General features: G+C 47.6%; 12 protein-coding genes and 3 pseudogenes across 13 annotated transcripts; 11 read left to right on the top strand and 4 right to left on the bottom strand.

The window, feature by feature from the left end:
* Positions 1 to 3,824: 3,824 nt before the first annotated feature.
* LOC136529504 (brassinosteroid-responsive RING protein 1-like) lies at positions 3,825 to 5,185 on the bottom strand. Its single transcript, XM_066522575.1, has one exon. It carries the CDS (start codon positions 4,998 to 5,000, stop codon positions 4,482 to 4,484), a length of 519 nt encoding a protein of 172 aa, XP_066378672.1. The 5' UTR covers positions 5,001 to 5,185; the 3' UTR covers positions 3,825 to 4,481.
* Positions 5,186 to 10,364: 5,179 nt separating this feature from the next.
* On the top strand, positions 10,365 to 16,434 carry LOC136529063 (WAT1-related protein At4g01440-like). Its single transcript, XM_066522116.1, has 6 exons — positions 10,365 to 10,596; positions 10,742 to 10,804; positions 10,915 to 11,031; positions 11,142 to 11,550; positions 15,583 to 15,734; positions 16,024 to 16,434. The coding sequence occupies exons 1-6, from the start codon at positions 10,406 to 10,408 to the stop codon at positions 16,175 to 16,177; spliced, it is 1,086 nt and encodes a 361-aa protein (XP_066378213.1). The 5' UTR covers positions 10,365 to 10,405; the 3' UTR covers positions 16,178 to 16,434.
* Positions 16,435 to 18,361: 1,927 nt separating this feature from the next.
* Positions 18,362 to 21,742, top strand: LOC136528053 (WAT1-related protein At3g30340-like). The gene is made up of 6 exons (XM_066520951.1): positions 18,362 to 18,652; positions 18,767 to 18,829; positions 18,944 to 19,060; positions 20,485 to 20,902; positions 20,989 to 21,140; positions 21,295 to 21,742. Exons 1-6 carry the CDS (start codon positions 18,462 to 18,464, stop codon positions 21,422 to 21,424), a joined length of 1,071 nt encoding a protein of 356 aa, XP_066377048.1. The 5' UTR covers positions 18,362 to 18,461; the 3' UTR covers positions 21,425 to 21,742.
* An 88-nt stretch (positions 21,743 to 21,830) lies between these two features.
* LOC136528055 (pectinesterase inhibitor 12-like) lies at positions 21,831 to 22,880 on the top strand. Its single transcript, XM_066520952.1, has one exon. The coding sequence runs from the start codon at positions 21,926 to 21,928 to the stop codon at positions 22,517 to 22,519; it is 594 nt and encodes a 197-aa protein (XP_066377049.1). The 5' UTR covers positions 21,831 to 21,925; the 3' UTR covers positions 22,520 to 22,880.
* Positions 22,881 to 44,054: 21,174 nt separating this feature from the next.
* Positions 44,055 to 44,844, bottom strand: LOC136525443 (receptor-like protein EIX2). Its single transcript, XM_066518426.1, has 2 exons — positions 44,167 to 44,844; positions 44,055 to 44,075 (listed from the first exon to the last, which is right to left on the bottom strand). The coding sequence occupies exons 1-2, from the start codon at positions 44,842 to 44,844 to the stop codon at positions 44,055 to 44,057; spliced, it is 699 nt and encodes a 232-aa protein (XP_066374523.1).
* A 3,902-nt stretch (positions 44,845 to 48,746) lies between these two features.
* LOC136525442 (uncharacterized) lies at positions 48,747 to 50,854 on the top strand (annotated as a pseudogene).
* A 102-nt stretch (positions 50,855 to 50,956) lies between these two features.
* On the top strand, positions 50,957 to 58,053 carry LOC136525441 (uncharacterized; annotated as a pseudogene).
* Positions 58,054 to 58,154: 101 nt separating this feature from the next.
* Positions 58,155 to 59,930, top strand: LOC136525440 (uncharacterized). Its single transcript, XM_066518425.1, has one exon. It carries the CDS (start codon positions 58,155 to 58,157, stop codon positions 59,928 to 59,930), a length of 1,776 nt encoding a protein of 591 aa, XP_066374522.1.
* Positions 59,931 to 61,725: 1,795 nt separating this feature from the next.
* Positions 61,726 to 64,547, top strand: LOC136525439 (uncharacterized). The gene is made up of 7 exons (XM_066518424.1): positions 61,726 to 61,890; positions 62,353 to 62,382; positions 62,457 to 62,894; positions 63,017 to 63,229; positions 63,312 to 63,404; positions 63,996 to 64,106; positions 64,194 to 64,547. Exons 1-7 carry the CDS (start codon positions 61,726 to 61,728, stop codon positions 64,545 to 64,547), a joined length of 1,404 nt encoding a protein of 467 aa, XP_066374521.1.
* A 1,240-nt stretch (positions 64,548 to 65,787) lies between these two features.
* Positions 65,788 to 66,602, top strand: LOC136529140 (3-isopropylmalate dehydrogenase, chloroplastic-like). The gene is made up of 3 exons (XM_066522206.1): positions 65,788 to 65,962; positions 66,071 to 66,200; positions 66,341 to 66,602. The coding sequence occupies exons 1-3, from the start codon at positions 65,800 to 65,802 to the stop codon at positions 66,456 to 66,458; spliced, it is 411 nt and encodes a 136-aa protein (XP_066378303.1). The 5' UTR covers positions 65,788 to 65,799; the 3' UTR covers positions 66,459 to 66,602.
* Positions 66,603 to 66,867: 265 nt separating this feature from the next.
* LOC136525438 (RNA-binding protein BRN1-like) lies at positions 66,868 to 69,741 on the top strand (annotated as a pseudogene).
* Positions 69,742 to 75,350: 5,609 nt separating this feature from the next.
* LOC136526696 (cell division control protein 48 homolog C-like) lies at positions 75,351 to 81,524 on the top strand. The gene is made up of 10 exons (XM_066519280.1): positions 75,351 to 76,327; positions 77,897 to 78,510; positions 79,135 to 79,287; positions 79,523 to 79,639; positions 79,730 to 79,834; positions 79,988 to 80,053; positions 80,144 to 80,208; positions 80,296 to 80,497; positions 80,671 to 80,814; positions 80,928 to 81,524. Exons 1-10 carry the CDS (start codon positions 75,526 to 75,528, stop codon positions 80,973 to 80,975), a joined length of 2,316 nt encoding a protein of 771 aa, XP_066375377.1. The 5' UTR covers positions 75,351 to 75,525; the 3' UTR covers positions 80,976 to 81,524.
* On the bottom strand, positions 81,351 to 82,902 carry LOC136526697 (haloacid dehalogenase-like hydrolase domain-containing protein Sgpp). 2 transcript variants are annotated; one of them, XM_066519281.1, is made up of 2 exons: positions 82,461 to 82,902; positions 81,351 to 82,290 (listed from the first exon to the last, which is right to left on the bottom strand). In XM_066519281.1, the coding sequence occupies exons 1-2, from the start codon at positions 82,520 to 82,522 to the stop codon at positions 81,549 to 81,551; spliced, it is 804 nt and encodes a 267-aa protein (XP_066375378.1). In that variant the 5' UTR covers positions 82,523 to 82,902; the 3' UTR covers positions 81,351 to 81,548. The 2 variants fall into 2 exon arrangements, with proteins under 2 accessions (XP_066375378.1, XP_066375379.1); XM_066519282.1 differs by having other exon boundaries at positions 81,351 to 82,287.
* Positions 82,903 to 83,054: 152 nt separating this feature from the next.
* On the bottom strand, positions 83,055 to 85,578 carry LOC136526698 (haloacid dehalogenase-like hydrolase domain-containing protein Sgpp). Its single transcript, XM_066519283.1, has 5 exons — positions 85,356 to 85,578; positions 84,574 to 84,682; positions 84,298 to 84,452; positions 83,679 to 83,940; positions 83,055 to 83,590 (listed from the first exon to the last, which is right to left on the bottom strand). Exons 1-5 carry the CDS (start codon positions 85,391 to 85,393, stop codon positions 83,396 to 83,398), a joined length of 759 nt encoding a protein of 252 aa, XP_066375380.1. The 5' UTR covers positions 85,394 to 85,578; the 3' UTR covers positions 83,055 to 83,395.
* Positions 85,579 to 107,450: 21,872 nt separating this feature from the next.
* On the top strand, positions 107,451 to 110,742 carry LOC136528130 (proteasome subunit beta type-7-A-like). Its single transcript, XM_066521045.1, has 9 exons — positions 107,451 to 107,597; positions 107,746 to 107,891; positions 108,886 to 109,027; positions 109,120 to 109,216; positions 109,294 to 109,363; positions 109,447 to 109,551; positions 109,691 to 109,789; positions 110,286 to 110,376; positions 110,462 to 110,742. The coding sequence occupies exons 2-9, from the start codon at positions 107,751 to 107,753 to the stop codon at positions 110,536 to 110,538; spliced, it is 822 nt and encodes a 273-aa protein (XP_066377142.1). The 5' UTR covers positions 107,451 to 107,597; positions 107,746 to 107,750; the 3' UTR covers positions 110,539 to 110,742.
* The last annotated feature ends 29,124 nt before the right edge of the window (positions 110,743 to 139,866 follow it).

Genomic DNA, 139,866 nt, shown 5'->3' with positions numbered 1-139,866 from the left:
CTCTGTCGTGTTCGTGTGCCTCGTGTACTCGCACTAGCAGTGGTGTGCTGGTGGCTTGGCGTGCGTGCGTCGTCGCGACATCGACATGGCATTGCCATCTGTGGTTCGTGCCCACACGCACACACAGTGGGCAGTCGCAACTGTCCTGTCTAGCACTTGGCGTCTCTGGTCGGTCATCTACTCATCTCTCTCTCTTTGATTCGATGTTCGGCTTCTTTTTTCAGTCGGAACAGTGTTTTTCTCTCAAAACAATTCAACCGGAACAGTATTTTTCAGCTAATTTCAGCCAAGCAAACGGCCGCGCGTCCGCTCGTTTCGGACGGACGGGGTATTCGGATGACCGCTCCTATAGCCGTTTCACACGTTGTTTCCATGTAGTTTCGTGCATCCACGCAGGGTCCGCGCCGCCCCCGAACATAACCATTATCGAAAAAGAGGGGGAGGGGCATCAGATGCCAGCCAGCGACGACGAGAAGAGGAGACAACGAGATACGTTGTGCTGAAAGCGAGGATAGTGATGCAACACTCGATCTACTTTTAAAACATCCAGATGTGATATTTGCAACATACGTCTGAAGACAGATGAAACACTTAAAACATGCATGTAAAACACATGAAAAACATACGCAACATCTAAATAAAATACTTGTACCATATGTGTTAAACATATGCAACATCCAAGTAAACACACTTGCAACATTCGTCTAGATAAAACATTAGGAACAGAAGCTTGCAACATACATATACAACCATTACAACATATGCAACATTCCGATCCACTTTTGCAACATCCATATGAAACACCTGCAATATAACTCTGAAACATCTGAAACACTTAAAACATACGCTTGCAATACGCGTTTTTCAGCACAACGTATCTTTGCTACTTGGGAGAATGACAGCTCGTCGATATGCGTTGACCAGAGGCAGCGGCCCTGGGCGAGGAGCGGAGAAGATGGCGCCCACATCGAGTTCAAGGAAGCGATGGACGGATCTAGGAAAAAGGGCAGTCGGCGGGCCTCGGCTCCCACCCCGAGTTCAAGTAGCCGGCGGGCCTCGGCAGTCCGATAGTCCGGGGCGCACGGCGGCACGGGAGCTAGCGTGGCGGCACGACAGGTGGGCTGGGAGGGTGGCACGATTCTGGGTCGAACCAGCGAGGAGCAACGAGGAAGCGGTGGGGGCGCGTGGCTGCGCTGGTGGCCGGTGGGGCTGCAGGCGACGGTGCGGCGCTGCGAGCTACGTGTAGGGTGGTGCGACTGCGTTGGGGGAAGGAAGACCGGAAGCTGGCCGTGAGGCAGGATGACTAATTCGAAAGAGTCTGTCTACCCAACAACCATGTGTTTTATGCAGTTTCAACACATGAATTTTTTTGCACCATAAAATTAAAATCCAAGAGTCTCCATCCTCCTTCTACCTCCAGCCTTCTTCTACCTCTAGACAATCATAAATCAAAAGATCCACAGATCACAAGAAACATTTTTTTTCTATGCAAGGACAAGAGGACAAATCGGTTTTTTTTCCACTAAAATAGGAACAGGAAGCGGTGCTCCCGCTCCGATCCAGAACACGACAAATCATTTTTTTACTGCCGCAGTGCTCCCGCTCCGATCATGAAGCGGTGCTGCCGAAACAGGAAGCGGTGCTGCCGCAGTGATCCAGAACAGGAAGCGGCCGGTGGCCGACAGCGGCGCCGTGCGCAACACCTGTGAAAAGAGAGGGGAAAAAATCTATGTGTTTTTTTCCACTAAAATACATGTGTGTTGTATAGCATTTCTGATTCGAAAAGCACATAGGAAGAGGTAGTTGGGCCTGCGTCATGGCCATCAACCCAGCAACTGACGTAGACACACGCTCGTTCCCAGAATTACCGTTGATAAAAAAAGTGGTCGCTCATATCTCGCTGCACGGCTGGCGCCTGGACTGGCATATTCCATTCCATTGCCGTTGGCAGGCTGTAGAGGCTTTGCCGTTCCAGCCCAATGGGCTGGCAAATGTGCCCCTTAGAGTTTGTCTTTCCCAGTGGCCCATGTACCTCCGAATGCGACGACACATAAATTGAGCCCGCTTGGCTTGGCGTAGTAGCTCCACGATACGGACGGGCCCTCTCTGTCTTGCGACTCGGCAGCAACCTCATTTTTTTTAGACTGTATAGTATCTTCATTCTCATCTTAAAAATGTGATCAACAGCAGCGCGTATGATAGTTCGACTGTTGGTCATTTGATTGAGGAGATTAAGTCTTTATTGAATCTTAATTTTCTTTGTTTCAAGTGCGTTTATGTTGGTAGAGATTGTAATAGAGCCGCCCATGAGCTGGTTGTGCTGGGTCATCTTTGTACTGAGGGTCAGGAGATAGTTTCTAACTCCGTACCCGAACGTGTCGCCGTAATTGTTGCTAACGATATGTTAGCCAATGAGTAATGAAATGACACAGAGATTCAAAAAAAAGAGACTGCAATTCTGCATTTTAAATTTAGTTAATACGGACAGTGGCCGTTTGTACTTCATTCATATTTAAGGTCATCGGAAATACAATCATCACTTATGTTCTAATAGACTTGTTATAAAAATATTCAACAAATTATACTTGTTCGATGTTATGGCCCCGTTCGCTTCGTTGGAAAAAGAAGCAAAACCACTGTTTCGGCTGATTTGTTGTGAGAGAAAAACACTGTTCCGGCTGAAAAAAAATAAACCAAAGAAGACGTATTACGAGAGAAGCGAATAGGGCCTATAAATGTTCGTACTTAATTTGTTACATGGATTTGGTCAAACTTTTCATTGGAAATCAAAAAATTCTATTTTTAGAATAATGAGAGTGCATACAAGTTCTTTTTTTACCCTCTGCTAGCACAATATACAGCTGCAAAGCAGTAGATAGATAGATAGATACATATAAATAGATAGGTAGATATACTTCTTTTATTTTATGGCTGCATACGTTCGTTTGTAGAGGCCGAAATGATTCCTTTTCTAAAAGAAAGATATACTTCTTTTCATCAAGACAAAAAAAAACTCTAAAACCATATGATGAAAACGATCGATAGGAGGCCAAATCACTTTTATTTTCAAAAAAAAATCTCGAAAACGGAATTGATACGGTATTGTCGAAAACGAATACGGTCCCGATATTTCAGTAATTACGAAAATGATAATAGTCGATCGGAAAATACATCGATAACGATCGGAACCTATGAGACAGATATTCTTAAAAACGATAAACACGCCAAACCATAGAACATGAGAAGATCCCTATAACTTGACCTATCTCACATGACAATAATAAATAAACCGCAATTGACAAGACCACACAAGCTGAAACCATGCAATTCACACCATCTTAAGTCTCAAACAGTGATGAGGGCAGAGTCCGTTCCTGTACGTAGTGACTGGCTAGAGTTACGGGTGTAGTTCGTGATTGTTGGCTGATTGCCTCCTTATTCCTATACGCATGAAATACTTGCCATATAATTCCTTTCAAAAAAAATTATCTTATGTGCTTGTGTGCAGATGGATGGGCATGCTTAGATGTGGGTCAACTGGACCTAAAGTATGTGTTGTATCGGTAATTCCGATGTCAAATTACCGGTTAAATACGGCAATTTTCGAAAACGATCAGAAGAGGGCAAAATTGTTTTCGTTTTCGATTATTTTTACCGTTATCGTTTTTATTTTTCCGATTACCGCTACCATTTCCGTTTAGGCCTAAAAATCGAAAAAAGAACTCAAAACGATTTCTGAAAATAGGAGATTATCATTTTCATTTTCATCCCTATAAAACCAGGTATGGCCAGGCATGTACCAGGTTTTTCTCGGGAGATACTTCATTTTATCAAGAAGAAAAATACAGTGCCCTTTTTTTCTTTTCTGCATCAGCACACGATGCGGCTTCGCAAAGATATTTTCACTGGATCTCCAAGACAAATCCAGGTTGTTTGAAGCTGCACAATTATCAGAACTTGCATACCAAACCATACAAATTCATCCAGGTAAGGTAATAATAACTAATAAACCATCCCTATTGGCTATCTCCATCCACTCCAACAGTAAGATCTGACCCACAAAACAGTGAAAATGTATGTATGTCTCATCTCCACCCATCCACAGAGGAGAGAGAACAAAAAAAAACAGAACTAAAAAAAATTTAGGAAAAAAAGAAGAAAAGGAAAATGAGCAGAGCCACATCTCTTGCCAAATTGCTCTACCTATGTGTATATATAATAAGTACTCTTTCTATTTAACTTTGCCCTAATAACCTAGTTAAACTTCTCCATCACCATCTTTGCTCACTTTCTTCAGGCTTTATTAGCCTTTTCCAAGAGCAGAGGAGAACAGAGCACCCCTTTGACACGGAGCCCCCTGTAGTTATTCAAAATCACAACAGACCAGACAGACCCACCCACCTGGTCAAGCAGCCGGTCGAGAGGAGGTGGAGGGTTATTTTTTGCAGCAAGGCCCAGCAGGAAGGAGGTAATTCGGAACGCTAAGACGGCGGCAGCGGCAGCGGGAGGGGCAGGAGCAGCGGCGGGAGGAGCGGTGTCCGGCAGAGCGGGCAGGTGCGGTGGCCGTGCGCGGCCCAGCGGTCGAGGCAGGAGCGGTGGAAGACGTGGCGGCAGCCCCGGGCGCGGCGCACCTCGGCGGCGGCATGGAAGTCGCCCAGGCAGACGCAGCACCCCTCCGGCAGCGGCCGCGGCGCCGTCTCCCCTCCGCTTTCGCCGGAGGAAGAGGAGGAGGAGGAGCAGGACAACAGAGAGTCGAACCGCACCGCCGGGGAGTGCTCCTCCAGACGCTCTGCGGCGGCGGCGGCGGCGGCGCAGGGGTGGCGCGGGTGCTCCGCGTCGGATGCCGTCGCCCAGCTGCCTGCGTCGTGGTCGGCGTCGGCGCCGGCGCCCGCGAGGTGGAGCAGCCAGGAGGAGAGGCGGCGCAGGTGGCCGAGGAGGAAGAGGAGGTGCAGCACCAGCTTGGGCATCTCCGAGTACCCCACGGGGAACCCCATCAGCATGGGGACAGTCCAATGGAGGAACGAGCTGCTTCTTGGCTGCGCTGCACACTATGCGCGCGGTGCGGTACCAGTTGGATTGGAGGATGGAGGAAGGAGATGTTGATGGCGTCTGACTGCAGCGAGTATGGCGGCTTGGCTGGGCTTTAAAAAGCAAGCAGGGAAGGAGACGAGTAGTAGAGCAGAGCAGATTGAAGGGAGGGGCAGGCGGAGGGGGAGGAAACAAACACAGGCAGCGAGCAAACAGCTCATTACAGAGGCTTTTAGCTTAATGCACAGCCACAGACTGAAGTACACACACTTGTCCATGCATGCACGTATCACTTAATAATTCATTAATCGGCCAAACACCATTATCACTATTACTAGTAGCCGAATTAACCAAACTAATGCATGTATGACCAAGTTGTTTAACATTCAAATGTGGCTATCTATTATTTTTAATAAAATATATCATCATAAGCCAAATTTGAGTGTTACAGATGGAGAGATAGCCGTGTAGCATTCTTATACAATTAATAATAGTATTAAGTATTGGAAAGATCTAGCAGCATGTGCTGATCGATCAGTGATGACCACTAGCTAGTAATTTAAGCTACTGTATCTGTTCTTGGCAACTTTACAAGGATGGGATTGGGAAGGTTAGTTGCTACTTTGCCTTTAGTTCGTTCACTTCGTTCCAAGACTTTTATCATATACAACAGATCGAAAAGGAGCCTGCGTCTTCCGGCAGGTCGAAATAAATAAAGGCAAATAAAAAGATGTGAATAATTTTATCACTTTCGTCCATGATGCCACGCCATGCCGTACAATGAGCAATGCATGAGTGGATATGAAGCCGACGCCCATTCGATCACAATTCACAGTGTAAGTGTAGCTGATTACAATGCGCACTAGCATTACGGTTGTTTATATGGTAGCCGTTAAAGGCCTCTTTTTCGTAAGATGCTTTGTCAGTGACAAGAGCAGATCCACTACCAATATATATCGATCTAGTATGCACAACCTCTTGTCCCCAAAGAAAATCAAGCAGTGACAATGCCAATGCATGCAAAAGACAAAAAGCTTTTGTTATTATGTGAACTAAAGGCCTAATAATATACACAAGCTGCTTTACAATAATCATCAGTATGTAGGGTAAGCAGTAAGCACTTTGGTGGCTAGGGCATGGCCACAAATGCCTGCACCTCCTTTTTATCTTTGCTTTGCATGCTTTTCCATTCCTTGAATGTGCTCCGATCCTCTTTTTTTTCCTTCAGAGTGGTACCTCCCTTCTTGTAGCTTTGCCCAGCTAGACCTCCAAAGATGGAAGAAGATATTGCTGTTGGAGCACACAATCTCCAGAACATGGCACGAATTCTGCTTCAGGATCGTGTCTGAATTCTGAATCTAACCACTGAAAGTGACCATTGTTTCCAGATGCACGTATATATTGCCACACCCGATTTTAAGGATAAAATAGGATGCATAATCTTATGTGCGTCCAGAGATCAATCACACATATAAGCCGACAAATTATAAATAGTATCATCACGAGTGTTTATTACATCACGAATAATAAGAAAGAGTCTTCACATAAATATAGTGGAAGTATAAAGGAAAATCTCTCGCGGAAGCTCCATATCACAGGGACGTCAACTGGTTGACAACAAGTCTAGTATTCCTCAGGGAAGTCATCATTACCATAGTCATCTGTTACCCATCCGGGATTTTTATCCAAATAATGAAAATAAACAAGCGTAAGTACGTGTCGTACTCAACAAGTATAACATGGGGTTCATGAGGCTCAAAAGGCTTGACACATGTTTAACATCATTTAGCTTTTATTTGTCACAATTTTAGCATAAGAGTAGCAACAAGTTGTTTAAATCCCAAAATAAAACACATGATCAATGTAAACATGAATAATAAATAGCATAAACCAATATTTCTTAGTGATCATCTATTCCATAAGAGTTCTAAGGCCACTCGTGACCGTGAGCACGACTGATATACCAGTTTTATAGTCTGCAAAGGTTATACACTTTCACTGTGAGTCGTGATACCCATATGCCCGAGTTTATAACTCCCAAAACACTTCCAAGGTGAGCATGCAGGGTTCATTATGAAGCCTTTCAAATATTCGTCTAACAAGTTAGGGCCATTAGATTTCACTCAGCAAACAGACGTAGAGCCCCCTTCCCGATGGCACATTGATGCGCTGCCTATACTCATGGGGACAGAGGTTGCACTATACCCGATTCGACAAGTCATTCTTACGCCAATAAATGTAACCAGTAACAAGCTAAAAAAGGTCCTCATACTGAGCTAAAACCAGAGTCATATAGCCCTCATAGCTGTACTGTAAGTCCCGGATGATCACCTATAGATAAGTCCTTAGGGAAAGGAATCTGAAGCATTTAGAAAGTAGCTAAACACTCCAGCCCCCTATTTCCAAGTTGTTAAAAAATATATTTTAATGTTTATTGCATATATCATTAGTCAAGTTACAAGATCATGGTTTAATTGAGCACTAGCAAAGCTACTCAATGCATATCCCATAGGAGACAAGGTATAAGCTCAATTTCTAGGGAATCCCTATTAAGGTGACACATGCAACATGAATTAAATGTATTAAAGTTGATAGGAAACAATGATAATCCCATGCTATACTTGCCTTGAACAAAGTGCTCTTGCTGATCCTGCTCGTAATAGTAGTACTCTTGTTCACCCACGAATTGCTCACCGTCTATACTCGATAATCACAGCAACATACAAGCATCCAGAAGCAATCATACATAGTAAACAAAAGCTATAGATTAGAATAGTATACCAATCAGTATAAAATCAAGATGAAAAGTTTGTAAAACGAATCTACGTCTCACTACGAACACACAGACATGAAGATCATAAAAATCAAAGCTAAAACAAAGAAGTTATGAATTAAATAAGATTTTCTTTAGTAAAATAATAGATTAAATCTAACCTCGAATTTTAAAAGTTAAAAACATACTTAACAGTAGTATGAACATGTATATTATGGAATTACGAACCTAACATAAGTTGAACGGATCAAATCGGAGTTAAAACGAAGATTTTATGGCCTACAGAAGATAATGGCAGTCTTGTAAAGAGATGAAACTTGAATTTTGAATTTAAAATAATTAAAATCTGATTTTAGACCGAACTAGGGACTGCGGATACAATTTGAAGAAAAGGTAGGGGCTCTTTAACAAAAGTTCAGGGATGGCAGGTTAAGATCCCAATAATTGTAAGGGCCTTTTTGTAAAAACAATAGGCGAAGGGGTACGGGTGAATCTGGACCGTTGGATCGAGATTGGACGGTGCATATCAGACGAGAGGGGATGAGGTCACTAGAGCGGCACTGTACGCGGCGGCGCCATTGACGGCAGCGACTTAGCCTCGCCGGAGTTCGTCGAATCGGCGACTCCGGTCACCGTTGGACACGAGAAAGGCACGGGAAGCCAGAGGAGAACGAGGCGAACACGATAGAGGGGATTAGGGCGGCGGAGACGCCCCGGGGGTGACGCGGTGCTAGATGGGGCGGCTCGAGCTCGCCGAAGATCAACGATGACGCGAATACAAGCACATAAGGCAAGGGAGAGAGCATGAGAGACACCTGCAGGTTACTCACCTTCTCGCGAAGCTTGGAGATGCGGTCGCGGCGGCAGAGGAGCGGCGGAGCGGCGAATCGACCTCGGCGGTGGATGTACTGCGCTCTCCTAGGGCTCGGAGGCGTACGGCTGGCTCTCGGCTTCTATGAGGAGGCGGCGCGGGTGCGGTTGCTACTTATGAGGGTGGTGGGAGCTTGCGGCGCACACATACCAGGGCGGACTTGGGGCGAGCACGGATTCCCGGACGGAGTCGTGACCGGCATGGACTTGAGTTAGAGGAGGAAGATGACTAACCGCTGGGGCCGTCGTGTCGGTGAGAGAAAGGAGCGGGCCCGGCTGTCAGCGGAACGGAGGGGGAAAGGAACGGCGCGGCGCGCTGCTGGCTGCTGGGCCGTCGCTTGCTGGGCCGCGGGGGAGAGGAGAGCAGGCCGCCCGAGCGAAGCTGGTGCACGGACGGAGCTAGGCCGGCGGGACTGGGCCAACAGGCCGAATAGAGGGAGAGGGAAAATGAAATTTCTCCTTTCTCTTTTCGAATTCTCCAAACCAATTTTAAAATACAAATTCAAATCAATTTGAAGTTTGATTTCAAATCACACAATTCAGAAATAATATGCAGCAGCATGAATGCATAGACATGTATGTAGACCTATATTTGATTTTAATCTTAACAAAGTTAGTATTTTTCTAAATTCCAATGCTCACAAAATGCATAATTAAATTATTTTCTCCTATTTTAAAACCATGTAAATTTTAGGGTGTTACGTATACGCTGCATAGTGTTTGCTGGTGCAAGTGGATATTAACTTGCATGCAGAGGCACAATACAATGGCATGTGTTGCGCAAGCGACAACCGTTCGCTCCATTCCTTTGTTGCCAGTGATACACCACCAATGCACAATACAATGGCATGTGTGTTGCTGCAAATGCAGTTGTAGCGAAGTGCAGAGGCACAATACTGATGCAACAGGAGTGAGCTAGGAGTGGTACTATACTATATATATCTATGTATGTACAGGTGATCAGGGATCACAATGGTGGATGAGGCAGAGAGTTTTCATCTATACATGCACGGATATACGAGGTGATCACCCCACTAATTCTCCTGCTTTCCCTTGGATTGGGCATGCTCATCACTGATTCCAAAGGCGTGCAGCTTGTAGGACACACTAAAGTGTGCAAGCAATTGGGGTTCGGCCTGCCTGCTGTGCTAGCTCTTTCTGCTACCTGCTTCCATAACCTTCATTTCAGTCGGTAGTGCTGAGTGTTCCCTACTTTTTCCATTTGCTTTTCTCTTCTCCACTCCCTTTCACCTCCACTCTCATATTCAGGACAAGATTGAGAAGACATTTGTGCGGTCAAAATGTTCTGGCAACTTGCGTGGTAACTTTTCATGGTGCTCAAGAGCTAGAGAATTATATCAGGATGGACTGTTCCAGGATTCTTCACTTTCACATTATCTTATTCATTCACACGACTGATTTGCATTGATTCTGGGTGTCTCATATGTGCCCTTACACACATATTTATATCAGGATGGACTGTTCCTGGATTACCCTTTACACACATATTTATATGTTTTTCAAGTCATCGGTCAGCATTTAGAGCCTTTATCGCCTTTTGTTTGTGGGTAAAGGGTAACTACGCATATGCTGTCACATCTCTTTTTATCAGGTGCACTACGAACCAAGTAAAAGACCTATAAATAGTCCATTGCAGGAGCATTGTTACGGCAAAATTCAGGTGAGGTGGTGAAGCCGGTGGCCAAACGGTTACACAGCACACTTTTAGCAGCAATGTTGGGGATGGCACGCATCAACGAGTGGAAGCCGGTGATCGCGATGCTAGTCTTCGACCTCATCTCTGCCGTGACAACAGCCCTGATCAAGAAGGCGCTGCAGGAGGGGCTCGACCGCCTGGTGCTCATCACGCTGCGGCAGCTTGTGGCCACAGTCGTCCTCGCTCCAATCGCTTACTTCAGAGAGCGGTACGTACCGAAATGTGACATTTTTTCAGTGAAGTGAATGACCAAAATTCAGATGCAGAACCAACTTATAGCTACGACCTAGATAGGATGTTGTAATGTGATGCTAATGCTTGATTTGCGCCCCCTCTTTTGCCTTTTCATGCAGGAACACAAGGCCTAAGCTCACACCGGAGATCCTAGTCTACCTCTTCTTCAGTGCAGCATTTGGGTACGTACAGTCACAGATCCTAGTCACTCCTTTTTTTTTATGATGAGGATACATAACATTTCTGTCTGATTCACTATTCCTTTTTCCTGCTCCTGTCCTGTCCTGTCCAGCGCCGCGCTCTCTCAGTACACCTTCTTCTACGGGCTGCAGTACACCACCGCAACGTTCGCCATAACTTTCACCAACGTGGCTCCTGTGCTCACTTTCCTCATTGCAGTCTTGCTAAGGTGCTCCTCCAGCATCCTTCAGTCTCCTGCACCTGCTCTTGTTCTGATGAAACTGAAAGTCTGAAACTCTGAAACTGAAAGTCTGAAACCGGCCCTTTCCTTTCACTCAGGGTGGAGTCACTGAACATGAAGAACAAGGCAGGAGCAGCAAAGATCGTCGGAACGCTCACGTCGTTCGCCGGCGTCATGCTCCTGACCCTCTACAAGGGCGTTTCCTTGACGCACCTAGCTGAAGAACCTAGCCCGGATCACCACGGAGCAGCACCAGGGTCGTCGTCGTCTGACAGGAAGAGCTGGACGCTGGGAACTCTGGCATTGCTCGCCAACTGCCTGTGCTTCTCCTTCTGGCTGCTGCTGCAGTCCAGGCTCACCAAGAAGTACCCGGCGCTCTACTCCAGCACGGCCTACATGTTCCTCATCAGTTCACTGCAGGGCGGGGCCCTCACGGCGGCCATCCAGAGGCGAGCTTCGGTGTGGGTTCTGACGAGGCCGCTGGAGATCGTTACGGTCTTATATACAGTAAGCTGATGACGACCTTATTTTCCTTATTGTCACTTTCTGATAGGCGCGCAAACCTTTTGCGCGTTCGAGATAAAATATCGTCTTTACGACTTTACGTACACTTCTGTTTCTGTTTGTTTTGGTATATATTAAAATCTAAAAAGCCCTCCAATCCCTGCTTGGTGAAGTGAAGCCATCATTGGCAAGGTAGAAATAACAGTACTTTGATAAGCTGCACATAGCCTTTTCAGATAAAAGTAGGAGTAAGACGGACGTTGCATTTTTGGCATAGAATAGGAAAATCCTGAAGCCAATCCTAAAAACCCCCTGTAGCTTTGACTTACGAAAGTTAGTAATAAAAAACTTAGCAGTTAGCACACAACTCCTTCTTACTTTTTTCCTCTTTATATTTAATCTAATATTAAAGTATATATGGAGAGTTTATTCTTTTGTCCTCTCCAAATTATGACAAGTGGGCCTAGGCTTATGAATCTGCCCCATGTGTAGCCACATGACGTATAAGATAGGGGTGGATCCAGCGGTGGGTGTGGGTGTGGGGGGGGGGGGGGGGGGGGGGGGCTCTAGCCCCCTAGTGCTGCTGAAGCCGTGGAGTCCCCCCTTAGTCCCTCCGAAATTCTTGCAATGAATGCACCTTGAGGACAGTCTGAAGTTGACTAGAGATTTTGGGTTAGAAGCTGGGCTTACAGAAGGGTAGGGATCGTTGAAGAGGAAATGTTGTAGATCTCCTCCCATTGGAGGGGCGGCAGTGGCGGCGAGGAGCCCTCGGACTTATGATCGCAGCAATTGTACCACGTCAAGGATTTGGACCACCCTAGTGTGGAGGGAGGCCCCGACGTTGGCAGCGGCGGCCGAGACATAGAGGAGGCCATGGAGGTCCGACTAGAGCGATTGGACGCCACACAGAGCTGCACATGCAAGGAATCCACTCGCACCGCACTCGCCTTCTCCTGGTCTAGAGAGCATGCTTGAGCGTCTCCATGAACCAGTTGGTGCCTATCGTCGAGGTGTTAGGGGCCCGACGCATCCTCCTTAGGTGCTTCACCCGACGGGAGCAGCTAAGACTACCGATCGGCGAAGCAGTGTCAGGGTTAGGGGATGCCGGTGTTAGGAGGAGGTGCTGCAGGGGGAGAATCTGGTCGAGGTTCTCTTTGAAACGTTAATTTTCCCCCATTACATTGCCCTTGTTGTCTTTGTAGTAGCCCGCGATTGACTCGTACCTGGTGTTACAGGCGTCGACCATCTTGGTGATTCCCTTGAGCTTGAGCAGAGCCCTAGGATCGGAAGAGAGCACACAAGCTTAAGTTAATTCCAAAACTGAAGCCGCCATGTTGGAGTTGTTCACTCTTCACTGACCAGGGGCAAATCCAGCGGTGGGCAGGAGGGGCTCTAGCCCCCCTACTGCTGCCGAACCCCGTGGCGCCCCTTAGCCCCTCCTAGGAATTCTTGCCATGAATAATGCAATTCGCGATTTTGTGCTAGCACCCGGGCTAAGTTTCCTATGGGCTTCAATGAAGTGAAAAAGACCCACTCGGTAACCAACCTTTTGGCCTTCTCCATGCCCCTAATTCTCTCAAATCCTTACCTGTGCAGTTGTGAGCTATGGTAGGCGATAGATGTGGCGTGCGAGCCGCCGTAGTGCTACTAGAAAGTGCACACGCGCAAGGGAGACAGAGTGCGGAGGCACTGGAGGCCAGAGCGCAAGGGGCAGGCGCAAGCACGACTGAGCACCTGAGCGACTAAATGGGTCCAATGCGATGAGCAAGAACAGGTGCATATAGCAAGGAGGTAGGGCGCACCGCCGGCCTATGGCACTGCACTGGATGGAAGCATGGTGGCCGCCGGCTGCGGCTGGGATGCACGCCTCCACGACATAGGCACATGGGCGTCCTGGAGTCCTGGACGACTAGACTGGATATATAGCTGGTTGAGCGGTTGACAAGTAAGCTAGCACCATGTTCTAAGTTCTAATAATCTATGTTCTCCTAAGTGATAATTGGATATTTGGATGCTTTGGCAATTGTGTGGGTTAGTTATTGGTGTTAGATAGAGCATGACGACGTGTTGTGAATCCGCCACTTTATCTTCATGGAACAACACATGTTCGCTGCTGTAGTTCATGTCTTTCAGGTGTTCAATGAAATGCGTCACTAGCCAGGCGAGTAGTTGCATCATATCTTGTGATTTGAGAAATTCCTACACTATAATAATATATGCACCTTTTTTCTATTTAGCGAGTTACTAATTTGAGCACTTAGTGTCTTGATTGTAGTAGCCTATAGTAGAAAACCATGTGAAAGCTCGCTTTTGTATCTCTGGAAGCACAACTTCATGCTCATGCCTTCTCACCATGGTATGAACTTGATTGCTTGAGCCCCTTAAATATTTATCCCGGATCCGCCACTGGTATAGGCTTCCCCGTCTCCACATCCATACATTAACTATAATAATATTAAAGAGCGAAAATTTATTCCTCCAAATTTTTGGTCCATTGCACTCTCTTCCTGTTTAGTTGATCCACTCTCTAGAGCATAAGAGTTTACTAAAAACAGTAAGACGTGATGAATTGGACATTAGAGTCCCAATTGGTTTATTATCCTATTGGTGACCTGATTAAATTCATAACCCATACCCATACAAGTTAGAATACCGCACGTAGGATCACAATATGCAGTCTGATTTTAAAAAGAAAGTATTAGAACATATGATGCAAGATGTAGATTCTGCTGTAACTTGCAGCGCACGATCGAGTATGTTTGCTAGTTTTATAATGATTGGTAAAACTGGCATGTACCCATCTCAATAAGGAAAGGCACAGTATATAAACCCAGACCTAGGAGGACAGAAGCGGCACATAAGCTTACTATTCTGATGGATTTGATGACGCCCATCGGCACTCTCAAGGTGTAGAAAGAAAATATTGCCTACAAGTTCTTTGTAGGTCTTGGTGGTCACTTTGATCACCGGAATTAGTGTAAGTAATACGAACAAAGCCACTCACTTTTTTCTCCAGTCTCCTATCATTAATATTAAAGTAGATGTATTTTTTTCTTACATCATTTCTAGAAGCCTCTCTTCCCACACGCAGAACGGAACGTGTATATCTCAAGAGTTGTTTGGTGCGTTGTTTTTGCCCCCGTCGTAGCTAGTGCTTCCCACTGTTATCGGATCACTTAACTTTATGTTTGGTTGGACTGAGCCGGAAGTCGATAACACAGGGATTAGGTACGGCACTTGCAATGGTCAGGGCCAAAGCTATGTTGTTCTTAGAGGTTGCAAATGCACCCTCAAAAATTATAAAAACAGTGTATTTGATTGAAATTTCACCAAATTAAACATCACTTCATAGTTGACAAGAGGGCCGGGGCTGAACAAAACAACCACCGCTCATACTCTCATAGTCGACGAGACGTTGGCACCTGATCCTATCGAGTCCCACCTATGCACGTGTCCATCCCTGCAACCTCTACATAGGGGGTGGACGACGGATGCATGCAAACAGACGTCAATAACACAAGATCTCCATGATTGTTCTGATGAACGCCTCACCACTCGTTGGCTTGCTTTGTGTCTTATCTGGATCTCAATCTCTCAATTCGATGCAGTCCATATGCATGCAACAAAGACTGCCCCACTATTGCCAGCGCGATTTGATCCCATCCCAATCCCATCCTTCTTTTTCGTCTAGACCAGACAAACGCGATCCGATGTAGCTAGCTAGATCATCAAAGCACACATGCATGAGCTTGTAGGTGGCCCTTCTAATCTGCCTCTCGCGTGAATATAGTGCAAATGTTCAGTATTATACTTGATAATGAGGACGAAGTAAATCCAGACGGGAGAGTACACAACTACCATAAACGACAACAGTTCCAAATTATTGGGAATGCAATATAGTACAAATGTTCTTTTTTTCTCAGAAAAAAGAATTACAAGCTGATGAATTCTCATTCATCTTTCTGTTCTTTGATGACAACTTAAAGCGAATCAGAATTTGTATTTCAAGCACATATATATGTTTATATGTTTCAGGGAGTCATGGGGTCCGGAGTGGGCTACGTGCTGATGACGTGGTGCGTGGAGAAGAGAGGGCCGGTGTTCACGTCAGCCTTCATCCCTGTCATCCAGATCATGGTTGCCATGATGGATTTCTTCTTTCTCCATGAGAATCTCTATCTTGGAAGGTAAGCTATCTGTTGTATTACCATACTCAACATCCTCATCATCAGCTGAAGAATTTTGAAGCTGTCGTTGGCTAGCAAAATGCATGGCCCCCAGCAGGCAGTAAGAAAATAAAATAAAATAAAAGAGAGAGCAGGAGTATCCATACTAGCTAGCTCTGCAGACACCTACCTACATGTATACGTCACGTTGAAGTGATGGCATGCAGCTAGCTGGGTTTTTGGAATTGCAATGGATGGACCAAAATGCATCACTTTTATTTATTTATTTTGTTGTTATCCATGCATGCAGTGTTCTGGGATCCATACTCTTGATTCTGGGCCTCTATATTCTGCTGTGGGGAAAGAAGAGGGATGCCTCAGAAGCATCATCATCATCAGCTGCTGCTGCCAAGGAAGAAGAGGAGGAGGAGGAGGAGGACAAAGAGAAGCAAGTCAGATCATGAGGACCAGCAGACCACTCTTATCTTTTTCTTCCAAAACAAACCAGGATGAGGACCAAAAGATAGAGTTCTTTGGACTGTGATCCATACTTGACATATATACTTAATATAATAGTATATAATAATTTCCTGCTTGATTTCCTACTACTAGGTGGAACTAGTACTACTGTACTAAGAAGGATGGTCTAATAATTCTGCTAGTATATGTAGTATTTGTTTTAATTTCCTTTGTGGCCAAATTAGTATATATAATAGAGAAATTTTACGGTGCTTGAAAATAATAAGAGCCTTTCGTTCATCTTGATCTAATAGTTAAAAATGTAAAGGAATCTAATGAGAGGGACTTAAGTTGTGGGCCTGGAACTGATTTCTATATTTATCCAAAGGGTAGAATGGTATTTTGATCGGTAGAACCCCTACCCGCAGATTATCCATCCCTGTTGGATAATGTTGAATGGGTACAGGTTCTCGCACCGCTGGTCCAAGGTGCCATGGAGCGGCAGGGCCATCCTCACCAGCGAAGACGTCTAACGACACTTTAGTGATCGGCAAGACGAAGAAGCCCAACTGATCCATCTTCGAGATGGACGACGACGTCGGCTGCGACAACTTCAGTCTGCCGCATCGCCTGTGTGCTGCTCCTCGAGGCGCACCATATATGCACCACGCCGCCGGCCGCCTGGGTAGCTGCCCTCCATCGCCATCACGCGTCAGGGACACAGTGCCGCGCCGCCTCGCCGCCGGCCAGTGCGCCGCCCTCCATCGCCATCACGCGGGCTCCAACGAGACCCTGCAGGCGAGCGATGGTGAGCCTGGACACGACAGACGCCGGCACCAGTGCGCCTCGTGCAGGCTAGCGGCGGCGGCGGCGACGAGCCGGCGAACTGTCTCCGGCGCGAATGCATGTGTGCGTTCCGTATATTAGTAAAATGACTAAACTATCCTTAATTATATTTAATTAATTACTTTTACAGCGGACGTCTGGAAAAAAAATCCATAAGAGGAGCTACCGGTTCCTCCCGAGCACAGTAAAACATCTCTATATAATAATTAAGTATCTGTGTTGTTTCCTCTCTAAAAAGAAGCATTAGTACTTTATTTCCCCATAAAAAAGATAGTACTACTTGTATAGTTGTATTCTACAGTAGCATGTGTGTTTTTGCTTACCCTAATGACCTAATTTTCTTAGTGTGCCTGACCGTACCATGCATGGAAAAAAAAGTTACCATGCATGCATGCAATCTCTCCAAAGTTCAGTCATAGCGAGGCCGATGGGGCCGGTGGCAGATGTCACCCATATATAATTCGACACGTAGAATGTCTTTTTCTGTCACAATGAACACGGAATTGCATTGGGTGCGTGGGAGGAAGAAAAAAGAGAGAAATGTTCTTCATGCACACATGGCGCTTGTCTTGTACCCCCAAATTCGCCATTCTCCTATGTGGGCGGCGCGGCGAGCGAGAATCGATGCTCCGGATTTGATGTGGACCTAAAGCAACGTGTGCCAATGAAAGCAGAGACAGTGGGCATTGGATTTTACTCCTTTCTCGTGGAAAAAGATGCATACATGTTTTTTTTTTATTTCCTAGCTCCATCTACATATATGGTGCATGTTCTTAAACTGGCCCTAAATAGAGGTAGTAGTCATGACAATGCCTGAGTGCTCAAGCAGGAAGCATCCAATGCCCCTACAGTAGAAGCGATTGACGCATGCAGGAGCAGGACATCTGATCTAATTGCATCACGGGTCAGGTCACAATCAACGTGCTTGCCAAAACTGATAAAAAAGATGAGGAGCTTTTAAATGTTCGATCCACTGCACTGCACTACCTAAAGAGCTGGGCATTCTGCTCACTTGCTGGCAGCACAATTTGCTCATGGATCAAACATGCACGTACATCTTCCAGATTGCAAATATAATATTCTCAGGTCAGCAAAGCAAATAGTGTAAGAACCAGCTAGCCAGCCAATGGTTGCTAAGTGCTTTGTCCTATACCCAATGCAAAACCCCTAGTCACAGCTCAAGCTAGAGCATATGGTCACGTGTTAGGAAAACGAAACGAGGTCGATAGGGAACATCCTCCTTTCAGATGCCACTGCATGCATCATCAGCACCTCAGCATGCAGGTAGCAGCACTATAAAGCCACGACATAACCAGAGCAGACTGCTCAGCTCATCACACAAAGCCATCGTCAGATCGAAGCAAGCTCAGGATCGATCGAGAACAGCTAGCGAGCTAGGGCTCTGCAGCTGGTTAGTTGCTGCTGCTTGAGCCTTGGATCGAGATGTGGAGTGCAGGATGCATGGAACAGTGGGCGCCGACGGCGGCAATGGTGGCCACCAACGTCGTGATCGCCGTCATGAACGCGCTGATCAAGCAGGCACTGAGCCAGGGCATGAACAGGCTGGTCCTCATCACTTTCCGGCAGATGCTGGCCACCCTGTTCCTTGGACCCATTGCCTACTTCAAGGAAAGGTAGGCGATGCTGTGGGTGGTGTGGTGTGGTGTCAAAAAAGGCATGCATGCATGGGTATATATTTCGCTATAGATTGTTGACGGCCAATGTTTTTTTCCCCCTTCATTCATCAGGAACATGAGACCAAAGTTCACAACCGAAATCTTTGTCTACACGTTCCTCAGTGGAATTCTTGGGTAAACACCAACTCCACTCTCTCACACACACACTATTGTATTAATGACTCAGTTGGTTGTTCTTCATTGTTCCTGGATTGATGAAACGTTTGTTTCACGTGTTGCCTGCTGCAGGCCGGTGCTGCTTCAGTACACATTGTTTGTGGGATTGGATTACACGACAGCAACATTTGCTGCAACTTTCGGAAATTTGCTTCCAGTGGTTACTTTCCTCATATCACTTGCTTTCAGGTAAAAACCCAGCTTCTTCTTTCAGCAGCAGTTTGAAAGGCTCTTCCCTCTCTCTCTCTCTCTCTCTTGGTCAAAATCTGGACCGTAAATTTGCAGTATCTATTTGTATTATAAAACTGGATGGCACAAAAAATTTGACTACAAAGTAGCAGAGTGCCGTCACTGCTACTAAGAAAAGAAGAAATTGGTATAGTGCTATCACTGCTATGGAACCTTGTACTTTTCAAATCAACCAGTACATCCTAAGCCCCCCTTTGACAGGGCTCATCGAGCGGCTTCTTGAGCAGCTCATGGTGAAGCCCTGCCAAACGCTATAACTCAAAATGGCTCACGAGAAAAAGCCAGGAGAAGCCCCGCCTTTTCCGCTCTCTAGGTTCTTCCGCCGATGAGAAGCCAAAAATAGTGGCTCATACCGGCTCATTCCTCCACCCAAAATACTAAAGTATGCATGTGCCCTTGCTATTTCACAGAACTTACAACATTTGCCATCAAGCAAGCCTGCGAGCTCGGCAGCAGCGTGGAGGCGGCGGCGGGGGTGGTGGCCGGCGGACGCCATGGCGGGCGGCGGCGCGTGCGGAGCCCACGGCCGGGCCGAAGCTCAGCAGCCGAAGCGGAGCACGGCGGTGTGCCGAGGCCGCGGACATGTTGGATCTCGGTGGCGTGCCGAGGCCACGGCCATTGCGGAGCTTGATTGCGCGAGCGGAGGCGGCATCCATGGCGGAGCTCGGCGACGCGGGTGGAGCACCGGCGGCGGCGCAGACCCCTGATGCGCCAGCGGAGAGCACGGAGGTGGGGGCACGGGTGGTGGCCTGGACGCCGCCCAAGAGAGAAAGAAGGAAAGAAAGGCCGATCGGATAAGGAGAGAGGAGGGGGAAAGAAGGGAAGGCCGATCGGATAAGGAGAGAGAAGGGGAAAAGGAAAGAAAATGAAAAGGAAAATGAAGAGAAAAAAAGAAAAAGAAAAGAGAAAAAAATAAATATAAGGGTATTTTGGACATTTGACATCTTCTTTCCAATCTGAAAAGCCAGAAGAAGCCGTTTTGTCAAACGTTTTCGTACAAAATAAGCCAGAGCTAGAAAAAAACTGCTTTTCCATACGAGCCAGAGCCAGAGCTGTTTTTTCATGAGCCAAAGCCATGCCAAATGGGCCCTAAATAAAGTGCCTAAAAAGGAAACTTCAACTCTGTTCCCATGAGAAAGTTAGCTGGTTTTAAAATGGCCCCAAATTAAGCAGCACATGCTACAACTAAGGGTCCTCAGCAGAGCACATTAGCTCAAATCGTCACTTGATCATCTAGGATCTTGTACATGTCTTATTAACTCCTATATATGGATTACTTTAAGCGCTTTCCGTAGAAATATATATAGTCCCACTTAATTATATACATAAGCTCACAAGTCACAATAATAAACTTCATCTTTCAGATTTGAAGCACTGGAGGTGAGGAGCAGGTCAGGGAGCGCCAAGATCTCAGGGACACTCATCTCCCTCGGCGGCGCAATGATGCTCACCTTCTACAAGGGTTCAGCACTGACCCACACCACCACATCGCTGTCACCGTCATCCATGGCTCCATCCTCCTCCGGCAGCAGTGGCGAGCACGGCACGGTCCGGTGGGTGCTGGGCTCCGTCTCCATGCTCGCCAACGTCGTCGGCTTCGCGCTGTGGCTGCTCCTGCAGCGGAAGTTCACCCGGAAGTACCCGGCCGTGTACTCGGCTACGGCGTTCATGTCGCTCTTCAGCTTCGTCCAGGCTGGAGCGCTCGCCCTGTCGGTCCAGAGGAGCAGCCTTGCCGTGTGGGCTCTCAGGGGAACCGTAGAGATCGCCACGGTGGTCTACTGTGTAAGATTTCTTCTCTTGCAGACTGCAGACACATTTGTCACTGTTGTGGCAGCATTGTTGATGCAGAATGCATGTTTGTGGTGCAGGGTATAGTGGCATCTGGCATTGGGTACCTTTTGCTCACATACTGCGTGGAGAAGAGAGGCCCTGTGTTCACTGCTGCCTTCAGCCCGCTCGCTCAGATCTTCGTTGCCGGCATCGACCTCTTCATCCTCCATGAACCTCTCTACCTTGGAAGGTGAGGTCACAATCACAACACCATGCTGCTCATCTCATCGACGATCTGCTCCCTAACTGCAGCCTAATTATTTTCACTAAAGACTGAACATTGTGCCGTTCCTCACTGAACATTCTCCCTAGCTAACTATTGCTTTGTGTTCTTCATCTTGCAGCGTGCTAGGATCTGTGCTGGTTATTCTCGGACTCTACCTTGTGCTGTGGGGCAAGAAAGAGGAAGCTGCTGCTGAGGCGACGGCGAAGCCAGTTCAGGTGGCCGAGGTAGAACAGCAAGAGAAAGTGTGATTCTTTTTATTACTCATCAGTCATCAGTGTGACAGAGCAGTGACCATAGCTAGAAGAATCCTATGTGAGTGTGACAGAGTGCATATGATCTCCAAGCTCTTACTGCTGCTTGTATTCTATTAGGTTATCCATATATCTCTTCATGTTGTAAATAAAATTCTCTGAAGTGTTGAGAAAGAGGCGTGTACGTCGCTGACAAGTGGGTCCAGAGAGAACGAGAGACCAATATGCTTTCTCATGTCGCTCAAGAATAGCAAAGCACTACTACTAGCTGTTGAATGGTTCTGCTAGCTCGCTCAGTCAGTGAAGCTCTCTGCATCAGACACTTGTCTCGCCTGCTCCGACAAGAACTCCGCACCTCCCAGCTCTTAGCACACATCTGGGCGATAAAGAGCGCGCCCGCACTTGCATAGTTGCATTCATTCTACACCAGCAAGATCATAACAGTGTGCGTGGATCCAGCACGATCGTATCGAAGAACGAAGCCATCGTCACAACGCAATGCAAGAACGCCGCCGCAGCGCCACCATGGGGGGTGTCACCGCCGCGACGCCGCTCTGCTACCTGGCCGCCGCGGCCCTGCTGCTTCTGCTGGGCACGGCCGTGGCGCCGTGCGGCGCGCAGGTGGTGGTGACCATCGAGGAGGCGTGCCGGATGGCGACGACCGGCGGCGCGTCGGGCGTGAGCTACGACCACTGCGTGGCGTCGCTGGCGTCGGACGCACGGAGCCGCGACGCCGCGGACCTGCACCACCTGGCCGCGCTGGCGACGCGGATCGCCGTGGAGCACGCGGCGGCGACGGAGGCCAAGATCGAGGACCTGGGTGAGGTGGAGGAGTCTCCCCACGCGCGCGCGCGCCTGCACCACTGCCTCGACCTCTACAACGCCGCCGCCGACGTCCTGCGCGACGCGCTCGACAACCTCCACGCCCGCGTCTACGGCAAGGCGTCCCAGCAGCTGGCCGCCGCGCTCGGCGCCGCCGAGAGCTGCGAGGACGTCTGGAAGGGCGAGGAGCATGTCCCCGTCGCCAGCCACGACAGGGAGTATGGCCGCATGGCGTTGGTCGCACTCGGCCTCACCAGCGGCATCGCGTGATCATATCACCTACGTACTACTACTGTCGTCTCATCGGCTCATCCCATCGATCGGTCCATTACACACAGCAGCCCGAACGCCATTGACGACGCCATGGCTGTCAAGTCGTCATCATAAGCTAAAGTCGCATCTTTCTGCTTGGAAGTTGGAAATCGTGTGTCACATTATATATGTGGTCGATGTATGTAATCGATCTTGCTTTCGTCCATACACCTTGATATGATTTTGGCATGCATGTAGAGTGATATTATTTGTTTAGCTATTAATTTTGTTCGTTTTCCTTTGGGTTCATGCCTTCTTCTATTCTTTGGGTATGTATGCATGCAGGGTATACATATTATACACTCGTATATGTTGTTCATTCTTTGGGTTTGGAGGACTTGTACGGTTGCATGGTGGTAAGTAAATATATCACATCTGGAATCAACTACCCACAAGATCAATGGCTTCCTGACGGCCCTCTATACATCACTCACGCAGCTCTTTTCTCTCATACCACTAGGCCTAATGTATCGGTGCAATGTGTTTTCCAAAATGGGTTTGATTTGCAGCTTAGGCCCCGGCTCACTACTAACGCTGCTAGCAATCAGCTAGACAGCCTGACTGTTTGTTTGCAGGGGATCAACCTCGGTGACGGCCCAGACACAAGACTGCTCAAGCTAAACAGCAAGCCATACACTGCTCGGGGAGCCTATGCCGCTCTTGACACTGCACGCGACAACACGGACTCACATGATCGACGCATCTGGGGGACTCGAGTACCAAACAAAGTGAAGGTGTTTGCCTGGCTGTATTTCAAAGACAGGTTGCGCACAAGAGTCAACCTTCACGCCAAGCATGTTGTTGATGATGATCACGTGCCAGAGGTGTGCTGATTCAGTAGAGGATCGGAATCATGTCTTCTTCGGTTGCTCATGCAACTCTGAACTCTGGAGAGTCATTGGGCTGAGTCATATTTCTCCTCTGTTCGATGATGAAGTCTGGAATGCCAATGCACCCCCCGGCCTCGACGCGTCAATTTGGCCGTTCGTTTTCCTGACGATCCTCTGGAGACTATGGGACGATAGAACTGGTCAAGTTTTCCGGAACAAAACTTCCTGTAGTAGAGCTGTAATCTCGCGGGTTTGTGATGACCTTGTGGTCTGGCGCAAGCACCTTCACCCTGATCTTGTAAACAGCCTCGATGGCTGGCGTAGCTTCCTTCTCGATTGTACTGGTACTGCTTTTGCTCACTCCGGGTAACTGGAGTGTTTGCCTTTGGAATGAAGAAGGTGGGGAAACTCTTCCCCCCGTTTTACTTTCAAAAAAAAACTACCCACAAGATCTTGCAAGGGCTATTTTCCCTCTCTATTTCTATGTATCTATCTATCATTTCTATCTCATTGTCATCTTATCTTCTTATACAATTACTAGCATGGCTTGAGCATCACTGTTGGTGTAGTAGATGTGTTTGCAAGTGAAGCTAGACCCTAGGGAAGTTCCGCGTGTTATCTATCTTGCTTTCGACCTCGTGTGACAATATAATTAGTTTTAGACCCTGTCTTTGGTGTAGTTTATTGGATTAGCTTACGCACTTTCTAAGGCTTCCATTAGTAAAGATTAGTACATAACAAAGCCATCCACTTGTTCCTTTTGGACTCGATATAAACATGGGTTGGAATTAATACTTTGAGGGAAAATCTACAACTTCACCGTACACTTGCAGTTCACGAGTTGCATGCTTACATAGCACCAACAACGGGCCACGTAACGCCACTAATAAGGTAAGTTAAAGTCTAGGGTTGTATCTCACAAAGGTTTGTTTAGCAGTTCTTTAAGCATATAGACACATGTAGATAATGTTAGCCTAAACTTTTCTACAGACTAAATGGTCACCTATCGTTTAGTTATTTATTCGGACTAAACGACCATTTAAACAAACTAAACAGTGATTAAACAGGATAAACGTTTGATGAAACGGATATGGCAAACCACTGTGCAATGTTTACAAAACATGTAAATGGGCTAAACGGTCGTATAGGTGAACAATACCTTCAGATAGTAAATTTGAATCTCCTTGACAGTATGACATTCTTATGACCAATTTAAAATACAAAGAATTAATTATATTTCCTTCTCAAAATTCAATATTTTGTTTTAATCTTTGAATTTTTTTTGGGGGGGGGGGGGGGGGGGGGGTGCCATTTGCCAATCATCGATTGTCACATACATAGCTTTGGACCTGCTTATATCTCAATAAACAAATTAGTCCTTTGAACAATTAGTCACTAATCCACCAAAACCTACTTAAATTGATAACACATGGAAAACATGCACGATCTATGGTGTTTCATTATAGTTGACAATAGATAACATAAGAATGCCACACTCCTTATTCCGATAGAAACCTCTCCTAGTAAAGCATCACACACACATATAACTTGATAAGGCTTTCTTACTCTGCACGTGCATTATACAACCAAATTTATGCAAGTGACTATGGAAGGCATAAGCTGTGGTAGAGTGTGTCAAATAGCTTGAAGAAATTAAAGGATACAAAATACCAGCAAAGGCCCAACACAAATCCCACTATGAAACCTAGGCAAAAATCCATTTCAACCCAACCATTTTTATGTATGATGGGACCCCCTTCAATTGGCTGATCTCCAGGGCATTGATTTTGAAGGGGATGTCCACATAGACCTGGATTACCAATATACATGGAAGTTGGATCATCTATGTTCAGAGTGTCTAGTTGATTTCCATAGGGTATTTTGCCTGATAAATTATTGTAGGACATGTTCAGAAAGCTCAGCGAAGTCAAATTTGATAAGCACCAAGGAATTTCACCAGAAAATTGGTCGTTTGAGAGATCAAGAGACTCCAATAATTGCAAAGTGCAAATTTGTTTTGGAATATGTCCACTAAAGTGATTCCATGACAAATTCAAATTTGTCATTCCAACAAGAGAGCTTATTTCCTCTGGAATTGGTCCAACTAAATTGTTCCGAGATAAATCTATGCTCGTCAGAAAAATTATATTTCTAGTATATTTGAGCTCGTGACCTTTTGTTTCCACTGCGAAACTGTCATTAGCCAGTCCCATTGGTCTATATCCATGTTCCAGATCATATTCTACTATAAAAGGATTCTGTTGTGGATCTAAAGGCTTACTTGTAGTGAAAGCCCTTAAGTGAGCTAAACAACGTGGTATTGTCCAAGATAAACTGTTATTTGCAAGATCCAAAATATGAAGGGCAGGAAATTGTGTTATCCCAACTGGAATGCAACCAGAAAATGAATTGGAGCTTAATCGAAGAATTACCGAAGAATTAACAAATGTGGCAATTCATCATTTATCCAAGCTGGTAACTTACCACTAAAATTATTGCGGGACAGATCTAGGACAGTAAGGTTTTTCCAAATTCGTAGGAACAAGGGAAATTCACCCGAAAGGTTGTTGTCACTCAGAAGAAGAGCATGGAGCTGCAAATTTGAAGAACCTGCACTGCTAGAATTTGCCGTTGAAGAGTTTATGGTAGATGAGTTCCACCATTTCAGATCATTGATGCTACAATCAGGAAGCTTCCTTTCGAGGAGATTTTTTGACAGATTCAGTATTCGCAATTGCTTCCACCGACAAATTGATGCAGGAATAACCCCAGTTAAACGATTGGAGAAGAGATGCACAACCTGTAACCCTAGAGCTTCAAAATTTAATGACAGATGTGTTATGTTGATCTCCACCAAGTCGGCCCAACGGCCAACTTAGACCCTGATACACGCCCTGATCGGGGCGCCTAACCAAATCATGGTTGGTGGGCCCCTATCGCACTGCGCTATAAAAAAGAGGTGGGGTTGTTTGGCTCACGGTACGAGGTTCACCAGTTTTGCCAAAGCACCCCACTGACAAACCCTAACCAATCTAAGGGAGCGCAGCAGCGGCGGGAAGGGCCGCCACCGTCCTCCTCGACTCGCCGCCGCCCACGCCGCCACTCTTAGGACCTCACCGCGCCGCCACCGACCCGGGCTGCACCGACACTGTCTCCATGGCAAGCTCCTCCGCCAAGCCCACCGATGGTCAGCTATGTCCACACCCCTCACTCTCTCTCTCTCTACTCTAGTTCATGTTCTAGATCGGATCTAGGCTTGTTTATCCCGAATAGAAGTATGCACCCACTAGATCTGTGCCTAGATGATCCTATAGTCCTAACAATGGTATCACTTGAGCCTGTTCTAGGTGTAGATCTAGGTTTTGGGGTAGAAAAGAAGAAGAAATTAGAAGGAGATGAATCGATTGGTTTGAATCGTGCAGAAACAGTCTAACCCTAACCACAACCATAGAAATAGAAGTCAGAGTGGGGGGACCTACCTGGGCCCTCCTGACTGCTGGCGCTACCGCCATTGAGCGGCAAGGAGGGCACCGCCGTCATGCGGGCAGAGACCCCAGCTGTCGGCCGGGGAGGTCACGCCATCGCATGGCCCTCCGCCTCAAGCTCGGGGTTAAGGGCAACGTTGCAAGGCCGCTCGACGGTGGCGTGCTCAGCCTTAGGCGAGTGCGCTCATCGGCGAGGGGCCCCGTGGTGGTGCCACCACCTCATTCCCCAGCCGCCTCGGGTGGCCACCGCTGCCTCGGCTACGCGCTAAAGAGAGGAGTGCCAAAGCACAATACCGACAAACCCTAATCAATCTAAGGGAGCGTAGCAGTGGCGGGAAGCTCCACCACCGTCCTCCTCGACTCGCCACCGCCCACACCGCCACTCTTCGGACCTCACCACGCCGCCACCGACTCGGGCTGCACCGACACCGTCTCCATGGCGAGCTCCTCCGCCAAGCCCACCGATGGTCAGCTATGTCCACACCCCTCGCTCTCTCTCTACTCTAGTTCATGTTCTAGATCAGATCTAGGCTTTTTATCCCGAATAGAAGTATGCACCCGCTAGATCTGCGCCTAGATGATCCTATAGTCCTAACAATGGTATTAGTTGAGCCTGTTCTAGGTGTAGATCTAGGTTTTGGGCTAGAAAAGAAGAAGAAATTAGAAGGAGATGAATCGATTGGTTTGAATCATGAAGAAATAGTCTAACCCTAACCGCAACCCTAGCAATAGAAGTCAGAGTGGGGAGACCTACCTGGGCCCTCCTGACTGCCGGCACTACCGCCATTGAGCGGGAAGGAGGGCACCGCCATCATGCGGGTAGAGACCCGAGCTGCCGGCCGGGGAGGTCACGCCATTGCGTGGCCCTCCGCCTCAAGCTCGAGGTTAAGGGCAATGTCGCAAGGCCGCTCGACGGTGGCGTGCTCAGCCTCAGGCGAGTGCGCTCGTCGGCGAGGGGCCCCGTGGTGGTGCCACCACCTCATTCCCCGGCCGCCTTGGGTGTTCGCCGCTGCCTCGGCTACGCGCTGAAGAGAGGAGAGGGAAGGAAAGAATGGAGTCTAGGGTTACGAGGGAGGAGGCCGAACCTAGTTTTGTTCCTCCGAGGTTGAAGGGTGATCGTCCGATCAGATCCGACTGTCGAGAGCGGCCGGGCCGGATGTGGCCCAAGCGGGAAGCCACTTTCCCGGCCCAGGCCCAGGTTGCGGCCTAGGCGTGGGAGCGCGGCTCGACCACGGGCGATTTTTGCTGCTGAGCCGTAGGAAAGCGCATCGCGCGAGTAGGCCTTCGGGCTGAAATGCAAAGTAACAGTCTTGTATTTAGTTTTATTATTTTCAGAAGCAATTTTAGATGAATTTTAGCCAATTTAAAGTTTTACATCTCTGTCAAAATTTGAACCAACGGAATAATTTTTTCAAAGGGTAGATGAGTACAGTAAAATGCTTCTAAAAAGTAGATAAATTTCCATTTTATGTTTCCGCTGCTATGATTATATCAATCCTCTAATTAAATTAGACCAACGGGGAAGTTATAATTGGAGGAGTAGGCATTTTTTGTTTAAGTTAAATTATGGTATTGTTATTTTCTGATCAACGTTGATGATAATAATATTATAAGTTTATTCATGAGTTGTTTTTTCATGGATTAATTCTATTTATGCCCAACGGTGTTATAGAATTAATGTAGAAGAATGTTGTATTTATGATATTGCTATTTTCTGACCAAAGTTGATGATAGCAATATTATAAATTTTATTTATGAGTTTTATGCATTAGTTCTATTTTTGCTCAACGGTGATATAGAATTAGTGTAGAAGATTATTACATGTTTTAATTTTGACCAACGTTAAATTACATCATGCAATTATAATGTCAAATGTTTCTCACTTTCTCTGATGTTGTTTTCAGGCTGACCCAATGACATTTATCTCGTCCATTCCGTCCCTCAATGGGAGCAATTATAACACTTGGTGAGATAAGCTTGAGATAGCACTTGCACTCTTAGACAATGATCTAGCACTTATCTCTCCGTGTCCCACTGAGCCTGTGGACCCGGTGAGGGCAGAAAATGAGACCGATCCAGTTTTCGCTACTCGGCAGCTTGACCACGCTGAAGTGAGAATGAAGTATGATCTTGATCGTGCAAAGTGGGATAGTTCAAACTGCAAGTGTTAGATGGTGATTAAGGGCACCATTGAGGATCCAATAAGGGGTTTGATCCTAGAATGTACCATCGCCACTGAGTATCTCAAGAAAGTGGAGAGTCAGTTTACTGGTTCTTCAAAGGCTTATGCAAGCACTCTTATTAAGAAGTTAGTTAATGACAAATACTCGATCTGGTGGAGGGATTAGAGAGCACATATTGAAAATTAGCAACACGGCATCTAAACTCAAACCAATGGATTTGGGGCTCAAGGATGAGTTCCTAATTCATTTGATTTTTGTTTCTTTACCCAAAGAGTATGAGACTTTTGTTGTGAACTATAACTTACAACTAGACAAGTGGGACATTGAGAAGCTCATTGCAATGTGTGTGCAAGAAGAGGAGAGGCTTAAGAGCTCACATGGTGACTCAACCAACCATGTGAAGGAAAATAAAAGGAAGAACTTTTACAATAAGAAAGACAAACCACAAGGGAAACCTCAGTGGGACAATAGCTCCTCCTCTAAGTCATAAGGAAAGGCCCCTCAAACAGATCATCATAAAAAATCCAACTATGTTCAAGTGGACAAGGACACCTGTAAATGGTGCAAGAAGACTGGACACTATCAGAAGAATTGTCCAGATTTTCTAAAGCACCTGATGAGAAAAGGTGAGGACATTATTACATTCATAGATGAGTCCTTGTATTTAAGTTATGCAAAATCTACTTGGTGGATTGATTTAGGTGCAACTATTTATGTTGCAAATTTATTATAGGGATTCCATACGAGGAGGACTCTGCAAAGAGTAGAAAGACACATTAAGGTGGCAATTGGACTCCAAGCTGAAGTTGAAGTCATTGGAGAACTCCCATTAGAATTAAATGATGGCTTTGTACTTTAGCTTACAGATGTCCTTTATGTACCCTCTTTGCATAGAAACTTAACAAGTGTTTCACATTTAGACGATAATAAATTTCATTGCCATTTTGGTAATGGCAAATGTAAGATAATGTTTAATCATAAGTGTGTTGGTCTTGCCTTCCGGCAAGACGAGTTTTATTTGTTATCGCTTTCTAATAATGTGAATGATGTGAGCACTGAGAATGAGAATGTCTCCTCGTCTATGAATGCAAGAAATAAGCGAAAGAAAATTCATGATGTATCATCGAAATTATGGCACTGTCATTTAGGCCATATTTTGAGGGGGAGAATAGAACGATTGATTAAGAAATCAATTCTTCCACCATTAGAATTTTTAGATTTAGAATAATGCATTGATTGCATAAAAGGAAAATGTGTTAAGAAAATAAAGAAAGATGACAAACGAAGCATATGAATTTTAGAAATAATTCACATAGATATTTGTGGACGTTTTTCTGTGAAAAGTGTGGATGGTTATGATTCATTTATAATATTCACAGTTGATTGTTCTTGTTATGGCTATATTTATCTAATTAAGAAAAGATCAGAAGTATTGGATAAATTTAAGATATTTAAGGCTGAAGTAGAAAATCAGCACAATTTAAAGATTAAAATAGTAAGATCCAACCGTGGGGGGAGTACTACGATCGACATACCCCATATGACCAAGTTCTTGGACCTTTTGCAAAGTTCTTATAGGAAAATGGCATAGTTGCCCAATACTCTACACTAGACAAGCCTCAGCAGAATGGTGTAGTTGAAAGACGCAATTGTACCTTAGTGGATATGGTGAGAAGTATGATAAGTAACTCCACCGTACCTATAAGTTTATGGATGGAGGCGTTAAAAATCACCATTCATATTCTCAATCGAGTACCAAGCAAGTCAGTTGTAATACCAAAAAATTTGCATTCTTTCAAAATAGTTAAATTTGATTTATTTATGCAATTATATGTGCATTTCAAATTTAGGAAATAATATTTTTTATGAAATTAAAAGTAAATATAAGGATAGAAACATGTTGATGCATTCATGCTGTTGCATATTTATTTCTGTGATGGGTGGTTTTGTTTCAAATGCTAAAAGGTTTTAAAAACCTTTTGAAATTGAGTTTGGAAAATTTATTTGGAAAAAGAAAAATGTTTCTTTTTTTCTCTCCCTTCCTCATTTTGGCCTATTGGCCCGTTTCCTTCCCCAGATCTAACCCGAGCCGTCTTCGACCTCGTTTTTCCCCGCGGTGAGAACCCCCTTGCTCCCCTCTTTCTTCCCGTGCCGTTACCTTCGATTTTCATGGCTTCTAGAGCCCTAGCCGCATGCGCCTAAGAGCTCCGCATCGCCGGCCATGGCGACCTCCGCCTCAGCCGCGTCCTCCGGCCCCGTTCTCGGCCTGGCCAAGGTCGCGTGCACCCCCCCTCTCCCCCGGTGCTCTCAGATGCGCAATCCGTGGCCTGTAGCCCCCGTACCGATCGCTCCGGCGAGTCCTTGCCGCCGGCCATGGTGTGCGGCCGTGGCTGCTACTGTTCCGGCTGCCGGCCACCTCTCTCTCTCCCTCTCATTTCTAATATGAGCTGATCGTTCTTGATCCATCGACATAGATCATCCCGTACCCCTTCGCGTGGCAGTTTTGCTAAGGAGTCCCTGAGCTTTTCTAAATCCTAACCCGCAGTCCAAAACACATTTCCTGAGTACGCTTTCTCCTTTTGAAAACGTAAAATATACTGTTTTAGTCCAAAATACGTTTTCAGTATTTACATAAATGCTATTGCACTGTTTTGCTTATAAAATCATCGTTTTAGCTCCGAATCGACCCGTTCAAATTGCGTTAGTTTTGTAATTTCATAATATACGTATTAGTACCACTGTTAATCATGTTTGCAACTTTTAAATTTCATGGTTAGGTTTACTTAATTAATTTGCTATAGGAAAAATCCCGTTTAAATCATAACTTTCGCGTTTAGCTCCGTTTTTCGTGAACTTCGCGTTGACGTGATCGTAGCGAGACGTAGATTCTTTTTAGAAACATTTTATCTTGTTTTTCTATACTATTGGTGTATTGTTCTAACTATAGGATTGTTTGCTTTGCATGAATGCCTTTGGAATGTTGTATGTTGCCGTGTTGGTTGTGTTCAGATGGTGAGGAGAACGTTGGTGATCAAGAGTTCTTTGACGATCAGCAGGACCAGCAGGAGTTTGCTAACTAAGGCAAGTATAGCATGGGATCTACCTTGATGCCTATTCACCTTTATTAATTATTCATTTGCATGTGTCTAATTTTGATACCTATAAGGACATCCTAGTGATTGATTATCATGTTCCTTGTCTCCTATGGGTTATATGCATATGGGTAGTTTGCTAGCGCTCAATGTAACTATACATGATCTACATAATGAGTAATGGTTCTATGGAACGAAAAGGTGAAATTGGCTTTTAAACAACTGAATTATAGGGCGAAGGAGCTAATGACTTTCGATCATGATGCTCTCATCCCTCCATAAGGACTTATCTGTCGACAAAAGTTGGGACTGATAGTGCAACCGTGAGGGTCATATGTCTCTGACTTTAGCTCAGTAATATGACCTTTTATAGCTTGTTAGAGGTTACCTTTATGGCGCAAAAGGGGCTTGCCACGTTGGGTATATGACTGCCTCTATTCCTATGTGTATAGCCGCAATGGATATGTGCCATAGGAAAGGGGGTTTCTACATCTGCCTGCCGAGGAAACCTAGCAACCCTAACTTGTTAGAGAAACCTATGAAATGGCTTCACAGTGTACCCTGCCCGCTCACCTTGGAAGTGATATGGGAGTAATTAACCCGGGCATATGGGAATCACGACTCGCGGTGATTGTGCACAACCTCTTCAGAGGGTTACAAACTGTTATAACAGCCGTGCTCACGGTCACGAGCGGCCCGAAAAACTCACAGAATAATTGGTTAATTATTGTTGTTCATTTATGATGTTCTATGATGATAATATAATTCAAATGATTCTGATACCTGATCATGTGGGTTTAAATGGGAGCTTAAGCATAACTTGACAATCACTGATGATAAAATCTTGACTTACTAAAAGTGCTAACAGCAGTAAAGCAGTGTCATCCTTTTTGAGCCTCATGAACCCCATGTTATCTTGTTAAGTACGGGAAGTACTTACGCTTGTTTACTTTCATTATTTGGATAAAAATCCCGGATGGGTAACAGATGACAACGTGTATGAGGAGTTTCCTGAGGACTATTAGGCTTGTGGTCAACCAGTTGACCGTCCCTGTGTTAGAGCTTCCATGTGAGAGCTATCTTTTTATTTTCCGCTGTGTTATGTAAGACTATGTTATGGTATTACTCGTGATGTAAGATACACCGTGATGATACTTTTGTAATTTGTCAACTTATGTGTGTGATTGATTCCTAGGCACACATGAGTTTAGTGCATTCAATTTTATCCTTAAAATTGGGTGTGACATCAGTGCCCAAAACACCATATGAATTGTGGATGGGTAGGAAACCCTCACTTAACCACTTACGTGTGTGGGGCTGTCCAGCTAAGGCTAAAGTATTTAACCCAAACATTGGGAAACTAGACTCCAAGACAGTCAGTTGCCATTTCATTAGCTATCCAGATAAGTCAAAATGTTATCATTTCTACTGTCCTGACAGACATACGAAGTTTGTAGAAAGAAGACACGTTGTGTTCTTGGAGGATGATATGGTCAGCGGGAGCATGGTAGCACGAGAAATTAACCTTGAGGAGAAGTGGGTAGACATGCCCACTCCGATGGTTCAGGAGCCATTTTTCTCGCTACCTGTTGCTGCACCAACAGTACAAGACACTGTAGTGACAACACCTGTTGTTAGTTCTCCCATGGCAACAATAAATTAACATGAGGAACCTGTTCTTCAGAATCCTATAGAACCCGTTGTCGCACATGTGGAAGAGCACCAACAGCCACATATAGAACAAGTGTCATCTAATGAGACCGCCAGAAGGTCTCAAAGAGCTAGAAAATCAGCCATTCTTGATGACTACAAAGTCTATGAATGTGAAGAATTTCAAATGGAGGGTGATCCCACCTCATTTGAAGAAGCCATGAGAAGCGCTCACTCATCAAAGTGGTTTGAAGCCATGTAAGATGAAATAAGATCAATGAGCACCAACGATGTTTGGGACTTAAAAAGAATTCCTAACGGAGCCAAGACAGTAAGCTGTAAATGGATCTACAAAAATAAATATGACTCCAAAGGGAATATAGAAAGATTTAAAGTGTGACTTGTGGCAAAAGGTTTTACGCAAAGAGAAGGAATAGATTATAATGAGACATTTTCTCCAGTCTCATGCAAGGATTCTTTTAGAATCATAATGACGTTAGTGGCGCATTATGATTTAGAATTACATCAGATGGATGTAAAGACGGCTTTCCTTAACGGGGATTTAGATGAGAATGTCTACATGGCACAACCAAAAGGTTTTGTCATGAAAGGAAAAGAACGTATGGGATGCCGCCTGAAGAAATCCATTTATGGCTTAAAACAAGCCTCTAGACAGTGGTATTTAAAGTTTAATGGAACGATAAGAAAGTTTGCGTTTAAAGAGAATGTAGAGGACAATTGCGTTTATACAAAGTTCAAGAATAGGAAATTCATTTTCCTAATCCTGTATGTGGATGACATCTTCGCTAGTAGTGATGTTAATCTACTACTGGAGATGAAGAAGTTCTTGTCCTCAAATTTTGACATGAAAGATCTTGGTGAAGCTTCGTTTGTTTTAGGAATAGAGATTCACCGAGATAGAAGAAAGGGGGTTTTAGGATTATCGCAAAAGGCATACTTAGAAAAGGTTCTAAAGGAATTCAGTATGCATGCGTGTAAGCCTTCACCTGCTCCTATAGTCAAGGGCAATAGTTTTGGGGAATTCCGATGCCCTAGGAACCAATATGAGATCGATCGAATGAAAGCGGTTACATATGCTTCGGCTGTCGAAAGCTTGTAGTATGCTCAAGTATGTACATGCCCTGACTTAGCTTTTAATTCCAGGATACTTAGCAGATATCAGAGTAATTCAGGAATAGAACACTAGAGAATGGTGAAGAAAGCTTTGCGTTATTTGCAAGGCACAAAATGTCTCATGCTAACATACAAAAGATCCAATTCCCTCCGTATAGAGGAGTATTTGGATTTAGATTTTGTGGGAGATGTAGATGATAGAAAAAATCCACATCAGGATATGTATTTACTCTCTCAGGGGAAGCCATATCGTGGAAAAGCTCCAAGTAAACCGCCACTGCATCGTCCATGATGTATGCCGAGTTTGTAGCATGTTATGAGGCCACGGGTAGGTTAATTGGCTAAAGAAATTTATGCTCGGGTTGAAAGTGGTTGACGGCATCCATAGACCACTCAAGTTATATTGCGATGATGAACCAGCAGTAACTTATGCTCACAATAATAGGTCAAGTTATGCTGCCAAACACATTGACATAAAGTTCTACGTTGTGAAAGACAAAGTCCGAGATCATGCTATTAGTCTTGAGCATGTAAGCACAAAGAAGATGCTTGTGGGATGTTGAAAGGTCCTTGTGTGGTTTTGGTACTTGAGTGACAACCTAGGTGGACTAATTGTGTTTATGTGAGATACACAGGTGATTAGTCAATAGGTACATGTGTGTGAGCAACATATGCCATGAAGGTGAAAATAGCTTGGAGATGTTGTAAAGCTCACACATGTGATGATGAAGGATCTTATTACACATGAGACATGACATTGAGTCATATGATCTAGCTAGAGAAGATCAAGACAAGACTTGGCTTGATGGACCGGTTGCAAGCGTGAAGGGCAAGTCGAAGGCTTTGGAGCGATGGACCACGTGGCGATGAAGCTTGAGCAAGACTTGGCGCCGATGGACGAAGGCAACGGTGAAAAGCAAGTAAAGTCAAGATCGATGAACCAATATGATCACGTGATGATATGAAGTGGATTATATCATTGTTGATCATGTTGGTGCATGTGTTGCATCAACAATGGAGGAGATGGAATGGAATTCGCAAGGCAAAGGTGTAACATAGGGCATTTCATTTCATCGGTAATAGGTGTGTAGAGAAGTTGATGACCGGGTTTAGGATAGATGGCCGTACTATCAAGAGGGGCAAACTTGTTTGCATATCGGTCATCTATTGCCACTCGAGTGATCTAACTTTGCATCATCGCTAGGATCGAGTGTCGTGGCAAGTTGAGTGACTAATCCTTTGGAAAATGTTTGTGAAAAAGCAAACACACATACACATGGTGGTGTACACTTGGTGGTGTTGGCACATTTGCAAAGGAGAAGAAGTTGGAGTTGATGTGGATCAACTCGGTGAAGAAACAGAGGCGAAAGGTGTTACATATTGTGTTTAGCACTTGGGAGCAAGGGTTCGGAACTTCACCGGCGGAGTGTTTGTCCGTAGACTGTGGACAGTCCGACGGTGCCACCGGCACCCTGTACAGAAAAGATAGGGTTTCACATAGTGCACCGGACGCTGGTCACGCATTGACTGGACGCTGGATCCTACGTCCGGTCAGTTGCAGTAGTGAACGCGCGGTCTCGGTCTTGTGACCGGACGCTCAGGGTCTGCGTCCGGTCAATGCTGATGTTTGGTGATGCAGGCGGCACTGGAGTTAGGCGCGTGGGCACAGAACTGATCGGACGCTGGTCTGCGTCCGGTCATGGTGGACCGGACGTGTTCGGTCGCAAAACAGAGGCTCGGGGAGCTCTGGAAATGACCAGACTCTGGCATAGCAGCGTCTGGTCATTCACTGTGCTGCGTCTGGTTGTAACTTAACCATTGAGATCGGGCGCTCAGTGTTTGAAGCCGGTGCCACGTGGCATGCATCGCGCGACCGGACGCTGGGGTCATGCGTCTGGTCAATATGATCAGAGCGTCCGATCGTCCCGAGTTTTGCCCAGTGAAGGGGTAACGGCTAGTTTAGCCCATAGGGCTATAAATAAAAGTGGTGGTTGGCCTTTGACCGTCAGCTAAGCACCTTGGGGACTTTGTGTCCATGCTTGAGAGTGCCTACGAGCCCTCCATCTCACATATGCTTGATAGTGATCATCCAATTATGTGAGAGAGCGATTCTAGTGTGATTGCATCGTGACGTTGCATCGAGTGGCACTAGGTGATCGAGTTGCAAGCCGGTGGTGCTTGTTAGTCTTGGAGGTTGCCACCTCCTAGATGGCTTGGTGGTGGTCTCCGTCGAAGCCCACAAGAAGCTTGTGCGGTGCTCCGGAGAAGAGCTTTGTGAGGGGCATTGTGCTCACCCCGCGGGAGCCACGAAGAGCAACTCTAGTAAAGCGTGTCATTGAGCTACCCTCACTTTCAGGGTAGGTTCTTGCGGTGCCCGACGTGCAGGCTTGGCGGGTGATGCCAATTAGCCGCTGAACCACCAAGTGAGCGGTCGACACAACAGGGACTAGCATGTTGGCAAGCACGTGAACCTCAGGAGAAAAATCACCATGTCAACTTTGTTCTTCCCGTTGGTTTGCATCCTCGTTATACAAGCTTGTAATTACCTTCATATATATTATGCTTGTGTAGTTGCTCTTGTAATTAGTTTGCTTGTGTAGCTTACTAGTTACCTTCTTGCTTGTGTAGCATAGAAGTAGCTCCCTTGCGTGGCTAATTTGGTTTGTATAACCTTGTTAGTCACATTGTTTAGTTTATGTAGCTAAGTATTTGCACTCTCTAATTTGGCATTGGTTGCCTTGTTATTGAGCATTGCTAGTGAGCTTAGTTGGCTTTGTGCTTTTGCTTACTAGCATGTATAGGAGCTCCCTTGTTGTATAAAGTACTAGTGGCATAGGTTTGTGTGACCTTGATTCTAGAATTGGTTAGGTGAGCTCTAGCTAGCCCGTCACCTTTGTTGCTTAATTAGGATCTTTGCAAGGTGCTAGAGAACATAGATAGAGGGGTATAGTCTCGGCTATACCGATTCCGTATTTGTTTTGGTTAGCCGGCGTGATTAGATTTTAGAAACGACTATTCACCTCCTCTCTAGTCACCATCTCGACCTTACACTTGTGTAGCATAGAAGTTGCTCCCTTGCGTGACTAATTTGGTTTATGTAGCTAAGTAATTGTGCTCTCTAATTTGGCTTTGGTTGTCTTGTTATTGAGAATTGCTAGTAAGCTTAGGTGGCTTTGTGCTTTTGCTTACTAGCATGTGTAGGAGCTCCTCGTTGCTTAAAGTACTAGTGGCATAGGTTTATGTGATCTTGCTTCTAGAATTGATTAGGTGAGCTCTACCTAGCCCGGCACCTTAGTTACTTAATTAGGATCTTTGTAAGGTGCTAGAGAACATAGATAGAGGGGTGTAGTCCTGGCTAGACCAATTATTTTAATTCCGCATTTGTTTTGATTAGCCGACGCAATTAGATTTTAGAAACGACTATTCACCCCCCTCTAGTCGCCATCTCGACCTTACAGCTGTAACAGAACCGTCTGATTTATAAGAGCACAAGTACAATAGCAATCACCGAAGTGATCGAACCGTCATACTTAAACCCATATAAACCTAGTAGTCCGATGAAATCATGAAGGATCTCAAACAAACCAATGTACAAACCAAGATCGTACATGATTCAACACAACCAGTCATATGTTACAACAGGTTCACAAATAGTTCTCATACATCGGGGTTTCAACGAAGTTATTACAACTCAATTTAGAAGTAGCAGAAGAAACATAGTTTTGAAATAACATCACGATAGTTCAAATACATATCCAGTTTAGGATCATCTTCAACAAAAACACATAGAGGGGATGATATAGAATGGCCATGCCCTTGGTCTTACTCTCCATCAACTGCAGAAGTTATGCAATGCTTGCAGTAACCATGGTACATCACGTCATCTGCAACAAATAGGAATAAGCCTTGAGTACGAGAATGTACTCAGCTAGACTTACCCATCATAAACTAAATAATAAGACACCAAGGAGTATGTATGGCTTCAAAAGGTGGAGTTAGCTTGATAACATTTTGCATAAAAGCTTAAGTAACATAATTTGAAGATTTAGTACCTCTAGCATCAATTTGAATACCTATTCAATTAAGCATCTCTAGATTAGCACCTGTACTAGAGCAATCACTTAATTAAGCTAACAAGCATTAGTAATCATATCCGGTATAAGAATAATTTGAGCATCATCATAACCATCAAGTTTCAATTAGTGCTTCTACGTTGCCGTTGCTCTGTTAAGTTCTCACTATCCGGGAGAGACGACAATTCGAATCGATTTCTGCCCAGCTGGGGAATTTATTCCTAACACAAATCGAGGCACACTCCGTGAAGGTAGCCTCAGGTCACCTTTGGTACAATTCAGGACTAACTCGCGGGTCCAATCAACGCCGCACTCTTAGAGATTCTACCAATCTGCAAGGAAGATTGGGACCCGGTCCCGCCCTTGGACTCACGCCATTAGCTCTCCGCACATCCTTACTGCCTCTAGTGTGTGCACTTTCCTTTATCGGGGCCTGGCCTGAATTGAGCTACTCGGCTTTGTGGTCGTATCACTAGATTTGGCCAATTAAGTGCTAGGCATGCGTTCAACATGACATGAGAACGTACAGCGAATCAGTCCTTAATCGACACAGACGAGGGTAGATAGGCACCCAAGACCTCCATTCCTTGTTGCTTCTCTATCACGATCCCGCCCGGTCTCCTTAATTCATTGACACATGGCTAAGCATATATCCCTACAACTTCAGAGAGTAAGCATTTCAGAAGACCAACTTCAAACAGCTATAATTCTTAAACCATTTGGTCTGTTGCCCTTAAATTCTGACACAAGCTAGATAAAGAAATTTCCTATAACTTTGTCATTAACCATTTTTACAGCAAACTCTATTTTGCCTATGCAAAACACCTAGCAACAGAATCTGTGCAAACAACTTCTATAATTGAATTTTAGAGCCATAATATTTTACTCCGTACTAGAAATCAAAATTGGGCACAACCAAAGGTACCAACAGTTCATAGGCATCATACACACTCTAGAAAATATGATGGTCAAGTCCAAATAAATTATTTAAATGCCTTTATTAATTTATTTGGACACTAATGTGAAATAATAAAAATATAACAAAAGTGCACAATAAATTTTGAGAAAATTACAGTGGTTCATATATGATCCCAATAGCCTACTGTAAAAATTTCATGCCAAATAGACAAGCACAACACCCTCTACATAAATGGCAAGTTATAAGGGCTGATTTTAGTGAAATTAGTTATCCCTGTTGAAAAGTGTCAACAACATATTTCATATTTTTCTTAGCTTTCCTCAAACCCATTAACACTGTACAAAAATTTGCATAGCAATATGTTACTTATTTTTATCCTTATGAATTTCCTCAGAAAACATCATTTATTAAAAGATAAATAGCAAGACCCTATTCCAATCAAGTTTACTGCAAGTTCAATATTTTTCCTAACTAGAGCAAGTCAACACAAGATCAACAAAATTGGAATCACAATTTTATCACTTTCCTAGCTCAAGTTATGCAAACAATTTAAAAGCACTTATCTACCTCCATTTAATTCTCCTAGAAAAACATCCCTAACAGTAAGTTTCATATTTTTATCAAATACTACGCTTCATGATGATTCCAACAAAATTTGGTTCACTCCATTTGGATACTCCTAGCTCTAGATATGAATTTTTGAAGTTGATATTCGAATCTATGAAAAATAAAAAAATCAAAACAAACACATTGACTGACAGATGGGGCCCGCTGGTCAGTAGGACCCACGCGTCAGCGACACCGGGATAGGGGAAGTGCTCCGGCCAGCCATATCTCGCTGGCGGTGAGATCACCAGCGATGACGGTGACACCAACGTGTTCCCCAGAACAAGCCGCGTCGGTTGGTGGTGAAGACGCGACCTAGGGTTCACCGAAGACAGCTCGTCGGCGGCAATGGCGGACGACGAAGGTAGCGCCGCGGTACGCCAGCGTTCTTCGGCCATCACGGCTCCGGTGAGGTGCGCTATGGCTTCGTGGTTAGGGTTCCAGTGAGGCGGCGGTGACCTCCGACCGCGTGCATGCCGTGGCGGCAGCGCATAGAGCACGGTGGTGCTCTCGCCGTTCTGGCTAAACGGCGGCAAAAGGCAGGTCTCCATCATGCCATCCGCTAGGTCTAGGCTTACTCAACCTAAGGCGCGCGAAAGAGATGGGTGGCGATGGGTTAGCTCGGCAACGGCGAGCTCGAGCACCTCGGCGGCCATGGCGGAAGCGGCGGTGCGTTCCCGCACGACCAAGCAGTAGCATCTAACCTAGTTCCTGCCTAAGCAAAAGGATCACAAGGCGACTACAGACCAGAGAAGAGGAGGACAGGAGGTGCGGTGGAACGGTGTGGCCACGGTAAGCCGAGCGCGCGGCGGCGCTCCGACGAGATTGTGGCGACGGCGATGCAAAATACGCCCTTACCAAGGCTCAGCAAGTGAGCGGGTGGAGCATGGTGGCGGCAATGGCGGGCGTGGTCGCCTCGGTGCGACGTGGAGAAGAGAGTAGTGAACGAGATATGAAATGGGAGCAGCAGCAGCACGTCGCTGGGTTCCTCTACCTCGGCACAGCGTCACGGGGCCAACGGCGGCGTACGGGTGCCACACGGCGGGCGCGCGCGCTGCGTGCGGTCGACCACAACCGGCGGCTGATCTGAATCAGCCCAGCTGATTCAGTCAACCCATGGCCCGACTGACAACGCCAATTCATCCAGCTAAATCTCCTAATCCGTTTGTTAATTACAAAAACTTCTTTAACAAGAATTGTAGAGCTACACGAGATCTACAACATTGCTTAAATGAGTTTGGTCTAGATCGGCCCAGTTAACGAACTACAATGCGTCAAACACCGGTACATTGAAACTGTAACCCAATTCCAGACTTAGAAAAAATTTCAAGTGCTAGAACAGTATTTTATTGCTACTTGAGAACTATTTTTGAGCATACTATGCACCGAATTAGGTCTTGACCCAAAAATAAAAGGTGTTACTCTAGTCAAGTACTACAACTTTGCTTATGGGTGCACTTCCATGCAAACACTCTATGCTATAGTTCAACTTAGGTCAAACATACAACTTGAAAATAGTAACTTACACTATAACCATAACTTAGAGGCAAAATTAGTCCAAGCCATGAATACCAAAGTTGTTCCATGTGACATTCTAAACATGTTTAAGGTAGTCTTAAGGTCCTACAAGCATTTCACACATTGATCACATGAAAACCCTAGCCTAGGTATAAATTTAAAAGGCATCACATGTGATACAAGCAAGATATTGAAGATAGAGTTTGACATGCTCATGCTCATGAATGCTCAATGATGCTTGTGCTCGTGCAATGCCAATGCCAAATGCATGCTTAACACCAGGGTGTTACACGGATCCGCTTACAAAAGGCTTACCACACAATGTGTTCAGAGAACACTTATCTGGCATGGGTTTACGGGAAAGCCTATGATTCTTGGACAATAAGGGTCTAGTTGATAATCTGTTTCAAAATAGAGAGGTGTATTGTAGCTGTTAATCCAATGGTACTAACCGTTGTGATGAGACATGCTCTATGCGCTAATCTGTGATGAAATGGGAAAAGAGATAAGTATTTTAAGTTTAAGTCATAAGTTGAGATCAAGGGAGAGAATGTTATGTTGATCTCCACCAAGTTGGCCCAACGGCCAGCTTGGACCCTGATCAGCGCCCTAATCGGGGGCTTCTAATCAAATCATGGTTGATGGACCCCCGTCGCACTGTGTTATAAAAAAGAGGTGGGGGCCAGCGGCTCACGGTACGAGGTTCACCAGTTTTGCCAAAGCATCCCACCGACAAAACCCTAACCGATCTAAGGGAGCGCAGCAGCGGCGGGAAGCGCCGCCACTGTCCTCCTCGACTCGTCGCCGCCCACGCCGCCACTCTTCGGACCTCACCGCGCCGCCACCGACCCGGGCTGCACCGACACCATCTCCATGGCGAGCTCCTCCGCCAAGCCCACCGATGGTCAGCTATATCCATACCCCTTGCTCTCTCTCTCTACTCTAGTTCATGTTCTAGATCGGATCTAGGCTTGTTTATCCCGAATAGAAGTATGCACCCGCTAGATCTGCGCCTAGATGATCCTATAGTCCTAACAAGATGCCCATTTAAAAAGTTCTCTGAGATATCCAATATCATAATTGTTCTAGGCAACCGTGGTACCGAACCAGTATGATTATTTGACTGGAGAAATAGGAATTCCAATGACATGAAGTCCAAATTCCGGGGCAACTCACCACTAATATTGTTATATAGGAGATGTGCAACTCGGTAGCATTCGAAAAAACAATCCAGAACCAATCTGGAATCGTTCCAGTAAGACCTGTGTTTGAAATATCTAGCCAGTCAATATGGTTTTGTGTCCGAAGCCATGTAGGAAATCCAGGGCCCATGTGACAAGATGCAAACGCTGCAGTTCTCAGTTGAAATGGTGTAACCCAATAGTCAAAGTCAACTTTGAACTCTAGATGATTATCTGATAAAGAGATATATTCCAAATTTGTTAGGTTGGCAAAGTGTTCCTGTGATATTACACCACTTAGATGGTTGTTGGATAGATCCAGAGAAGTCAAGTTTGTAAGTGCCCCAATCCCCATGGGCACAGAACCGGATAAATGGTTTGATCCTAGATCAAGATCGTTTAAACCGGTTAGGTTTGCTAGGCAATATGTTATATTTCCAGTTAAGTTTGCATCACTCAGATCCAACTTCTGCAATTTCCTTTGCGGACAACTTGGTAGCCTCTCCATCAAATATGTTATGTCCATACCAATGTCATTGTAGGAGAGATATAGAGCCTTCAGATTGCATAAATTTTGAAATGCTGCTGGTATCATCCCATTAAGATAGTTGAATATGAGATCCAGTGTTTCTAGTGAGGTCATGTTTCCCAGTTCATCAGGAAAGGGACCAAATAACCCACAACGATTAAGCTCAAGGCTCTTAAGGCTAGTCACATCCCAGAACCAGTTGGGTGCAATTTGACTGTTTAAGGAGTACGCTTCCAAATTTGAGAGTAGTACGCTTGAAACGTTGCGGCATTGTGACTTCCGCTCCATCACTATTACATCTCAACCTTATAGCGCTGTAAGGTTGAGATGTAATAGCGATGGAGCGGAAGTCACAATGCCGCAACGTTTCAAGCGTACTACTCTCAAATTTGGAAGGGTATTTACCGTATGAACCCAGTCAACCACTGTGCTAATGTTCACCCGACCCATGTTGAGATGCTTCAGTGAAGTGAGTTGTGCCAACCATGAAATCTCAGGTGAGTGCACATTGTTGCCAAAATTGAATTCACTATTTATGTCAAGGTAAACTAACTTGGACAGGTTGCCTAGCTGAGGCGGCACCCTACCAACAAAACACATATAGGAGAGGTTGAGATACTTCAAGCACTTGAGAGAGCCCAAGAATGCAGGTATTGGCACACCACCAAGAAGGTTCCCACTGAGATCTAGATGCCTCAAATGTGGTAGGTCAGGCAAAGAGTTACTTATCTGTCCACGCAGCCAACTGACGTTGCGGCTGAGATCATCAGATAAATAATCATCCTCGAAGTTGTTGTTGCGGAGGTCGAGCTTTATGACATGGCCAGTCCTATTGCTGCACAGAACGCCGTGCCATAGGCAGCAGTCATGGCCTCTCCACGAGCCTAGCCGGTTCGCGGGGTCGTCGGTTATTCCTGATTTGAAGGACATCAGCGCCACCCTCTCAGACACGAAGCAGCTGCGGCTACTATACTTCGCATTCGCAAGACTGACCATGAAAGTCGCCGATGTGGTGGCTGCGGCGGTGGCGGTGGCGGTGGCGGCGGCGGCAGCCACAAGTAAGAAGCAGAGCGCTGCATGCATATATAGCTTGGTGCGAGGTGGAGGGTGGTACTACAATTCCGGCCATTGTGCTGCTACTACGAAGATGCACAGACTCCAGTTTGTGGCAGTAAATATAGTAGTAGTAGCAACTAACATACAGACAAGAGTCCACTTCGTCCTCCAAGTCAGTCAAAAATGTCTGCGTCAAAAGTTCCATCAACTTCAGTCCGTCAAGAACCACTTTCTGCCAAACAAACTGACCAGCGCGTATACATTGGCACGCCGATTGGCGCACCAACGGAGGCCCCAGTAATTGATCGATATTTTTGCCTAGTCTCAAAGGAGCTTCAGTCAAAAAAGAAAGTGTATGAATCTTTTATGATATTTTGGTGTTTATTTATAGAATAGAAGTACTTATTTTGTCTCAAAAAGAAATCAAATCTTAGAGGTTTTCTAAGTCAAGTTATTATTTTAAATTTAGCAGAAAAATATCAACGTCCATGACACTAAATAAGTATACTAAAAATACAGAAAAAAATTCGATATATATGGCACCAAATAAAAAACACTATAAAGGTTTTTTTTGCAAGCACAAACCAACTGAGGAAGACGACGGATGAGGGAAGGCCAAAGAGGTACCGTGGTTGGGCCTATTAGGCTGCACCCGCGTGGTGGGAAGCCCACGTGTCTAGGGCCCAGACGAAATGTGAAGTTTCTGTGTTACCTATGTGGCGCTCGATTTAGTTCCATCGAGCATGGGTTGATGGACACTAGTAGAGAAAAGACTTTCGGTTCAGCACATTAGTCTTGTCTAGAATTGGGACCGAGACTAAGGGGTATTTGGATCCAGCGACTAAAACTTAGGAGGTGTGTCGGGAGGATGTTGCATGTGGTGTTCGGATACTAATAAAAAAATAAATTACATAATCCGTTAGTATTCCACGAGACGAATTTTTTAAACATAATTCTCCGTCATTAGCACATGTTTACTGTAGCAAAATATTGTCAAATCATGGACTAATTAGGCTTAAAAGATTCGTCTCGCAAATTAGTCGTAAACTATGCAATTAGTTTCGTAATTAGTCTATATTTAATACTCTATACATGTGTCAAACATTCGATGGGACAACGACTAAAATTTAGGATAGGGAACCAAACACCCCCTAATTGGAGCATTAGTCCACAGCCTTGACCCTTTATTCCCGGTTGATAACACCAACCTGAACTAATGAAGAATTTTTAGTCTCGGTTGGTGTTACTAACCCGGACTAAAAGTCCTCCGACAGGTTAGTTCAAAAGGAAAGCATCACATCTAAAGTCACATGTGTTGTGTAGGTGGGTGGAAAGTTACATGCGAGGCAATATATGAGGTCTTGGTTTCAAATCCCACGTGAGGCATAGAGGTGAGAGACATTATTATTTTTTATTCTTGAAGGACCTTTAGTTCGAGTTGAAGACAATCGGGATTAAAGTCCATCTATCTGCTAGTGGGATTAATTCTATCTAATATGTCATCCTGAATCAAAACATGACTCGGGAAGAGGCTAACCAGCGTGTAAACTCACGGTTGGCTTTTACCAATCTTTTGAAGAGCCGTGATCCTGTCCCGCCGGCTCCTCCTAGACAAATTTAACAGCTTTTGACGTTTTCCTTTCTCTTTAGGAATTATGATCATTATTAACTTGTATAGAAAGAAAAGAATCTGGCGAGCGATGACTATGCTTTGCAGAAAAGAAGTTAACACTGTTGTTCGCTTGAACTTATGAGCCATGGAACATTGTTTTTTCTCTCATAACAAATCAGTATCAGTCAGCTTATCAGCCACATAAACCATCAGCCAAACAGCTAACGGAAGCAAACGAATACGTTTCGGGAAGATCTTGAGGTGCAGATCCAGATGGATATGCATGATCTAGCTTAGTGGGCATCACTTTTTACTCCCTCTATTTTTAAATCTATGACATTATTATCATGTATTTAACTGATCATGAACGTCATTAATTGGAGTATATTTGAAAGAGAAGGGAGCATGGTTAGACGGTCGAGAGTTAGCTAGCTTATGTTTTGACATCTAGCTAGGCAGCTAAAACTATATATCGATGCACGCTTTGTATAGTTTCACGACATTTATATGATCATGTATTTCATTTAATTTGTCTAGTTACTCTTTATTAGCAATGTTTTCTTTCGTCTTTACATTACAGAGACAGACTTTAACTTTACCTTTACATATTTACCATCTACCAACAAAGAATCTGTTTATAGATGATGCGTGAAGGTAGAGCACAACCAAAGCGAAAGGGAAGCACGCAAGGAATAATAGAGCAGCAAGTAATGCAAAAAGCAGCTTGTTCGTGCGATCATATCACTACCAGAGAACAGACTTTAGAACGATGTCTCAATTTGGTATTAGTCTTGACATTTTTTTTTTGCCCCCGGGACTAAAGGTTCCTGCCCAACAGCTACTGCGGCAGACTTTTGCTGCAGGAGACCTTTAGTCCCGGTTGGAGTTACCAACCGGGACTAAAGGTTAACTTTTACTCCCGGTTGGTCCCTCCAACCGGGAGTAAAAGTCTACTCCCGGCTGGAGGCTACGTTCGGGACTAGAAAGGGACCTTTAGTCCCGGTTGCTGTCTCCAATCGGGACTAAAGCTTGAAACTGTAACATGCAGTCTTTTGAACCGGGACTGACAGCGTGCTGTCCCGGTTGCATTTATTGCCATGCTCTAAGCTTTAAGTTTTAGTCCTGGTTGCATTTATTGCCGTGCTTTACTCGTACTAGAAAGCTTAGAGCTTGAAACTTCAGTCGGGACTAAAGCTTAGAGGTTGAAACTCCAACCGGGACCCATATGTATGTTTCAAGCTTTTAGTCCCGGTTGTCGTGCTTGCATTTGTATGTAGGAATTGAAACTCCAACCGGAACTAAAGTAGCAATAAGAAACGAAGACGTACTTGATGGTGCTTTACTTGTACCTGCTTGCATTTACGAGCTTTAGTCCCGGCTTGTATTTACCTGCTTGCATTTACGAGCTTTAGTCCCGGCTTGCATTTACCTGCTTGCATTTATTGCTGACACTGGAAACGAAGACCTTTAGTCCCGGCTGGTCCGATGCAACTGAACACGACCAAATCAATTAGTCCCGACTGGTATTACGATCCGGGACTAAAGGTTTATCAGCCGGGACTAAAGGTCTTTTAGTTCCGGGCGTTTACAGGAGCCTCGATGGGCCGGCCCAGTACGCAATATGCTGGAATTGCTGGCCAGTCCCACCTATTAGCACCACCTCGCTTGCACAGAAGAGTGAAAGCTGACTTAAAAGCTCAGCTCTCGAACCAAGCAACACGAACTTGAACAGGATTGTACCGCTGATCCTTGACTAAAGGTCCTTCGTGCTATAGTTTATACAAAATGTTGAACATTATAAACGTACGTATATTCTAGCAGCGTAGAATGCGTATTCAAAAACCAAAACGAATCATCAATTAAAAATAGGAAAAATAGAAATAGAAACAAAAAAAACCTGGTAGCAGCGTGAAAATAAAAAAAAAGGAAAATAGAAATAGAAACAAAAAAAAGAAAAAAACAACCTTTAGTCTCGGTTGGGGTTATCAACCGGGACTAAAGGGTGCGGCCACGTTTACTTGGCTGGAGGGCCTTTAGTCCCGGTTGGTAACACCAACCGGGACTAAAGGTCCCTCTTTGGTCCCGGCTCGATGACCCACCTTTAGTCCCGGGATCGCTGTCCCGGCGCGGTAACCGGGACTAAAGGGCGTTACCGCCCGAGACAATAAGCCAATCCTGTAGTAGTGTATATATATAGGGTTGTCGGTCGACTTCAGAAATCACAAACATTACTTATATGTACAGTTCGTCTTCGTTTCATCTCCACCTGCCGCTGAGATCGATCGATTCATCTTATTGCAGATAGATAGATAGATAGATGTACCTGTACGTGTTCAGCTGCTACTCTATCTGGAATTCTGGACTGGTTTTTCTTGACGCCGTGGTCAAGGTAATTGAGCAATTAATGCAGTGACTTGTTTTTTACAGTAGCAGTTCCGAAAGGAAGTGCATGGTCGCTACATATACTCTTCCTCTCTATATTAGTAGCTAATATGGTTTGCCCATTAATTCGATGATATGATGATGCGCTAATCTGTTCCAGGTTAATAAATTCTCTTTAGAACTTTTAAAAATTAATTCTCTTTAGAAGTTTTTTTTTCTCAAGCATTTTTCATTTTGTTTCGATTAATAACATTTCTTAAATATTTTTGTGTATATTGTCAAAATTATATATGAATATGAAATTATGAACTAATTATCTCTTGCTTTTGAGACTAATACTAACAGCCCGGCTGCACAGAAGCCAATCATCGTACATTGCAATTAGATCGACGCAATTAATCTTGCAGAAAGCGTTAGGCCCGCTAGCTCCTGCCCACCTTCAAGTCCTTATACGTGTGCATATAGAAAGGCCATGCATGATGGCTGGGTAGGACACGGTTAGGTGCTAGCTGTGATCGAGAGGGAGTCGAGCTGTATGATTAAGTCGTTTTGCTGGCGTGTTGCCGCACTGTGACCGAGAGGGAGTCGAGCTTTGTGATTAAGTCCGTTGCGCAGGCGTACATGACCAAGGGATTGAGTGGGGCGTGGGGAAATGTAAGATGTTTTGACGACGAAAGGATCATATGACACGGCGTCTAGATCGAACGGTTATTAATGAGGGAGAGTAAGATCTCGGACGACGGAAGACTCATATGAAACGGTGTCAATATCAAACGGTAATGAAAGAGGGTTAACCCCCCATAAAAACTCGCTCTTTTGTAGTGTGATAAAGTTTGCGACATTTGCCTCTTGTAGACACCGCAAAACATTCCTCCATCTCTATGACATAAGGCATATATTTAGTTTTGTACACCTTCCATCTACGACAAAGGGTATATAGATGTGTACAATGCAATATGATAAATGCATATCAAATAATAACCCACATCATGCTGCAGCTATTAGCACTTGTATATATATAGTACTATTGATTCATCAGAAGTGTTAATTATTTATTAGTAATCAATATTGCAGGGGATCACAATCAAAGCAGATAATGTTGATGATGCGGCGAAGGAGATAATTGGCTTTCTGAAACGTACAAGACAGTGGGGTGTGATATATTTGCATGGCTGGTTTGCTGGAATGGGGCTAGGGGCATCTGCCATCCTCAAAGCGGTCGTCAAACAACTTAGATTACCACTATCAGAGGCTGCTACTAGGAAAGAAGCAGGCTCGGACAAGATCATCCACATCGATTGCTCACTTTGGCAAAACAAGAGGTCTTTGCAGAAGGCAATTGCGGAGGAGCTAAGGCTTCCCCAGGAGGTGATGGCATTCTTTGACCAGGGTGATGAGGAGGATGACTTTGACGGGGTGGAGCAGGCTGCTAGAGGTGTGATTCCGCATGTCAAGTGGGCAATCTTGAACGAACTTAGCAATTGTAAATTCCTTGTGGTGTCCCACAATGGGAGTGGCAACTATGTGGATCTGTGGGAATGTGGTGTCCCTGTCATGGGTGTTATGAGCAAGAGGGTGTTGTGGGCCTATCAGGCAGGTAGGTTCATGCTCTGTGATGGTGCCTTTGAGGAGGTTGAGATGGAGAAGTTAGCTGGGTTGAGTGATGTGTTCATATCGGTTGGCCCGCAAAGTATTATCACCCGAAATGCAGTCGTTAATGTCTTATTTCGCTTCCTGCATGCTGAGGCTGAGGAAGTTGCTAGGTACAGTGGTGTTCTTGAACCTGACTCTAGTAAGATTGTCTTGGAATACATCTTGTACATGGTGCTAAGATGACACTACAACATAAACTGGGCCATTCATGCAGCCAACTATTGGGTATGTGATGGAATCATAGAGGATGCCAATGATTATGGTAGATCGGCATGGGAGATCGGTGATGCTCTGCATAGGAACATGAATTTAGATTGGCCTTTGAGTTCGATGGGTAATTTATATGAAATATTAAGAGACAAAAAGTGGAGGCATAGTGAACGACACTAGGTTTCACTCACTAGCCAAGATGAAGCAGCAGCAGAAGTCCCAACATCCTTCTTCACTTTTGACAATAGGATATCAGTAGGCAGCATGTTTGAAAAATCATACATGAGTAAGCTACGAGTGTTACATCTCTCTGGCTGCATCTTCAGTTATTCATCTCCCCCATTCCTAAGTTGCATCAACCTAAGGTTCCTCCTGCTCGACCATTGCAAAGACACAAACCTTGCACCACATGATGGTGAAAAAGAGGGTTGCAGCCAAGACATTAGAACATGCTTTTAGAATTTGTGGGTACTAGAGCTGAGTTACACAAACTGGTATTGGTTGCCATAGAAAGAGATGTTGGATCTAATGGTTGAACTTAGGGAGTTGAATGTAAAAGGAGCAGACAATAGGAGCATGATGTATCTACATCATTGTAATTGTTCTAAAAGTAGGATGCTCAAGCTTCGAGTGGTAGTGTCTATAGAGTCATTTGAAGAAGATGAGGTAGTCAAGTCAACCCATGTGTTAACCAAATCATCTAAGGACTATGGCATTACTGGTGCCACTGATGATAGAGATCATATTTCATCATTCCCAAACCTATCAAACTGGCACATCCTTAAGACTATCATCATCAATGGTTGTGGTGAGCTAGAAGAAATTGAATACAACACTTTGCCCCCATCACTAGAGTCATTTTCCTTCACCAGCAATATTGTCCCAAAAGGATAAAGAGGATCTCCTTCTGGGGATGTGCCAAATTGAAATCCATGTTTCTTATAGGACAGTTTGGTAGCCTTGTGGAGCTAGACATGTCAGGTACACCAATTGAAACCCTTGACCTCAGTGTGATTCAAGCCCAGAACCTTAAGCAAATCTTTCTTTTGGGATGTGAGAAGCTCCATGCAATACTATGGCCACATGATGAAAACAAGAAGATAAAGTTAGAGGTGCTACGCATTGACACCACCCATATAACATGGGCCAGGGAAGATGCCTCCAAGAAGGAAGATTCTACTAGTGGTGACTTTACAAGTATAGAATCACAGTCAATAGCAATGCATGGCAACAACAAATCATTGGCCTACTCAGATTCGTATATTTCCTTGAGGGATCCAAGGCTTTTTCAATCACTTCTACGCATCAAACTTTTCAAATTTTTACATGTCGAGATTTCTTCTACCGGTGGTCACAAAGGTATCACTCGAAGAGTCAGTGACACTACTTGCAGTGTCAATGAACTAGAGGTGCCAGCCATAAGCTTGCAAAAGGCTACTAGTAATTTGTATATGGGTGACATCATTTCCAACTTGAAAGACAATTCCAAAATTATTGGTGCCAATGGAGGAGATGTTGATATTGATGCTCCAGCCATCATGTGGATGTGGCCATGCCCACCTATTCCTACGCATTCTAGTTGGGCCCACTGTAACACCCTCGATGTTACGCTCTAAACAAATTACTAAACCATGTCATGAGCATCATGTTTACATGATAATGCATGTGATGGAATGAATAGATAAAGTATTGCAACCTAAAATGATCAATAAAAATGTTAAATAAGAAACTATTACACAACTCATGTATATTAAGTAGGGTTTAAAATCAATTTTTATTGAATAAAAATACTATAGAACATATATGTGGCACTTAAATATAATTGGAATATGAACTTTGTAGATGATAATGAAATACTTGTCGTGGAAAAATAACATTGCTAGCCAACATTTCTAATAGCCTAAAAAGGGAACTTGAAATCAAATTCAGCTCAAGGACTTAAAAGAATTTAAGTATATATAAGCAGCAAGACAGTGCAATATTTGGCGATTTATTTTGTGAAATCGAGTTAGGAGGTGGTGTCGTGTTTTAGCTCGGGTTGGTAGCCTCATATGACATCTTGAGCATGATAAAGATGGTTTAGGTCCAGAAGCAACTGTTTAGTTGTCATAGGTGCTTTAAAATACGTGCACAACACATTCTCAGCCTAACTCGCCGGGTGGACGCGGTCACCCAGCTCGGGCGCTCGACGTCGCCATGCTGGTCGCGCGTGCACGCACTGCCGTGTGTGGCCAGCCATGGCTGCCTCTGGCCCGGCTGTGGCCCGGCTACCGCTAGCCCACCGCACGGAGTTGCTGCTGCCGTTGGCCCCGCCGCGCGGAGTTGCTGATGCCGCCTGTTCCGCCCCACGCCGCGACGAAGCCACTGTCGGCGCCGTCACCTCATCGTTGCGTCCGCACACTATTACCCTGCATCGTGTTGCCGCTACTGACGCCACCACGACGCCGTGCTGCGCTGCTGCCGCTCGCTCTGCCACCGCGGGCACGTGGGCTGTCTTGCCGCACCGTCGACCCGCCCTATGCCGCGACACAGCCGCTGCAGGTGCCATCGCCTCACCGTCACGTCTGTGCCTTCCTCTACACCCCTACCCTGCTGCTGGCCCGGTTTGGTGCTCATCGCAGCCGCGCGCACATGGTAGAGCTTGCCGTCGCCTTGCCATTTATGGCACTGCGGTCGCGTGGGCCATGTCGGTCGTGCACGAGGGCGCTTGTCCTCAGCGCTTGCACGTGGGCCTCCATGATCACGCCGACCACATCCTGCCGAGGCGAGGCCAACCGAGCCCACCTGCCGCGCCCCATCTTTCTCTTTCTCTCTTTCTCCCTCTGCTGCCGCTGTCGAGCCGTGCCATCAAATTACCTAGCAAACAATCACCTCCATTCAATTCAGTGCATCTACGATTTCAACATCATGTCCTCTCGCTGCCCGACCCCACCCAGCCTTGAATCGTGCAAGGCCAAGCTCCAATTTGGAGTTTTTCCCACCGCCGTGCCATTAAGGCCGCGCTCGGCCATGGTCGAGGGCAGCCCTCCTACCGCCCATCCTGAACCAATTCACCTGCACCACTAGCATTGCCTTGACTCCCTCTTCACCCTGCACACCTTAGCCAAACCGCTACCATCTCGCTGTCATCGCTGACACGACCGTGCCGCCGCGGTACGTCACCGCACATGGTCAGCCCTTCTCCATCTCCTCTTCTCCAACCGTCACCTCGGCTAGGTCCATGGTAGTCTATTGATGCTCACTCGCTAGCCGGTTAGGTCCTTAGGTGCCCTGGTTCGCCGGAGCAGTCATGTCATTATCGCGGATGGTCGCGCGTCGCCGCAGCTCGCTCTAGTGCGTCCCACCGCCCCGCGTTGCTGCTCGGTGTAGGCGGTTGGACCATAGTTGAGTGTCAGCCTAACCGACGAGCCAGTGTGGGTCTCTGGTGGCCGGTGTGGCCACCCCATGCCACCGCTCGCCGCGTCGCTGAGCATGGGTTAGCCGGGGGTGCGCGCGGGGGAGTTTCAGGAAAGGCGGTGGGTTAAGTGAGAAGTCTTGTGAGAAGGGGAAATAGCGTTAGGACTTAGTTATAATTCGGGAGAAGTGCGAGGTCTATTTTGCAAAAGCGCCAGTGCACGCAGGATTCCCCCGCCGTGGGCCGTCTCGAGCGCAGGGCAGTGTCGCGTGGGCCGCTTCAGCGGGCCGTTGCGCTTGCACGTTGGGTCGCGCGGGCCGCGCGTATGGGCCGCATGGAAAGATTCACTTTTCGTTCCATAAGGAATTAGAAATGGTTTTCTAATTTAATTTCTGAGTTGATCTTTGGTAATTAATATAAAATCATGTAGGTGTCCAAACAATTATGAAATAAATTTTGTTAGGTTCCTAAAATTGTGCTCTATCTGCTGGTGTATTTAGTTCATGTTTATATGTGTTGACATTAGGGGCTATTAAATCATTTGATGATGCTTAATAATATTAAGTTTATTATTGCAGGAATTTTTATGGTAAATTGGTGATAGCTTTAGTCCTGAAATTTTTATAGTAGCTTCATTGTATTATTATGTGCTCACTATAATTTTTGTAACTTTAGAATAGACTAAGCATTAGGGTAGTTAAATGCTCTTTGTTTCAATATACATTAAATCATTAGTAAAAATAAAGATATATCCTTGATTTACTAAGCTAAATGTTGTTAGTTGAACCCAACACCTTGTTTCATGAAAATAATAGTTATCTTATTATCTTAGTCATTAGAACTAGCTTAGGAGCTTAGTATGTGTATTCTTAGTTTAAGAGTTGTTGTTGCGTAAATGCTAAGTGTTGCATCATCATTGCATGCATGTAGAGAACGAGTTGGCGGAGATCGTGACCACCGGCGATCACGAGTTCGAGGAGATCGTCGAGGAGTACGAGGAGGAGATTCTCGTGCAGAAAGAGGTCCCAGAACCGCCACTAACTGACTCAGCTGACACCACGCCTGCCCAAGGCAAGCCCCGGTGAATAACCTCTATTTTATAATTCACTGTATAAAAATGTGTTGTGCATTTACGTTACAGGAATTTTTTAAAACCACATGCATAGATACACCTGTCCTAAGAGTCTTACTAGTGCAGGTTCTTGTAGATGTTATGCTTAGGTCATCGGTAGCGTGAGTAACCTGCCGTTGCTCACAATAGGGGATTATTATTACTCTCATAATAAAATGATGAAAGAAAAAATGAAGACAGGACAGGGATATGGTATAGGTATTGATGGGTGTAACAGGTTGTCCCGCGGTCAACGGGGCTTAGCTTGGTTACACCGTTTCTCTATTCATGTCGATTAAGGACCGTCCGTTGCTGTGAATGATAGTCAGGTCACAGACTTATTATCCTGAGCACATATTTGCTTATGGGAGCGGGAAGGCTCGTTACGCTCTTGTCCTGGGTTCCAGTTCTTTCCGTACCGACTGATTGGAGACGGGGAAAGGTGGATGTCTAAGCACCATATTGAGACCGGGTCTCAAGTGTGGGGGCTTGGAGTCCAAGTTGGACAGGGACTTGGACCTCGTGACAGGAGTGAAATGGGTTGGTCTTGTTTGTGCCTAGGGTACAAACGAGACGTGTGTTTCAGGGTACCCAGCTGGGATACATTGGTTCATGAATCATCGTTTTCGTGAGACGGTATGACTTGGCTATGGTCTAGCACCGTAGTAAGAACTGAAAGATGAAACATGGTGAAATGGTTCTGATTGCTTAACCCTTGCTTAAAAGTAGAATAAGTGCTTACCTAGAATGGTTAGCTAATGAAGTAATCATCACTGCTAATAAAACTTGACTGTAAGGATGAACTGTTAGTAATACTTTTCATAAATAAAAAAGAAAACAACAAACACATATTGCCTATCATATCCTTGAGAATCGAAAAACTATTCCCACTAGTGGGGTAAGTCTTGCGAGTACATTGTGTACTCAGGGTTTATTTTACTCATGTTGCAGGTGCAGCTTGTGGAGTAGCTCTTGTGTGGAGGATTCTTCTAGTAGGCACAGACGGATCCTTATATCGTTTCTGCTAGATGTTTATTTTCATTCCGCTATTTAATTATCGCACTCTGAACTCTAGTATTGTAATAAATAATTTTCAAGAACTCTTGTTGTATAAAATGGACTAAGTATTATAAGTTCGTACTCATTATTGGATTCTGGATGTAAAACGTGGATTGTTTCGAGTTCTCTCTTGAGGTGTGTTCGACGGAACTGTCCGATGTAGCTCACTTTCGAGGTGCTTAGTGTCTAGTAAAACGTGTTATTTCGGACGGTTCTACCACACCCACTGCTACATTAGCATGCAAGATGAGATACCAACCCACGCGCATGTTCGCTTGACTTATAAGCCGTACTTTTTAGCCAACGAATAATATTTTTCTCTCACAACAAATCAGCCAACAGTATTTTTAGCTATGACTTATTAGCCAAATGAACATGGCACCGATCGTTGCAGGGCACTACTAGTACTACCAAACAACGTACTAAGATTGCTCAGCCAAGTATTGTGCATGAGAGCCAAGACCTTGCACTTGCATGACAACTTATCCATCACCAATATCCCTGACCTTGCACCGCCTGCTACAATAAATTTAGATTGAGATAGCCTACTATGGTGCCAACTCGAGAGATGCCATGGCTCACTCCTCCTTCTATACGGGAGGATGATGACAACATTTTTGATATCTAGAGACATGAAAAAGTCTACATAATCGTTTCACCTTTGACATCATGGCTACTTTACACCCTAAACTTTAAAACCGTCTATTGAGCATGTTAAAGTTTTCCAAACCGTTTAATTAACCCCCCTAGAGTGATTTTGCACTACAAGAAACCTTGTAATCTATGACGAAATTTTTGTGACGATTTCTGAGAACGTCGTTAACTGTCACAATCTGTGACGATTTTCATTTTCCCGTCACGAATCTGTCAGAGTGGATATGAGGCCCGTAATATAGTGACGTTTTATCAGTTTCGTCACAAAGCGGCCCAAAACCTGTGACGTTATGATGAATTCGTCATGAATTGTTCCAAAACCTACGACATAATAATAAATTCGTCACAAATTGTTCCAAAATCTGTGACGTTCTAATAAATTCGTCGCCATTTTCAGTCCACGTCATCACGTCACGTCGCCGCTCCGCCACGTCAGCCGGCCACGTCGGCCGCACCGCCACGTATTCCGGCTACACGTCGCTGCTCCGCCACGTCAGCACGCTCGGCTTGGGCTGCTAGGCCTGCACGCTCGGCTTGGGCCTGCTTGGCCGCCGCTGCTGCTTGCTCGCTCTGCTTGCACGCTTGGGCCGCTGCTGCTTGCTCGGCTTGGCCGCTGCTCTGCTTGCACGCTTGGGCCGCTGCCGCTCTGCTTGCATGCTTGGGCCGCTGCTGCTTGCTCGGCTTGCACGCTTGGGCCGCTCGGCTTGGGCCTGCTTGCACGCTTGGGCCGGCCGCTGCTGCTGTTGGGCCGCTACGCTCGGCTTGGGCCTGCAGGCCTGCGGGTTAATGGCAAAAAAGAATTGCTGCGACCGGGAATTGAACCCGAGACCTCGCGGACGAACGAAACCTGCCTTACCACTAGGCTACTAGTTCATTTGTGTTTTGGTATTGGACTATTTCCTTTTATAAACAGAGAGTTGCGGCCGAGCTAAAATAGCTAAAGCAGATGGATCGAGAGATTCACATGCGCCGTCCCCGACTCCACCTGCGCCGTCCCCGACTCCTCCTGCGCCGCGCCGTCCCCGCCTCCACCTGCGCCGTGATGCGCCGTCCCCGCCTCAACCTGCGCCGTCCCCGCCTCCACCTGCGCCGCGCCGCGCCGTCCCCGCCTCCACCTACGCCGCGATGCGCCATCCCTGCCTCCTGCTGCGCCAGTGTTGAGTGTCCACGGTATGTATGTGCCGGCCGCCATTGTTGAGTGTTTCTTTTGACTTGGTGTAGATGTACTTGTTCATTTTGGTTGCTGTGCTATGGATGAACAGATGGATCGAACTTGGGTGCATAGAAAATTGTTTTCCCCTGAATACATTGCTGGTGTGAAAGAATTTATGAGCTTCGTTCACAGAAAATTCAGTGAGAATGTTGAAATTTTGTGCCCATGTGGTAGATGCCTTAATCAGAAATACATGAATCAGGCTAGATTGAAGAAGCACATATTGATGAATGGAATGGACAGTACTTACACTCGATGGATTCATCATGGAGAGAACTTGGATGTAGATGTTATTGATGATCCTATTCATGTGCATGATGTAGAAGATTGTTCCCTACATGATGTAGAACTAACAGAGGATGACAATTATGGTGTTGATCCTTTAGAAGCGGTTTTAGGAGACCTGCACACTGCAAAAGAACAAACAAGACATGATGGACAAATTGACGAAGGTAATGCAGACCATCAGGATCAAGATTCATTTTTCAAAATGGCCATGAGAGAGGCAAAGCGTCAGCTTTATCCTGGTTGTGCCAAATTTTCAAGGTTCTCCTTTGTGGTGAGGCTCCTTCATATGAAGTCATTATATAGGATAAGCAATTCTGCTTTTTCTGTAGTAATGAAGCTATTGGCTGAGGCGTTCCCGGAATGCAATACACTCCCAAAATCATATAATGATGCAAAGAGTCTTCTTAAAGAATTAGGTCTCGGATATGAATCAATACATGTGTGCTACAATAATTGTGTGCTGTTCAGAAAGAAATATGCCAATTATGATAATTGCTCTGTTTGTGGTCTCTTAAGATGGAAAGATGCAGAAAGGAAGAAGATACCTCAGAAAGTGTTGCGGTATTTTCCATTGGCACCTAGGTTAAAAAGGATGTTTGCAACCAAAGAAGCATCAGAAGAAGCACAATGGCACAAGTTAAAGCGGCAGCCCAATGAGACAGAAATGAGGCACCCAGCTAATGGCGAGGCATGGCAACATTTCGATCGAGTATATCTAGATTTTGCAAAAGATCCAAGAAACCTTAGACTTGGGCTTGCTACTGATGGGTTCAATCCTTTTTTAGAACAGAACTCAAGATACAGCATGTGGCCTGTACTTGTTGTGCCATACAACCTTCCACCCTGGGCATGCATGCAGGAGTCAAACTTCATGATGGCTTTGCTTATTCCAGGACCTAAATCACCTGGGAAGGACTTTGATGTATTTTTAGAGCCTCTTATAGAAGATTTACTTGAACTTTGGAAGGGTGTGCGTACTTATGATGCTAATACTCGCCAAACATTTAGCCTTCGTGCTGCAGTTCTGTGGTGCATCCATGACTACCCAGCTTTGAGTACTCTTTCAGGGCGTACCACGAAAGGCTATTTTGCATGTACTCATTGTGACAAGCACCCTCTTTCATACAGCCTAAGGAGCAAAATTGGGTATATTGGGCACTTTCGATTCCTTCCAAAAGGACATCGTTTGCGGAGAAACAATGAGTTTGCTGCTCTTCATGAAAGCAATGACCAACCAGGTCAATTCTCTATAGAAGAGCTGCTGGCTGAACTGGAGAAAGTTAAAGATGTTACACCTGGGAAGACGAAGCATTCTGACATGGAAGGGGGTCATGTGCGGCGAATTTGGAGCCGGATGGTTAGTTTATGGAAGTTACCATATTGGAAAATTTTGAAGTTGAGACATAATCTTGATGTTATGCATATTGAGAAAAACATATGTGAGGCCCTCATTGGGACAATTCTGAACATAGCTACTTCAATCTTAAAGTATGAGTTGAGTTACTATGAACTGTGTGAGAGTTGTCTACATTTGTGAACAATGTATGCTCCAACTTTATCAAAATAGTTATTTTCTGTTACAAGCTTAATTATAAACCTAAAATATGTTGCCACATCAATATTTAGAATTTTTGGAACAAATGTAGATAGTATTGCAATTACTACGTACGTGACAAGTTGGAGATAAAAGTTTGAATTGTCTCCTGAAGACAACGTAAGTTGTCTCCATCTCCAATCCATGGTCTCCAATGGAATTTATAAAAAGTTTTTGTGCAAATTTTCGAATCTTATTGGAGGGACAAATAGTTGAACTTAGGATTACTTTCAATTAGAGCATAGAAATTCAATTAAATGATGGAAAAGTACCAAATCTATTGACAAATTATTCAAACTCCTACATGAGAACTTATATTTGTTGCCTGCTACATGAGATAAAAGTTTTTCGATGAAATTATGGAAACAAATTGAAGCTAAATTTGAATGCAAAGTGGGAAGCTAAATTACGTAAAATGAAGCTAAATTATGTAAATTCCTGGCAAGAGGGCCTCTTCTCCCGGCCATGGGCTGAATTCAGTCGGCCCAATGCCACCAGCCCCAAATTTTTCGCACAGTGAATTCACGCTAATACCCTCCTATTCCAAAAATCCCACTACATTCATTAGGGTATATCTGTAATCTCCTCAAATCACCCGCGGCGCCCTAATTCCAAACCTATCTCCATCTCTCTCCCACCGCCCACAAACCAATCTCCTGCACAGCCGAATGCAATCTCCTCCTCCTCCACCGGCGCGCATCGTCTCCTGCACAGCCGGCGCGCCCCCATCTCCCAGCTTCTCTCTCCCACCACCTACCTACGCCGCCGCGCCCCCATCTCCTCCTCCTCCGCCGAGGGACACGCGCCTCCGCTGTCCCCCATCTCGTCCTCCGCCGACCGCCGAGGGCCGAGGGCTGCCCTCCTCCACCGAGGGTTGCGCTTCACCGCCGAGGGCCTCCCCCATCTCCTCCTCCGCCGACCGCCGAGGGCCGCGCGCCTCCGCCTACTCCGAGGGCAACCCTAACCCTAGCCGCCACCAAGCCATGCCGACGAAGGGTCATTCGAAGAAAACAAAAGCACTTGGGACGCCAGGTATATGTGCTCATGTCCACGTTGGTTGCTCATGTCCTCGTTGGTTAATTACCTGTAGTTCTTACTACTTCTGTTCATCACACATGTTTGCTAGTCGCTTCTTTCATGTCACCAATTTACTGGTTTCATTATTTGTGATTGTAAACTTGTTTAGTATCATGTTATTTACTTGTTACCTGTAGTTATTTACTGCTATTATGTCCACAATGGTGTTGCTCATGTCCTCGTTGGTTACCTGTAGTTATTTACTGGTTTAATTATGTGTGATTGTTTAGTTTATCATGACTGCTCCATATACAGTTTACCATGACTGCTTCATATGTAATTACCTAGCTAACTCTTTATTTTACCCAAATGCTCACTTCCACACCTGTAAAACATTCATGTGAAGTATCAAGCTTAACTTTCACAATCGATGCCATGTCCTTGAGATCTTAATGTACAAATGTTTTGAATTTGGTATGAAACCTGTGCTCGTTCTGTTAGTATTCTGAATCTCAATGTTGTGAGTTCAAATATGTCAATTAGTTTAAATTAGAATGTTCTGTTAGTGCTATAGATATATGTCAATGAGTGCTGCAATATTTTTATTCTGTTGCATACTAAGTTTACAAAGGGTTGGTCACTGATCATTTTTTTTCTCTTGTTACATTGCACCTTCGTAGCACCGCTCCATCCGTACGAAGAGTTGCGGCTCCGACAATGCATGAGGAACAGTGCAAGGCTGCAGCAACTTGGTCTTATTCCTTCCAATCCCTTTTCTGGAAGCACAACACCAAATTCTCAAGACAAGAACAAGACAAAACAGAGAAATAGAGAAGATTCTGAATCTAACTATGAACCAGATTCAGTTGATGATGACATTGCTAAGGTGAGAATTCTTCCATCTTGTCAGGGCTTATGTTCCTGTCTTTTTGTTAATGCAATATAATTATCTTGAAATTCTATTCACTAATCAATGCTCCCATTTCTACAAGGGCTCAGATGCAACACCTACTAGAGTCAAGTTTCGCTCTTGTAAGAGAGTGTATGCATCAGTTGCCCCAACTACTACAAGTCCAAAGTCAAACAAAACCTTTTCCCAGCCTGATGCAAGTGTTGAACCAAGTGACATCCATGTGGCACCTCCACAGGCTAGTCTTGCACCAAGTGACATTCATGTGGCACCTCCATCACACCCTGATGGGAGCCAAGCTGTTGAACCAGCTGTTGATGCTCAAGGTTAGTTCTACTACCTTTTTTTCATTCTCCAATGCCTCTGATTTCCTGTCGAATGCAATCTTACTCCTTTTCTGCTATTTTTTATATGATGGAGCTGATGCCATTCTGCCAGGTGGTGGTCACAACAATTTGCCCAATGAAGGTGAGCCTTTCAAACTATCATTCAAATGCCTTTGATTGCATGATGAATGTGTTCTTACTAACTGTCATTTTTAGATGATTTTGGCTTGTATGATGACAACAACACCATGGATGACACAACTGATGCCATTGCCCAACCTGTTGGTGGCAACCCAAGCACCAATGAAGGTGTTTGTTCCTCTACCATGTTATTCCATATTCAATATTGCATTACAACTTTGGTTGGTGTATGTTAATTGCATTTTCAATGATCATCTACAACCAGGACGACAAGAGCGAAGGAAGCGAGGAGTTAATATGGGACATGGTCTCCACAGGATCAACCGGTCTCATCGGGGCAAGCTGCCAATTGTCATACCAGAAGGAAATATCAGGCCCTTGGTACCTCTTGTTGCTGCAAAGTTTGCAAGTGAATGCAACATTGCAGTCAGGAACCATGTACCTGTGCTCACGCATTGGAAGAAGTACAAGAAACGCCCTACAGTGATTGATACTTTTTTGGGAATACTTCGTGTAAGTACATTCTCCAAGGCCTTTCTCCATCTCCCTGTTTTGAACCATGCATGCATACTACCCTGCTGCCTAGTAAATAAAAATACGCACTATTTCTTACATATGTCCTTCCATCTGAATAGGCAAAGTTCGACATTGACACAAATGATGATGTGGTTAAACATGGTTGCCTTGAAATGATGAAGTCTGCAGTTCGCCAACAACGACACAAGCTGAAGCAACAATTTTTTGATCATATTCCACTCCATTTGGTTCCAAAAACTTCTCCTGTGAAATCAACAAGTAATGAAGATTGGATTGAGCTTGTGGAATTATGGAAGACTCCCAAAAAAATGGTATGTTTTGCCGAAAAACGAACTCTTGCTCTCTACATTATACTTTGCCACTCCTCTAACATGTATTCTGTATGAGATGTAGGTGGCATGTCAGAAGAACAAAGACAACCGAGGCAACGTTTCTTTACATCAAACAACCGGCTCCCGTAGCTACCCAGTTTTTGTAGAAAATTTGGTAAGTTAGCAATGTTGATGTTTTGCCATGTTAACTGCATTTCCATTGTCATGTTGCTGTCATGTCTTAGAAAATTGTGATGAGTTCAGATCAGATCCACACTTGTGAAACATTCGTGTTAAGTATCAAGCATAACTTTACAATCTGTGCCTTGATATCTTAAATGTGTCAACGAGTTTAAATCTGGTTGTAGCATAACTTTACAATCTGCGCAGACCTGATTTCATGCTATCTTGGGCCCATTTTCTGTATGCTGAGCTTGTAGCACTAGTAGCACTTGTAGCACTTTTCTGTATGCTGAGCTTGTAGCACTTGTAGCTCCATTTGACTGCCCAGATCTGATTTCATGCTATCTTGGGCATATTTTCTAATATGAATGCCTGTAAATGAAATGCTGGTTCTGTACTTCATAAATTATATGTTTAGCTGTTAATTTCTGACCGTATTGGTCTCTTTCAAGTATTTGTTTTGTCAAGTGTTTCCATTCACATCCATCTTTCTGACCATAAATAATAACTGAATGCTCCATGGGTTGCTTACTACAGCAAGTAAATGATAACTGAATGTTCCTTTGAAATGTCATAATTTCAGGGAAATGAGTGTGAGGACGAGGATCAGGAACCTGATGCATTTGATTTGTTCAAATTGTGCCACTACAGCAAGAAAAAGAAAGGCTTCGAACCTGCTGTCCAATCAGTTATTGTAAGTCTGTTCACTAATGGTGTCATTTTTTTTAGATAATTTCAAGTGCCTCGTGATCCTGAATCATATTTTCTACTTGATTGATAGACTGAAATGGAAAGCCAGATGGCTGCGCAACCACAAGAAGGTGAACAACCCAAGTCTAGGGCTCAGGTTGTAGCTGATGTGCTTCAGCGTAACAACAAAAAGAGCATGTTTCTTCAGAATGTGGGGATGCAGACTAAGCGACCAAGGTTGACTGCACAACTGGAAACGGAGAAGAGGGACAATGTTGAGCTTCGATTGATTGTCAGCAACCAGCGCGCACAAGTGGAAGACCTGTCAAAACAACTACTGGAAAATGAGCAGATAAGGATAAGAGACAGAGAAGAGATGAGCAAAAAGCAAGCTGAGTTGGAGGCCAAGTTTGAGTTATTTTTGGGTCAAAATCGAGCTGGCTAACTGTTGGGGCTGTTTGTTTATGCTTTTGATAGCTGGATTTTGGTTTTTTGGTCGCTATTGGTTTTTTGGGTCAAAATCATAACTGTTACTGGTTGTTTGGGCTGATTGGTTGATATTACTGTTACTAGTTGGTTTGGCTGAATCATTACTATAATTTTCCGTTGAATGATTGATATAATATTAAAGATATGAAGGCACGCCGAATCGGCGGCCTTCTAGGATGTCCACGTAAGTCTTTTTTATTTGGTGTGTTAGATCGAAATTCCACGGCTCATATGAAACGCGTCTCAACTGGCCAGGTGAGGCAGTAGCAGGTGACATGCATGGCCGGTGCCTAACGCGTACATGCATGCTGCTGGGGCCGTCCTTGCTTTGCATGCATGCATCACTTGTCGATTTATGTACTGAAGCCATCTACTAGGCTGTAAGCGGCCATGTCACTAATTTCTACCCCCACCGTCCACCGTCCACCAACCACTGACATTGAATGGAGCAAGTGGACAGACAAATGAACAATATGTATTTACATGCAGAAATTTACTACCAGTAAATTTGAAAATAGGACGCCACGTCCAGAACATGCAATGCCCTTTTCTCATTACATACAAGAATTGACTATCAGCCTTTTCTCACGTACGTTCTTTTTATTTGGTGCGTTAGATAGAGATTCCACGGCTCAGATGAAGCACGTCACAAACGGTCTTCTTCCGTGCATTCAGCAGTAAATAGATGAAATAAGTGGACGCATTCAATGAAGTATCGCTTCCCTTCCTTGGTGATCGTACTCGACACGTAAATGGACGGTGGCGCGTAGCAGGGACGATGGATCCTCGACAGACATGGTCGGTGACTAATTAGCGCATGCAAGTACGCATGCTGGGCCTAGGAAAGCACGGGTGGTTGGCACCGTCCATTCAATGAATTCTCGGCACGCATTCCCGGGAGCATGCGTACGACGAACTTCACACTTATCCTCTTTCTCTCTCGCGTGTAAATGGCAGGCTGCAGCAGCTGCTTGCTCCTCTACTCCCTCCCTCACTCTCCCTCACTCTCAGCAGCGGCGTAGGAGCTCTGGCGCGGGCAGGCGGGTCCGGCACAGCGGCCACCGGCACAGGAGGCTCCCAGCACGGGCGAGGCCTCGCTCATGCTGCCGGCGTGCGTCTTCACCTAGGGCGGGCCCCACGCCGAGGTGGCGCGGCGGCGCGGGGGGAGCGCGCAGCGGCGCGGGTCGAGCGCGCGGCGGCGTGGCGTCATGGCCTCAGCAGTGGCGGGCTCCCACGCGGAGGCGGAGGCGAGCTTCCGGTGCTCTGCGGCGGCTAGGAGCTACAACATCACGCTCCTCCCTAGGAACGGCATCGGCCCGGAGGTGGTCGCCGTCGCCAAGGCCGTGCTCTCCCTCGCCGGTGCCCTCGAAGGTAAGCCCCCTCGTACCCTCCAATGCTTGCCTTAGCTCCCTGAAACTCCGAGGCGCTAGCACCTACCAGAATCATGACCCCCTTGTTTGCTTCCTTCCGTCTGCGCAGGCGTCGAGCTCCGGTTCCAGGAGAAGCTGGTGGGTGGCTCGGCGCTGGACGCCACCGGCGTGCCGCTCACCGACGAGACGCTCGACGCGGCCAAGGGTTCGGACGCCGTCCTCCTTGGCGCAATTGGAGGGTGAGCGGATTTGTTATTGTCATTTCAGGAGCAGACACAGAGGCCACAGTATTGACACTGCAGCGAATTGCATCGCTTCAGTTGGAATTGCTCTCCCACCTCTACGCTATGAGTACTTAGATGACATTTCATGGTTGTAGCTATAAGTGGGATAACAATGAGAAGCACCTCAAGCCTGAGACCAGGCTGCTGCAGCTCCATGCCGGACTCGCGGTTTTTGCCAATCTGCGAACAGCTGTAGTGTTGCCACAGGTATGAGCACGTCAGCTCTTAGTTTCAGTACAGATTCTGTAAGCACTACTATGCTCTAGGACTCACAGCTAGGTTAGATAGTTACCTTGTCAGTTTGAGTTGAATTCCATCTGATTGACTCTGAATGCGTTCAACGAATGGTAACATATAGTTACTTCTTAATTGTACAGAGAAGAAATAAGGTTATGCAAGCATGAAACCACTATGGATATTCTGAGGCCATTTGTTTAATTGTTCATGGTTGCAATTATGAAACTGCAATGTGATGCAAGTTTTAATTGAAACAACTGTATTTCTAGCTAATGTTACTTGACTGTCCTTGTTATAGCTACTTTTTTTCTCTTTGACCTCATGATCTTCGTAGTTGGTAGACGCATCCACTCTGAAGAAAGAGGTAGCTGAAGGTGTTGACATCATGGTTCTCAGAGAGCTAACTGGAGGTAATTCTAGCTGAATTATGATAAAACAGGGATATGGTGATATGGGTGACACTTTTCTATGGCACTCATCAAATACAGATCTTGTAGAATTGTCTCTGCTTTGCCAGTCTCTGATTACACTCTTCTCTGTTTCTCTTTAACTCAGGCATCGAGTCCTTTGCAAGTAAAATATGCTGATGGAGAGTTGGAGAGGCTGGGTATGGTTACTGTTTAAGTAGAACTTTCTCTTTGTCAGCGATTTCGTATGGGGATATTTGCTTAAGACAATATTGTTGCCTGTTTTTTACTGATATCCAAACAGTTCACTCATTTTTCTACTTGTCATGACATCCAGAACATAAGCTTTTTATTGGAATGCTTCCGAAAAATGTAACGGCCACTGAGTTGACTGATTTGTTTTCCAAATATGGGAATGTCAAGGATTTGCAACTTTTGAGAGGTTCACAACAAACAAGCAAAGGTAATTTCCTGCATAGAAGTTGCTTTCCTTATGCATAGAATGATAAGCATTGCCTCAAATGTATATTGTCAGTTAACTTTGCTCTTTGCAGCTGGCTGTGCCTTCATTAAATATCAAGCAAAGGATCAAGCATTGGAAGCTATTGAAGCTCTAAACGGGAAACACAAAATAGAGGTCTGTCAAAAATGAGTTCGGATATCAAATCATTTTTTTTATATATTTTTTTATTACTGAGATCTTATAGCATATAGGCTCATAGCTTAGACTGAATTATTTATTTTATTTACTGTCCAACAGTCTGAAGTAACAATTTACGTTTGCTCTAGTCAAATATATATGTTCAAAATGATGCCATTCAGGACTTTTGTAGCCACCCAGTTTTCAGCCACTTCTGCAATTATTTCATTTAGTTTGATTGTCTAAGTATGCAAATCTATCCACACACCCTTAATTTCTTTAAGTTGTCCTGAATTTTCCTAGAAAATCCTACCTGACATTTTTTGGGCGAGAATCCTACCTGACTTAAATCTAACTTCCATATGGTGCCATGAATATCTGGGGACGCGGCAAAGCCTGAATTTTGTGGCTGTTTAATTATTATATTGTTATTATTCAATTTGGACATAACTTGTGATGTAAAGCTCTTTTTTTGCATTTTCAGATAGCCCATTTGACACCATATGAATTTTCTGGATTTCTTTAGGAAACCATGTTTTTTTTGTTCATATTCCAACAAGCTCTAATATATTTTGTAGGGTTCTAGTGTGCCGTTAGTTGTCAAATGGGCTGATACAGAAAAGGAAAGGCAGGCTCGGAAAGCACACAAAGCTCAATTACAGCTATCTAATATGCCCAATGCAAGTCCAATGCTGTCTTCAATATTTGGAGCTTTACAGATGGGATATATGCCTCAATACAGTGGATTTGGCTATCAGGTGTCTTCTGCTGTTCTTCTAGCATTCTTTACATTTTACAGCCATATCATAGAAAATGCTCAGTAGTTATACCAAGGGCAGCACTCTTCTAATGGTATTCTGCTTTCAAGGTTTTTTTCCTTCACAAATTCTCTCCACCAATCCTTGTTCAGAACATATGATTTATTAACTTCTGTTCTTCTCACTCATAACATATCATCTGCAGTATTTGAATTCCTTCCTGCTTGTTCTTTGGTAAACATATGTTGTAAACGGAAAAGATCTATTCCATTCAATTTTTCGAAACTCTTAGCTTTACTCCCTTGACATTATATTATATTGATTCTTAAATAATACATGTTATATGTGGAAACTCCAAACACCGAAATCTTTGCCGTAAATGATGATCAGCATCAAATTTAATGTAGTGTGTTTTATTTCCTGTGCAGCCACCAGGAACATACGGGCTTATGCAGTACCCTCTATCTCTGCAGAATCAAGGCCCCTTCCAGAATATGGTTCAACCTCTTAATCAAGGGAACTCAATAAGAGGAGTCAATCCTGAACTGTCTCCCAGTTCAGTTCAAAAGTCATTTAATGCAATGCAGTTAGGCAGCCCTTATCCTGCTATCCCTGGTATGCAGTATCCTGGATCATATCCTGGTGGTCCCATGAACAATCGTCCTTTTGGCAATTCTCACAATTCAATTTCGATTAAAGTTCCAAATTCGAATGCCAATTCCGCCGTTTCTTCTAGTCCCAGCAGCAATGCTGGTGCGCAGGTTGAAGGTTAGCCACATTCGATGCTCTATTCTATGCAAAGGGAGAAAGACTATTCGCTAGAGAGTTCATGTGGTCATTAGCATGTACTTTTTGTCTCTCAAGTCTCAACGTTAAGTTCCCTAGCAAAAATGTACATTTTATAGCATGATGTGCACGATCCTTTGTTTCACAAAAATGTACATTAGTACGTAGGATAAAAATGATTGGTAGCCCTTATTATAATAGCTGTGCTATCAAAATCCATAAGTACCATAACCCATTATACAATCAATTAATCTGTCTATCTACCAATTCTATAACCGATACCGTATTGTGTTTTAAAACCTATATAACCTAATTATCTAATTATCATGTTACAGGTCCTCGTGGAGCCAATCTATTTATTTATCATATCCTACAAGACTATGGTGACCAAGAGCTTTCCAGTGCCTTTCAGAGTTTTGGTAGAGTTTGTAGATAAAGCAACGGGCGTCAGCAAATGCTTTGGTAAAATCTCCCACCCTCTCTATCTTTCGGCGCACAGCCTGCTAACTTTGCTAGCCGACGCATATAACCTGGATGCAGGTTTTGTGAGCTACGATTCTCCTGCTTCTACACAGGCAGCAATCAATAGGATGAACGGGTACCAATTAGGCGGTAAAAAACTCAAAGTACAACTCAAGAGAGAAAACAAGCACAGTAAACCTTATTGACAAAAGGCCAGCAGCTGTTATGCCCATACCACGTGATCATGGTTCTCAGAGAAAGACGTACGTGTGTTGTAGTTTTTGCTCTTTCCACCTATAATATAATTCTAGCCAATGTTGTGCTTTGAATCTAAGTGTGGTGGTTGCCTGAGCCTAACTCCATCAAAGAATTCTTTCCACTAACATGTCATTGATTTGCTGGCTAGAATAGGCACCATGTAATGACAGCCAACCTCTATGTTGTTACAACATTGTAATGAAAAAAGCCATGTTACATTTTCTTTTCATTTAATGTACCAAATAGACCAACCTTTCGTAGCAACACAATGATAAAACATATTAGACATATGAGCCATTTTTTTAAGATTTTTCCTATACCAAGTACATCACCCGCAGCGAAGCGCGGGCAGCAATGGCTTTATTGTGATATGTGGGCTGAAATGTTGATTGTCATATGTGGGCTGAAATGCTGATTGTGATGTGGGCTGAAATGGTGATTTTGATGTGGGCTTAAATTGTATTTAGTGGGCTCTAGCTTGTTTTGTGGGTTCCATATGTGGGCTGAAAATTGGCCCAATTTAGTAAATGCCATGTCATCAGCCATGTCACCTGCCACGTCATCACGAATGCCGCGTCAGCTGCCACGTCACCTGCCATGTCAGACGCCACATCACTTGTCACGTCATCACGAATGACATGTCACCTGCCACGTCAGACGCCACGTCACCGGCCACGTCATCACGAATGACACATCACCTGCCACGTCAGCTTCCACGTCAGGTGCCACGTCACCTGCCACATCATCACGAATAACACGTCAGCTGCCACGTCACCTGTCACGTCATCGCGAATGACACATCACTTGCCACGTCAGCATCCAGATCAGCTTCCACGTCATCATACACATCACATCGCCATCCACGTGGACAACAATCTATGACGTTTATTTTCGTCACAAAACAATGGACTTGGGCTGGGCTGCACGGGCCTAAGGATGATTTGTGACAGTTTAAAATCGTCATAGATTGTGCTGATCTGTGACGAAAACGAAGAAAACGTCACGAGCGTTAATCTGTGACGCTCAATACATGACGTTATAAAAAATCGTCATAGATGCAGTTTTATGACGGTTTTTTAGCAATCTGTGACAATTTTGGTCCGTCACAAATGACAAGGTTTCTTGTAGTGTTGTTAGCCGGTTTTGCCCCCTGGCACTACAACCTGATGATGAAAGACATGTTGGCAGCAGGGCCTAGCTGTCAGTCACTTTGGCCCCCAAATACGGACGCTTGACCTGGCGGCGGCCTGTCTCGCTCGTGACTGTTTCCGTGCGGACGCTTTGCCCCGGCGGGCAGCGGCGGCCTCCTGGCTCGCGGGAGCGCGCGTGGCACAAGAGCCGCGGCGGCGCGAGGCTTTGCTGTAGCTTCGCCAACAGCGGCCGGGTGAGGCTGTGCCGCGAGCAGAGCCGCGGCGGCGGCGGCGAGGTGCGGGCAACAGCGGGCCGGAGAAGGACGGGCAACTGGGCTCTAGGACTCTAGGTCGGCGTCCGACGGGTGCCGCGAGCTGGCCGCGGGAGGGCCGTGCAGCGCCCACAGGAACCGGCTCCATCCCCGCGGCGACCTTGCGTGCCTTCGCGGCGTCGAACCAGCCGACACCCGTGGCTGCACGTCGAGCCACGGACGCACGCCTCATCGTCGGACGCATCTTTCACACCTAGGTTGAGCACTGGGCCGATCGGGTACAGCGGTGGCACGCACCGGCCTTCAGCGATGGCGGCGAGAAGCCCCGGCTCGAGCTGGGTCACCCTGTTGACCATGATGCCGTCGGCGTCCATGAAACGTCTGCCGTGCTCCCGCGCCGCGGCCTCAACGTGGGGCTTGTAGAGCTCCAGGTAGCACGACTTGAACTCCTGCAAGTTGCCGGCGCAGTCCGCGGGGGGCTCCACGGCCGCGAGGTCACGCCAATGCCGGACGCCGCGACGCGCAGGACGTGCGCGCCCATCACGGATGCCGACTCTGATGCCGGACGTCCTGCGCTAGCTAGCTAACTGTACGAGCTCCGACTCCAATTGCGCGTTGTGCTCTGGTCCGAACTGAACACATGCTCTATATATTATGTAAATTGTTGCTCGTAGGCGGTAGCGAGCGAGCACAGAGCACAAGGGACACCAAATACTCCTCCGGTTCTCTAAAGCAAGTCGTTTTGGACATCGATACGGTCTTTAAGAAACAACTTTGACTGTAACTTTTTACTATAAAATATAGTCAATATATACTTTTATGAAACTACATTTCAAGATGAATCTACTTACATCACTTTCATATTTTCAAACTCAACCCAAAAGAAGTTATTTGTAGTCAAAGTTTAAAATGTTTGACTTAAGACAACCTCAAAACAACTTGCTTTATAGAACCGGAGGAAGTATAGTCTAGTCTGGATCAAGGCCGGGGAAAAGGATTGGGCAGTCCCGAGCAGAGATAGGAGTGCATGCGCACGGCCGACGATGGTGCTGGGAGTGTGCAGTCTGACAGGTGGGCCTAGACACCATGTCATCAAAACCAGATTGCCGTATCAGCGAAACCGCCTCAATACCAGCCAAGGTTATTTGTCCGGTTTCATAAAATTTAGGGTGCGCAATATCTAGTTTTATAGTATAGGGTTACGTAGATTTTTCCCCTCTACAGACATTCTGGGCATCCAGCTTCTTCTGGAGGCTCGCTATATATGGGATTGGAGCAGAGCATTGTTTCGCCCGCCCGGGAGGTGGTTCCTTTGAGAATCTTAGGGCTGGTTTAGTTTGCGATTTTTTTTGGAAATAGTACTGTAGCACTTTCGTTGTTATTTAACAATTAGTATTCAATCATAGTCTAATTAGATTTAAAAGATTCGTATCATGAATTTCGTCTAAACTGTGTAATTAATTTTATTTTTTATTTATATTTAATGCTTCATGCATGCGTCCAAAGATTCGATGTGACGGAGAATCTTGAAAAATTTTACAAAATTTTGGAAACTAAACAGACACTTATATTCTTGCACCTGGATGGCTGCCCCAGACTAGTACATGTGCTCCCTACACATCAAATCGAAGAGCATGTCGTAACTTGGAAACCATCGAGGTTGTGTGCTGTGGTGAACTAAGGGAGATTTTTTCATCTGACCCAGAAGTGCAGCAGCAAGAACATAGAGAATTCCCGAGGCTGAAGCGCATCTATCTATATGAGCTACCCATGCTACAGCACATCTACGGGCACCATATGTTGGCGCCTAACCTCGAGACTCCGAAGATTAGGGGCTGCTGGAGCCTTAAGCGCTTGCCGGCCGTTCGACGACCCTCTCGTCACTGTCGTAGAGAAAGCATGCACAGATCTGAACGAACCATTTACAGCTATGAATTTAACGAAGAAGAGGCTCAGACGCTGCCCACAGTGAACTGTGAGAAGGACTGGTGGGATAGCCTTGAGTGGAGCGGGGAAGAGCTCGGCCACCACCCTTCCCGCTACAAGCCGTGCCACAAGAGGAACCTGCTGAGAGCCTCCGTGCTCAGGTGACCCATTAAGTAGCATGCAGCAACAAGCCGGCTTGTTCGGCTTCTTTTTTCAGCCGGAGCAGTGTTTTTCTCTCACAACGTTTCAGCATAAACAGTGTTTTCAGTATGAACAGTGAATTTTTTTTCATACCAGCCGACCCTTGCCTTGCTGCATGCTGCATTGACCCAGCCACTACTATAGCTTTATTTTAGTTTTATATGGATAAAAAACTTTGTTAATTGCCTACAAATTTAATTTATTTGTGTGGTATACGTACATGATATCTTTCAGCACTGGATCATCACTGACGCATTAATTTATTCCCCTTCCTTCCTTTTTCCTGTAGGTAGTAATCCTCTCAATGGACATCAGGGTAACGGATCTGTGCATGGTTCTGTCACACACAGGAGAGGAAGGGATGATTAATTATACTCCGTGTGTTGCTTCCTTCAGGTCTTATGGCTCTGAGCTCTGTGTGTTTGCTTGTTCTGTGGCCACTAGCGTGCTGTGTCGTCTTTTTTCTTCTTTTGCCTGATTTACTCATTTCGTGTGACATGGATGGATGCTACCGTGTGTGTGCTCAGCATCTTTGTTTTACTATATGCTGCCATGGCTTCTGTTTGGTTTGGTAAGCTTTTGTGAGGAATGTATACATACATATATAAATAAAAACAAGGAGATCACAGTCGTCATCAACTTCAGCGGCAGGCATGAGCATTGAGCAGAGAACAAGGCGTGGATGCATGTACTACACCTTGCTCTGATGAGATCCTCATTTACGCAGTCTCCCTGCTGGTGCTGTGTGCTCCCATGCATGTGTTGTGTGCTTTGTGTGTCAGTCTCTGCGTGAGATTTTTTTTTTTGAAACAGCGTGAGATTTAATTTGCCAGCTACGGCCGGATTGGCCGGCATATAATTATTTGTAATGACTTGAGATGACAGCTATGTACTATGTAAAAACAAGGATGAATATCGCTTTTATATATGGTTCCTGTCATTGGAGAACCTATCCATGGTTTGCTTGTATCAGTGATTAAATTAAATGTTACGGAAAAAAAAGATGCCCTTGATCAAACCGTATGTCTGCATTGAGGCACAGCTTTTGTCTCCAGATCCATGGGCGGATACAGAGGGTATTCCCCGTATTCCCAGGAATACCCAACTATTTTAGCACACTTCTATGTATATATGTGTATATACTTGTATATGTATATATATAATGCCATATTTTGTAGTATTTTCACTCATTGAAGCCCAAAACAGTAAAAAAACAGCCTATCAAATTGGCTCATATTTTGTAGTATTTTCACTCATTGCAGTTAAAAACAACTGATTTTTTTTATTGACGTGGAAGTAGGAATACCCAAGTTTGGAATCCTGGCTCCGCCACTGTCCAGATCCATCGAGCTCTTTCTTGATGCCGATGATCATCTCGTTGAGTTCACTTATTTGGTTAGCTCGTACTCATAGAACATGCACGGATCAAATGTGGATATATACGATCTCAAAACTAGCTCCTCCTCGATCTCTTGGCGATGATGGGCTGATGACCCTCCGGTGCAAGTGCAACAATGGAATAAGCATGGGAAAGCCTCTTATACGCGGCGGCCGCATTTGGCAGAGATCTAGATGGTTTCAGTTCCTTCTTAGAAACATTTCTTTCGGTGAATTACAAAATATCGCTCTCTTGGATTGTTTGGCTAGCAGCAGGTGGCTGGATTCTGATCTTGAAGGGTGAAAAAAATCATTGTTTGAAGAACGGGTGAATGGCCCGATCGCGAAAAAAAAAACAAAAATCATTGTTTTACGTGGAGAAAATCATAAAACTAGATAAAAATGGTAAATTTATTTACGAGTGAAGAACAATTCAAAAGCGACCGATCGATCAATGTTAGTTGGTTATACTCGAAGAGGATCACTAGAAATATTTCTAGAGTAGAAGGTTGTTTTTACCTTTTAAAAAAACTATTTTTTTACAGGAGAAAAAAAACTTTCTTGGTAACAGATGTGCTGGGCATAAAGGTTTGATTGGGCCTTTCAGAGATTCATTTGGGCTTTCTATGGGCATTGCAACACAAAGGGAACGGAAGCAAAAAGAGAAGGAAGCATCAGCCCGCCAGCTCCGCCCGCCGTTGGATTGCACGCTGCGGCCGCGGGGCTGCGCGATTAGGGTTTGGCCGGGCCGCCCGCCGCCCCCTCCGCCTCTCGCTTCTCTCCTCTCCGTCGCACGCGGCAGTAGCGACCCCGCGTCACGGCGCCCATGGCGAAGCGCCCGCGCCACGCCGGCAACGGCGCCGGCCGCTCCCAGCTGTCGTCCTTAGAGTGGGAACTCCACCGCCGCATACTCAACGGCGGCCTAGCCCGCCGCGGCGCCTCCGCCGAGGACGTCGCCAACACCCTCCGCATCCACCACCCGAAGCTCGGCCGCCATAAGCACGGCCCCTTCGTCGCCTGCGTCCGCCGCGCTCTCGCCTCCATCCCCATCCCCTCCCCCTCCTCCCCTTCCTCCTCTGACTCCTCCGACGACGGCTCATCCGCCTCCCGCCGCCGCCGCCACGACGGCCACGCCACCACATCCTCCTCCACCTCCGTCTCCGACGCCGCCGCCCACCCGTCGCCACCAGCCCCCACCTTCGACCTCACCAACTCCATTATCCGCTCCAACTACGCCGCGCAGACGGCCAAGCGGAACCAGCAGCTGGAGATCGAGGTCACCGCAGAGAAGCCGCGCCGCCTCATCACGGCCGACGGCGGTGGCGGCGGCGACGCCAAGCCGGAGGCCGCCCTGGCTGCTGCTGAAGGGTTCGGCAGAGGGGACAAGGGGCCGAGGTTCGCCGACCTCGGCGGGATGGAGGCGGTGATCGAGGAGCTCATGATGGAGGTGGTCGTGCCTCTGTGCCATCCTGAGCTGCCGCACCGACTTGGCGTCAGGCCTGTCGCCGGGCTGCTGCTGCACGGACCGCCTGGTTGCGGAAAGACCACCCTTGCCCATGCCATTGCCAACGAGACTGGCTTGCCGTTCTATAAGATCTCCGCACCGGAAGTCGTATCTGGGGTGTCTGGTATGCTTTCTGATTCCTTGCATCAAAATAATGAGGGAGAAAGCTGGATGCTTTGCTCGTGTTGAGTATTTGGACAAATGAGTTTAAGCTGCTAGTCATGTTTGATTATGAATGTGTGTGCTGCCTGTGCCCTTTTTCTTGATTAGATGTCATCAGTGCAGGCTGTAAAATTAATGGTGCTGTTTACCTTGCAAGATGTGTATTTAGCATACTAAATGTAGCTGTCGCTGTGGGAGATTGGTGTTCCTAATATTTTGCACAATCTAGGAATTGATGAAATAGGATGAGCTCTGTTTAGGCATTGTTAATATCTGGACCAAGTTTTTCCTGAATATCAGTGTAGTGCTCAATAATGCAATAGTATGTTGTTACTAACAAGGCACTACCAAATTTTAAACCTGGTTAGCCATCATGAAATCAGAATCATACTAAATAACTGCTGAAAATTTTAGATGTGAGGATATATTTCCGAAAGAGCTGGTATTTATCCAGCTTTGCAGCCACCCTTATGGCTTAGCCGACAAATGGGAGGGTATATATATTCTCTTTTTGTGGCTATACACAAGGTTATTAAGGCGTCGCCTAGGCGTCTGGGCGGTTTTCAAACCGAGGCGTCGGGCTCGTCGCCACTTTGCCGTGTATGGCGTCGCCTCAGGCGCCAAGGTGTCGGCTGGACGCAGCACGCGCGGGAGAAGGCAGTGCACGCACGAAAGAGAGGGAATCACGCTGGGAGGGAATCGTGCGCACGGGAAAGGAGCGCGGGAGGGAATCACGCGGCGCACCTATACCTCTCCCGCAAGCGCCACATCAGGATTCCATGCGATTTGAGAGAGGGGGAGGGAAAGAGAGGAGAGAGGGGATAGAAGAGGGCAGCGGGAGAACCTGGAAGCCGCCGCCGCCGCCTGCCCGCCTGGATCTGCTGCCTGTCCGCTTCAATCTGCGCCCCGCCCCTCTGCTCTTCGATTCGTGACTACCCCAACGTCCGCCCATTATCCAACCTCAACACCTTCCTCTGCTTTGCCTCCCGGCCAGCGGTTCACGGCATAAGTACATCTTTTCTATTCCTCCCTCTCGTTCCTCTGTTCTGTGCTCCCCTTCGTTTCTCTGTTCTTTGCTGTGGTCTGCTCCTTCCTATGCTTGGATAATTAGATCGGAGCGTATATACTGGATTCGTTGCTAGCTTGCTGCTTTATTATGTCATTAGTCTAATCTGTTGCTATTGAGAGGAGAGATTTTAGATTTGCTATTTTGCTACTTTATATTGTGCACTAGTACTCTAGTAGCACTACCTATTATGGTATTACATGCTAAGAACTGGCGGTATTGTGAACTAGTACTCTAGTTTAATTTGCTTCTAAATTCTAGTGACATTGTATACTAAGTTGTTTGTATGACGTCACCTCGCCTCACGCCTTAAACGCCTAGGCGTCTGGAAGGGGGTAGCTCGCCACACCTCGCCTTACCGCCTTAATAACCTTGGCTATACACATTCATTCCTGCACAAGGATAAATTTAAATTCTGTCAGGATTCATGCGGAAGCCCACCTCATTACGCCTATGTTCTTGCAGGAGCTTCTGAGGAAAACATCAGGGGCTTATTTCAGAAGGCTTATCGGACTGCTCCCTCGATTGTATTTATTGATGAGATAGATGCAATTGCATCCAAGAGGGAGAATCTACAACGAGAAATGGAACGGCGTATAGTTACTCAATTAATGACATGCATGGACCAATTCCACCAAAATATTGGATCAGGCAGTGGCAACTTGGAAGCTGAATCATCTGAAAAGAAACCTGGTTATGTTATTGTCATTGGAGCCACAAATAGGCCTGATGCTGTGGACCAAGCCCTGCGAAGGCCAGGAAGGTTTGACCGAGAGATCTCTCTTGGTGTTCCAGATGAGAATGCACGAAAGCAAATATTGAAGATGCTTACTCAGCATCTTCGACTGGAAGGCGAATTTGACTTGTTCAAGATAGCTAGGGCGACACCAGGTTTTGTTGGTGCTGACTTGAAGGCATTAGTGGATAAAGCAGGGAATCTAGCAATGAAGAGAATAATTGATGAAAGAAGAGTTCAATATCGCCGTGAGCATGATGGGAATAGCAAGCATGACTGGTGGAGACAACCCTGGGATGAAAGTGAGGTGGAGGGCCTACATATTACTATGGATGACTTTGAGGTAAGCTTTGCACCTTTTCTATGAACAGCACATGTCCAATAAGTCTGTTAATTTCATCCAGTGTAAGCTAGATTTGGATTTGAAAGGCAAATATGCCTCTAACAGGACACCAGGAACTCACACAGGAAGCACACACGAGCACAAGTGTTTTTGGTGGCTGGAATGACTTAGCCTTTTCTGGTTTTCTCCTCTTCTAATATAGCCAACGTGAGCAACAAAACAGGCTGTGATAGCCTCCTAATAAATGCAGAAAATCACTCAACTAATCAGTCTATTACTTCCTATTACTCCATGCTGAAATTTAGCTAAAGTAAATGCTATGAACCTAGACACTAGCATGCACCTAGACACACAGGATTATTTCCTACAGGATTATGCCTTGATCCATTTTTCCCAAAAACCTTGTCTTCTTATTTTGTTAATTTTTAGGACATGTCTTTCCCCAGTAACCTTTGTATTTTTCACTTTTAATTTAGTGTCATTGCAACATGATCGATTTGTTTTGTTTTCGTGCCACCTCTGTATATCATGGGCATGCCTTTCCCTCTAGTTCTGTTCTGTTGTCAGATTTTTATCAGATCCATGGACTATTATTTTTAATAATCTTCTCTTCACTATCTGAAGGAAGCAACAAAAATGGTTCAACCATCTTTGAGAAGAGAAGGGTTTTCTTCTGTCCCTGATGTCACATGGGATGATGTTGGAGGTCTTGATTCATTAAGAAGAGAGTTTGACCGCTGCATTATTCGCTGTATCAAGCACCCTGAAGACTATGAGGTGAATGCTGAATTGAATTTACTGCCCCAGAGAAGTTTATTTTACAATTCTTACTTCTGTATTTTGTCTAGTATTTCCATCTACTATTGTGATACTGTAGAAGTTGAGAGCACTTGATTATTTCTAAGTAAATACACATCCATACTGTTATTTTATTAATGACTGTTAACCTTTTGTATGTGATTTATACATTTGAGTATTTTTTTCATACCCTCTTTGTTTCATGCTTTTCAAGGTATTTGGAGTGAATATGCAAGCTGGCTTCCTGCTGTTTGGACCTCCTGGTTGCGGGAAAACACTAATAGCAAAAGCAGTGGCACATGAGGCAGGGGCTAATTTTATTCACATCAAGGTGGTTGATGTTTGGATTTTCATATTTTCACATCAGCTTTTCAAAGCTATACAAAGTAGTTCTAAGATTTTTCTTTTTCTGGTTCATTAGGGGCCTGAGCTATTGAACAAGTATGTTGGGGAGAGTGAATCGGAAGTTAGGAAAATATTCACTCGTGCAAGGACTAACTCCCCATGCATCCTATTTTTTGATGAGGTAAGAGATTGCATGCATCCTATTTTTTCGATTGCTTCAGACAAGTTTGGGATGTTTAATGCATTTATTTATACTTAGTAATCAAGCAACATGGTTTGGAGAGCTGTTTCTCTTGGTATGGTGTTCAAGTTCTTATTCCATATGATGTGGCAGGTTGATGCTTTGACAACAAAAAGAGGGAGAGAGGGAGGATGGGTTGTTGAACGTCTCTTAAATCAGGTTTGAGTATTGTACTAGTTTGTGCACCTGCCTCTTCATTCCTTTGCATTGCTTTTCTGTTCTGTGTTATTCATATTCTTCTGTTCACAGTTACTTATCGAACTTGATGGTGCTGATCAACGCCAAGGTGTCTATGTGATAGGAGCTACAAACAGGTAATTGTCAGCAGTGGGACGGGTCTACCATTCTACATGTTTATCCCTGAATATATTACTGATACCTGCAGCCCCTTTCTGGTGTAGGATTGATGTGATAGATGATGCTGTTTTACGGCCTGGTAGATTTGGAAAGAAACATTATGTACCTTTACCTGGTGCAGACGAGCGTGTTTCAATATTAAAAGCACATGCTCGTAGCAAGCCTGTCTCGACTGATGTTGATTTGGATGCACTTGCACGTCGTGCTGAATGCAACAATCTCACTGGTGCCGACCTAGCATCGCTGGTAATATTTGTGATATTTCATTGATTATATGTTGTCCAAAAGGAGCACTAGTGCTTCAGTTTGCACAATGAAGCATTTTCCTTTTGCTTTGCTTTGAGATGGGTAGCTGGTGAATTCAATCTAATCGTAACTGACAAGATATCTGTAACAAACTTATGTGCTTCTTTCATTAGATCAATGAAGCAGCCATGGCAGCATTGGAAGAGAGATTAGAATTCATTGAGAACGGGACATCCTCTCTGAGTTCGTCTTGTTTGATTGAGATCTCGCACTTTGAACGTGCTCTATCAAAGATCAAGCCATCAGTATCTGAACAGGTATGGGCAAACACCAGAATGACTTCCTGATGTCAGTGCTATTTCTTATCTGCTCGCCATTGTGCTACCATCTCGCCTGTTTCTCCCTTTGATCTTGTTCCCTTTTTCTGCAGCAAATCAAACATTATGAGGCCTTGTCAAAGAGATACTCGTCAAACTGATCCATCACCATCTCTCCATATCATAGTGTGTATACGAGGACCTTGTGAAAAATGTACAACCTGTTTGGTTTGGAGATTGGATCCGTTCCGCATGGGTTGGTCAGGCACCGGCTCGCCCGACGTTTTTTGCGGAACGACCTCGTCCGAGACTCCGAGAGACTAGCTGCTGTTGGTTCACGGAAACACCGCATGTGGAATGATGGACGCGTTGATGACGTGCCGCAAACCAAACGTCTCAGCTAGGCTCAGATTTTGGATCGGATGATTCCGGACAGCTTCATGACTTAAACCATGTTTGCAAGGAGTGTGCACCGTCATCAGCTTACCCATTTCTGAAGCGCATAATCTCATGTGAGCTCTTGTGGGAGAATAGATTATAGATATAGAATTCTGTATTTTCTCGCAATCAGTTTTGTTTTCACTTATCTGTAACAGCCTGGCCTACAGGCAATTTTGTATGACCTCATCTCATCAAGATACATCATACATGAATCAGCTGTAATTTCTCAAGTATGCGTGAAAGTGAAATATAGCAAGAAGTTGTTTTTCGCCACTAGTATTTGTGTTCCTCAGCTACAGTTGTGTATGAGTTCCATTGGCCTCAGCAGCAGCTTCAGGCTTGGCGGTGCCCAGTCTGTCCAATGCTATCCAGAGCTTGGGATCTTCGTAGTCCCTGATGACAAGCGTGGCGCCGACGGCGAGCAGCTTGTCCTCCCGGCTCTCCTGGGCGATGGCAACCACCGGCATCCCAGCAGCAACGCCGGCCTGCACGCCAGTGGTGGAGTCCTCGAACACGACGGCGTGCTCCGGCGAGACACCGAGCAGCTCCAGCGACCTGAGGTACGGGTCCGGGAAGGGCTTAAATCGCTCGCACTCCTCGGCGGTGACGACGAGCTGGAAGAAGTCAGTGAGGCCGAGGATGGAGATCATGAGCTCGGCGTTGGCCCTGGGCGCGTTGGTGACGGCGGCGCGCTTGAGCCCGCGCTCGTCGGCCCAGCGGCAGAGCGCGGTGAGGCCGGCGATCTCCCTGAGGCCCTCGCCGGCGTACCTGGCGAAGAGCGCCTCTTTCTCGGCGAAGAAGGCGTCGAGCCGCGCCTGGTCCCAGTCCGGGAAGAGGAAGCGACCGATCTGCTCGTTGCTCCGGCCGGCCATGTGCGCCATGCCGAACTCCGGCGTGATGGGGACGCCGTTGTTGTAGCCCACCTTGAGGAGCATCTCCGAGGTGGCCCTGTGGTGGAACGGGTCCGAGATGGCCATGGTGCCGTCAATGTCGAAGAGCACGGCCTCCAGAGGAGCCACTCTGCCGATCCCACTGCTGCAACCACACACGCAAGAGAAATAAACTTGGATGGCCATGGTTGCAGAGAATTTGGTTGGATTGAAATGAAATCTTGACAGTCTCTGTCCCTCCGGGGGGAATAGAACTGAATGAAATCATGCAGAAAATACTCTAGATGAAGATGATGTGGTTGTAGGCAGGATTACCTTTCCATGGCCAGTTGCTGCTGGATGCCAAACTGGGTTGCTTCTTTGGGTCTTGTGTTCATTTCTGATGCTGCCTGGACATTTTATAGGGAGAAGACTGAAGAGGGAGGATTGGTTTGGTTGGTGAGGATTCTTCCTTGTGCTGGTGGTTCAGTTGGCACGGTTGGTGGTAGACTGGTAGTCCTCGTCTCATGTTCCACACTACTAAATATGACCACCGTTTGTCTTCCTTTCGACCTGTTCCTGCCTTTCCAAACGGCGTTCAAATTCTTTGTTATTTTTTTTTGGACTCGCTGACTCAAGTATATGAGCCCACAACAAAATGTTGCATAGCCCCAGAAAGGCAGAAACCACTTTCAACACGGTTTCCATAAATGAAAACAACGATGAATTTGATAACCAGCATGGCGCGTTTCAACACATTTTCCCGTTGGGAGGGAGTTTCCATCTCATCTTTCTTTCAGATCAAGGACTACTCAACAAAGACTGCTGAAGCAACAAGTTAATACACAGATGGTACGCAACAAGCGCAACCGCTTTGTCATTGTCACAGAGCGAGTCCCATACTCACATTCACCAAACAATCGTAACCGCTGGCAGAAGGAGAAGATTCCTGAGTTCTTATTTGGTCTCAGTTTCATCAAGAAGAAAGAAATAACATACCAAACTAGACTCTCAAAAATACCCTGATCTCTCCGCCGTTACTCGCAGTCACAGCTGCAGCATAAGGGCCTGTTCGGTTCTCGGGGATTGACGTCCCGGAACCGTTCCGGGCAGGAATGTTTATTTAAATTGTATGTGGCAGACTTCAGCAGGAATCGTTCCGGGCAGTAACGACTCCAAACGAACGAGCCCTAACTAGGAACAGAAATGTGTTCTAGCCCAACTTAATCGGCCATAAATCTAGTTAATCAATTGTTCATCATCATATCATATCATGCGCTGGCCTTCTTCAGCTTAGCTTCCTCTCTGTCGATCTCTTCAAGCGCTGCCCAGAGCTTAGGATCTTCGTAATCCTTGATGAGCAACGCGGCTCCTGCTTCAATTAAGGAGTTCTCTGGGTTCCTTGTCGCTAAACCAACGACAGGCATTCCTGCTGCGACGCCTGCCCGTATACCAGAAGGAGAATCCTACACCAACCAAAATCTCGTATCAGTGACTACTACTATGATACAATCAGACCACAAAGTTCCAGTTACAAAGCTGTGTTTGGTTTACCTCAAAGATGAAGGTGTGCTCTGCAGACATTTCAAGCTCCTTGAGGGCCTTGAGGTAAGGGTATGGTGCAGGCTTTGGCTGCTCACATTCGCCTCCGATGATAACAGCCTGGAAGAAGTCTGAGAGGCCCAGAAGGGAGATCATGAGCTCCGCGTTGATCCTTGGGGCGTTGGTTACTGCTGCGCGCTTGTACCCGTGGTCTTTGACCCACTGGACCACTTTCCCGAGGCCCTTTACAGGTACCAAGCGCTCTTTTGCCAAACTGAAACAAGGGAACAACTATAAATATTCAGTCCATCGTGTTATCGTAATGACTAATGAACCTATCAGTTCTCTGATGTGATGCAATGATTAAAGGATCACATTCAGCAGCAAAAGGATGCTGTAAGAAATGACAAAACCCTCAACAACCTCCAAATGCTGATATCGCTCTGTGAGTAGCAAATGGATGTTTTTCATGTGACATGGCTCAATTCGATGTCTTTATGTGCTATATGGTACACGAACGAGTTGCTGCTGTAATAATGGATAACACTCTGATTCTCTGAATCATTCAGTTATCATTTTTGCGAGGACATTCAGTTATCTTGATGAAACTGAGGAAATCACAAGTATGTACCTTCTGTATTTAGCTTCCTTGTCATCCAGGAATTTGAGCCCCTTCTCAAGGGGCCAATCCGGGAACAGATTCTGGGCAGCTTCGACGTCGCTCCTCCCAGCGATATTCTTGATGAAGAACTCGTCGTCTATCGGCACACCGTTGTTGTACCCGATCTGCTTATGCCAGCCATTTGGTGAATCAAATCAAATCACATCACATCGCAGCTTGTTGGTTAAAGAAAGTAAGAAACATAGACGAAAGAAGTGTGTAGGAAATCCATCCATTCCACCGTACCTCGAGAAGCAGCTCTTGGAAAGCGAGATGGTGGAGGGGATCCGAGTCGCACAGCGTCCCGTCGATGTCGAACAGAACCGCCTGGACGGGAACCGTTGTCGCCAGGGAGCTGCAGATCATGCCCAGCATTTGAATCATCAGCTGATCAGGAACTTGGAACAAGTATGTGTGTGATAAATCTGGCGCTGCAAGTTGCTAACTTGCATCGCTCGACGGTAGTCACTAGTCACGCAACTCAGACGGTTTCAGAAGAAGAGCAGAAACAGCATGTAATTCAGTTCACACGAACGGCAATATTTTATATTGACCAACCACGCACAGACTTTGAACGAGTGGTTGGTAAATCTGAAACTGTAACGAACAAGCGTTAATTGGATGGCGTTGTGTTCACCGTTGACAAAGAAAAGAAAAAGAATGAGCTTTTGATACCCAACACAGATCGCCGTTGTGTACTTTACAGAGTGTCAGAGTAAATAACAACAAACAAGAGGATTAATTAGGTTTAATAGATTCGTCTTGCGAATTAGCCACATCTTATACAATTTGTTTTATAATTAGCTCAGATTTAGTTCTCCTGATTGGCATCTAAACCTCCAAAGTGACAGCACTAAAGTTTAGTCACGTGATCCAAACACTCCAGGCTCTCGCCGCATGACGAAACAAAACACGCGGATCGATGGCGAGAAGAATCTAGCTAGCGATGCCGTTGTTGTTGGGAAAAAAGAAAAAGAAAAAAACAAGCAACAGCAAAGGAAATTAAAAGGAAGGGGAGGGAGCCCGACCTGACAGTGGGATTGCCATTGGGGGCGGGAGCCGCCATGGGCGATCGAAGCGGACGGGGGCCGGCGGGGGCGAGAGAGACGAGCAGCCCAGAGAAGCCTCTCTGGATCGATGGAGGAGGCAGCCGCGCCGATGGCCGATGCGATGGGTTTCGAGAATCTGCCGGCGACTCCCGTGGCGCGAGCTTATACACAGACTGGCCTTTTTTCTCTCCGATCCAGGGAATTTTGGATCTCTCTTGGTGTCCCCCTGTTTTTTGTGGTGTGGCCCGGCCCGGCCGCTTCGCCTTGGTCGCCTGCCTTTTGGGCCCCACCCCACGGTGACACTTGTCCATCGCAAATCAGCTGACACTTGTCCATCCTTCTGTTGCAAATCACCAGCTGAAACTTGTCGTTCCTTTTTCTTCGTGTTCTGTTTCGTTGATAAATACTGTTCTAAAATAGATCAACTTCGAGTTGTCATAAATTTATAGAAAAAAAACATCGATATTTATACATGAAATTAGTATCACTAAATACATTATGGAATATGTTTTCGTAATCTACTTATTCTATGTCATAACAGTTGTTATTCTCCACTTTAAAGATAGTTAAGCTCAACATAGTTTGACTTAGCGTGATTCTAATAGTTAATTTATTTTAAGACGGAGTAAGTATATAATATAGGATCTGTTCAACGCTGATCGCTGACCCCTTTATCCTAAAATAAACATACATGTCGTTTCACGTGGAGTCAATTTTTTTAAATTTGATTACGATTATAATTTTAAAAAGGTATCGACATTAAATTTATTTTGAAAGCATAGTCCATACACAGTTAGGTTCTTTAGTCTAGGGACTAGAGACTAAAACATAGACTAAACTTTAGTCCCCAACCCTGTTCGGTTCAAGGAACTAAAGACCATAAAGCTGTTGGACAATGATCAAAATATCCTTCTTAAAGGTGCAGGAGGGGTGGAGATCGACAATCTACCTGTTCGCTTGAACTTATCAGCCTACCTTATCAGCCATGGTACAGTATTTTTCTTACAATAAAATCACTTCAACCGGCTTATCAACCACAGAAACCATCAGTCGAACAGGTTAAATTGAGTAGTCCCAAAAACCCACCCCTCAAGGGATTACAGGACTCTAACCCACTTTAGTCCCTTTTAGTCCCATTGTTTGGCAATCTAGAGACAAAATGAGACTAAAATGGGGGGACTACTGAGTAGTCCCATGGAACAAAACAGGTTCTCGATGTAACAATACTTATTATACATCATAGATATTAGTATATTTTTTGTATAAATTTAGTCAAAATTTAAAAAGTTTAACTCCTCGAGAACCGAGATGTGCATTTATTTTGACGGAAAGAGTACCTCTAAAGTATAGTAATTTTTTTTTATTGTAGTGAGGCTTACGACAACAGCAGCGAGCCAGCAACGGCTACCGATCAAGCTCATAAAATAAATATACTACAACACGAGTGTTTCTTCAGACAAGAATAGGAATAGTCAAAGCAAAATAAACTTCACATATATATTCTTTTTGGGTTGCGCCCTATCTCCCACTCTCCCAGGCACGGTGACACATGTCAATTCATCTACCACTCCTGCAGCAGTAGTCCTTTGCATTTTATTTTTTGTTCTTTTTCTCTTCAAAAAACATATTCACGGAACCACAACTTATTTCTATACAAGCGTCTTGGAAAGATTGCAAAAGTCAGTACACTCGTTGTCGATGCGCACGACGTCGTATACCACTAAAAAGAAGTAACACATATTTGAGAATAGTTTGTTGTTTTCGCACATTGTATTCACGCAAAGTACTGCTTCCTTCCCTTTCTTCTTCATATTCTTCAGCTTTCACATTTTGTCTTACCAAAAAAAAATTGATATCCCTGGGTTCACCGTGCTTTTCTCCTCACAACAACAACAACATAGGAAAAAGGAAACAAAAATAAAAGAAAAAGGCCCAACCTCCAGCCTCAGCCGAATATGCCCTAGATGTACCTGTGATGAGATCCTGAAACGCTGTCTAAAACCAGCATCAGATTCCGTCGCACAAGATTAAAGAACTGGATATGCTGTAGCTAGGATATCGATTCCTTGCAACCCATATTTCGTAGTAGGCAGTAACTACTAAATCCATTTCAAATTATAATTTATTTGATTTTTTCGTCTTATTCAAAAATTTATGTAAAATATCACTTCTTTTGCTATGTCTTGCTTTATTAACAAAAGTTCTTCAAAAATGACTTAAATTTTGACTATGTTTGCATATTTTTTTTTGAATAAGACGAGTGGTCAAACTTGGGTTCAAAAAAGTCAAACGAATTATAATTTAGAATAGAGGGAGTATATAATAAATTTGTTAAGAGTCAAACCAAGTTTATATATCACCAACATACGGGACGCCAACTTCTAAAGTATAAACATGGTCATAAAAAAATTTAAATCCACCGTAGTTTATAGGAACGTCAAATCCATCCACGTCTTTATATAAATCCATCACAATTCAAGAAAAAATCCACCTACATCTTCTAATTTTCCACCCCTTTTGCAACATCATCCCATCTTCCTTGTGCAGCACAAACATCGATGAGGTTATTCAAATCTTGCAATACCTTACAACAACCAAGGAGATCCTTCGTACAAACATTGTGCTCAATGTGTCACATGTGTTGTACCCGATTCAACCACCAATGTTCTTTCAAAGACGCAGATGTGTTTTGGCCCGATACGGGACGTTGGATCTTTTTGCGACGTGTTCAAGGTTTACAGCTGGTCAATGGATTTAGTGTTCTATGGAGCTCTGTTCATCTAGAGTATTGACAAAAGCCATTAAGAAAGAAGACGATGGGAGGAACCTAGATAAAATGTTATATCTTTTCTTTTATTTTAGGTTTTTTAATGAGTAATTTGAGGATATACTATGCCACATTTTAATATAATTCTTCCTTTCATTTGCAAAACCAAAAAAATCTAGCCTTCACATATGCCTTTTGTTGCTTTTTCTTTGAAAAAATGCTTGTTGCTTACACAATAGCACAATAACTGTATGAACATATGAGTTTCTTCATGCATCCCTTCTTCCTACCTCATGAGTTACACCTTTCAGAATCACACATACAACATTATTGATACAACTACCTCTGGTCGCCCTATACCTTTTATATATTATACTCTCCCTTGTGCTCATGGTGTTTGTTCATATGGTCATCAGCCTCACATATGCCACTTCTTGTGCATTCAATAATTTCGTGGGTTGCCAAATGAGTTGAGATTTTAGAGGAAACTGAAACAAGTTGAACACTAAGCCTCATTTATCAAATACAAAAATATCTAGCAGGCATACTCTGATAGGCTCTGATGTATATGACAGTTTACTAGCTTAGTTATAATAACGAATCATGTCTAGCTAGCTGCCAACTTGCAAAAGCATGCTATTGGTATATGTAATTGTACTAAGTACCAAACAACTTCAATGATCGCCTACATTTTTAATTTATTATCTTGCAAAACCTTGCGAGTGGTATTCGAATACGATTATATCTTTAGTGGGTAGAGACCAACTTAAGGTTCTTGATACTAATAATATTGTTAAGATAAGTGTCTTAGGTAGGATCATTTTTTCCCTCACGGTATTTGGATTGTACTATCGGCATCTTGTTGGATTTCAGTAAATATTTTTTTATATAAGATTTGCAATATGTTCTGGAGATTTATTTTAAGACCTATAATATTGGATTTGATTAATTAATTGACTTTAAGTGGGTTTATTGACAATATTTTAAATGTACATGAACTTTGAATTTATCATAACGAAATCATTTAAAAAGTATTCATATACATTATTATTTCGTATTATAAGATCATAGTATCAGGCTTGAAATTTCATGTACAATCGAATGAGAACTTTCACATAGGATCGGTATACGATGAAAGTTAATATACTACCTCCATCCCCAAAAGAATATAATTCTAGAATAGTGTCATGTTTTAGTATATCATCAAGTTTGACCAATTATAGCTAAAAAATTATAGATATTTATAGTATCAAATAAATACTATTAGATTAATTATGAACTTTATTTTTATAATAAACTAATTTGAAGCAAAAAATGTGAGTACTATTTACCAAGACTCTGGTCAAACGTGAAACACTTTCTGTCATGCAACCCATAGTTATTTCTTTTTAGGGACAGATGTAGTACGTGATATGATTGGTATTGTTTTGGTTTGAAAGGATCGTACTATTGTCAAATTTCCTGACAACCTTGGTGTTGGTGCGCTACAAGGAGTAGAGAAGAGCAAGGTGCGGACACAGGATGTGTCGGTGTTTTGGAACCGGGGGTCCCTCAACCAACGAGTGAATTTGTGCTGCGTGCCCCTAATCCCGGATGGTGATGCAAAGAGACAAGGTTTATACTGGTTCGGGCAATCGAGGCCCTACGTCCAGTCTGAGAGATCGATCTTGTATTCCTTGCACCGGAGTGCTTGTAGTAGGGGGTTACAAGCTAGGTGAGAAAGGGAGCTAGCCCCAGGTCTCGGCGAGGGTGGTGCGGGCTGCTTGAGACGTTGTTCCCAAGCAGCGTAGAGGTGTGTAGTTCTATCGGTGTGTTCGTCTTTCTGCTCGTCCCTCCTCTAGAAATGGCCCCAGTCCCTCCCTTTTATACTCTAAGGGAGAAACCGGACCGTACACATATCACTACCTAGCGCTTTATTAATAGGGTTGGCGTGTCCGAACCCTGTAGCCGGCCACTGTTCGTGGCATGGTCGATGGAGTGCCCCCGTCCCTGTCGTGCAGAAGTGACGCGCCGGTCGTGCTCGGTTTTGTGCATAGTGGGACTCCCGTACAGCTTGACGCAGGGCATGGCGGGCGACGTGCTGGTCATCGCGTGACGGCGTCGTGGGGGGCCGTGGCTCTGCAGATGCCGAGGCCGAGCCATCGCGGGGGGGGGCCCGACGGGCATGGATCCTCAGGCTGCCGAGCCCCTGAGGCTAACTGCCGAGGCTCTAAAGGGAATTATTGGTCCTAGGTACTGGTTCCGAGGCCACAGTAGCCCAGACGTGGCTCCCCACGCCGCGTTGTTCTCGGAGCAGGAGTTGGCAGCACAGTGAGGCATGGGCGTCACCCACGTGCATGGTGGTTAGCACAGTGGCGGGTAACCCCTGCCCAGTCCTGCCTCCTGTCCCGTCAGTCGTTCTGCTGTACTGTGCCGAGCATGCGGCTGATGTCAGGGGCAGCAGTTGGCTGAGTTAATACGACACGACGTTTTGTCAGAGGGACGGGAGGAGGAAGAGGCAGCGGAGTGCTGCCGTGCCCGCCTCGCGCGAGACGGAGGATCGGTGGCCCGACCGAGGCCTGCGACGAGAGAGGGGGTCGGCCGAGGCCTTTGGTGGGGGGTCGCCCGAGGTCAGCGGCGAGGGGGCCTCGGGCGAGTCGGAGAATTGCAGACCTCGGCGAGGAGGCCTCGGGCGAATCGGAGAATCGGTACTACTTCTGAGGCCTCGGCGAGGGGGCCCCGGGCGAATCGGAGATTTTGGCTGAGACCCCGTTTGTCTTGCTAGTTTTTGTTTAGGGTCTGAGCCGTTTTTTGGTTTCTGCTTAGGGTACCCCTTTTTATGGTATCCGACAGTAGCCCCCGAGCCTTGGGGGGAGTGGAGGCACTCCCCCTGAGGTTCTGACGAGAAGCGGCCCTTGATAGTTCCTGTCGGGATGGTGTTTCGTACTCGAGGTTTTGGTGGGTGCGCGCGAGCGCACCCGCCGGGTGTAGCCCCCGAGGCCCTGGAGGAGTGATTTCACTTCTTCAGGGGCTTTTTTCTCTCTCGAGTGAGGCGTTTTGATTGTGTTTGCCGGGCCTGTGGGTGCGAGTTCGGATCGCGGGGCCGACAGGGGTTCCCCCGGCTTTTTTGTACGACCCTCGCGCTTCCTTTTCGCTCGGAAGGAGGGGTGGAATGTGCCACGCTACCCTCGGTGGGCGCGAGCGATGGCACTTCCGGTGATCTGTTATCGGGTAAGTCCGAGTGGAGGCCCGTACCCCGTTCGCTGGGGGTCGGCTAGCGGTCCGGAGACGCGCTCCAAGAGTACCGGAGGGTTTCTCTAGTGGGTGCCGAGGCCGTTCGCTGGGCCTCGGTGGCTCGGTGCCTCCCTACGGTGGGATCCCATTCGGAGACCATCCTACCGGTCTCGGACACAACACAGGGCGTCCCAAGCGTTTCGCTTGCTTGGGCCTCGGCCTCGTGTAGGCTCGCCCGTAGTTGCCCCTGACTCTGTTGCCCTGGGGCGACTGTCGAAACCCCTAAGGGCCCAGCCTTCGAACCCCTGGACCGTAACGGGCTCGGGTCGCTTTGTCTTTATCTTGGGTGCAGGAAGAGCCCCCGAGCCTCCGCACGGAGCGAGAGGGCGGTCAGGGGTCTTCCCGTCTTTTTTGCCCGTCCCCCGCCCGTCTTTTTCGCTCGGACGGGGGGGCTGTTTGCCGAGCCCACTCGTGTGCGAGCCTGAGCCGCTGGGTCTCGGCAAAGTTGCAGGAGGAGCCCCTGAGTCTCTTGCACGGAGCGAGAGAGCGGTCAGAGGTCCCCTGGCTTTTGGTTCGCCCCTCGCGCATGAGGGTCTGACTGCCGAGCCCCCCTTGGGTGCGAGCCTAGGTCGCGGGGTCTCGGCGTCTTTTGCAGAAGGAGCTCCCTAGCCTCTGCACGGAGCAAGAGGGCCGTCAGGAGTTCTTCCGGCTTTTTGAACGACCCTCGCGCTTCCTTTTCGCTCGGAAGGAGGGTTTGTTTTGCCGAGACCCCTCGTGTGCGAGCTCAAGTCGCTGGGCCTCGGCAACGTTTTGCAGGAAGAGTCCCTTAGCCTCTGCACGGAGCAAGAGGGCCGTCAGGGATTCTCCTGACTTTTTATTCGACCCTCGCGCTTCCTTTTCGCTCGGAAGGAGGGGTGGAATGTGCTACGCTACCCTCGGTGGGCGCGAGCGATGGCACTTCCGGTGAGCTGTTATCGGGTAAGTCCGAGTGGAGGCCCGTACCCCGTTCGCTGGGGATCGGCTAGCGGTCCGGAGACACGCTCCAAGAGTACCGGAGGGTTTCTCTAGTGGGTGCCGAGGCCGTTCGCTGGGCCTCGGTGGCTCGGTGCCTCCCTACGGTGGGATCCCATTCGGAGACCTCCCTGCCGGTCTCGGACACGACACAGGGCGCGCTCATACAGGCTTGCCCGTAGTCGTCCCTGACTCTTTTGCCCTGGGGCGGCTGTCGAAACCCCTGGGGGCCCAGCCTTCGAACCCCTGGACCGTAACGGGCTTGGGTCGCTTGTCTTTATCTCGGGTGCAGGAGGAGCCCCCGAGCCTCCGCACGGAGCGAGAGGGCGGTCAGGGGTCCTCCCGTCTTTTTTGCCCGTCCCCCGCCCGTCCTTTTCGCTCGGACGGGGGGGCTGTTTGCCGAGCCCACTCGTGTGCGAGCCTGAGCCGCTGGGTCTCGGCAAAGTTGCAGGAGGAGCCCCCGAGTCTCTTGCACGGAGCGAGAGAGCGGTCAGAGGTCCCCTGGCTTTTGGTTCGCCCCTCACGCGTGAGGGTCTGACTGCCGAGCCCCCCTCGGGTGCGAGCCTAGGTCGCGGGGTCTCGGCGTCTTTTGCAGAAGGAGCTCCCTAGCCTCTGCACGGAGCAAGAGGGCCGTCAGGAGTTCTTCCGGCTTTTTGAACGACCCTCGCGCTTCCTTTTCGCTCGGAAGGAGGGTTTGTTTTGCCGAGACCCCTCGTGTGCGAGCTCAAGTCGCTGGGCCTCGGCAACGTTTTGCAGGAAGAGTCCCTTAGCCTCTGCATAGAGCAAGAGGGCCGTCAGGGATTCTCCTGACTTTTTATTCGACCCTCGCGCTTCCTTTTCGCTCGGAAGGAGGGGTGGAATGTGCCACGCTACCCTCGGTGGGCGCGAGCGATGGTACTTCCGGTGAGCTGTTATCGGGTAAGTCCGAGTGGAGGCCCGTACCCCGTTCGCTGGGGGTCGGCTAGCGGTCCGGAGACGCGCTCCAAGAGTACCGGAGGGTTTCTCTAGTGGGTGCCGAGGCCGTTCGCTGGGCCTCGGTGGCTCGGTGCCTCCCTACGGTGGGATCCCATTCGGAGACCTCCCTACCGGTCTCGGACACGACACAGGGCGCGCTCATACAGGCTTGCCCGTAGTCGTCCCTGACTCTTTTGCCCTGGGGTGGCTATCGAAACCCCTGGGGGCCCAGCCTTCGAACCCCTGGACCGTAACGGGCTTGGGTCGCTTGTCTTTATCTCGGGTGCAGGAGGAGCCCCCGAGCCTCCGCACGGAGCGAGAGGGCGGTCAGGGGTCCTCCCGTCTTTTTTGCCCGTCCCCCGCCCGTCCTTTTCACTCGGACGGGGGGGCTGTTTGCCGAGCCCACTCGTGTGCGAGCCTGAGCCGCTGGGTCTCGACAAAGTTGCAGGAGGAGCCCCCGAGTCTCTTGCATGGAGCGAGAGAGCGGTCAGAGGTCCCCTGGCTTTTGGTTCGCCCCTCGCGCGTGAGGGTCTGACTGCCGAGCCCCCCTCGGGTGCGAGCCTAGGTCGCGGGGTCTCGGCGTCTTTTGCAGAAGGAGCTCCCTAGCCTCTGCACGGAGCAAGAGGGCCGTCAGGAGTTCTTCCGGCTTTTTGAACGACCCTCGCGCTTCCTTTTCGCTCGGAAGGAGGGTTTGTTTTGCCGAGACCCCTCGTGTGCGAGCTCAAGTCGCTGGGCCTCGGCAACGTTTTGCAGGAAGAGTCCCTTAGCCTCTGCACGGAGCAAGAGGGCCGTCAGGGATTCTCCTGACTTTTTATTCGACCCTCGCGCTTCCTTTTCGCTCGGAAGGAGGGGTGGAATGTGCCACGCTACCCTCGGTGGGCGCGAGCGATGGTACTTCCGGTGAGCTATTATCGGGTAAGTCCGAGTGGAGGCCCGTACCCCATTCGCTGGGGGTCAGCTAGCGGTCCGGAGACGCGCTCCAAGAGTACCGGAGGGTTTCTCTAGTGGGTGCCGAGGCCGTTCGCTGGGCCTCGGTGGCTCGGTGCCTCCCTACGGTGGGATCCCATTCGGAGACCTCCCTGCCGGTCTCGGACACAACACAGGGCGTCCCAAGCGTTTCGCTTGCTTGGGCCTCGGCCTCGTGTAGGCTCACCCATAGTTGCCCCTGACTCTGTTGCCCTGGGGCGGCTGTCGAAACCCCTAAGGGCCCAGCCTTCGAACCCCTGGACCATAGCGGGCTCGGTGCCCAGTTCCTTTGCCTGGAAGGAATCGGGGGGGTTATTTCTCTCCCTACGGCTAATTAATGGCAGGCGCGTCTTTTGAGGCGGCTTTTTCGGGGAGGCGAAACGGCGCCTGCTGCTGCTGCTGCGGTTGGACGCGACGTGGCGTCAGCCGACGGGACGTACCTGCACGCGCGATTAACGAGGAGTGCGTGGGCGGTAAGACCGGATCTGGATAACCGCGCCGGATTTTCTGGGGGAAACTTCCCCGATTTCGTCGCCCGGCGGTTTCGACTCGTCCCTGCATAAATACGCAAACAGCCTCGCCCTCTCCCTCCTTACCTTTTCCGCGTTCGCTTTTGCTGCCTCCGTGCCGTTGCTAAGAGCATAGAGCGCCGGGGAAGAGAAGGGCGAGGGCGAGAGATTGAAAGAGAGAGGGAGAGAGATTACCGCCGTAGCAGCGTCCTCCGCCGCGCAATGGCTGGTGGTCCCGTCATCCTCCCGGCGGATCCCTGGGAGCGGTCCGACGTCACCGAGGAGAAGCTGCAGTCGCTCGTGGAGGCCGGTCTTCTTCGCCCGATCACCGACCCCGACGAGCCGGAGTGGATTGCTCCGGGGGACGAGTCGGAGCCGAGGCCGCGCGACGGTTACGTGGTGAGCTTCGTCGTCTTCCACGAGCGAGGCTTCGGGTCGCCGGCGGATAGCTTCATGCGGGCACTCCCGCACTACTATGGCGTGGAGCTGCACAATTTCAGCCCCAACTCTATCGCGCAGGCGGCCATCTTCGTCGCCGTCTGTGAGGGGTACCTGGGGATCGCTCCCCACTGGGAGTTGTGGCTCCATTTGTTCCGAGCGACGTTCACCACCAAGCCGGGGGGAACGAGGGGGGCTCAGAAGGCGCAGAGGGCCGGCGGCTGCACCCTTCACGTGCGCCAAGACCGGCAGTCCCTCTACATCCCGGCCCAGCTATCAACGTCCAACCGTCGTTGGTATGACGGCTGGTTCTACCTCCGCAACGACGGCGGAGGACTTCCCCCTTATACCGGGCGGGTTGTAGAGAGTCAACCGGAAAAATGGGGATACGGTGTCGTCAAGGCCGATCAGCCTAGGCTGGAACCGCTCTTGAGGGCCTTGGGGAAGCTGCGTGACCACGGCCTTTCGGCGGCCGTGGTTGTGGCGGCTTTTCACCGCCAGAGGGTGTTGCCTCTGATGGCCCGGCGGCGGCGGCTGTTCGAGATGACCCCGGGTGATTCGGTCGCCGGTGTCAAGATGTCCGCCTTCGCTCTTACCGACGACGAGACCCTGCGTCGGGTGAGAGAGGCGGTAGACGGGAAGCCGAGGCTCGATGACTTGACGCCGTTCCCGATGCGCCCGTCGCGGGGGTATGTCTCGCTGGTAAGTTGGATGTTGTCGAGGCTTTCGCGGCCTTCTTGTTTTTCGCCTTTTTGGTCTGTTGTCTTACTTCGTCGTTCTCACAGGGGATAAGAGACGTGCGAGGCTCCCCGCCGCCTGTTCCCGAGGACGCCCGGCGGCGATCCGTGAACAGGGCGCGTGCCGAGGAGGAGGAGAAGAAGAAAGATGCCCAGGAGGCGAAGTGCACGAAGAAGATCCTCGCGCGCGAAAAGCTGGACGCCCGTCGCCGGCGCCAGAGGCTCGACGGTCTCCCTTTGGAGCCGTCTCCCTCGTCGTCGGTGTCGGATTCTTCGAGCGACGGCGGCGGGCGCGAGGTGGGGACGGCCTGCCTGGAACACCTCCCCGACATCAGGGAGATGGTTCCCGGGGCGCCGGCAAGGAGCCTGACGCCCCTAGGAGGAGGAGGAGGCGTCCCGGGGCCAGTGGCGGCCCGTCCCGGGGCCAAGGCCGACACATTCGAGGCGCGGGTGTCGGAGGAGCGTGCCGTCGGCCCGATGGGTTCGACGGTGGAGGTGGAGCGGGTGACGGTGGGGGCGACCCCATTATCTCCGCGAAGGGTCGAGGAGGTGCCGGGGTCCGACGGAGGCCAGCTGGCGCTGGTGGACACCGAGGCCGCGCTGCTGCCACCACCGCCGCCGTTGCAGAGGAGGCAGGCGGTGTCGAAGCGGTTGCACCCCCGTTCGCGGTAAGCGTCTTTTCTGGTGGAGTCCGTAGTACTTCTTGTTCGCCCCTTGGTTGCATGCTGACCTTGGGAGTGTCCTTTCTTCCAGCCAGACGCTTCTGGTGGAAGATCCTCCCTTGGCACCCCGTAAGGTGCTCAAGGTGAACGTTAGCTCCTCCGCCCATCAGGCAGCGGAGGCGCAGGCTGGCGTGCGACGCGGCGCGGCGTCGGGCGAGGCCGTTTTGGAGGAGGCGGCTGCCCAGGAAAAGGAGGCTGGGGCGTCTGCTATTGCCGAGGCCATTGAGGGCGAGGCCGGAGCCCCCGAGACCTCCGACGTCAGGGCGGTGGACGCCGGGGCCATCGAGGTAGAGATGGCGGAGGCCAGAGCCCCCGGGTCCGTCGAGACCGAGGCGATGGAGGTGGAGATGGGGCAAATTTTGGCGCCGCCCCTGGTTCAGACGATCTCGTCTGATGATTCCTCCCGAGGGAAGGAGGCGGCGGACGTCGAGGCGGCCAGTACCGTGGAGCAACCAGTCCCAGATCCCGCCGAGGGGAGTTCGGCTCTTGTCCGGCTACGGCCCGAGCCTCGTGGGTGGAACTTCCCGCGTGTTTTCTGGCGGAACCGGGCTGACCCCGAGGGGGAGCCCGTGTTCGCTCTTGAAGATACCGCAGAGGGGGGGCATTGGGACACCCTCGAGCAGTACCGCCAATTGGCAGTGCAGTCGCTACAGACAGCGATGACTATTATGGGTCAGGACTTGCCCGGTGTCACGCGGGTAAGTACTTTCCCCTCTCGTGCCGCGTTGTTTTCTCTCCGAGCCCCCTCGCAGTGTTTGACGTGTGTTTTTTGTTTTGCCTCCTTAGGAGCTCGAGACCCGATCCCTTGGGAAATCGGTGTTCCTGCGAAATGAGAGGGATATCTGGGACCAGCTCCGGCGCCAAAAGGGCCTGCTTGCCGATGCCCAGGGACTATTGTCGGCATGGAGTGCGGAAGTGGAGGACCTCCGTCTTCGTTGTGCTGACATTCAGGCCAAGTTGGCCGCGGCTAAGGAGCAGTCTGCCCCTCTGGTGGCCAAGATCAAGGAACTGGAGGAGGAGCGAGACTCCTTTAGGCTTCGGGCCCAAGAGGCGACGGCCTCTGCTAAGGAAACAGCCGGGCAGCTGGGTGCGGAGCAGAGCGAGCATCAGGCGACGAAAGTCGCCTTGGCAGAGGCTACCAAGGCGGCCGAGGCCTCTCGGGTCGAGGTCTCAGCCTGGAAGAGCAAGGCCGAGGGTAAGTTCCGCTGAACCATGTTCCTCGCTCCATTTGCTCTTCTTGTCCTGGTTCGCGCTTGACTCCTGACCCCTTGTTGCGACGTAGGTCTGGAGAAAGAAGCCTCCCAGGCGGCTGAGGCCTCCGTCGCGGCGCAAGCAGCGCTGGATGTCGAGGTCCGGGAGCACGAGGCGCTGCGCAGTGCTGTCCGGTCCGCCTGCGAGGCTCTGGACGTCGAGGAGGTCCAATCAGCTAGCTCCCTTGGGAGTCGCCTAATCGCGTTGAGCGGCCACGTCCGCGAGAGGCTCCGAGGGGCGTTGCACACGGGTGTCAAGCGCGCCCTGGCCGTCGTCTCCTCGCACTACGCCATCAACCTCGAGGCTGTCAGCGACGGCTATGTGTTGCCAGAAGATGACGAGGAAGCTGATGCAGAGGTCGTGAGGCTGTTGGAGGCAGCCGAGGCGCCTGGCACTGCGTTGGCCAAGCTGTTCGAAGAAGAGGTGGTCCCTCCCGCGCCAGCCGCCGATCCTTGAGCTTTGACCTGGGCCAAAAGGGGCCATGTAACCGGATTGGGTTAGTTGCCGAATCGTGACATTTTTTGTGGCCGTCGAGGCCCTTAAAGTATCTGCGTATGTGTGTTTCTTAACCGTTTTCCATTCTATTTCTAAGTCCGTGCCCTCTGTTTCGATCGCGAAGAAATCCCTCGGAACCTAAGCCGTCCTTCGGCGAAGGGTGGTGAGGGAGCTGCCGTAGCCCAGAGGCGTAGGCCGTTCTCACGACTCGGCCGGCCCTTTGGCCTCCAGACAAGCTTTTGGTCTCTGGGTTTCTTGCGAAGGTCCCGTCGGAGTGCGAGAGAGTTTGGCATGGAAATTTTCGGAAAACGGTTAAGAAAGGGTGTCCGGGACTTAGGGGGGTTCCCCCTTTTTAGCCCCTGAGGGAGGCTCGACTTTGCAGAGGCAGAGCCGAGTCTCCCTTATTGCGTTATAGTGACGTCGAGCCCCTATCGATAGACAACCTCTCTGCAAAGAACTTCCTCGGAGCCTAAGCTGTCCTTTGGGCGAAACGGTGGTGAGGGAGCTGCCGTAGCCCAGAGGCATAGGCCGTTCTCACGGCTCGGCCGGCCTTTTCGCCTTTGAGACGATCTTTCGGTCCTTAGGTTCTATACAATCGATTTGTCTATAAGGGGGTTCCTCGAAAGATTATAACAACTAAAGAACGCTTCTTTATTGTATTTCGAGAAACAATGTAAACAACGTTTGGAAATTTAAGGGTAGAAACGACGTAGCTGTTCTATGTTCCAAGCGTTGGTGAAGATTTCACCCTTCTCGTTGGCTAACTTGTAGGTCCCGGGCTTCAGCACTTGAGCGACGATATACGGCCCTTCCCAGGGTGGGGTCAGCTTATGGCGGCCCTTGTTGCTCTGCCTCAGTCTCAGCACTAGGTCGCCCACCTTCAGGTCCCGGCTTTGGACGCGCCGGGCTTGGTAGCGTCATAGGGCTTGCTGGTACCTGGCTGAGTGTAGCAGCGCGACGTCACGGGCTTCCTCCAGTTGGTCGAGGGCGTCTTCGCGGGCAGTGCGGTTGCTTTGCTCGTTGTACGCCTGTAGCCTCGGGGAGCCGTATTCTAAGTCAGTGGGGAGGATGGCCTCGGCTCCATAGACCAGGAAGAACGGTGTGAATCCCGTGGCTCGGCTCGGGGTATTTCTTAGGCTCCAGATGACTGACGGGAGTTCGGCAAGCCATTTCTTGCCAAACTTCTTCAACTGGTTGAATATTCTTGGCTTAAGGCCTTGTAGGATCATGCCATTGGCACGCTCTACTTAGCCATTCGTCCTTGGGTGCCCTACGGCCGACCAGGCCACCCGGATGTGGTGGTCGTCGCAGAACGTTAGGAACTTGCGACCGGTGAATTGTGTCCCATTGTCAGTGATGATGGTGTTAGGAACCCCGAACCTGTGGATGATATCCGTAAAGAACAGCACCGCTTGCTCGGATTTGATCTGAGCGATCGGACGAGCCTCGATCCATTTGGAGAATTTGTCGATAGCTACCAGCAGATGGGTATAGCCCCCGGGTGCCTTCTGCAGAGGCCCAACCATGTCCAGCCCCCACACAGCGAATGGCCATGTGATGGGGATGGTTTGGAGGGCTTGGGCCGGGAGGTGAGTCTGTCGAGCGTAGTACTGGCATCCCTCGCAGGTGCGTACTAGCTTTGTGGCGTCGGCCACCGCTGTTGGCCAATAGAAACCTTGGCGGAAGGCGTTACCCACGAGCGTCCGAGGTGCCGTGTGGTGCCCGCAGACTCCCGCGTGTAAGTCCCGAAGTAAGGATTGGCCAGCCTTGGTGGTGATGCATCGTTGGAGAATACCAGATGGGCTGCGCCTATATAACTCGCCGTCGCAGAGGACGTAAGTCTTGGCGCGTCGCGCAAGCCGTCGGGCCTCGGTTCTGTCAGCAGGAAGCTCTCCTCGGACGAGGCGATCAAAGAGAGGGACTCGCCAGTCCGTTCCTTGGTCGGCTTTGGGAGGCTCTGCGTCAACTGCCATGGCCTCGGGCTCGGCTGGCGGGGTCTCGGCGGCAGAGGGGGCCTCGGGCCCTGCGGTGGGCTCGGCCGATGGGTCCTCTTTCGTCGCCGAGGCGTAGTCGACGGATGGCTTGTGGAGGTCTCTGGCGAAGACGTTCGGAGGGGCCGGGGTCCGTGCCGACGCCATCTTTGCCAGTTCGTCTGCGGCCTCGTTGAATTTTCGCGCAACGTGGTTGAGTTCGAGACCGTCGAACTTGTTCTCCAGACGACGTACCATCGCGCAGTACGCCTTCATTTTGGGGTCATGGCAGCTTGACTCTTTCATCACCTGATCGACGACGAGTTGCGAATCACCCCGTACGTCGAGACGTCGTACTCCAAGTTCGATGGCGATTTGCAGGCCGTTGACGAGGGCCTCGTATTCGGCGACATTGTTGGAGGCGGCGAAGTGAAGCCGGATCATGTAGCGCATGTGTATTCCGAGGGGCGAGACTAGGAGCAGGTCCGCGCCGGCCCCAGTCTTCATCAGAGACCCGTCGAAGTACATGGTCCAGCATTCTAATGGGATTTGAACGGGTGGCAGCTGTGTGTCGGTCCACTCGGCTACAAAGTCGGCCAGGACCTGCGATTTGATCGCTTTCCGAGGCGCGAAAGACAAGGTCTCCCCCATGAGTTCAACAGCCCATTTGGCTATTCTACCCGAGGCCTCCCGGTTTTGGATTATCTCTCCCAGGGAAAAAGACGACACCACAGTCACCGGGTGGGACTCGAAGTAGTGACGCAGCTTGCGTCGGGCCAAGACTATGGCGTAAACCAACTTCTGGATGTGGGGGTAACGTGTCTTAGTCTCGGAGAGCACTTCGCTGATGAAGTAGACAGGTCGCTGGACGGGCAGAGCGTGTCCCTTCTCCTGCCTCTCGACGACTACGGCCGCGCTGACCACTTGGGTCGTCGCGGCGACGTAGAGTAAGAGGTGTTCGCCCTCGGTGGGCGGAACCAGGACGGGGGGGGTTGGCGAGCAGCGCTTTGAGCCTGGCGAGGGCTTCTTCGGCCTCGGCGGTCCAAGAAAAGCGCTCGGACTTTCTCAAGAGGCGGTACAGGGGCAGGCCTTTTTCGCCGAGGCGCGAGATGAAACGGCTCAGGGCCGCAAGGCATCCCATGACCCTCTGCACGCCTTTGAGGTCTCGGATCGGGCCCATGTTGGTCACGGCCGAGACCTTCTCCGGGTTGGCCTCGATCCCACGTTCCGAGACTATGAATCCCAAGAGCATGCCTCGGGGAACCCCGAAGACACACTTCTCGGGGTTGAGCTTGATGCCCTTCTTTCTGAGACATGTGAAGGCAACCTCCAGGTCGTCGACGAGATCGCCGGCCTTCCTGGTCTTGACTACGATGTCGTCCACGTAGGCCTCAACGGTTCGTCCGATATGTTCGCCAAAGACTTGGATCATGCACCGTTGGTAAGTGGCCCCTGCGTTTCTAAGGCCGAACGGCATGGTTATGTAGCAGTACATGCCGAATGGGGTGATGAAAGAAGTCGTGAGCTGGTCGGACTCTTTCATCTTGATTTGGTGGTAACCGGAATACGCATCAAGGAAGGAGAGGGTTTCGCATCCTGCAGTGGAGTCGACGATTTGGTCAATTCGTGGTAGTGGGAATGGGACTTTCGGGCATGCTTTATTTAGACCAGTGTAGTCCACGCACATCCTCCACTTGCCACTTTTCTTCCTGACCAGTACAGGGTTAGCCAACCACTCTGGATGGGATACTTCCTTGATGAACCCGGCTGCCACGAGCTTCTGCACTTCTTCGCCGATGGCCCTGCGCTTCTCCTCGTCAAACCGGCGCAGGCGCTGCTTTGCCAGCCTGGAGCCTGGCCGGATATCCAAGGCGTGCTCGGCGACCTCCCTTGGTATGCCTGGCATGTCCGAGGGACTCCATGCGAATATATCGACGTTCGCACGGAGAAAGTCGACGAGCACGGCCTCCTATTTGCTATCGAGGGTGGCGCTGATCTTCAGCCCCCGACCGTCGGGGACGGTGGGATCGACTGGGACGACCTTGACGGCCTCCGCGGGTTCGAAGGTCCCGGTGCGCCGCTTGGCGTCGGGAACCTTGCTACCAAGCTGGTCGAGATCGGCGATGAGGGTCTCGGCCTCCACGATGGCCTCAGCGTACTCGATGCACTCGACGTCGCAGTCGTATGCATGTTCGTACGTGGACTTGACGGTGATGACGCCGTTGGGGCCTGGCATCTTGAGCTTGAGGTAGGTGTAGTTGGGGATCGCCATGAACTTGGCGTAGCACGGGCGCCCCAAGATGGCATGGTAAGCCCCCTTGAATTCAACTACCTCGAAGGTGAGGACCTCCTTACGGTAGTTGGACAGAGTGCCAAAGCAGACGGGTAAGTCGATGCGCCCGAGGGGTCGTGTGCGCTTTCCTGGCACGATGCCATGGAAGGGCGCGTAACCGCCTCGAAGCTGTGACTGGTCGAGCTCCAGGAGCTCCAGAGTGTTGACGTAGAGGATATTGAGGCCGCTGCCTCCGTCCATGAGCACTTTGGTGAGCCGGGTGTTGCCAATGATCGGGTCGACGACAAGCGGGTACTGCCCGGGGTTTGGAACGTAATCGGGGTGGTCATCCCGGTCAAAGGTGATTGCTTCCCGAGACCAATCGAGGTACCGGGGGGTGGCTACCCTGACCGAGAAGACCTCCCGGCGTTCCCTCTTTCGCTGGCGCACCGTGAGGCATGCCGAGGGTCCGCCAAAGATCATGAAGGCGTTGCGTACCTCGGGAAACCCATCATCTTTATCACCGTCCCTTTCGCCGGCGCCCCTTTTCCTGGCCTCATCGTCGTCGGGGAGCCCAAGCCTGGCGTAGTAACGCCGGAGCATGGTGCACTCCTCGAGGGCATGCTTCATCGGGCCTTGATGGTAAGGGCAGGGCTTCTTTAGCATGTCGTCAAATAGCCCGGGGCCGCGGGGGCCTCGGGGATTCCTGCGATCTGTTGTGGCGACGTGAACGGCCTCGAGGACCTCCTGCTTCCCCGGGCGACCCTTCTTCTTTCTCTTAGGGACGCGGGTGGGCGAGCCCTCGGGGGCCTCGTCCTTCTGCTTCCCCTTGGCGTCGTTGTTGGGGAAGATGGCCCCCACCGCCTCTTCGCCCGAGGCGAAGTTGGTGGCGATGTCGAGGAGCGCGGCGGCAGAGCGAGGGACGTTGCGTCCTAACTCTCGGACCAAGTCCCGACAAGTGGTGCCGGAGAGGAAAGCCTGGACGATCTCCGAGTCACCGACGCTGGGTAGCTCGGTGCACTGTTTGGAGAAGCGTCGGATGAAGTCTCGGAGAGACTCGTCCGGCTTCTGGCGGCAGCTCTTAAGATCCCAGGAATTCCCAGGGCGCACGTAAGTGCCCTGGAAGTTCCCGACGAAGATCCTAACCAAGTCGCGCCAGTCGTGGATTTGCGAGGGGGGGAGATGCTCAAGCCAGGCTCGCGCCGAGTCCGTCAAGAGCAAAGGGAGATTGCGGATGATGAGCAGATAATCGTCCGCGCCACCCAGTTGGCAGGCCAGGCGGTAATCGGCGAGCCAAAGTTCCGGGTTGGTCTCGCCGCTGTACTTCGCGAGGTTGCCCGGCTGTCGGAACCGGGTGGGGAAAGGAGCAACGCGGATGGCCCTGCTGAAGACCCGAGGTCCTGGCGGCTCAGGGGAAGGACTGCGGTCCTCCCCACTGTCGTAGCGACCGCCTCGGTGTGGGTGGTAGCCTCGGGCGGCTCCGTCGTCGTGGCGCCGTCGCCTGCCAACTACTTCGTGGTTGCCCTATGCCTCGCGTTGGTCCCTAAGTCGGTCGCGCACCGAGGGGGCCCTGTCGACCGTCGGTGCGCGAGCGGCCTCGGGACGGACCGAGGCATCCTGGCCCCGGCGAGGTTGCGCTGTGGGTTGCTCCGAAGTGCCTCCGCGCCGGCGGGAGGCGGAACTCTCGGCCTGTTGCACTGCTGCGGTCTCGAGGAGGTCGCGGAGCTCTTCGCGGACCCGTCGCCCTTCGGTGGTGGAGGGCTCGGGCATCGCTCGGACCAGCATCGCAGCAGCCGCGACATTCTGGCTAGCGCGGTTAAAGATTGGGGGTGGCTCTCCCCCCTCGTTGTCGTTGATGCGGTGATGGACATCGCGGGCCCTCCCTCGGGCTCCTCCGGCCTCACCGCGCCCTCGCTGCTCCTGCTCGAGAGTGTCCCGAAGCTGTTGCAGAAGGAGTCGGTCCTGTTCGACCTTGGCCTGAAGCTCGCGGAGCTGCTCCAGGTCTGGGCGACGATGCCCCCCGCGAACGGGATCCTCGTTCCGTGCTGCCGGGGCTTCGAGACGCGGAGGTGTGGCATCACCCGCCCCCGCCCGGGGCGGTGAATGGTTGCCTGTCCTTTCTTCCTCTTCGCCCGCCGTTGGCATCCCGAGCCCGACGTGGAAGCACTCACGGGATGGATCGTAAGTCCCTTCGTCGTCGGAGTCGGAATAGCCGAGGCAGTAGTCGCTTGCGGCCAAGAATTGGCGCAAAGCCCCAGGGTCGTGGAGTCCGGAGAAATCCACCCTGGGCCATGCCTCGTCCTCGTCCGAGGGGTCGGAGTGGGTGCTCAGGTCGAGAGCGAAGCGCTGGCGGCGTTCCGAGGGATGCTCGTGAGTGGCAGCGTAAGCGTAGGCGTAAGAGGCGGCGGCATTTCTCAACCCAAAGGGGTATGGGAACGGGGCCGTCTCTAGATTCTGCCCCGCCGGGGTCGGCTCTTCAGGGAGTGGCGGAGCGGGGTTAGACGACTAAGCATCGCCGTAAGCCCCCGGCGATTTTCCTTTGTCCAGGCTCAGGTCAGACGGGTCCCCAGCCAGGGACCCCGTACCAACAGCTGGTCGTAGGATATCGGCGGGGAGTGGCGTGCTGCCCCGGGCTCGCGTAGCGTCGGGGTGGCCTTGCTCGCGCCGTGCCTGGCGAGCGTGGCGAGAGCGGCCGCCCGGGCGCCGCCTGCGCCTGGGCTGCCGGGGCACGACTTCGTCGTCGGACGGTGGGGTTCGAGGAGTGAGGAGCACCATGTCGTACTCATGCCCTAGAGACATGAACTCTAGGCTCCCGAACCAAACTATGGTGCCGAGACGCAATGGTCGAATGTGATCTGCCATCCGAAACTTGCTAGGATGACGAAGCTGACACGCAGAGGCCCCTACCTGGCGCGCCAACTGTCGGTGTTTTGGAACCGGGGGTCCCTCAACCAACGAGTGAATTTGTGCTGCGTGCCCCTAATCCCGGATGGTGATGCAAAGAGACAAGGTTTATACTGGTTCGGGCAATCGAGGCCCTACGTCCAGTCTGAGAGATCGATCTTGTATTCCTTGCACCGGAGTGCTTGTAGTAGGGGGTTACAAGCTAGGTGAGAGAGGGAGCTAGCCCCAGGTCTCGGCGAGGGTGGTGCGGGCTGCTTGAGACGTTGTTCCCAAGCAGCGTAGAGGTGTGTAGTTCTATCGGTGTGTTCGTCTTTCTGCTCGTCCCTCCTCTAGAAATGGCCCCAGTCCCTCCCTTTTATACTCTAAGGGAGAAACCGGACCGTACACATATCACTACCTAGCGCTTTATTAACAGGGTTGGCGTGTCCGAACCCTGTAGCCGGCCACTGTTCGTGGCATGGTCGATGGAGTGCCCCCGTCCCTGTCGTGCAGAAGTGACGCGCCGGTCGTGCTCGGTTTTGTGCATAGTGGGACTCCCGTACAGCTTGACGCAGGGCATGGCGGGCGACGTGCTGGTCATCGCGTGACGGCGTCGTGGGGGGCCGTGGCTCTGCAGATGCCGAGGCCGAGCCATCGCGGGGGGGACCCGACGGGCATGGATCCTCAGGCTGCCGAGCCCCTGAGGCTAACTGCCGAGGCTCTGAAGGGAATTATTGGTCCTGGGTACTGGTTCCGAGGCCACAGTAGCCCAGACGTGGCTCCCCACGCCGCGTTGTTCTCGGAGCAGGAGTTGGCAGCACAGTGAGGCATGGGCGTCACCCACGTGCATGGTGGTTAGCACAGTGGCGGGTAACCCCTGCCCAGTCCTGCCTCCTGTCCCGTCAGTCGTTCTGCTGTACTGTGCCGAGCATGCGGCTGATGTCAGGGGCAGCAGTTGGCTGAGTTAATACGACACGACGTTTTGTCAGAGGGACGGGAGGAGGAAGAGGCAGCGGAGTGCTGCCGTGCCCGCCTCGCGCGAGACGGAGGATCGGTGGCCCGGCCGAGGCCTGCGACGAGAGAGGGGGTCGGCCGAGGCCTTTGGTGGGGGGTCGCCCGAGGTCAGCGGCGAGGGGGCCTCGGGCGAGTCGGAGAATTGCAGACCTCGGCGAGGAGGCCTCGGGCGAATCGGAGAATCGGTACTACTTCTGAGGCCTCGGCGAGGGGGCCCCGGGCGAATCGGAGATTTTGGCTGAGACCCCGTTTGTCTTGCTAGTTTTTGTTTAGGGTCTGAGCCGTTTTTTGGTTTCTGCTTAGGGTACCCCTTTTTATGGTATCCGACAGGATGAGGCCCTATTCGTTTCGTTGAAAAGACAGATTGAAAAGCACCGTTCGCTGATTTGTTGTGAGAGAAAAACACTGTACCATAGCTGATAAATATGCCGATAGGTTCAAGCGAACAGGGCTCGCGGAGCCCGCCCAGCCATGCAATGCAAAAGACTGCACGCCATGGCCATCACACTGAGCATTCGTGCCTTGCTCAGTTTGCTTTTAGGTGCCTGCTCTCTGATTCACTCCAAGACAACGACTTTAAAGCCTAAGCTCTTGGATGTCCCGAGCCCAGCCTTGCAAAGTTGCACCTGAGCGCACGCGGGCTGGCGCGCCTCAAGGCCCAAGGTCCAAGGCTGCTGAGCTGTCGCCGGTTGCTGCTGCTGCTCGGTCAACAATTCGTAATAATCTACAGGCTCAATCCTCAGAGGCATCCATGTAAAAGCCCATCCTATCGAAACAAAAGCCCATCCTATATCGAAACAAAAGCCCAGCACGGAAACTGGCGCGGACGTCGCTTCTTTCTTCTGCCCCAATCCAACTCCAACTCCAGTGAATTAAAAAAACAAAAAAGGAAACAAAAAGGGTAGTACACCGCAAGCGGAAGCCTCGCCTCGCCTCGTCTCGTCTCCGGAGCGCACGTCAGATCAGGTGCGCCGCGCGCCCCTCACCTAAGCTGCGACGAGCATCCATCCATCCACCAGGTACCGCCGCCGCCCCTCCTCTTTCCCTTCTTGCTGCGCGCGCCGCGGAACCCTCCAAGCGATTTGTATTTGGATCTCGCCCCGCTCCTCCCCGTGGCGGTACGATTCGCCGTGACCTTGATGCGTGGCGTTGCCTTTGCGGGTGCAGGAACGATGACGGGCTCCATGGATCTTCCGGCCAAGGGCGGGTTCAGCTTCGACCTGTGCCGCCGGAACAATATGCTGGAGAAGGACGGGCTCAAGCTCCCGGGATTCAGGAAGACCGGGACAACCATCGTCGGCCTCGTCTTTCAGGTGCGGCACCCTACTCTCGTTGTGTTGCCTTCTGGTATATTCCGGCAATTGGTGTGGCTTCTGAGTTACCCGTGTGCCCGAATTTGATCGCCATGAGCCTCCTCCTGCTCGTGCTGAGTTGGTGGGTCGTTTATGTTAATTAGGCCTCGGAACATATTTTTAGAGAGCTGCGCTGCTCAATTGAACTTTTTTTTTTGTGTGGGCGGGTGGGTGGGGGGGATCTGTCTGATATCAATCCCATGCTTAACTTCTTGTTACACGTGCTGATAATACAAATTGGGAAAATGTTCCGTGCAAACCACCTTCCAACGGGATGAGAACCCACATTCTTTCGTTATGTTGGTTTGGTTTCCATTGTAGGAGTATTATTTTAGGGGTAAAGTTATGCATACAACTTTTTTTCATCCTGATGATGCAGACATACAAACCCAACCTATTTCAATCCTGTTTTGCGTCAACTTTGATTGAATAAATACCTTTTGGTATTTGACAATTGCTGCGTCTGCAAATTTTTAGGCATGAGCATCTCAACTAATCATTGGAAAAATCTTTCTGATGTCAATCGCATGCTTAAAATTCATGTCGCACATGACCACATTGCTGTATGTGCTGAACTGCTGATGATACAAACTAGGAAAATGTTCAGCGCAAACCATCCTCTTAGTGGTGAAAGCCCCCATTCTTTTGTTATGTTGGTTTCCATTGTATTAGCTTAGGGGAACACGTATGCATACAAATTTCTTCATCCTAACGAAAAAAATACTCCGCAAATGATTCTGTGACAAATCCTAATTCAACCCTGATTTGCATCAAATTGTGATTGAACAAATCTGATGGATAGTAATTTCGTCTTAACAACTTTATATCAATTTTTAGTATATACACCAGTGCTAATAGATGAAAGACCTTGCAACATTGTGTTTGAACGGGCATTGTTTCATTTGCCCATATTCATTGAGGTCAATGTTGGACTAAGCCATGTTTCTATATCTAGGATGGGGTTGTTCTTGGGGCAGATACAAGGGCAACTGAGGGCCCTATAGTTGCTGATAAGAACTGCGAGAAGATACACTTTATGGCGCCCAATATATATTGCTGTGGAGCAGGAACTGCTGCTGACACGGAGGCTGTTACAGGTAGATGACTAAAAGAATGAGATCTTGCTGCCTTTTCACACTCTCATTTCTTCCGTTGAATTCCTTATCGACATTTGATTCATTTACTTCAGATATGGTAAGCTCCCAGCTACAGCTTCACCGATATGCAACCGGCCGCGAATCAAGAGTCGTAACTTCTCTTACACTACTGAAGTCACACCTCTTCAAGTGAGCTCCTCTCACAGGCACATTTACAACTTTCTGCCATTGTGCCAACACCTGACCTGCTTATGCCATTATGTTAGGTATCAAGGCCATGTCAGTGCTGCCCTTGTTCTTGGTGGAGTGGATTGTACTGGACCACATCTACACACTGTTAGTAACTGAGCATACCTGTTTTTTACTTGTTGTATGTAAAGTTTGATGCAGGGTAGTTACATTAACTTTGGAATGTGCAGGTTTATCCACACGGGTCCACTGATACCCTTCCTTTTGCAACGATGGGTTCTGGTTCTCTTGCTGCAATGTCCGTGTTTGAATCAAAATACAAAGAAGGGCTTACTGTAAGTGAACCAGTGCAATAGTTTCTGCATTTAACTATGTTGGTAATGGAGTACTGTCTTCTGTGGTGACTGAAGCTGCATGTGATGGCGTTTGGTTTGATGGCAAAAGTTTAATATTAAATTCCTTTTTATCTTCTAGAGGGAGGAGGGGATACAACTGGTGTCTGACGCGATCTGCGCTGGTATCTTCAATGACCTTGGCAGTGGCAGCAATGTTGATGTCTGTGTGATAACGAAGGTATGCATTTTCAGTTTTTTATAGAGTTCCAGCCTTACAGAGCCAAGCCCTGGTCCGAATCCATTGCAAAAGACCAAATTAACATGTGTTTACAAGGTTTTAGAGCACAACACCCTCATCTCGTGAGGGACATAGATCAATCTCAACCTCAAGATGCATTTTCTGTTTACTGAGTGAAATTGACAGAACACTGCAAGTGTTGAATAAAAAATCGAAACAAAATGTGCTATTTACATATTAGAGAATGAAGTTTCAAACTATATCCGTAGCATTATATTTGTCAACTTTGAAATGATATATGTTGCCCTTACATATGGTTTGATTTACACTTGAGATCACTAATTTCCAATAATGCTCATTTGAGCTAACTGTGTAACACTGCATCCTGCATGCTGCTCTTTGTCAGAGATGCCTTTTGAGCAAATCGAAGAACATGAATATATTATTAGTAACCCTTCAGAGTGCTTTGCTAACCAACACTTATTGACATTACCAGGGGAAGACAGAATACTTGAGAAACCACCAGTTGCCGAATCCCAGAACTTATGCTAGTTCAAAGGGATACAGCTTCACCAAGGGGCAGACTGGTGAGTTCCTTGCTAATGAATTGTTATATATAGGATATGGCATATTGAACGGTATAAAGTAAATGCATGATTCTGTTGTTTGCAGAGGTACTGTACACAAAGATCACACCTCTGAAGCAGAAGGTTGAGGTCGCCGAGGGCAGTGAAGCTATGGAGGAGTAGTGATGTATGCTTTCATTCGGACAAGGGAATTCTGAATTTGTGTTATTTTGCTTAGTGGAGCAGCTAGAACAAGAAAAAAATTTGGTGATCTTTGTTGTACTTGCTGGACCGAAACCAGACTCTTATGCCAAAGGTGTTTCTAATGCTTGACACATTTTTTAAAGTCCTTGTTGTTTCTCAATGTTGAAAACCGTGGCGGTATGGTATTTCCTTGAGATGTTATTGCTACTGCTGCATTGATGCGTCGGTGCATGTGCGAAGGGGAGGGTTGCCTTGAACGACAAGGAGGGTTGCCTGAAACGACAAGGTTACTGTCAAGGGCCTGGTGATCTAGGGTAGCTGGTCCTCGACTACGTAGCTCGTAGTCTCGTGCCGTGTCTTCCAGAACGGAGGTTATGCCCCTCTCGGCTTCTGGGCTTGAGAACACAAGGGGGAGGAAGAGAGAGTTTGGGTAATTGATCTTCCTTAACCCTTCAACGTTTGGGCTACACAATTATAAGGCCTGCGGCCACAACTGCTGAGCCAATGGCTCCTGAAAACAAGCAACCAAAAATAGGAAACTATAAATCTGGAAACAAAGCTAATCCTGCCGATTTCTAGCCACTGGTGTCGATCTTGACCGGTTCGTCGATCTCCTGCCGCGCCTGTGCAGCGCGCTCCGCGGCCCTGCGCACGTCGCGGGCATGGCGACGCCGCGTGTACGTTTTCCCGCACATGACATCTCTCCCCCCGTTGAGAGGCAGCTCGTCCTCGAGCTGTAATCCGGGGTACTTGGCGACGAACGGGTCCCTGTCTTCCCATGTTGCCGAGGCAGCCGACGCTCCCTTCCACTGGACCAGCACTTGCTCCACACCGCGAGCCAAACGGGACTTGATGACGCGCTCGGGCTCAGGAGTCACCGCGTCGTGGTGTAGGGTTGGCAGTGGTGGAGGCGCAGTTGGTGGATCGCCATGGAACTTCTTCAGCAGGTTGACATGGAAGACGTCATGTAGACGCGCTCGAGGAGGTAAGGCCAGGCGGACGGCGACCTCATTGATGACTTCAGTGATCTTGTAGGGCCCGTAGTAACGTGGCTTGAGCTTGCCGGTGTTCTCTAGGAGCATGGACGCGGCCGCGCGCTGGCGAAGGCGGAGTAAGACCCATTCATCCACCTTGTAAGACACCGCGCGGTGCTTCCGGTCGTACATCTTCTTCTGAGTCGCCTGCGCTTGTTCAAGGCGATAGCGGATATCAGCAAGGAACTCCGCACGCTCTTCCATGCTCTTGGCGACCGCAGCCACTCTGGTGTCCCCCGGCTCATAGGAGCGGATGGTGGGGGGGTCACGCCCATAGACGATGCGAAAAGGAGTGTCCTGCAGTGAAGACTGATAAGCAGTGTTGAAAAGAAACTCCGCCCATGGGAGCCACTTGAGCCACTGCCGAGGACGATCCCCAGTCATGCAGCGCAGGTACATGATGATGACTCTGTTGGCCGCCTCGGACTGCCCGTCTGACTGGGGATGGAATGCGGTAGTCATGTGCAGCTTCGTGCCCAGCAAGCGCATCAGCTCGCGCCAGAAAGTGGAGGTGAAGACCGGGTCGCGGTCCGACACCAGAGACTGCGGGACGCCGTGCAGGCGAACGATGTCGGTGAAGAACGCTTGGGCGACGGACTCGGCGGAGTACGGGTGCGCCAGCGGGATGAAGTGGCAGTATTTGCTGAAGCGATCAACCACGGTCAAGATGACCGACTTCCCGCGAACACGAGGTAGTGCCTCGACGAAGTCGAGGGCGACATCAGTCCACACGCCCTGGGGCACAGGGAGCGGCAAGAGCAGCCCCGCGGGGTGCAAATGCTCCGACTTGTAGCGCTGGCAGGTGAGACACGCGCGCACCCAGTCCTGCATGACCCGCTTCATGTTAGGGAAGTGAAAATCTCGGTGCAACCTGTGTAGGGTTCGCTGTACGCCTTCGTGGCCTTCCTCATGCACCGCAGCCACGATCTCCTGCACGAGAGCCGACGTCGGGGGGATGTAGAGGCGCCCGGCAAACTGCAGCATGCCATCGACGATAGTCCAGGGCGCGCCCCGGCTCCCTGCTCGCACCTCCGCCTGTAGTGCTGCGAGGGCCGGGTCGGCGAGTTGTGCTTGACGAAGACGGTCGACGAAGTCGAAGCGCGGGGCGGACAGGGCCAGCACCGCCCCCGTCTCCTCCGTGTCACGGCGCGACAGGGCGTCAGCCACGGTGTTCGCCTTGCCGGGCTTGTACTCGACGGTGAAATCGAAGCCGAGGAGTTTCCCCACCCAGTGATGTTGGGGGATGGTGGTGAGCCGCTGATCCAGTAAATACTTGAGACTAAAGTGATCGGTCTTGACGAGGAACCGACGGCCCCAAAGATAGGGACGCCAATGCCTGATGGCCAGGACGAGGCCGATGAGCTCCCGCTCATAAGCGGCGAGGGCGCGATGGCGTGGAGCGACCGCTCGGCTGAAAAAAGCGATCGGGTGGCCCTCCTGAACCAGCACGGCCCCGAACCCATGTGACGATGCGTCGCATTCGACGGTGAACTGCTTGTTGAAGTCCGGCATGGTAAGGATCGGGGCCGAGGTGACCGCGGCCTTGAGGGCGTTGAAAGCCGCCGCGGCCTCCTCGGACCAAGAGAACCCATCCTTCTTGAGGAGAGCTGTGAGCGGCACGGCGACGGTGCTGTAGTCGTAGACAAACTTGCGGTAGTAGCCCGCCAAGCCGAGGAACCCGCGCACCGCCCGCGCCGAGCGTGGCACCGGCCAGTCGTGGATGGCCTGAACCTTCACTGGGTCCATGGCGACACCCGCCGCTGAGATGACGTGCCCCAAGTATGCCACGGACGTCGCGCCGAAGGAACATTTAGAGCGCTTGACGTAGAGTTGGTGGCGTGCCAATTCGGAGAGGACGACGCGAATGTGGCGAAGGTGATCTGCCCAGGTCTCACTGTAGATTAAAATGTCATCAAAGAAGACAAGAACAAAGCGACGCAGGTACGGCCGGAGGACGTCGTTCATCAAGGACTGGAACGTCGCCGGCGCGTTGCAGAGCCCAAAGGGCATGACGAGGAACTCGTATAGGCCGTCATGCGTGCGGAACGCCGTCTTGTGGATATCAGCCGGCCGCATGCGGACCTGGTGGTACCCGGAGCGCAAGTCGAGCTTGGTGAAGAAACGTGCGCCGTGGAGCTCGTCGAGAAGCTCGTCCACGACCGGGATGGGGAAGGCATCCTTGACGGTGAGCGCGTTCAGCGCCCTGTAGTCGACGCAGAACCGCCACGTACCGTCGGGCTTCTTGACGAGGAGGACCGGCGAGGAGAACGCCGAGTCGCTGCGGCGGACAATGCCTTGCGCCATCATGGCGGCGCACTGTCGTTCCAGTTCATCTTTGTGGGCCGCCGGGTACCGATACGGTCGAACAGCCACCGGCTGCGCGCCCGGCTTGAGGGTGATGCCGTGTTCGCGGTCGCGGGGTGGAGGCAGTCCGAAGGGCTCGGTGAAGACATCTTCGAACCCGGCCAAGAGCTCGTCGAGCAGGGAGTCACTGGCCGAGGTGGCACAAGGACCCAACGTGCTTGGTGCTGGAACGCCTTCCCAGCGCACGGTGCGCCCCTCATGCTGGAACGCGACGGTGCCCTCCACCAGGTCCCACACGAGTTGCCCCAACATCGCCATCCAGTTGGTCCCCAGCACGATGTTGTAACCTGCAAGGGGCATGACAAACAAGTCGACGTGGAAGCCGAGGTTGTCGATGGTGATCGGGGCGCGACGGAGGACGCCCGGGCATGTAACTTGTTCGCCGTTGGTGACGGTGGCCGTCATGCGCGGACGAGGCTGGATGGGCAACCCGGTCCGACGTGCGGCGTCCTCCACGATGAAGCTGTGGGTGGATCCCGTATCCATGAGGGCGAGGAGGGACGTAGCGCCCACCGTCACGCGAATCTGCATGGTCGTGCCGACGGCCACGCCCGCGACCGCGTGGAGGGAGAAGAGAGGGGCGTCCGTCGCCCCTGCATCCGCGGGCGCTGCCGCGTCGTCGCCCGCGACGTCGTCGATTTCCACACCGTCGAGGAAGAAGATTCGCTTGCAGAACCTGTTGTGGCCCCGGGAGTACCATTCGTTGCAGCTGAAGCACAGGTTCTGACGACGCCGCTCCGCCATCTCCTCCGGGGTGAGACGTCGTTGGTGTCCGTCGCCGCGTCCTTGCTGGGAGGCCACCGGGGGGGCGGGTAGCGCGAGTAGCGGCTGAGGCGCCGGAAGGACCGGCCGAGGGGCGGGTGCTGGAGGTGGCGCCCGAGGAGGATGCTGCACTGGGCGCTCGGCCTCCATCAGTTCTACCTGACGAGCCAGGCTCATGGCGGCGGCGAGCGTGTCCGGGTGATGGATGCGGACGGCGTTGCTCAACGGCGGGAGAAGGCCTCCCGTAAACAGCTGGACGCGCTGTTCCTCCTCCAGGCGGCCAGCGCGGGGCAGGAGGGCCTGGAACCGGTTGGCGTACTCCTCCACGGCCCCGGTGCGCCGGCACTCGGCGAGTTCGAACATCGGCGTGGAACGAAGGGGTGGTCCGAACCGGAGGTTCAGGAAGTCCTTGAAGCGAGGCCACGTCGGTGTGCCGTCGTCATCCTACAGCTGTGTGAACCACAACTGCGCGACGTCGTCGAGGTGGTACGATGCGATCCACACCCGCTCCTCCGCCATGGTTCGATGTTGGCGGAAGTAGGCATCACATTTGTTGAGGAAGAGCATCGGATCGGTCGTGCCGTCGTAGCGGGGGAAGTCCCACTTCTTGTGCTTGGGGTGGAAGTCCTGATCGCGCGGGCCTTCGGAACGACGATCGTCGCCGCCGCCGGAAGACGATGAGGACTTGTCCTTCATGGCCGCCATGTCGGACTTCAGGGTGGACATCTCCGTTCTCATGGACTGGAGCATCTCCATGACTTCGGCGAGGGTGGGTGCAGCCATGGCGGCTGGGATGGTTGTGGGGGCAGTGGGAGATGGCGGTGGGCTAGGGTTTGCGGCGGTGGCGGCTGGTGTCGGAGATGACGGCGCGGCGGCTGAGGAGGCTGAGGATCGATTGGAACGTGATACCAGGTTGTGAAGGGCCTGGTGATCTAGGGTAGCTGGCCCTCGACTACGTAGCTCGTAGTCTCGTGCCGTGTCTTCCAGAACGGAGGTTATGCCCCTCTCGGCTTCTGGGCTTGAGAACACAAGGGGGAGGAAGAGAGAGTTTGGGTAATTGATCTTCCTTAACCCTTCAACGTTTGGGCTACACAATTATAAGGCCTGCGGCCACAACTGCTGAGACAATGGCTCCTGAAAACAAGCAACCAAAAATAGGAAACTATAAATCTGGAAACAAAGCTAATCCTGCCGATTTCTAGCCACTGGTGTCGATCTTGACCGGTTCGTCGATCTCCTGCCGCGCCTGTGCAGCGCGCTCCGCGGCCCTGCGCACGTCGCGGGCACGGCGACGCCGCGTGTACGTTTTCCCGCACATGACAGTTACGGAATGGCGCGACAAAGATATGCCTGATGCTGTGGTTACTTCTGTCTGGATTACAAAACAGGGCTCTGTCTAGTCTCCGCTTGTAGATCTGAGTATCTATATTCAGATCTGTATAGTAAATTGGCTAAGCAAGAACTATGGGGGTAGTATCATGTTTTGCCAAAGGATTGAGTTAAGCTATTATAGTGTTCACCAATATATACGTCCTACTTGTTTAACGTATAAATTTAATCTCGAAGTTTTCCAGTAGTCAACTCTATCTGTTGTTCAGTACGAGAAAAGGGGAAAGCTTCGAAAGGTAACTTGCATTGGGGGAGTGCTCTGGTTTTTTATATGAAAACGTGCACTGTGCCAAAATTTGCAATTTTGTAGAGTAAATATGAACTTTAACTAACCTAATCTCACTGAATTAAATTTTCCATGCATGTTTCACATATCCCTTTGTACTCTATGCAGGTCGATGGCGCCAAATCCCCTGATGCAGTTTTTGAAGATGTGAAGGCCATATTCGCTCAACTGAACACTCGGGTGCACTCATATTCATGCTCTCTCTTCCAATTGCTAAGTTCAGGAAACATGGCAGGCATGGCTAAATGATGATGTTCTTCCTTGTGGTGCATCCTCTTGGATCGATGATACTATATCTATAAGCTGCCTTATCCTGTATTTTTCGTCTCACTAGGCAAACCAAGGTAGCAGTGTGAGCAGCAGAGTACAGAGCAATCCACTGAAGCGTTTCGTCGACCTGCTCTGTGGTAAGTTTTGAGATTGATGAGACCACCATCACTAATTCAATTCGTCGTCGAGTATTTGGCATCGACCTTGGCACAAACTAAAGTCATGATGAATGTCTTCTGATTGACTGTTATCAGGCTGCTTTGGGACGCAGGAGGCGAGAAGCTAAGTGATAAGATGGTAGGACTGAATCCTTGTGTGGTACATAGTGGTGTGTGTACATCCTTGCTCAGTCCTCAAGGCTGAAGCAACAACATACGTCCAAAAAGGATTCAGAAAACACTTGCTGTGTGTGGTTGAAGTGTGTGCATATCTGAGTGTGCGTGTTGTGTAGATTCAGTCCGTCGAGTTTGTTGTGATCCATCCATTGCCAATTTGCCATTGGCAGAGTGTGTGTGTGTAGAAACTAGTTGAAAAGAAACAGAGAATGGCCTGTCCAGGTGCACTTGCAACACACAGCTTGTATTTGTAATTTTAAGTGCAGGAGATGGATGTGATATGTGCAGATCATGGACGCGGACTCCTGGATTGCCGCCGGCTTTGGGAGTCTCGCGTCGCTGGCCGCCCAGGGTTCCTAGCAGGCGCTACCGGCAAGCTTCTTTAGTCGCAACACTAGTTTCCTAAGTGCGCCTTTACAGCTCCTGGTAGCCGGTGCATTCTTGATAGCTAATGGTATCTCACCGTGTTGCAGACCCGGGCATGGTACGAATCTTATTTCTCCTTATTAATGAAGCACGTGCCAATGCACGCTTTTGAAAACAAAGAAATATATGCAGATCATTCAGTTTGCTTTGCTACATCTGAGCTACGCTTGTGAGGGCTCGTTCATATGGCTAATGGCTTTCTTCTCTGAAGCTGTTGATGACCGGCCTGGGACTTTTACTGGGGCTTACTACCGTCGGACGTCCGTACAGAAGCGCGCATCCGGACACCCGCAACGCACCCACCACTCAGCCCAGCGCATGCTCGCCGTGCGGCCCACGCGGCGCCCTCGCCCTTCCACACTCGCGGACGTGCGTCCGAACAGCCAGCGGAGCACACCCCCACTCGACTGTCAGCTGGGCCCGGTAGCGGCCAAAACGGATTGACAGAAAACGGCAGCGCCCCTACCTCTACGACAGGACCCACGTCGGGTGGCTGTCTCTCATGCGCTCCCTCTGGTTGCCCCACTGACAGACGCGCATCGGAGCATGCATGCCCGCCATGCTGCTCGCTGCGCCCTGCTCGCCCTACTATTGCTCACCCGCGCCATGCTGCGCGCCTGCCCCTGCTCGCCCTGCTGCACCCCCTGCGCTCGCTCGCCCCGTGGAGACTGCCTGCACCTCGTGAAACACTTACAACATGTAGGACTTGACGCAACATATGTCTAAAACAGTTGAAACATCTGGAACATATGTTTGCAATATATATGTAGCCACTGCAACATATTCAACATTTAGATAAAACACTTGCAACATATGTCCGAAAAATAACTAAAACATTTGAAACACACACTTGCAACATGCTTCTGAAATACTTGAAAAAAAACACCTGAAAACACTTGAAAACCTTTGCAAACATACGCAACATCCAGATAAAACATATGCAACATATGTGTGAAACATATGCAACATCCAAATAAAAACATTTGCAACATACGTCCGTTAACACAGATGAAACATTGGTAACAAACCTTTGCAACATACGTGTACAACCATTGCAATATCCCAATCTACTTTTGCAACATCGATATAAAACACTTGCAATATACCTGTGAAACACCTAAAACACTCAAAACATATGTTTGCAACATACTCTTTCAGCGCAAACATCTCCTTGCTGCTTCGCAAAATGGAGGCTCGTCGGCGCGTGGAGGTCACCGGTGTGCTCGACGGCGGCGCGGAGCTCGCCAACAACGAGGAGTTGGGTGTCGGTGCACAAAAGGCGGGTGTGGGGGCAGCACGAGCGCACGTTGTGCGTAGAAGGCGGGTGGTTGGTGTATGGAGGCCACTGATGTGCTAGGCAACGGCGTGGAGCTCGCCGGCAATGCGGAGCTGGGCGGTGTAGCACCGAGGCCCAGGTTGGGGCGGCACTGGCGGCGGTGACGCGGAGGGCGGGTGGGCACGGCGCGGGTGGCACATTTTCGCCTCGCATACGCCTTCTACCGCAAGGGACATCTCTAGGCTTATCCGAACCACCTCTAGGTACCTCCTCGTCTTCACGAGTAGCTAGGCCTAAGGATCTGGCTGTGTTGCTTGGGGGAAACAGAGCAGAGAAGAACGTTAACGCAGTGGAAGTAGATAAGAAAGCGATGAGTGGATGAGAATAAACATGGATGTCCTGTTTGTAGCATTACCGTTAATTATTTATTTTCAACCCAATTAGCATCATGGTTGCACTTCTGCCTGTCATTATTTACTCCTAGTGTTCCAAACTATCCGTCACTTCAGTTTTGTTCAAATCAATTTTCTCAAATTTTTACTAGGTTTTTTTAAAATAGTTTAATATCTACAATACCAGGTACCAATACACCATTATCAAGACATATTTTATGTCTAAATTAATGGAACTAATTTGATGCCATAGATGTCTGGTGCAATTTTATATAGTCTTGTTAAAAGTTAGAAAAGTTTAAATGAACCTATAATTTTGAATGGGTGGAGTAGCAATTATTTTTTAATCCAACATTTGACACTAATGCGCGTGAATCGGCCTCCTGTTTGGATATACCGATGAACCGTCACCATGTTTATTACATGTTTCACACTAATTAATTATTAAGTAAGTAATTAATACGCACTACTACTAGTATTACTTGTGCTAGCTATTACTAGTTCTCAAAGCTTAGCTAGCCCTACAAATAAATCTGCACTCACCAATTGATCCAAGCTACTAGCTATACAATGGCAGCTCGATCGATGGCCATGGCGTTCCTCACCACCACGCTCGCCGTGGTGCTCCTCGGCATCTTCGCGGCGGCGGCACCCTGCCTCACCACCGACGCCGCCGGTGTCTGCCATGACCAACAACGGCACGACGACGGCGACCTGGTGGCGACGGCGTGCGAGAAGGCGAAGGGGCACGAGGCGCACCACTACCGAGGGCTCGGGCTGACGGCTCTGACCAAGGAGTTCTGCGAGACGACGCTGCGGTCGGACAACCGGAGCGCGGCGGCGAACGACACGCGGGAGCTGGCGCTGGTGGCCATGGACCTGGCCAGCACCGCCGCCGAGAGCGCCGGCGCCAAGGCGCGCAGCGCGCTCCGGTCGTCCGGCGGCAGGGGGAGCAAGGACAGGGACACGGAGTACTCGCTCCGGTACTGCGTGATGGACTACGGGACCGTGGCAGTGGTCCTCCCGGCGTGCCGCGCCGTCGTCGAGGAGTACAGCCCCCGCGACTTCCAGGCGCCGTTCGACTACCTGGAGTGCGCCGGCCGGGTGATGGACGCGGCGGGCGACTGCTGGCAGCGGGTGTCGTACGAGGACGGCGCGCTGAAGCGTGCGCTGTGGAACGACGCCGTCGATGTCGCCAACCGCGCCAACCTCGGCCAGGCCTTGGTCGAGCAGATGGTCGACTTCCCGGACGATCATGAGTAATAATGGCTCATCATGTTAATGTATAAGAGAATTATCAACTTTTCTCACATCAGCTTGAGTTTTGGTATGCAAATGAAATCAAATAATACGAATATAGTGCTGATCGGAGGTACTAGTTTGTTCAGTTTGCATGAATGGCTGGGATTTTGGACGGGATAGAAGCAGACCACCAGGGCCGTGAGGTGGCCCAACTGTGTTTGAGCCCATGTACTGATTAGGCCCGTGAACCAACAAAGCAGATCGGGCCAACCGGGATTTTGGAACGGAGGAAGTACTTTGTTCAGTTTGCATGAGTAATGGGCTGGGATTTTGGATGGGTACGAAGCAGACCCACCAGGGCTTTGATGTGGCCCAGCTAGCTAGAGAGAAATTAGTGAGAAAACGCTAATACAAGCGGAGCTTTTGGAGACAAGTATAATATCTCTCCGTCGCCTCTGCCTTTGCTACGAATCTCCATGTCGGAAAGGTGCGTGCAACTCGTTCGTCGGTACGGTGATATGGCCAGTGGTTTTGGTATGTTCGCATCCTATAGAAATTTTTTTTGGGACATTGGGGACAGCTAGAAACTTTTCTATAGATTCTTGACAGTATCCATAATCAATGAAGAGAGAGGGTGAGGTCGTCGTCTGGCGAGACGACGGCGTCTGCGCTCATCGGAGATGAGTCGAGGGCGGCGGCGCTGGTGGAGCCCAAGGGCGCGGCGGCGTTTACGAGAGCAAGGCCGTGGCTCCAGGAGAGAAAGGGCAACGACTTCGCCTGATCTAGTGCTCTGCGGCAAATCCGTCCCCAACCCTTGTCGCACAAGGGCGCAACGGCGCGTCTGGCCCTGCAGGTGCGGGGGCAGCGCCGGAAGTGATAACGCCTGGTGAGCCGACTACTCTCAATCACTCCTAAAATATGGTCCCGTTTAGTTCTCAAAAAATTTTTGTGCAGTACCCGTCACATCGAATCTTACGGCATATGCATGGAATACTAAATATAGACGAAAAAAAAACTAATTGTATAGTTGGGTGAGAAATCGCGAGACGAAACTTTCGAACATAATTAGTCCATAATTAGACACTAATTGCCAAATACAAACAAACGGGCTACAGTACCCAAAACCAAAATTTTTTGGCTTCTAAACGCGGCCTATATGTCATTCTCGGTTCTCGAGTTATCAACTTTTTTTTACTTTAACCAGTTATATATAAAAGAATATTAATATTTATAATACATAATTAGTATCTATATTTTCATAATAAACTTATTTGGATGTATAAATGTTGCACGTATTTTCTATACGTCTAGTCAAAGTTGAGAAATTTTAACTTGCACGCATCACATTATGTCCTTCTTTTTGAAACAGAGGGAGTACTTCGAGCAGGTTAGCATGTCTGAACTTAGTAATAACGCCCCACCAGTTGCCTCTGGCACTGGTTTGGGCCAAAGGTATAACCTTAACCTTCGCTTGGTATATTCGGTTGCCCTGTTCGCCGGTCTGAAACTGGCTGAAAATACTGTTCCGACTGAATTGTTGTGAGAGAAAAATATTGTTCCGGCTAAAAAAATAGATTGAATATGGGGTAAGCCGAACAGGGCCTATATGTGATATGAATCCGTCCATAGGAGCGGTGATTAGCATGTTCGTTAGTAGATCTGTATATACTGTCCCGTTCATTCTTATTTGTGTTATATCATACGTGTGATGTATTATTTCTGTCCGCACTTGCACGGTGCTACTTGTCTATGCCTCGTCCTCCACCGGCGTCGTGCCCGGCTTCGGCACCCCCGACCTTGGCTTGTGCGGCGTCGGCGGCGTCCTCGCCCTCACCCCTACCGCCGCCACCACCTGCCTCGTCCTCCACCATCGCCATGCCCGAACTCCGCCGCCCCCGCTGCATCCATCCTCCACGGCATGCTACGCCCATGGACGCCCCCGCCCTGGCCTGGCGCGACCGCCCCCTATGCCGCCAGAACCCAAAAGCCGCCCCACGACCATCCCCACCGTCTGGCCGGCCAGCCTCCCCCCAACCCCTTGCTAACCCTGCCGGAGATGGAGAAGAAAAGAACTCTGGCGGAGCGGGCGACGCGAGCTCTGGTGATGGGGGGGGGGAGACACGAGCTCCGACGACGCAGGCTCTGGTAGCACGAGACCCGACACCGTGGGCTCCAGTGGCGCGGGCTCCAGCGCCGCCTGAGGGCACGGCGCCGGTGAAGACGAGGCGTAGCCGCCACGCCGTCCGAGCGCCCGACCCTGAGGGAGATGAGGTAGGCGTTGGGAGATGAAACGATTAGTATGATGGCGGGATGTCGTGGTGGTGCGGGAGTGCCACGGTGTGGCAGTGTGGCCTTTGGTGTGGCGGCATGGAATGGAACAAGAGCGCGCCAGCCGCCCATGGCTGTTGGCTGTCGAGAATCGGAGGGAAGTGCCTCATGGGCAACCTCAAGTAGGCGCCGTGGCTGGGGGAGGCCTTCGTGCCGTTAGAGCCGTTGGCGCGGCCTCCCATCGCGACCTGCACACGCCGGCGGCAGCCAGCCTGATCCGGTAGCTCCCTCATGGCCGCCGCCCACCAAGGGCCCGGACCCCCGGACCCATCCCCGTCATCGTGGGAATCGCCCTGCTCCCTCGGCGCCGGCCCGGCGGTTCCCACCTTGGTGGCCCCGGCTGACTGCTGTAGCAGCGGAGGTGGCCATCGCGACGATGGTTCGGCTGCCAATTGGAGAGGAGAGCGCCCGCCGTTTTTTCGTGTGTGGCGTGGCTGAGTCACCCAGTTGCCAACGTTGACCGAGCTGGCATGGCGCCACGTATGCATAAGCCGCCTTCAAAAGAACCTGAGGTGCAACCGTGCAAAATTATTCGGTTTAAATAGTTGGAAGACATAAGCATCCGATTTCACGTTGGGGGGCAATCTTGAATGAACTCAGAGAAAAGTCGATAACATAACATTTCACCGCCACACACACGCGCGACACTTACTGTATGTTTGGCTATTCTATGGGAAGAAGTATAGGAATTAATAGCGGGAATTAATAGAGGGAATTAAGATGACAATTTGACTTTTAGTTCCTACTCGTGTTTGGTTCGTGGAGTAAAATAAGGGAGAGAGTTGAAGATGTAATTCATTGGTGTGAGGATTTTTGAGTGACAAATTACTATAAGATAAGTCACGATCAACGGTAAGGATGTATTTATCTTTCACTGAGAACATAATTTCTGTCTACTCTCTAAGTGTATTAATTAGTGGGAGCGGGGTGAGCGACCGCTCAAGGCCTCAAAAAAAACAGAGGTCCCCAATCTTACCCCGATGATCCATACTATTTCAGATTTCCAGCATTTAGGCTAGGCACACACCCAACATTTCTCTGTTACCTTCTGGTTTCTATCCCACAACCCATGGCATATGATGTTTGGGTTTTTTTAGTTAATCCTCTCCAATTTTGACTGTGTTTTTAAAACTATATTAATACCTACCATACCAAGTACGAGTAACACGATATCAAGACATATTTTATAGTGCCTTTTAACAAAAACCTGTGCAATTTTATATAATTTTGATCAAAAGTTAGAAAAGCTTAATTTACAACAAAGCTAATTAAAGTGACCTAAAATTTTTGAGCGGATGCAGTAGCAATTTTTTTAATTCAACAGCTGTCGTCCGGGAAATCGAAATGGAGCTCTACTTGTAGCAACCTCGTAAAAATATGGATTCTAATTCTACACATGCATGCATGTAACCGTAAAAACACTCTAACCGTAAAAACACTCTGATTCTAATTAAAGTATGCTTGAATTTGCTCTGATCAGGCTAGTGTCTGTCGACTTTATTTGGTTGATATACTAAAGGTACGTATATATATGAAACTAGTATTCTCCGATCAAACTACTTTAATATGCTCTGATCAAACTAGCATGCTTTAGTTAGTTGCCAAAGAATGAAGAGCCAGTATATCCATATATGCTGTTCATCAGCATATATATCTTCACTTCACTTGGGTTGACACTAAAAATCCTCCCGTTTGCATATCCAGATGATTAATTGCTGCTTCAAGTTAATTAATTGTACGTGCTATTTGAGCCAGTACTTCTCAAAGCCATACCGATTCTTTTTTTTTTTTGAAAAAAAAAACTGCAGCCACCGACTGATCCATGCATCTATATATCATCAAGCTCTTTCCAGAGAACACTGCTAGCTATTAGCCTACTGCTACATTGGCAGCACGATGGCAACAATAACGACGACGACGCCTCTTTGGCCGCGCTCACCATGCTGCTGCTCCTCCTCTGCCTCTGCACGGCGGTGGCCTTCCTCACCGCCGACGCTCCGTCGCAGCCTGCCATGATAAACGACAACGGCGACCTGGTGGCGACGGCGTGCGACCAAGTGAAGGGCCACGAGCCCACGAGGACGAGGCCCACCACTACCACGGGCTCGGGCTGACGGCCCTCATCACCAAAGAGTTGTTCAGTTTGCATGATGACTGGGATTTTGGATGGGGAATGAATGAAGAAGCAGTCCACCAGGGCCGTGAGTTGGCCCATCTGTGTTTGAGCCCACGTCTGGATTGGGCTTGTGAACCAACGAAGCAGATCGGGCCGGCCGGCCGAGAAAGTTGCAACTTGGCCCTCCCTGATCAATCAAGCCGGGTACCTTCTAGGTAGGTCTCGTCTCATCGAAGAGAAAAAAATAAAGAATAATTTCTTTGAAATTAATCAATGAAATTATGTTATGGATGATGATTCTTATAGATATAGATTATAGGAAAGAGGAGAAACTAACAGGCTTCTGCTAGTTGTAGCTAAGGTAGTAGGCAAGACATATGCTGATGGCCACTACTTTTGTTTTCTTTTTGTTTGAGAGATACCATTTGCCGGCCTCGAGATAGCTTAGCTAGAGAAATTAGTGAGGAGACGCTAATATAATTGGAACTTTTGGAGACAAGTAACATCTCTCCATCCATTTCTCCATCGCGTTGCCTTTTGGTACGAATTTCCATGTCGGCAAGGTGCCTGTGGCTCCGGGCCGGCTGGCCGGTCACACATCCAGCTAAAAAGAAAATACGGGAGGATGTATCCACGGAGGCATCGTAGGGGCCGGGATTAAATTAGAATGACCCTAGTCCAAACACCACCTTAGCGCCCTCATGGTAGATTAATGACATGTGGAAGTACAAAATAGATTCTACAAAATATCATGCGGACACCGGGCAATATGCTTGGAGGCTAAATTTAGGAGCCAATGGTAACATGCAGGAACCCAGGTGTTGCAGATTGTGTAGGACGTGAGATTTAGCTACCTGTACACGTGTCAACAATCCACCATGGTTGCAGAAGCGATGGTTTGGACCCAGAGTCCACCCAATTTAATTCCCATAGGGTCCTGCCACATGGATGATGAGTTTAACAGTCATATATAGCCCCCAACTATGCATCCAGGCGAACTAAGTGTACCTGTTGGTTAGGTTTCTCGTAGTGAAAAACCTAAGTTTAAGTGGTAGGTGATTTGTCCATCAATTGTGAAGTGTCTACGGTGATTTCATCAATCTTAAGATTTGTTGATCCAATTTAGTTCTTTGGAGATGCTTATAAAGATAGGGTTAGTGTATGCTCGTGTTGTGTACTGGGTCTCATGAAAATATCCATGAGCAAATGATGATTTAACGTAATGATCTAATATATACTCGGAAGGAGCAATTGGAAACAAAAACCATTGCATAAATTTAGAAAGACGCATATGGGCGTTTGATGTCTGTCTATTCATAGATACATGTCGTGAATCAACGACAGGTTATCACGGTGCCTTCGTGGCCATCGTGCACCACTACAGATCTGGACATCACTGCTGGCCTCATCACTGCCGGATTAGGATGAACCGGCAGTGATGTACCTTCACTGCCGGTTCTAAGCTTAAAAATCAGAAAATGATTGGGGCTGGATCAAAACCGACAGTGAAGGTCCACATCACTGCCGGTTTGTGGCTTACACCAGTAGTGGCTTGACATCTACTTATCACTATCGGTTCTAGCCAAGAACCGTCAGTGATGTTGGGCTATCACTGTCGGTTCTAGACAAGAACCGACGGTGATAATATCACAGTACAAAAAGCTAGCGCCATCCTCTCCTTCCTCCCGTCTTCCATCGCGAGCACAGAGACGTGCGTTTGGGTCGCTCCCTCTATTGTTGCGGCTGCTCTTGACCATGAAGCTAGCTCTTGGATTTGGAAGAATGACTTAATCTTCTTGCTTTAAGGTTAGTAACAAGCATCCACTTCTTTGATTTTATTGCTTAATTAGCGTTGTTTTGGTGGCTACATTGCTTGATTCTCATTCTAGTTCTTTCTCTATTCTAATGAGCACTTTTTTCAATTGGATTTTGTACAAGGCTTGCAAGCAAATTGTGGTGAATCCATCATCCAAAAGGTTGGTATCTTTGAACACATTTAAATTCCTAGCTAATTATATGGTGGTCAAGATCATTGTTAGTATGTGATGCTATAATTAGTTCTTGATAGGAGTAGAGTAGATTCTTTTATAATTTTGGTGAGCAAATTAATCCATGTACCACCTACACATTGTTGGGAGCTACATTGTTGTTCATGATCATATCTAAAATTTTAGTGTTTTTTAATTAGTGTCTCTATTTTTATGTAGCATGGAGTAGAATAATTGTTCTTTATTATTGTAAAATAATTGTTTTTTAATGGTGCTACTATTTTCAATTTATATGGCCGAGGCTACCAATTTCAATATTCCAATAATTAGTGTACAATAATGTTTTCCAAAAATGGGGTGACTAAATTAAATAAGTGTAGAATAAATTGTTGTTTAGAGCAACAATTATTGTTCATGAAGCTCCACTTGTTATTAATTTCTCTGTAATTACTGTCTCAATATTTTGTTGTGCAGAGATGGATCGAGAGTGGATGTATGGGTCCTGAACGGACAAGCGGTACATAGTTGGCATCGGCAAGTTTCTTACCGATGCCAAAGCCCATGCTAGGAATAGGAACCATGTCTTCTGCCTTTGCAAAGATTACATGAATCAAGGGAAATGGGCTCAAATCGAGTATGTACGAATGCACTTGATTAGCAGGGGTTCATGCCAAACTATACGATATGGACTATGCATGGCAATGTTGGTGTGAATGTTCCGCAGGAAAATGATGATGATGTGGCAATGCCTGACGCGTAGCTATCCACAATGCTGACAAGGAATCCGGTGTCAACACGGAATCTATGGCCACAATTAATGATGTGTTTAGGAACACACTAGTTGACGACACCGAGGATAATGATGACATTTCTCAGCTACTACGTAATGTAGAGACCGGATGTCTTAGTAAAAGACAGCTAAGAAAGCTAGAAAAAATAAGACAAGATGGCAAAACACCATTGTATAAGAATTGTCCAATGAGCAAATTAGAAGCGACATCATGCTGTTAGAGTTCAAATCGACAAACGAATTGAGCAATAAAGGCTTCGATCAGTTGTTAGGTATAATAAAAAAATGCTCCTAGAAAAAAAATGAATTGCCAGAAAAGACATACATGGCCAAGCAAATGATCTTCCCCATCGGCCTCGAGGTTGAAAAAACCACACGTGTTCCAATGATTGCATATTATACCGTGGAGACGAATACAAAGACTTGGATGCGTGCTCCAAGTGTGAAGCTCCATGGTACAAGGAAGGGCCGTCAGATGATGGTACCAAGACCAGAGAAGGTCCCGTGAAGGTCGTTTGGTATTTCCCTATAGCTCCCCGGGTGCTTAGGCTGTTTGCATGTGCAAAGTCGGCCAAGCTGTTGTGCTGGCATGACGAAGAGCGTAAGAAAGATACAATGATAAGGCACCCCGTCGATGGGAAGGACTGGAGGACAGTCAATAATATGTTCTATAAGAATATCGGTGGAGAGGTAAGACATTTTTGGTTTGGTTTGAGCACAGATGGGATAAATCCTTTCGACCAGGTTAGAAGCATCTGACCAGTGATGCTCTGTATATACAACCTTCCACCTTGGCTCTGTCTGAAGCGGTCGTACATCCAGATGCCACTACTTATCCAAGGGCCAAGACAACCTGGGAATGACATCGATGTGTTTCTGTAACCAGTGATCGATGAACTAGTCAAGATGTTTGAAAAGGATGTGGAGGATGTTTGGGACGAGTACAAAAAGTAACATGTCACGATCAAGGCAGTACTTATCGATACAATCACCGACCTACCAGGTCGAGGTTGCTTGTCTAGAGAGAAGACAAAAGGCTATACTGGATGTGTCGAGTGCTTGGACGACACCGATGTGGTACATCTGCTAAAGAACTCAAAGATAGTTTATATGGGACATTCCTATCTAAGGATCACTCTTATCGCAGAAACAAAAAAGATTTTGACAGAACTATTGAGAAACGCTTCCCTCCAAAATATCGAGATGAGCATGCGATACTTCGATAAGTCAACAGACTGGAGGTTGTCCTTGGGAAGGGGCATAATGCAGTAGCAACGTTTGATGAGAGCGTCTGGAAGAAAAAAATTGGTTTTTCTGAAAACTACCTTACTGGCCAATGCTGAGTGTACGCCACTGTCTTGATCCCATGCATATAGCATATTCTAATGTTGCCCCTTTTTCACACTTTATAATGTGGCACAGTGTCCAGGTAAGAATGGTTGGTGGGACGAAGGTCCCATTCTAGGTTGCACTAATGCAATTGGAGACCCTAGATCAGCCGACGGAAAACAATGAATGCGGGTTCTACGTAATGTGGGCAATGCTTCGCTACCTTGGCGTAAAATCGGAGGCGGCAGATGCTTTGGTGTGTATAATCCCCATTTCATTTATATCTGTTAATTCAATAAAACGATCTACTTATTTCTCTAACATTTCTGCCTTTCGAAACCGGGTTTTTTAATGACAGCACAAGAAATTTAAACACAATAGGCTGTTAGAAATGGAGATCATAGCACTGTCATCGGAGCTAGCAGCCTTCATTGTATCGGAGTGCTTGAAAAAAAGGAACATTCTCCATTACAAGGCGCAGTACGCCCAGAGCGGCTCGCTAGACTATTGTAATTTCTTTTTTAGTTCAAGAGATTGAGAGCTTCATAAGTACATTTGAACTGTAAACATAACATTTGTAATATTTAATATTGATGGACCTGTCGTCTACGTAGCGAATATAAAGCGAAACCTGATTCTAACAAAAAAAAAATTATATAAAACAATAAAATACGAAAAAGAGATCACTGTCGGTTTGCATGTCAAGCCGGCAATGATGTCTTGAGCAACACTGCCGGTTCAAAGCTCAAGCCGGCAGTGTTGGCTTGAGCATCACTGCCGGCTCAAGCCACAAGCCGGCAATGTTTGTTGCTCCATCGAATGTTTGGACACATGCATGAAGTATTAAATATAGACTAAAAAATAACTAATTGTACAGTTTACAACTAATTTGCAAGACGAGTCTTTTAAGCCTAATTAATCCATGATTTGACAATGCGGTGCTAGTAACACATGTGCTAATGATAGATTAATTAGGCTTAATAAATTTGTCTCGTAGATTAGTGACGGATTCTGTAATTTATTTTTTTATTAGTATTCAAATATCCCATGCGACATCGTCTCTAAAACTTTACACCCTAGATTGAAACCAGACCTGAGATTTGGTGGGTGATCTCGATTGATTTTGTGTCGCCACGATCACGACGACTCCTGCTCGACCGGTCGGCCCGTCCCTTTGCTTTTGCATTGCATTGTTCCAAATACAATGGACCACCTGGCGGCTAAGCTACCATGGTGGACCTACCCCTAGGGATACATGTGCCAACATGATTCATCTATCATCTTCAGCCTGCAGCTTATTTATTCTTTAATTCTTGATGATGATCGACCACCCCATGCCGGCCTGTTACCAAGAAAGGCATGTTTGTTGGTCCCTAGAGGCCACTAGCTTCATGCATGCATCTAATTGTTTGATATATTATATTCTCTTTATTTAGTTTATAGTTAATTTTTCTAGCACTGCATAAAGGGGGGAAACTACTCTCCAAATATAAGGTGTGATTCGACAATGGTGTGGTCTTCAACAACATATTTTTACCTATACTACAATCTATAATTTATAAAAACAAAAGTTTCATCATTAGAAAGTATTTCTAAAATGCATATCTAATGCAGCTTATAAACTTTTCATATGATTAGACTAATTGTTAATAAAAATATGAAAGCTTTAATTTTGAAATATATGCATGCCTTACATCTTAGGACGGAGAGAGTAATAACCATGTCCCTCTCGTAATAACTATAGGCCAAGGCCGACAACAAACAAGCATGCATGCTATAGGAAAGCCGACTAACCCGTCTGCTAGCTGCGACTCTAGATCGATTTGTTTCTTCATGCTTGCATCACGCAAGTATAGGGACTGCTCATGGGTCCATTCTCCCCCAATTTTACTCACATGCAACAAGGGCACACACTCTAGATCAGCAAGGACCCAAGGATCATCAACGTTGGTTCACCTGAGTGGCCATGATGGAAGTCATTTGGATGAAAGGGCCCACAAACCCATGCAAAAGATGCACACACAAACGATGTGATAATGGTATCCCCAACTATCAACTGCCTTCAGAAGCTACTATGAGTCGTGGATCATAGCAAGCTGGTGGATCGTGAGGTCGGGTCACCTAGAGGGGGTCGATCAACACACCTATTATGCGACCGCCTCACTCTTCTGCCTATAAGTATGCTCAACCGCTGGTGCCCCTCCCAGCTGGTAGCATTCTACCGCCAGCGCACCTCCGAGCTGGTAGCATTCCGCCGCCGCTGCCGCCTCTCCCAGCTGGTAACATTCCACCGCCGCTGTTGTCGCCCCTCCCAGCTGGTAGCATTCCCCCACCACCGGCCGCGTGCCCCGAGAACGGTATTCAAGCAAGCCTGCTTTGCACTCATGTCATGCGCGGGTGGTGGAGGACTCGTGTTTGTGGTGTATGCGATGCTTAAGGGCATCGCCCTCACCCTACGCTGGCTTAGGCACCGACACGCCAACGCTGCGCCGGCCCATCGACGCGACCGACAATCATGGCTCCTCCTAGCTTTCCTTTGTAGCAGGAACTAGAGCGCTGAAGAGTTGCCAAATATGTCCTTACGATGGTTGTATTGTACTGCACAGTAGGGACGAATCTAGTGGTGGGGAGCAGGGGAGGGGGGCTCAAGCCCCCCTACCGCCGTTGATCCCAGAGTTCTTCTAGAGCCCCTCCAAGAATTTTTGTCATGGTTCTTTTGAGGAGGAGAGCTTGAAGGTTGAAGATGACGACTTTAGCTCCCTAAACTTTCATCTTAGATCTGTCAATGTTGCACAGCATCTACATGCACTTCCGGCTTTGACTGAATGAACTCACTCCACGCGCTGCGCACAGCACCTTTCTTTCCCCCTTTTTATTAGCAGCCAGCTCATTTCAGTCAAGAATAAACAAAGAAGCAGGCTTTAATTGACACCGTGGCGCCTTTATGCATGGGTGCAAGTACTGCGTGCGTGGCTGCATGCTGCTCCTCTGCCATCCTGCTAATCCACCGTGAAGGCCTACCTTTCTAGTAGCTTGTTAAGTAGGGAATGTTTTATGTCGGCGTTTATTTAATTTATTTGTAGGCCGCGCTAGAAGTTTTCCAATTAAACCAATGCGTATATATATGTTTTCCAATGAGGCTTGCAGTAATATAATAACAAATAAAAATTAAATAAAGATACAACAACGACAACATGCATGGGCAAAAATATACAGTTCAAACATTGCATTGTTTTGGTTTCCAAAGGAAGAGACCAGAGAAAGAGTAGTACGTCGGTGGTCAGTTTGCTGCTAGGGCTGTGTTAGGCCGGCTTAACTTGTTGGGGGACCGAGTCAGGGTCAGCCAGCCAATCGTCGTTGATGCCGGTCACATCGACGACGGTGATGGTGCAGTGATGCATTCCATTTGGGCAGCTAGCTATGGATGAGATCAAGGGGACAGGGTAGGGGCCAAGCCATGCCTCAAAGCTAACCTCGCCGATTCCCATTCCTACGTAAAAAAGATGCCTCTTTTGACTCGGTTATCACACAGTCACAATCACATCTTTGTTAATTAATATGAATATTTCTTATTAGCGTTAGGTAAACTTTTTGCTTCTTTAGGGAAAATGCCTGGATCCTTCACTCAGAGGACTATCTCTAGCCAGAGGACCACGGAGCTTGTGTGGGCAAGCTAATTAAGTTCCCTAGCTTGCTAGCACAAGAGAGACGAAATGGTTCCACCGGGCAGAGTCTGGTAAGAAAAATCTTGCCCACGCGGGGCAAGCTATGCTAGCGAAGAAACCAAACGTGCCTTTAGTTTACCAGCCTCCCTCGTTCTATCAATCGATGTGCACCATTATATATACGTGCGTGCATGTATGTACGTGCACGCTGCAGCATAAGAGCTCTAAGATACGATGACGATGTTACAAGTACATGTACGTCACTGTAGACGCATATGTGGTTACGATAAAACAGATTAGCCTTGGTGACAGCTGGTTGTAAGGTTTCCTAGTTTCTCTAGTCCTTACTCCTTGATAACTCTTGAATTCTGTATTTCCGTTGATATTCAATGGGAATGGGGAGATTCCTCACGTTGGAAAAAATGTACGTCACTATATATAGAGCATCGGCACATGCCCCTTCTAGTGCGAGCGAGCTAATATAATGAATATTCTCTTCTTTCCAAATTATAAGTGGTTCTGGCTTTTCTAAATATATATAACTTTTACTATGTATTTAAACCTAATGTATATCTTGGTACATATATAGCAGAATGTAGCTATCTAGAAAAGCCAACTTATAATTTGGATGGAGGGAGTATATATATATACTAAAAAGTATTATTATGTGGGGGTGTGCTGATAATTGTAAGGATCACAACACAAGGCATCTCATTCTCTGTCTCTCAAACTACATTAATCACTACTATATATCTGGACACTACTGCCGGTCTCATCACTGCCGGATTAGGGTGAACCAGCAGTAATGTACTTTCACTGTCGGTTCTGAGCTTGAAAATCAGAAAATGATTGGGGCTGGACCAAAACTGACAGTGAAGGTCCACATCACCGTTAGTTTGTGGCTTGCACCGGTAGTGGCTTGACGTCTACTTATCACTGCCGGTTCTAGACAAGAACCGACGGTGATAACATCACAGTACAAAAAGCTGGCGCCGTCCTCTCCTTCCTCATTTTTTCTATCCCGAGCACAGAGGCGCGCGTTTGGGCCGCTCCCTCCATTGTTGCGGCTGCTCTTGACCATGAAGCTAGCTCTTGGATTTGGAAGAATGGCTTGATCTTCTTGCTTTAAGGTTAGTAACAAGCATCCACTCCTTTGATTTTATTGCTTAATTAGCGTTGTTCTAATGACTACATTGCTTGATTCTCATTCTATTTCTTTCTCCATTCTAGAGAGCACTTTTTAAATTGGACTTTGTGCAAGGCTTGCAAGCAAATTATGGTGAATGCATCATCCAAAAGATTGGTGTCTTTGAACACATTTAAATTCCTAGCTAATTACATGGTGGTCAAGATCATTGTTAGTATGTGATGCTATAATTAGTTCTTAATAGGAGTAGAGTAGATTCTTTTATAATTTTGGTGAGCAAATTAATCCATGTGTCACCTATCAACACATTGTTTGGAGCTACATTGTTGTCCATGATCATATCTCCAATTTTAGTGTTTTTTAATTAGTGTCTCCATTTTTATGTAGCATGGAGTAGAATAATTGTTCTTTATTATTGTGAAATAATTGGTTTTTTAATGGTGCTACTATTTTCAATTTATATGGCCGAGGCTACCGATTTTAATATTCCAATAATTAGTGTACAATAATGTTTTCCAAAAATAGGGTGACTAAATTAAATAAGTGTAGAATAAATTGTTGTTTTATGCAACAATTGTTGTTCATGAAGCTCCACTAGTTATTAATTTCTCTGTAATTACTGTCTCAATATTTTGTTGTGCAGAGATGGATTGAGAGTGGATGTATGGGTCCTGAACGGAAAATGCTCCCAGAAAAAATGAGTTGCCAGAAAAGACATACCTGGCCAAGCAAATGATCTGCCCCATCGGCCTCGAGGTTGAAAAAATCCATGCGTGTTCCAATGATTGCATATTGTACCGTCGAGACGAATACAAAGACTTTGATGCGTGCCCCAAGTGTAAAGCTCCACGGTATAAGGAAGGGTCGTCAGATGAGGGTACCAAGACCAGAGGAGGTCCCTGAAGGTCGTTTGGTATCCCTATAGCTCCCTGGGTGAATAGGCTATTTGCATGTGCAAACTCAGCCAAGCTGTTGCGCTGGCATGGCGAATAGCGTAAGAAAGATACAATGATGAGGCACCCCGCCGATAGAAAAGACTGGAGAACAGTCAATACTATGTTCTATAAGAACATCGGTGGAGAGGTAAGACACCTTTGGTTTGGTTTGAGCACAGATGGGATAAATCCTTTCGACTAGGTTAGAAGCAATTATAGCACCTAGCCAGTGATGCTCTGTATATACAACCTTCCACCTTGGCTCTGTATGAAGCAGTCATACATCCAGATGTCACTACTTATCCAAGGGCCAAGACAACCTAGGAATGACATTGATGTGTTTCTAGAACCCATGATCGATGAACTAGTAGAGATATTTGAAAAGGGTGTGGAGGATGTTTGGGATGAGTACAAAAAGGAACATGTCACGATCAAGGTAGTACTTATCACTACAATCACCGACCTGCCAGGTCGAGGTTGCTTATCCGGAGAGAAGAGAAAAGGCTATACTGGATGTCTCAAGTGCTTGGACGACACCGATGTGGTACATCTACCAAAGAAATTAAAGATAGTTTATATGGGACACCATAGGTTCCTACCTAAGGATCACCCCTATCGTAGGAACAGAAAATATTTTGACGGGACTATTGAGAAATGCTTACCTCCAAAATATCGAGACGGGCATGCGATACTTTGAGAAGTAAAAAAAATTAGAGGTTGCCTTTGGGAAGGGGCACAATGCAGTAGCAGCGCATGATGGGAGCGTCTGGAAGAAAAAGTCAGTTTTCTAGAAACTACCTTTTTGGCTAGTGCTGAGTGTATGCCATTGTCTTGATCCCATGCACATTACTAAAAACGTTTACGATAACATGCTTAACACCTTGATGGACACCGGGGGGACATCGAAGGATTCACTAGCCACACGCCTGGACATGCAACACTTGGAAATCAGGAAGGATCTACATCCCGTGGTGCTAGAGGATGGCCAGTTTGAACTTCCGGTTACGTCGTGGACTTTGAAGAAAGAAGAAAAGCATGTGTTTATTTCTTTCTTCAATGAACTCAAAATCTCGATGGGCTATTGTGCGAACCTGAAGAGGCTAGTGAACATGAGAGAACTCAAGTTCAACTATGGCTGTATAAAGTCCCATGACTGTCATGTCATTATGACTCAGCTGCTCTCTATTGCCCTGCATGGTATCCTCTCCCCAAATGTCAGTGCCCCAATCATAAAATTGTGCTCGTTCTTTAACGCGATCTCAAAAAAGGTCATTGATGTGTCCATGTTGGACCAGCTGTAGCGAGACATAGACGAAACTCTCGTTAGGCTTGAGATGCATTTCCCACTGACTTACTTTGATATCTCAGTACATCTGCTCGTTCATCTTGTTGACCAAATTAGAGCCCTTGGCCCAATGTACCTGCATCAAATGTTCCCTTTTGAAAGGTTGAAGAAAGTTTTCAGGAGGTAAGTTAGGAACAAATTCAGGCCAGAAGGGGGCATGGTTGAAGGATGGTCAATGAAGGAGGCCATTGAGTTCTGCACATATTATCTAGACATCAATAGGGTCGGAATTCCAAAATCTCGTCATGAGAGAAGACTAGGTGGCAAAGGAACGATCGGGGAGAAATCTATCATAGTAGATGACCCTGTTTCTTTCAGACAGGCACAATTCGCTATTCTCTAGCAAGCAGAGGATGTGATGCCATACATTGACGAGCATAGGCAATCACTGCAAACTTTGTATCTGAGCAGGTCGCAGGCTTGGCTTGATAAAAAAACATAAGGAGGAATTTATCAGCTGGTTATGATGCCGCTTGATTGGAACAACATTGGGTAATCAGCTAGATATCTTAGCCAAGGGACCTTCGAGTACATTGCTTTAGTACCAAGGCTATGAGATCAATGGATTTACATTTTACACAAAAAAGCAAGATGGAAAGAGCACATACTAAAACAGTGGTGTTTGTTTCGATGCTCACGACAAAAATGGCAACATGCAGGCTACGTACTATGGTTTCATAGAGGAGATATGGGAGCTAGACTATGGTCGGTTGAAGACAGCTCTTTTTCGCTACCAGTGGGTCCGGCTCGAGGAAATCACCACCGACAGAGAAGGGTTCACTACCGTTGATCTCACCAAGACCGCATACAGAGACGACCCCTTCGTCCTTGCAAAAGACGTTATGCAAATATTCTATGCAGGGGACAACAAGACAAAAGCAAAGCTAAAAGTAGTCCTAGAAGAAAAAAGGGAAGATTATCGATGTCGATGTAGTGATGGACGAAGAAGACTACAGGGGCTATCAGGAACCTGCTTACGTCCGACGTGATCACGATGAGGCCCTCATTGTTGGACCCGATTAAGATAGTTAGATTATTATTAACTATGTAATCATTATTCAGACGTTGTATTAGTAATTTGTCCTGAATATCTAATTTATATTTTGTGCGCATCTATGTAATTTAATTATTGATTATGTAATCAAATATTGAGATGATGTACACAGACACTATCATTTGATAATTATAGATCATTAATTAATTATCATAGAATTAAATAATAAAGACATAAATTTTTGTGTTATTTTAGAATATAAATTAACTGTATTTACAAACAATAAACGAATAAAAAAACTAAACTAATCCCAATTTAAATAAAAGAAAATTGAACAAAACTTTTAATAGCGTGTCTAAATAAAAGAAAATATAATATAAACTAATTTTGAGTAAATTTTTTCTTTCTTATTAACTAATAGTGTGTTAGGACGGGATAAAACAAAAAATAAAACCAAACTAACTAAACTCCCTATACTACCGCAGCGGTTAAGGCCGAGCACTCTGGACCCTGAGACCCGCGCTCAAGCCCTAGACGGGCCAAACTTTTTTGTGTTTTGTTTTATTAATTAATAGTGTGTTAGCGCGAGATAAAACAAAAAAATAAAATAATCTAACTAAACTCCCTATAATACCGCAACAGTTAAGGTAGCGCACTCTAGACCCTGAGACCCGCGCTCGAGCCCCAGGCGGGCCAAACTTTTTTATGTTTTGTTTTATTAATTAATATTGAGCATAGGATAAAAGCTGCTCCTTCACTGCCGGTTCCCAAAATCGGCACAGATGAGCACCTTTATTGTCGGGTTTTTAACTAAAACCGACAGTGATCTAAAGGTGTTCTTCATGGGCCTACAGTGCTCCACCACAGCAGGAGTACTGCTCCCACCTACCCCGACCGGTTTAGTTCAAAAACAAAAACGTACACGACTGCTAGCCCCTATAAAATGGTCCTCGGTCGGGAGCTAGCCTCTCAACAACCAAGTCTTGCCACCCTCTTGCTGTTTATTTCTCACTTCGTTCTCTCTAGCTAGTATACACATCTATGGCCTCTCTGTGAGAGAAACCTCTCCACATACAAATTTCAATAAGCATGGTCATCCGCAAGAATGGTGCACACAATTGGTACTAGAAGAATGTTTCTGAAGATAGAGCAACGTCGAAGCTTGGGGATGCCGCAAGGTTGACAGAGTCATCCTATTCGGTGTGCTCTAGACTGTCTGACCAGAGCAGCATGGATTCATCGCTCTCGGCAACCGTCCCGTGTGCTCTGGACTGTCAGTCCAGAGAGGCACGGGTTCAATAGTGCCCGACAACCTCTCCGCTTGTCTCCCGAAGGCGTAGCTCGTCATCCATCTCTGGCATTCTCTGGCAGCTATTTGACCCTATCTGAGTTCTAGAAGAATGCTTCTGAGGTGATTATCTTATAATGTGTTTGTACACTTCGATTATAACATAAATCTAGACGGAAATATGTTTTTGTTATCGTATATTTAATTTTAGCGTCATGTCTTTGTTATCGTATAAGTAATTTTATTTTAAGGTTTCTGTTATTTTATGTTGTATTTCCATAACCCACACACACACACACACACACACACACACACACACACACACACACACATATATATATATATATATATATATATATATATATATATATATATATATATATATATCAATGTTTGTGTCTTCAAATGGCAATGCATGTATGGATATTTTACATATATATGGTGCCCTAATAATTAATTAACTAGCATTTTTTGGGTGGACGACGGTGTTTTTGTACCCATATATGAAATTATGCAATTGATATAAAATTTTTGGACATTATTTGAGCATTAAATAAAGATCACATGATTACTATTTTTCGTAAGTAATGACCTTTATTGCAGCATGCATGCAATGCATGCTGCATGCATGCATGCATAGAAGTACGTGCTATTAGCCACATCACTGTCGGTTTTCATACAAAATAGACAGTGATAGGGATGCATCACTGTCAGTTTCATTATAAAACAGGCGGTGATGGACACCATTAGTGTCAGTTTTATTTTAAAACCGACAGTGATGTGTCTGCCCCCTATAAAAAGGAATCAGGAACATACACATGCACGCACTCTCATTTCTTAGTTTCACGTACTCTCACTTCTCACTCTTTTCACTCTACGTGGTCATGCCTCCTGGATATTTCATTGCAGGTATATATATGTTCTCCTCTCTCACATTGTAGTTATGTATATATATGCATCATCGATCTATATTTATTTAATTTGTGACATTTTACTTGGCATATTTTATATAATGCAATATAATTTTTCTATTCATATTTCTTGAATTTTATTAGGTACAATGCAATATATATATTCTCCTCTTCCATATTCTAGCTATGTATATATATGCATCGATCTATATTTATTTAGTTTGCTATATTTTACTTGGCATATTTTATATAATGAAATATATATTTATAGTCATATTTCTTGAATTTTATTAGGGGATGAACGGACCTCTCCCACCACAGGAACCAGGTTTCCACCCTGGCGATGATCCATTTGATCCTAATGTGGCCATTCCAAACCACCCCATTCCAGCTATAGTATGAAATATTTTCCAACATCTTATTTTTAGATGCTAATTAATTAATAATTGTACTTTAAATTCCGTAATAAGTGTTGTTTCATAATATGTATGGACTCATTCAAATAATATCATTGTTGCATATGTCATAGACGATAGCCACGATACAGTGGCTGCAAGCAGCACTTAGCTTGGTTATGGTGTTGGACATCATTGAGAACATGACATCTGCTGATGATGGTCAAACTTGGACGTGTGAACTAAGGTTCTACATCCCTTTGAGGCTACCATCAGGGCATCAGGAATTTATCCCACCGA

The sequence above is a fragment of the Miscanthus floridulus genome, chromosome 19 (genome assembly GCF_019320115.1).
Source record: "Miscanthus floridulus cultivar M001 chromosome 19, ASM1932011v1, whole genome shotgun sequence".
NCBI lineage: Eukaryota > Viridiplantae > Streptophyta > Magnoliopsida > Poales > Poaceae > Miscanthus > Miscanthus floridulus.
The sequence above is the reverse complement of the archived record's forward strand: the minus strand, read 5'-3'. Positions and strand labels throughout refer to the sequence as shown.

Coding starts and splice junctions, on each gene's coding strand:
- LOC136529504 (XM_066522575.1), bottom strand. CDS start 5,000: ATGCTGATGGGGTTCCCCGTGGGGTACTCGGAGATGCCCAAGCTGGTG.
- LOC136529063 (XM_066522116.1), top strand. CDS start 10,406: ATGTTGGGGATGGCACGCATCAACGAGTGGAAGCCGGTGATCGCGATG. Junction 11,551..15,582: donor TCGTTACGGTCTTATATACA/GTAAGCTGATGA, acceptor TATATGTTTCAG/GGAGTCATGGGGTCCGGAGT. Junction 15,735..16,023: donor GAGAATCTCTATCTTGGAAG/GTAAGCTATCTG, acceptor CCATGCATGCAG/TGTTCTGGGATCCATACTCT.
- LOC136528053 (XM_066520951.1), top strand. CDS start 18,462: ATGTGGAGTGCAGGATGCATGGAACAGTGGGCGCCGACGGCGGCAATG. Junction 18,830..18,943: donor TTCCTCAGTGGAATTCTTGG/GTAAACACCAAC, acceptor TGCCTGCTGCAG/GCCGGTGCTGCTTCAGTACA. Junction 21,141..21,294: donor GAACCTCTCTACCTTGGAAG/GTGAGGTCACAA, acceptor TTCATCTTGCAG/CGTGCTAGGATCTGTGCTGG.
- LOC136528055 (XM_066520952.1), top strand. CDS start 21,926: ATGCAAGAACGCCGCCGCAGCGCCACCATGGGGGGTGTCACCGCCGCG.
- LOC136525443 (XM_066518426.1), bottom strand. CDS start 44,844: ATGCATGCAGCGCTCTGCTTCTTACTTGTGGCTGCCGCCGCCGCCACC. Junction 44,076..44,166: donor TGGTTGACTGGGTTCATACG/GTAAATACCCTT, acceptor TCAACCTTACAG/CGCTATAAGGTTGAGATGTA.
- LOC136525440 (XM_066518425.1), top strand. CDS start 58,155: ATGGATCGAACTTGGGTGCATAGAAAATTGTTTTCCCCTGAATACATT.
- LOC136525439 (XM_066518424.1), top strand. CDS start 61,726: ATGAGGAACAGTGCAAGGCTGCAGCAACTTGGTCTTATTCCTTCCAAT. Junction 61,891..62,352: donor TTGATGATGACATTGCTAAG/GTGAGAATTCTT, acceptor CCATTCTGCCAG/GTGGTGGTCACAACAATTTG. Junction 62,895..63,016: donor CTTTTTTGGGAATACTTCGT/GTAAGTACATTC, acceptor CCATCTGAATAG/GCAAAGTTCGACATTGACAC.
- LOC136529140 (XM_066522206.1), top strand. CDS start 65,800: ATGGCCTCAGCAGTGGCGGGCTCCCACGCGGAGGCGGAGGCGAGCTTC. Junction 65,963..66,070: donor CCTCGCCGGTGCCCTCGAAG/GTAAGCCCCCTC, acceptor CCGTCTGCGCAG/GCGTCGAGCTCCGGTTCCAG. Junction 66,201..66,340: donor CTCCTTGGCGCAATTGGAGG/GTGAGCGGATTT, acceptor TCATGGTTGTAG/CTATAAGTGGGATAACAATG.
- LOC136526696 (XM_066519280.1), top strand. CDS start 75,526: ATGGCGAAGCGCCCGCGCCACGCCGGCAACGGCGCCGGCCGCTCCCAG. Junction 76,328..77,896: donor AGTCGTATCTGGGGTGTCTG/GTATGCTTTCTG, acceptor ATGTTCTTGCAG/GAGCTTCTGAGGAAAACATC. Junction 79,640..79,729: donor CTAATTTTATTCACATCAAG/GTGGTTGATGTT, acceptor CTGGTTCATTAG/GGGCCTGAGCTATTGAACAA.
- LOC136526697 (XM_066519281.1), bottom strand. CDS start 82,522: ATGAACACAAGACCCAAAGAAGCAACCCAGTTTGGCATCCAGCAGCAA. Junction 82,291..82,460: donor CAGCAACTGGCCATGGAAAG/GTAATCCTGCCT, acceptor GTGTGGTTGCAG/CAGTGGGATCGGCAGAGTGG.
- LOC136526698 (XM_066519283.1), bottom strand. CDS start 85,393: ATGGCGGCTCCCGCCCCCAATGGCAATCCCACTGTCAG. Junction 84,453..84,573: donor TCCAAGAGCTGCTTCTCGAG/GTACGGTGGAAT, acceptor TGGCATAAGCAG/ATCGGGTACAACAACGGTGT. Junction 83,591..83,678: donor AGCACACCTTCATCTTTGAG/GTAAACCAAACA, acceptor TGGTTGGTGTAG/GATTCTCCTTCTGGTATACG.
- LOC136528130 (XM_066521045.1), top strand. CDS start 107,751: ATGACGGGCTCCATGGATCTTCCGGCCAAGGGCGGGTTCAGCTTCGAC. Junction 107,892..108,885: donor TCGTCGGCCTCGTCTTTCAG/GTGCGGCACCCT, acceptor TTCTATATCTAG/GATGGGGTTGTTCTTGGGGC. Junction 109,028..109,119: donor TGACACGGAGGCTGTTACAG/GTAGATGACTAA, acceptor CATTTACTTCAG/ATATGGTAAGCTCCCAGCTA.